The sequence below is a fragment of the Dermacentor albipictus genome, chromosome 10 (assembly GCF_038994185.2).
Source record: "Dermacentor albipictus isolate Rhodes 1998 colony chromosome 10, USDA_Dalb.pri_finalv2, whole genome shotgun sequence".
NCBI classification, from domain to species: Eukaryota; Metazoa; Arthropoda; class Arachnida; order Ixodida; family Ixodidae; genus Dermacentor; species Dermacentor albipictus.
The window spans coordinates 93,983,542-94,127,720 of NC_091830.1; the positions used below are offsets into that span (position 1 = coordinate 93,983,542).

Sequence of the window (144,179 nt, forward strand, 5' to 3'; positions counted from 1 at the left end):
TCGTGCATTGCTCATAAGTTAGCATGCAATGACGACGAGCATGGCGACGATGATTTCGAAGCGGTCTTGAATGTGCCACTAGTCCTTTTACCTTGCCAACAGTTCTTCGCCTAATGATCGATACGCGCCGTTCTATCCCATTTTTATCGCAGCCGCGCGCTGAAGAACTCCCGCCACTGCGTCCCCGCTCTCTCCTTATATATCTGGCATAAACTCTATGCGTTTACTAAAGTTTCCCAGATGTGAGTTCCTAGATGTCGGCTTTCAAATTTCGTAATGGAGAAAAAAATAAAGGAAGACCGCATCTCATCGCAACTATCCTCAGTGATGCGAATAATATTGAAGGATTGTAACGACACAGCGTATTTCTGAACTCAAGTTGACTTTAAATCTAAACTAATCAATCTAAACAATAAACTTCCGTTATTTCTACATATACTTTACGTAAACTATGCATACGGCTGGCACAAAAAAAATCGTAACTGCGAGTTTACCACTGTCGTCGAAAAGAGAAATGTACAATCATTGCATTCTACCGGTGTTGGCGCATAGAGCAGAAACTTTGGGGTTAAGAAGCTCGAGAACAAGTTAAGGACCGCGCCAAGAGCGATGGAACGAGTAATGTCAGGCGTAGCATCAAGAAACCGGAAAAGAGCGGTGGGGGGTCAGAGTGCAAACTGGTATAGCCTATATTCTGGTTGGCAATAAGAGAAACATTGGAGCTGGGAAGCTCATGTAATGTATAGGGTAGACAACTGGTGGGCCACAAGAGCTACAGAACGGATGCCAAGGCAAGGAAAGCGCAGTTGAGGTCAGCAGAAAATTAGGAGGTGAGTGATGAAATTACGACATTTGCAGGCGCAACTTGGAATCAGCATGCAACAGGGGCAGTTGGAAATCGCAGGGAGAGGCCTTCTTCCTCCACTGGACACGACAGTAAGCTGATGATGATGATAATAGTGGTGATGATACTGTACATATACTGTACACGTACTTCTACATATACCGACGGCCCACTGTAGTATGGGACTCATTTGCCAAGGTCACCCATGAACATGAAGACATGGCTGTGACGCCGACGCAGTGATAACGATGGAACAGAGAAGGATTAACGTCGATAGAACGACGAAGGCACTAGGACAATAGCGGCACGACGACGACTTTCTGTCGATGACTGTGTACTACCGACGATGGCATGATGGGCGTGCGATGGCGAAGTTAAATATAGCGCAATAGGAAGCGACCATGTCGGTATCACGAGGACGGTATCACTACCAATGCGTGGCAACGACTGCGCAACTACGAGGCAATGGAGACGATGGCGCGGGAAAGCTATGAGGACAACAGAGTGAGACGATGGCATGACAACTATAATGAATGGCAAATACTGTACGACGACGATGGTGTTACTAGGACGACGGCATGGCAATAATTGGATGCGGAAGCCGGCGTGACGATGATAGCGCAACCACGACGGCATCTCGACGATGTTGTGACAAGTGCATGAGGACAATGCTATGAGCATGAAGGCCTGACGTCTGCAGGCAGGGCTGGCCATGCAGGGCAGGCCACGCAGGCCAGGCCAGGCAGGCCAGACAGAAAGCCTGGCAGGGAGCCCAGGCAAGGCAAGCAGGCAGGCAAATAGGGTGAATGGGTCGCGTTCGACTAACAAGCTGCGTGCGTCGGCTGTGTGACGCAGGATAGAATTCGCGAATCGAAAGCTTGCTTAAGACGAAAATTGGAAATAAGACATTTACGGAAGTCGTACCCCAAAAGCAGGCCTACCTAGTGCACTTCCTGTTATGTAATTACGAGGAGTACCTCACTGCGAAAATTGTGAGCTACCATGGACCAAAACCAAAATTTTTGTATGTCGGGGTGCTATTTCGGAAAATCGGCGCCTATATAATTCGAGTGTAATATAGAATTACTATAAACCAGTCAATTGTAGTTCTCCTAGGAAAAATTACCAACTTTTGTTTATTTTAATTGTGGGGTTTTACGTGCCGAAACCACAATTTGATTATGGGGAACGCCACAGTGAGCGACTCCGGAAGTTTGGGTCATCTGCGGTTTTTGAACGTGCTTCTCAATCTAAGTGCAAGGGTGTTTTCGCAATTCGCGGCAACCTAAATGCTACCACTTTGATCTGGATTCGATCCCACGACGTTGTGGTTAGCAGGCCGACACCATAGCCACTAAGCAACCATTACAGGTAAGTTTATAGGTGTTTGTCATGATTGCTGACCGCTAAGGAAACAGTTTTCGACCAAAGTTGCCAATAAGCACCTCTATGTTTGAAGACCAATCCTTTTACGTTCAGTAGACGCAGCTGATGAATATTATGCACAAAAATGAGTTTGGTTCAATATTTTTTCACAGAAACGCTTTGGCTTCTTAAGAAAGCTTTAAAGCATGTCACGAGGCCAGAAAACTCGGCAGAGACAGTTAAGACTGCTTACATGTGGGAATGCGAAAGCACTGTAGTCGCTTGGGGGAAATGATTTGGCTTAGGTATGAAACGTATGTCGTTGTGCACGTTGTAAACTTGCACAGCATTCCTCTTTGTGGTCCCTTGCTTCGTGCTCTGAGTAGTGCTTCCGTGAGCGACCACGATTCCCAGATGCCCCAGAAGTAGCCGCTTCGGCGTGCATCCATGTAGACACCGCACAGATAAAATCCCAAGAGCAAGTTACTGACGGAAGACAGCGACATGACCTGTACAATGATGCACACGGCACACCTAATTTTATACGCTCATGATTTGGCGTCCAGAGTACATCGCAGCAGAGACGGCACCGATGACATCCGAAGAGCAAGTGACACGTGGGAGACAGTGATGGAGGCAGTGACGTAAGCACTAGACACCACTCTACTCAGCCGTGAGTATAGGTCGACCATTGCATCGGGGTAGTCATCTCGCATTCTGGAGGCCGGGGTTCAATTGCCACGCAGAGCCGAAGTGTGTCAACTTTTGTTTCTGATTACATTACTGGACTCTGCGGAAACCTGCCCGACGAATTTGACTGCGATGCGAGCATTTTTTACGTGTTTTCCCTTGTCACGCCGTCGGCTGTTTTTGCTACCATCTTTCGGCCTCGCCCCCAACGAGAACAACGAACTTTCGCGTAATGGGGTATTCAATGATTTCGCATTCAAATCTTATTCTTGTAAAGGATATTGGGAAATCAGTTTTGTACGACCAAATAAAGGTGATTTCTCAAAACATATTCGGAGATGGTCGACCGACATGTCTGGGATACTTGACGGAAAATGACCCCTATCGTTATAAATATTATTATCGGCTTTTATGCTCTAAAATCATAATCTTTGAGGCACTCAGTAGTGGCGGACTGTGGAAGAATTATGACCGCTTGGGATTCCTTAACTGGCACACAATACACCGTTCACAAGCGCTTTTTCATTCCACCACTTTCAAAATGCGGAAGCCGTTGACGAGCTCAAGCCCTTGATTGAGTAGTACAATGCCGTAACGACTGGGCTACCTCGGCGGGCAATAGGCATTGAAATAAGGCTTTTGCATTCGAAAACAGTAAAAAAAGAACTTGCATTTGCCTATTCTTTAAACCCAACATTACCTCCGTGAGAATTGTTAAATTATCCGGCCATATTGTAAATTAAAAGATGTACGGATCAAACGCCCATCTGCGAATCCATGTAAATTGGAGCTAAGGTGAAGCGGTCCATGAAATTATAGGAGCTTGGCTGGTTCGTTCCTGCCCCATTGGCGTCAAGGAAACTGGCGCACCCGCGTGTGACCTCGCACACCGGTCCTACGCAATGGGACACACGCGGTGATCGTCTTAAAGAACTGGTTGGGGTTCGTGCGATAGGCGCATACGTTCTGTCGTGGCCTAGTGGTTGTACTTGGGAAGAAAAATATCAGGGCCTAATGAATAGAATATTTAATTAAAACTAAATTATCGGGTTTTACGTACCAAAACCACTTTCTGATTATGAGGGACGCCGTAGTGGAAGACTCCGGAAATTTCGACCACCTGGGGTTCTTAACGTGTACCTAAATCTAAGTGCACGGGTGTTTTCGCATTTCGCCCCCATCGAAATGCGGCCGCCGTGGCCGGGATTCGATCGCGCGACCTCGTGCTCAGCAGCCTAACACATCGCCACTGAGCAACCACGGCGGATAATAGAATATTTCACTGATTTTCTTGAGCGTCGAGGTGCTATCCCGCCATCGGGGAAATAATTAAGATTTTATTATAAGTGTTAGCTATTCGAAACTCTGCAGTAGCACCTAACAGCTGCGGTCAGCAAAATGGGAGAGGGCATAGAAAGCAAGCGCTGATTTAAAAATATTCAGACTGTTTTGGCACTATTTTCATGCGCCCAGTGTTCTTTTTTCCTTTCTTTTTACACTTGGTCGAGCTTCCATCGCAGGCTGTCCCTTGACGTCTCAGAAAATTCTTTTCCTCGGCGTTTAGTACAGCGTTATGGCTCAGCGGGTGTACGGGCCAGAGTTCCAGTGGAGAAGCCACTACGCATGCGCGGTATGCGGTAGCGGCAGCGTGTTTGCGGAGGAGCGGGCCACTCGCTCGCTCACTGGCTTCGTCTCCCTAGCGGAGCGCGCGCAGCGGACCAGCGTTCCTGCGGAAAAAAAAAAATATGGCGACCACGCACACGAACACCGGCATGTCGTCTGCGTCGTATTAAAAGACGCTGTTGGGTTAAAAATTAAATTATGAGGTTTTACGTGCTAAAACAACCTCCTCATTATGAGGCACGCCGTGGTGGAGGACTCCGGAAATTTAGACCACCCGGGGTTCTTTAACATGCACCTAAATCTAAGTACACGGCTGTTTTCGCCCCCATCGAAATGCAGCCACTGTGGCCGGGATTCGATACCGCAACCTCGTGCTCAGCGGCCTAACACCATAGCCACTGAGCAACCACGACAGGTACGCTGTTGGGTCGTCTGCAGAAGAAAAAGCTTCGGAAGCGTTTCACCAAGGAAGAGGACACCCGCCGTGGTTGCTCAGTGGCTATGGTGTTGGGCTGCTGAGCACGAGGTCGCGGGATCGAATCCCGGCCACGGCGGCCTCATTTCGATGGGGGCGAAATGCGAAAACCCCCGTGGGCTTAGATTTAGGTGCAGGTTAAAGAACCCCTGGTGGTCGAAATTTCCGGAGTCCTCCACTACGGCGTGCCTCATAATCATAAAGTGGTTTGGTACGTAAAACCCCAAATATTATTATTACTAGGGAAGAGGACTTCTGTGTCATACGGGAGGTTTCCGTAATGAGGCCGTTTGGCGACGATTCGAAGTGGATGACCGCAATCGAGAACCTGAAGCGAGCGTACTGAGCTTTCCACAGTAAATCCAACCCTGTTCTAAAGGTGGCGCAGCAAAGCGTTCCGCTCAAGAATTACTGTACGTACTCCCTGCGTGAGCACAGTTGCTCGTAGTTCTGCCATCTTCATCACCGACGCATTCATGTTAAGCAGAAAAGAAACTTCTCTTGAATGCAGGAAACGGCGCGGCTCAGCGGCCGAGTGTGCTTGCTCGTTTATTCCGTGCTGTTGCAAAAAGACCTAAGAAAGGGAAAATCGAAGGTAGCGCGCGTTTAGATAAATTTTGATATAAGTTGTTCATTGCGAGTCACTATCTACAGAAACATTTCGTTTTATTTTAATGTTAGAAAACTAGAACGCACTACAGTAGATAACGCAAGTTCTACAAATCGCTCGTTCCGCGTGATTTTTGACACAGTGCTTTGAAAGATAATGTAGGTAACTTGAGCAAATGACGATTGCGGGTAAATAAAGTACTACAAGTGATCTGTGGTTCCTGCTTTAGAATAAACAACCTAAGTAGAATTTCGCGCAGGTCGTGGCAGGTCTGGCGTAATAGACGCTAGATACCGCAGGAGGAGGAGGAATAAACTTTATTTTAGTACAGTACGTTTATGAGACCTAGGTCCCTGAACTTAGATGACGGCCTGGAGCCTTTGGGCCCTGGGGGCGTCTTCGGCCTGCTGGATTGCCTTATGTTGGTTATCCGGTGCGAAGTATAAAATTTGGAACTGTATCTAGCTGAGCAACGCTGAGTTAGATACGGTGACAAATTTTATACTTCGCAGTTTGATTGGCTGCGACGGACTGTATAGAGCGTATAATGCACCGTACTACATCGGTAAGGTGAATATATTTGTGTATTCACATGCGCACATATATTTACTCTTCAAGTAGTGTTTTTTCACTGGCTAAACAGCTGTTACGTAGCGCTAGACGAGCCATATATGTCGTCAATGCTATCGCCTATTCTCAACAAAAAATACCGCTAGTGGAACTTATACTCACTCTATATGATCAGATTTCGTGCGTCACGCAAACAGGTATGTGCATTACGGAACTTACCGGTACGTTGGAATAAATAACGAGTCACATTGAGCAGCCCATGCACTCCACCCGCAATACCGATTTCGACGGGCGACGAACATATTGCTTCGAGTGTCACTTGTTTTTTTGAACTCTTTTGACAAGACAGAGTTTATTTTGTGCTTTGAAAATACATGGCACGGCGGGTGAGAGAAAAAGCTGGTTGTTAACAAGATCTCGATACTCAGATTCATGAGTCACAGATATGGCTCTGCCTTGCTCTTCACTTTCACTACTAAAACCAGAAATATAGTTAGACAAATGCCCAATTACTACATTCTGAGAAGCGTCGCATATAACTCAGAAGTACGCTACGCCAACCTTGACGCTGCGCCGTAGGGCAACAAAATGCCTTTCCATCCTAATTGCACTAAACAACACACCAACACGACGCATCCACCGCTTGCGTGGCAGAGGCCGCAGAGCGACCGACAGATGCTCGCGAAGGCAGTGGCGGGGCAGACGGCAGTTCAGGAGCAGTCGTGAAGCTGACTTTCCCTGAAAGCTAAGCTTTTTGCACATGTGACCGGACTTGGCGAATAAGTGCGCGAGAGGTGTTTTCAATGAGACTGGCAACTCTGCTGCTCATGGAGAAGATCAACAGTGGTTCTACTCCGCTCGACCACGCGAGGGATCGCTGAGTCAAAGCTCTTCCATTCGTGCGGTGCTCCGCTGCCATCTCCGTTCACCCGTACGCCCGCTGAGCTAGAACTCTAGTTGCAATGTTCGCGACATTCACAAATCGGCCAACCGAAAGAAATCACCGCCCCTTCCAGGCCGTGAAGATGGTCCAAGAGTGAAGCTGTGCTGGTTACATCGAGTGCTACACTATTCAAGTCAAGCTTCACATGTAGTCTGTATGGTAACTCTGTTGTTTCACCATTCTTTCTCGCGACATTCACAAATCGGCCAACCGAAAGAAATCACCGCCCCTTCCAGGCCGTGAAGATGGTCCAAGAGTGAAGCTGTGCTAGTTACATCGAGTGCTACACTATGCAAGTCAAGCTTCACATGTAGTCTGTATGGTAACTCTGTTGTTTCACCATTCTTTCCACTCATATTCGCTTTTCCGTGCTTCGCGTGGTGAGCATGCTCTAGGAGCGCCGCGTATAAACTCCGCATCTGTGGCGCGAAGCACGGCGTCGGCCCTACGACGACCAGCCCGTTCACGAGCCAACTCTCGCTGACACTCGCGGTAGGCAGCTTCTTGGTCTTCCCATAGCTGTAGCTGGTATGGAATGCGTGGAACCACTAATCCAAAGCTCCGCGTATATTGCGTACAAGGCCCACCGCTGGAGATGCGGGCGCTCCAATCGTTTTGACGATTGGTTGGACTGGCTTGAATACTGACGTAGCTGCCGGCACTTATAGCAGGCGCCCGAAGTGCTGGCAGCCGCGCGCTTCTAGTATCGCTTTTCGATCTCTGGCACTATTCGTTGGCCGCAAACCACCAGCATAACATTCGTTGCTTTCGCGGCATGGTGGAATCTATCGTCGATAAATTCGATTCCCATCTGGCTCGATCCCGAAAATACACCGTGTGACAACGGTATAAAGCTCGGGTATAAGATAGCATTCTCACAAGGGGACACTCCAACCCCTTTCTTTTTTTGGTCTTCTTTTACTCTCCCCCTAGGTCACGTGGCCCCTCTTTAGCGAAGTCAGACAACAACGGCAGAGGGTCCGCGCAAACAACTTCGCCGTAAAAAGTCGATAAAATTGTCGGTAACAACACTGACGCGCCAAAACAAGTAGATAATTTCGAAACTGTCCCATGCGATTCCCGAGCGGCGCCGCGAGCAGTCGTGAACTGGGCGTGGCATTATCAGAGTGATAGTAGCCTTTACAACAGCTGAGAGCACAGAGCACTGGCAACGTTTGGGAATTTCCGCAGATCCGTCGGCACAACATTTGCCAGTCGACGTATGCGCTGTTTGCCATGGATTCTCAAGACCAGCGGTACACGCTGTGCGGTTTTACCGAGGCATTAGACTGGAGACCTTTGCATTTCGCCGAGCGTATTCCTGCGCACAGAATATGTAGCGCGTGTGGTGTGCTCCCCAGAGAGACCGTTTTTCTGCCCTGTCGAGACGTGCTGTGCAGAAGCTGCTACGAGCAGTGCCAAGTCACCGATGGATACGCCTGCCCACTGGACGGTGACCACTTCCTGCCAGAAGAGGCTGAGTGGAGAGACTTTCCTTTGGAGAACCTGCTCAGGCGGAAGGTAGGATTACGCGATAAAAACGAATGCCTGTACGAATGCTATCGAGATCAATTAAGCTAAGTTTATTGCATATCTTCAGAAAGCAAATTGGGCGCGCCTTGCTAGAAATAGGTGTCTTTTCCTGTTAGAACGGAGGAATCACGTGGAATTTAGATTAAACACAGTATCGAAATATTACATAGAAGTGACGATTATCACAACGAAAACAAGGTGAAAGCTGGAGCCAACGCTTAAGCCCACAAGTGCACTTGTCTTTTTCAAGGCAAGGCCTAGAAGACACGAACGGCAAGGCTCTTGCCCAGTGTCCACCGCTTCTTTCGTGTCATGTATGTATTTTTTTTTCTTTTCGCGATCCTAGATCATGGCACCGTTGTAATTATTTAATTAGGAAAATGTGGTTTTATGGATTCAATCACAAAATAACCTTTAGACGACGAGCAAACATTTTTGCTCATCGTCTTGAAGTTCCATTCTCCGCTTTCCCGTTATTTTGCTTTCTTAGAAGTAAGATATTTCGAAGCGAAACTGTGAAGAGAAGCAACTAGACCAAGGCTATGTTGCGTGCGTACCTGATATTACTTGGAACTCGCCATAATTCTAGGCTTCGCTCAATGAATGCTACAGAAACTCGTGCACAATCACATATGTTCACCGTAGCAAGCAGCGAGTATACAGCAGCGCTAATGATTTATTATTTACCTTTGTATTTGGATATGCTTGCTCAAACCAGGTATTGAGGCATAGGGCGCTGTTGCTTCATTTTGTCAGTGTATATTAACGCAAGCAGGATGCTTCTTTGTTTTTATCTCGACTGCCGTGCTCTCCGGCCTTTTTTATGCAACTGGTGTTTCCTGGCGTGAGACGCTATGCTGCGTGCGTTAATCATCAAAAAACATACTGCTTTGCTAAATTGCGCCAATATATTTACTGACATTCTCTGATAAACCTTATACGAGTGGATTGTTGAGCGATTCAAGTGCTATACTCGGACCCCGTGGTTACCGGCGCAACAGCATTTGCGCTCGACTCGCAATACTTTGCAAATCAGCATCACGTGGAATACCTCTTCCCTCCTTTACTTTATCGTCAGCACAGGCTTCGATCACGTAGCCAGCGATGGCATACATGACCATTTACAAGTTTCCCGAAGAAAGGAAATGTTTTTGAGGTGCGTCCGCGTTAGTGGCATGGCAACTCCCCGCACTCTGTTTGCGGGCCACCGGCCGACCTCGCTCGCCAATGAGGAATTATCTGTGTCGCACAGTGGACTCACTTCTGTGGCTTGCGGCAGGCGCACAGAGGCGTGGCAAATCAGTGGCACTGGCGTCGTCGGTAGCTGCACCACCTCTGATCACCCGTCGTGGTTGCTCAGTCGCTTTGGCGTTTGCGCTGCGTAACACGAGGTCACGGGGTCGCATCGCGGCGGCGTTTCGATGGCGGTGAACTGTAAGAACTCTCGTGTACCACGCATTGGGTGCTTGTCACAGAGCCCCAGGTGTTCTAAATTATTCCGGAGCCACACACAACGACGTGCCTCATAATCAGACCATGGCTCAATAAATCATGTTGTAGGGAAAGCTGCTTCCTAATGTTTAAGGAAAGATGCCGTGATAAAGAAAGACAAGGTCTAGAAGGTATTGACGCGGACAGGCGCGAACATGTAACTCAATTTCATTTCAGCCACAGGCGTAAGTACAGGCAGTCCACCACACACGTTCAATGAAGCCGCCAGTGAAAGAAACCCATTGAAACCACGTGAACGCAGATATTGTTGCTTGCTTCGTTGCCACTGTGTTAGCAAGCTTCTGATATTTACGCCTGCGACCGCAATAAAATTCAATTGAACGTTTGCGTTTGTCTGGTCTGATGGCCTGTCGTGGTCGGTATTTCTTAACACACTCTTAACGGTCTAAGAGGGTCATTACGGCGACGTGTATTGCGTTAGAAGAAATCTGGGCTTGTTGGTTCAAGATCTTCGGTTTGTGTTGCGCAGACAGAACGACCGCAAAAAATGAAGACATCGGGACCCAGGGCATATGCCAACAAAGGTTTATTTTTCATCACTACACTTCTATAAACTCGTTCACAACCACCACAAAAGCAAATATAATTATGTATTTAGGAACAGAAGGCCCTCATCGGAAAAGTGAGAACCTCAAAATACGCACTGAGGACCTCAAAATATTTTCACCTTCAATGATTTCTGTTGCGAGATTGTTGTGCATGAAACGTACAACGGTGCATACTCCGAGCAGTGGCTCACACTGACAAGATTTACAACGAAAAGCGAGCCGACGATCACGTGCATTTTTGACATTGTTGTTGTTCTTTAAGTCTGTCATTATTAAGTTTCAGTATTAAGGCATCACTGAATCGCCCATGCAAGCACGAGATCGAGCAGCGTTTCACAAATTAGTACCTTTACCGGAAGCAGGTTTGCCCCGTTGTCTTATCACATCAGTATCTGCAACGATTTTGTAAAAGAGCATACGTGTGAAACCAGCACGCAAAAAAGGGGAAGAGGGGGAACAGCACACGTGGCGCCGTTAGTGCGCAAGTTATCGCACAACTTGAATGTATCCAACCGACATAATGTGCAATGAAGGAGTTGTGTCTAATATCTTCCCGGCGTGTGGAAAGCCTTACATAGGGCAGACTGAATGATCGATAAGTATGGGCAGCTGGGTTAGTTGGTTGTGATTGGCATTATGAAACATCGTTCCAGCGCACAACTGAACACTTCTCAACACTCTTCTCAGTGTTCAATTGTGCGCTGGAATGATGTTTCATAATCCGTGAATGATCGAGCCAGGAAACATGAACAAAACTTGACTAAAGACAAATTGGCGCACTTGCTTGCGCACTGCAATGCCTGCCCTTTTAAACCACGTTTCAAGGAAACAAGTGTTCTTGGAAAATGCTAGAGATAGTGATGATGCAGGTATGAAAGGCCAAGACTTCGTTAGTGATACTTCCACTAGGCTGTTTCAATAGGATTTATATACTTCTGATAAGTTGTGTCCTCGCTAGGCTGAGGCGTGGTCTTGTTGCTGAATTCTGCGCATGTTATATTTGTCTATACATGACGTGTTGCCCTGAATGAATCAGTTGAAAGTTACCACCCGTAGTGTTGTTTCGTGTTCTCTTCCCCTGCCCTCGTCTTTATTAGGGGCCAATATGAAATGTGACAGGATGTGAATTTACTTTGCTGTACCTCTTGCAAGCTATGTACTGTGCCCACTCGAATCAAAGAGCGCAATAGACCCCAGTGCGCCATCAATCGTAAAACTTGGTTTACAGACTGCACGTGCTGCTAAGTTTTACGATGCATCTAAGCTGTGGTAATCCAGAGAAGACACAGGGAGCACGTGTCCCCTTGAAAATGACAAGTGCACTTGTCGGAACGTTCGCCCCAGATTTTACCTTGTTCTCGTTTTGCGCAAGCTGTGGTAAGGTACATATAGAACAAACGGGACAATGAATTAACAATCGAGCAAGTCAGTACTGCAATAACGTGAAGTATGGGTATCGTTTTTATTTGGCAAACCCATATTTCTAGGCAAAGAAAAAAACTAGCAAGGAGTGAAAAATAATACAGGCATTTTTATTAGGAATGGATATAGCTGTGTAGCGTTCCGTTGTTGCATTATCAGAACACGAAATTGCCTTTTGGCATAACGGACAGTGATTGTATCATGCAGATGTTTGTGTGCTCATGCCTATTCTAGGATGCATATATAAAGGCTGGCCTTCTTCAAATGAATCTTCCCCTGGCAGTTAGCGCTTTTTCTGTGGTGCTAGTGCATGTGTGTCCTCGTATCAGTCCCACTATTTAAGGGTATTTCCCGAAAAGAATTAATTCCGTGTGCCCAGAGAGCCTAGTTGTCCCGATCTCGCTCTAGAGGAACATTTTCCGAAAGGATGCCTCGCCTCAAGAAGCTTCTCGCCCTAACCGAGTTCGAGGAACGGATACCTAAACCCACCGAGCCACTCGTTGTTGTCAAGTGGCGCAGGCGCCCGAAGACTGCGCTGCCCTATTGGAACGAAAAGAGATCGCCAAAAATTAACGTAATGCCACTCAAACGGCGCAAACGCAGTTACAACTTATTAAGTGATTTCTCCTTCAGCAATCACACTCATTCTTAATGCACATGCCACCAGTTCGCGCCTACTCTACAAGTGCTGTCGCCGTTTCACTCCAGAGAATTGAAAATGTTCATTAGAATCCTTCATGCCAAACAGCAATGCTTCGCGCAATGTTGTGCTCGACTGGGGTTGTGGCTTCCCGATTTATACCTTTTTTGTTCCTAACAATTTGTTTGTAGAAGCGGGAATATCCTAAAAGAGCTTGATTCCACGCCCGTGTAACAACTTCGCCCCACGAACAAGTTCATTCCCTTGCCTTCATAGCAGCACTAAGTTAAGGCTGATCTTGACGCCCCATCAAGCTGCGGCACCTTATCTTTACCTTGAAGCATCCGAAGTTCGAATGCATAAGGCAACGTGGAAGATGTTGATATGCAAAATATTACGAAGATGCCAACACAGAAAATTGCTCAAAGGCTTCTTTTTCTTTTCAGGTAAAATGCTGGAATGAAGAACGTGGCTGCGACATGGTTTTAGCGGCGTCAGAACTTACCAAGCATTTTTGCAATGACTGTGACCACCACTCTATGTTGTGCCCTAAATGTTCAATGCTCGTGCTCCGTAGTAATGTGGCCGGGCATTTACAGAGCAAATGCCGAGACTATGCAATGCCTCAGACTTCCTGGGCTATAGAGAAGTTAGACAATGCCCAAAAAGCAATGATGGCGGCTCTGAATACAAGCTTAGACGTGCGAGTAGTTGAAATGAGATACAGGCTAGACGCACTCATTAGTGATCATACTGCTCAATGTGATCGCCTAAATGAGATTTCACGTTGCATGAACACGGTCAAAGAAGCACTGCTACAAAGGTCAAGCGAAAGTAGTACACTGGATCGCATTGCCATACAATCTACAGTCACTATAACGTCAGTCAGAGAAGTCGAGGAAACATTGTTGGACCACAGCGAAGAGACGCGTTTTCTTACAGCAACCATAACCGATTCAATAAAAGAGCTGAATGATTGTTCAGAACACACGTGGCGAACTGTCAACCACCTGGACGAAAGCAATGCGGAAAGCAGATCTCATGCGGATGAGTTGATAACATGGTTGACTGGGAATAGCGCTTTAATCAAGAGAACTTGTGAAGGTGTTGATTTGCTGAAGGAAACCTTCGGGTCAGTGTTGGACGATGCAGCAAGTGCAATCTGCAGAAAGTGCGCAAGAATGGTTGCTGGCATTAGTGAAGTGAAAGACACTGAGATAGAAGGAGGGCCGAGCGCATGGAATAAAAAAAGGGAAATGGCCTTCAACACGATCAACATTAGGCGATATGAGTTTATTGCTAGGAAATTCAAAGAAATGAAAGAAAGCGCCTATTTAGAAGGCATTCATTCTTACTGGAGCGAAAAGATGTACATCTCTGGCTATCACCTGTCGCCAGGAGTGTGCTTTAGAAAAGACGGAGGTCAAGTGTTACTGCATGCTGCTTTTCGGGTGCACAAGGGTGTGATCGACGAATTTCTTCAATGGCCTTTCAATCAGAGCATTCAGCTGACCATCGAACATCCATCCGGAAACAAACCGTGCCGGAAGGTGGCTAATGCTTCCGATAATCTTATGCACGTTGGAAGACCCGACGAATCATCTAACAAAGAGTGTTATTCCGCACTCTGCTTTTTTCCCTCAGATTATCTGGAACATCACGGATACGTCACGAACGACGAACTTCATATAGTGTGGGAACTTGTTCCCAATGACGTCGCAAAGTAAATGAGCCGAGAATTTTATGTCTTCTAATAAATACATATGCCGTTATACTTTTTCGGAAACAAACGTCTATCTTCCAGATATCTTTGTTGAAAGCGAAATAAAGCTTCTTGCTAAACTTAGTACAATAATATTTCGACATGTATTTACCTACATGACGTTGCTTTAGTGTGTGTTTATAACAGCGTCAGTCTCCTGAAGTTCATCTCGGAACAGTGCTGGTAAAGGTAACTCACAGTTGGGAGGAATTCTAAAACATTGCATCGTAGTTCATTATGTCATTGTACAATACCAAGAACGCAAGAAAAAACCGTTGAAGAGGGTGCCTTCATTGCTTTAAAAAACTGCATTTCTGAAGAACCCCTCCGTCAACTTCATTGCAATTTGTGTCACAGAGACTTTCTTTCCACAAGTTTACCCTGTTTTCTGTTCCTCTTTTAATTTATGGTGCACACAAAGCACACAAAGCATAACCATGATGAAAATATTTTTTAGCTGTTAGAAATTTGCAGGTTGCCGAAATTTGCAGGTTGCAGGTTGCCGAAAGGCCAGCAAGATTGCCCCCGTGGTGCAGTTTTACACAGCTGTGTGACTGGACGTTAACACATATAAATAAAAAAGACATTCCACAAGAGCATATAATACAAGAGTTCCGAGCTATCCAAGAAAAATACAAAGATTAAACAGAATTTTACACTGACGGCTCTAAAACACAAGAATACGTAGGTGTCGGGATCGTAACAAAAAATTGGGAAAATAGCATTCGCATAAATAATTTTTCTTCAGTCTTTACCGCCGAAGTTTATGCGATATGGATGGCAGTTAAGAAAATTACTTCCGACAAGCAGAAGAATGCTATCATCTATACTGACTCATTAAGTGCCCTAAGAGCCCTTAACTTAAACTCCGCGTCTGAGCCCCTGCTTGGCGATATCTTAAACATAGTATTTAACAAGAAATACGAAGGAACCATACGATTCTGCTGGGTCCCAAGCCATGTTGGGATAGCAGGGAATGAAGCTGCAGATAGAAGCGCATCCATGGCAGCGCAGAAAAGCATCGCACACATAACACTTCCATACAAAGACAGCATCAGAGCAGTTCGTAAGGCCCTTGCATCAAAATGGCAGCAAGACTGGAACTCATGCGTAAATAACAAGTTACATATAACTAAACCCCTGCTTCGCGAGTGGAAATCATGCACACACCAAGAACGGTTCTATGAGGTAATGTTATGTCGACTTCGAATTGGACACACGCATCTAACACACAACTTTTTACTTCGAAACGAAAGTCCACCAACATGCGAGAAATGTCACGAAACGCTCACAGTAACCCACATCATTATATCATGCCCACACACTGAAACACAGAGACAGAAACATTTCAAAAATCTGTATCACTTACATATACCTCTGCACCCTGCCTTGATATTGGGCGATGACGCACTAGTACCATTCACTAACCTGTTCCAGTTTTTAGGTGAAACCGATTATCTGCATCGACTATAAGGTAATACAGTTATAACTACCTTAACATTAGATCTTATACTGTCCTGTGACTGGCGCAGCATGGCCTTAGTCGCCTTTGCGCCATTAAACCCGAATTAACTAACTAACTAACTAAGAAATTTGGAAACATCGCATGTTACACATAGCTTAAAAATAACCTTCGAAACAAGTTGCTTGATGAGGTGGACATTGCATCTAAGGGTAATCAGATGTGTGTTTCAGTAACAAAATTTCCTAATATTTCATATCAGTTCAATGGCAGCACATCTTACAATTTCCGAATCGTATCTAATAAACTTGCAAGGCATACCAACTTGGACCGAAGTATGCGGATGGCACCGGTTTTGAGATGAGGGCATGGAACTTGCGGTAAAAATTCGCATTGATAAACGGATTTTGAGAGGGCATAGTGCATTTACGACATGACTAAGGATGCACCCTCCCACCAAAAAAAAAAAAATTGCACGAAAGAAAGGGCAGACAGATGACAAGGGCTACTGTCAAGTTTGATATCCCAACGTCATCATAAAATGTATGCAATACGCGGACGCGCAGATGCGTTAAGGGAACCAGAAAAAGTAAAACTTAGGGATCTGATATTTCTGTGCGCGTAGAGGTATCTGATTTCTTTCACGTACAAGAAATCTGAAGGCTAACTAACGCAGCCTTCCCCCTCTTCATGTGACATGCTTCCACTAATAAGCAGGCCCATGCCCTGCAGCATTTTTCGAGAATATTTGCACCTAAACACAATGCGTCAGAACCAGAAGTCACGTGCTCCGCCAAATGCCTAAGTTCGTTTTTATATTGAAGCTGCTTGTGCCGTGCCAACGCTTTCATGTTGCGTCTCTTCTTACTTTATCGCTTTTAAGCCATGGCAGTGTCCTAACCACTTTATTAGGAAAACGCTGCTTTATGCATTGAAACACAAAAGTAACTGGACCGCCAATTTATTTCGTCGCGCATATTGGAGATCAATATGTTGAAACTATAATCACCCTGACAATTGTTTCGAAGTTGAGCTTGTTGCTAAGAAATTCAAACAAGTGAAAGACAGCACCTATTCAGAAGGCTTTCACTCTCACTCGAGTGAGAAGATATACGTGTCTGGCTATCACTTCTCGCCTTGCGAACTCACCCCGCTACAATTTGTAAATTGGAATACGTGCTGTCAATATTAATTCCTGAAACTAGGTAGTGAATTCTGTTAATTGCCCTATTGTGAACTGTGATTTCTCGTACAAGAAATGCACGCCTCGTCCAGTAAGTTAGTTCAAGGATTGGAATCGCGCTATCTGCGGCAGGGAATTTTTTTAATTTGCTGCAGCTAAAAATGCCTAATGTAAAGAAGTTCCTACTAATACGTAAGGACCGATGGATCTAGAAATCTGCCAGTTTTCTGTGAACGAGGATAAGCAGGCCTGTTGCTAGCTTCAGGCGGACCTATAGGCACAAACCCTGAAATCTTTTTTTTAATGAGGCGCCCTTAATGGAGGATTCGTTGGTGCAATCTTACCATCGTAACTCACTATCACTATCGTTCAAGTTTAGTTTCCTCCGCAATGCTTGCCCACGTAATGATCGCCTGCGCATGTGCCATTAACTTGCCGCTGGCAAGTGCGCAGGCGAGCTAAAAATCGCGGCTCTGAGTTTCCGCAGACGGCAGCTTTCTGTCTAGAGTGTTCAAAGTACAACAAACCACCTGAGAATGTAATAAAGCAAACGACGGAAAAATTAAACGAGATGAGAGAATAAGTGGGCATGATCGGTGAAAAAAGATTTGTTGAGGTGGCACCCACTCTGGAAACTTGTTCTGCGAAGCATTTTGCAGGCACGCGGCTATCCAGAATATGCAGTGGATGAACGTGGGTACGGATTGTGACATCATCTGCGACTACGTGTTGCAATCGTGGCTGAATATGGTGATTTCTTGTAGTGCATGTCAGAGCGGCGATGGCATTCGACCTTCGGCGAAGAAATATTACGGCTTAATTAACTTGGCCGCGATCAGCAAGTCCGTGAAATATTGTTCAGTTTCTTCATAGTCTAAGCTGCTGCGACGAAATTACCGCGCAGATTGGACAACAGCCGCCGATAGTGCAGTCTAACAGGGTGCCTCTAAGTGCAGGCTTCTTTCGCAAGGAATGAAGCCCACAAAGTGACATTCGGTACATGTGGCGAGTGTTTCAAAGGGCTGTCGGGCTTTGGACGCGATAAAGATGCGTGCGACTGTCGCCTCAGAAAAAAAAAGATCGTGGTCTAATGGGGACATCTTCTCGGGCATCGGAAGATCACTTTTCACGATACCATCGCAATCACATGACGTATTGCTCGACTAGACAATGAAATTTTCCGATTTTGCTCAACCGCTAATGAGCGCACACTGAGAGCCAGATCGCTCGTAGCAGTCACCCGAGAATGCATCCCACTGTTAGAGAACTCGGCTGCTGTGCTCAATGCCAGACGTTCGATTCACACATTAATTCATTTTTATTAACACGAGGCGAGACAGGAGCATGCCTTTCTCAAAGTGCCATGAATGACCCAGAGAATGTTTTGGAATAAAACTGATTAGAAGCTATGCTGAAAGCATCGAACATAATCATAAATTTTAGCGAATAGCCCAAACAAGAAGGCGAGAGTGCAAAAGAAAGCGAGCAGCATCAACTACAGAAGATTCTTCCAGCTGGCCAGAGTACTAGTGCGGTTAAGTCAGCAAACGTAACGATTACGGGGCCGGCACAGTAGCTGCTCAACGATGCTTTCAAACGAGCAGCACGTGTTTATGAGATGCTACTCCGCAGACCATTTCTATGGAGTGCCCCTGTAGTGTGTCACCTCTGAAAAACGTCGTGCGACATAAGCAAGCGGAAATCTTTGTCTGTAGCGAAGCTTGACCAGGCGCCACTGCGCATCTCTGCCTGTAACACCGTGTGTATTGTGGGCGATGTAGCGGGGTTGATGTGATACTGTCAGCTCTCTGCTCTGGGCAAGCCGATTATCAAGATTGTCGTAGCTTCTCACTAAGATAGGTGGCGGGTGCTCTGTGCCGAGCAGCTTCGTGCAGATGTGCGACCAGCTGCGAACTGCCAGCAATATTTCGTGTGCCGCGCTATAACAAGTAAGTTGGAGTCAAACATACACGTTTTTTCACTCCTGAAGTGGAAGGAAAGAAATGACTGTAAATGGGCTACTCCTAAAAAAAGTATGGTTCCATCCAAAACCTTCAGGCTCAGGGGTTCATGTGTGTTTGTTTATTGCCAAAGTATGATGTTCTTGCTATACTTCGGTAGGGCTTTTCTATGTTTCTTTCTCCTATCCTGAGTAAAAGCTACAGGTGTTACGCTTAGGGCACAATTATAGGTCGATTGTATTTGCGCGAGGTTTGCTCATATTCCGTACGTATGCAAGGGTCACTTCAAAGAGTAAATCATTCCACAAGCCAGGTATGCTGATTAAGCCAACTCATACATGTGCAGTGCCCTTCTGCAAGCGATTCACGCACTGGTGTAGCTAGCTAGTGTAGCTACGAAGAACACAACTTTTGCAATTTATGGCAAGCTTCACGTGGGCGTTTTAGAGGACGGCTTTAGACAGCTAGCCAGTTCTCTACAATATGCATCCGAGAGGCTACGTTTAAAGGTCCCCGCAGGGTCGTCTGCGTCAGCAGGCGTTTGGTGTGGTGGGACACCACGTACCCGAGGACACGAGGCTTGGACCCTCCCGCATGTAGCCGTGCGTGGCCTAGCCGTGTGCGGGGAAAGGGGGATCCTGGGGGTTGAGCCGATGCTAGGTGTTCGCACCGTTAAGGCCCCGCGGCGGAGGCAACACACCTCTTTGGCCTCTGCTTCACGTTGACGGCACCCCCGGAGTGACCTACCTGGGGGAAATCGGCAGTCGCCTTTTCCTGTCCCCCTCTTCAATCTTTTTCTTTCCTATCTTCTCTCTTTTACTGGCCTATCATCTCTTCTCTTCCGTCACTTCCTAATTTTCCTAGGCGGCTTGGGTTAACCTTGTGCACGTGCCCTCCCTTGAGTATTATATATTAGGTTGTAGTGACAATGTGCGGTTCGCGTCTGCAGCTTTACGCGTTAAGTGCTGCAGCGTCCCCAAGTGGGGTCCGGGGGGGGGGGGGATGGCCAACACTGCTGCCGAAAAGAAACCAACTACTATGGCAACACCCGCATCTCCCCGCATACTTGATGGTCACCCTCAGAAGAGGGGACGCACCGACGACCTGAGCACATGCTTCAACCGAGCAAAAGAGGCCCACCCGAAATACCATGTTGTACACAGCGAAAACTCTGAAAAACGGGCCAGACTCATTTCACCATACATAGTTTCAAAATATTTGACCGAAGCCTTAGGGTCAGGTTATAAGGTGACGGAAATGGCAAGCGGAGACCTTCTTCTTGAGATCCCTCAGAAAAATCTGTACGAGAAGGTAGGCAGTCTGGTGACAACTAGTAACAAACCAGTTTCTGTTACACCACACCGATCGATGCATAGCTCACGCGGACTCTTCCCAGAGGCAGACCTCCAGGATTTGACAGGAGCTGAACTCCTGGAAGGGTAGAAAGATCATAATGTGACCGATGTGGAACGTATTATCCTTAGACGGGACAACAAAGAAATTCCAACCAAACACTTTGTCTTAACATTTGCATCTAGCGTTCTGCCGCAAACAATTGAAACGGGATACATTAGGCTAACTGTCCGACCGCATATTCCAAACCCTAGATGGCGTTTCCAATGCCAAAGGTTCAGCCATGGCTCGCAGAGCTGCCGTGGCCAAATAACCTGTGCAAAGTGTGGAGTCCAGCGCCACCCTCTGGCAACTCTAGTGGCACACCTCACTGTGTGAACTGAAGTGGCGACCATCCAGCCTACTCACGCTCCTGTCCGAATTGGAAGAAAGAAAAACACATAATCACCCTCACATTCAAGGAAAATATTTCGTTTAAGAAAGCCCGTAAGAGGTGTTCACCTTTCTACAGCACACCTTATGCTGATGCGGCGCGTCGGGGGGCGGCGGCACAGCGGCCAATGCCAAGTGCCCAGCCCGCGCGCAGCGAGCTGGTAACTTTAGCTGCTGCCCCGAAGGTGGAAGCAGTGGAAGTGGGTAAGCCTATTCCACCAAACCAATAAACAGGCCAGGCTACCTTTGGTTGCCAGCCCCACAAAAGTTATCTGTGGCAACCTGCGCTTTACGCAGCGACGCCGCAGGACTGATAGCGGCCCCGAATGTAGGTGCAGCCAAGGCTGCCTCAATCTTCCCGGCCCCTTCCAGCGCTGGCAACAACCGGCGCAGTTCAATCCCACAGGAAGCCCCATCGACCTCTGGGCTGGGGGGCGCAGTGGTCTTGCCTTACGAGGCGGGACTTATTCGAAAATATTATCGCTCGCATGAGCGCGTGTCCGCGGCCTCACAAGAGGCAATGGACACTACACCTATCCTCACGGCTGACCAAGCGCCTAAGGAGCGGCGAGGCTCCCTCGAACGCTCCAGAAAGGACAAAACCCGCGTTACAGGGCCTCGAAAGAGCTCTGTAATCTAATCTCTAATCTCTGTAATCACTATTTTTGTTTCTGTACATACTGCACCAATGTACTTCCAATATGAAGAGACAGAGAGAGAGAAGAAACTTTATTAATGAATGGCCGGCAGTTTCGTTGTGGTGGCCTCAGGTGGCGGCTCCAAGTCCTTGGACTCGGGCGGCATCTTTGGCTTGCCGGACGGCCCAGAGCTGTTCTGCCAACTCTTAACTTTTGAGAGCCGCCTCCCAGCGGCGGCGACGCCGATGGAGAAAGTCCCAAGCGGGCCTCGCAGCTGGGGCGGCGTCGGGGAGAAGCGAGCTCGAGGCTTCCCGTACTGCGGTAACGGCCGCGATTACGGACGCGTCGCGCACGGATGTGGTCCCATTACCGTGGTTGCCGGCACATTCCCAGAGCATATGTCGCAGCGTTGCTCGCTGTCCGCAAGCTTTACAGGCATCTGTTGGATATAAACCTGGGTAGAAGTGATGCAGGACCGCGGGGCTAGGGTAGCTGTGTGTCTGGAGCAAGCGTAATGTTACGGCCTCATTCCTGTTTAACTTGTGTGGTGGCGGGAATATGCGTCTTTGGAGTCTGTAGTGTTGGGTGAGATCTCTGAACGCGGTCAGGCGATCGCCTCACGCCCATTGTCATTCTTGTTGCCGCATTTCTGTTGTAGTGTCCCGATCAGGCAGATCCGATGCCCCGCTCTCAGGGGCGGGGGCGGTGGCCACATAATCTGCGGCGGCTCGGCGTGTGAGACCTCGAGCCGTGGCGTGGGCCACCTCGTTGCCCGCGAGCGGGACATCGGTGTGTGCCGGGGTCCAGAGGAGGAAGACTGTAGAATTTTGCGGTTGCGAGGGCGATGACGAGTCGCCGTCGTCACAAATTTGGAGTACGCGGACCGCTTCCCGCGAGGCGCGACCGCGCGCGAAGCCGCGGATTGCCGCCTGCGAGTCGCTGATCACGATCGCAGCGCTAGGTACCGTGGCCAGTGCTAGGGCTATTGCGGCTTCTTCGGCCGCCTCCGTGTGTCCCGCGGTCACTGTAGCGCTCGCGAGGCACTTACCCGTGCGGTCTACAACCGCGATGGCGTGCGCGCTTTTCTCTCCTTCCTATCGCACAGCGTCTAAGTACACCGCCTCGTTGCTGTTGCCAAACTTCTTCTGAAGGTCTCTTGCTCCATTGTTGCGTCTCGCGGCTCCATTGTTGCGTCTCGCGGCGTGTTGGAGAAGACGACGAAGTCGAAGATTGCGGATGTGCTTCGCATGGGCTCCCGCTTTGAAACCGTTTTTCGGTGGAACTCCCTGTGCTGTGGACTTGCTTTTGGTGTGATTCTCCACAGGAAGTTGCCCTCTCCCTGCGGACACCTAATTTCGGCAAGTTTGCCCCCTTTTTAGGGGTTTTTCTACGCTTTTCGTGCTCAACCACCGCGCGGCAAAGTTAGGCCTCATCATTAGGCCGAGCCGCCGCCGACGGCACCGGGCTCCGGGGCGGTGACTTGTGGTTGTGGGCCTCTGTGAGGCTGAAGACCATGGAGTACTCCGTTGCGGGAGAGACTATAACGCCCGAAGAGTTCGAGGCGGGAGAATGGGCCTGGGTTTTGCGGGCTCAAGATAGATTCAAGAAATCTGTATACGGGAACCATCCCGAGAGTAAGCCTAGCGAGAAGCAGGCAGGCAGCGACGGGCGCCAGACGCACGGAGCAGAACAAGTCAAGCGCGGGAAAGCGCCGGTGTGGAAGAAACGGGGGCCGTTTCTGAAGATGCCAGCGAAGGACTTCAAGGTTGTGTGCCGACCCAAGAATTGGGACTTGAGTATGGTAACGTCGAGGGAACTCGGATATGCCTTGAGAGCGGCAGCGGAGCTGACGAATGCGACTGCGGCGGAGGAAGACCTGGTGCGGGTCAACGAGACGAATAACACGATGACGGTGAGCACGCCGTGTATGCATCGCTGTGGGGCATATGCGAATGTGAAGACACTCAAGCTGGGTAATCATGACCTTGAGATATCGGCGTACGTGGCGGCGCCGGAGAACTCTGTGCGCGGAGTCATTTACAACGCGTACAACGGATGCCCACTGGAAGAAGTTCGGGCGGGATTCCTGAAGAGGAATGACGGCATAGAAATTTTGGATGCCAGACCTTTGGGGAAGTCGAAGGCGATTCAGATAACGTTCGGGGGGAAGCATGTTCCCTGGCAGATTATTTACTGGAACTGTTTGTACGCGGTGATTCCGTACAGAGAGTTAGTCGAGACCTGCTATAACTGCAGACGAGTGGGACATCGGGCGGACGTTTGTTATCGTCCGAAGACTAATCTATGTCGCCGTTGCGGAAAGGATCATCCTGCACCACCGGAAGGAGAGCCGCTGACCTGCACTCCAGACTGCATCGTGTGCCATGGGGCGCACAACACGGGGAGCCGGAACTGCAAGTTTCGTCTAGCCCGTAAGCAGCCGACGGGCCTGCAGCAGGGCAGTGAGGACAACGGCCTAACTGACAAGGAGGAGCGGCGCTCGAGGCCCAGGAAGCGGTCATCCAGCGGTGCGAGAGACGATAACAAGAGCAGGGACCGGTCCACTTCCTTCCCACCACTGCCCGGACCCGAGCGTGGCAAAGGAGAACAGGGTTCCAGTCATGGAAGAAGTCCCAGTGCCACGAGAAAAAAGGTGAGCTGGCCCTACGTGGCCTCCCAGAGTGAGACTGCTCGAGAGAAGGAGCTACAAAGGCAGGTGCAGCAGCAGGCTGAGACGATTAAAAAGATGGAAGTCAGGATGGCAGAGATGGAACGCGCGCTTAAAAGCGACAAAGGACAAAGGGTACAGACGCCGGTGGTCCAGGCCCCACTGAAAGCGGCACAGGCGACTGCTTCTCGCGAGAGCGAGAGCACAGCTATGGAGGTGGAGAATCGGGGGAAGCTTAAGAGGCCGCCATCGGCGGATGAGGGAGCTAATGCAAAAAGAGTGGCAGAAACTTCAACGGCGGACACGCCGCAGACAGTCGTTAAAGTCACTAGTCTTAGGGGGGAAATGTCTGCCCTTGCGGACAGAATAGGAAAACTGGAGGAAAGAGAGGATAGGTTGGAAGCTCGGGTCGACAGGATCGTAGCCAGACTAGACAAGATTGAGGAGCGTCTTGACGCCTTCACCAATGACATGCGGGTTTTCCAAACACAGGTTATGGGCATGTTTCAACAGCTCAATGCTACGCTACAGGCTAGATTGCCTCCCGTAGTCGGCCAAGCGCCGATGTTAGTAAACCTAGTGCCTAATCATGGCCCCTCGCCAGCAAATTGAGGTTTGGCAGTGGAACTGCAGGGGCTTCCGTCGCAAGCGGGGGAACCTGCAATTGCACATACAAAATCTGGACAGTAAGCCTGACATTATAGCTTTGCTAGAGGCTAGTGGCTGGGTGAAATTACCGGGATTTAAGGCATTTACACCGCCAGAGATTGATCGGGGGGGTGTATCAAGCGTCTTCACGGCCATGCTAGTCCATCGCAACGCCACGGCGATTCAGCATACCATAGATAGCAGCAGAGAGGACTACGTCCTGCTAGAGGTTCTGCCCAAAAGAAAGGACGATAAGAGTCTCTTTGTACTTAATGTATATTCTTCTCCTAAAGATAAAGGGCTGGGCTTGCCAGACCTCTTGATAAAGACGCAACGGCTAGCGGCTAGGGCTCAACTCATTGTGGTTGGAGATTTCAATGCGCCTCATCCGGAGTGGGGCAATATCCGAGCCACTCCAAAGGGAAATAGGCTTTGGCGGGTAGCTCAGGACCTACAATGGACAACCTTGAACAACCCGCTAGATCATACGAGGATAGGCAACAGCGTTAGCACAGACACCTCTCCGGACCTCACATTTGTTAAAGGTATTAGGGATGCAAAGTGGGTAAACACGGGACAGCCACTGGGCAGTGATCACTACATCCTTTCCACGGTATTTGGTGCTGCTAAGCACAAAGACAGGGTAAAAGGAACTAGAGTGACGGATTGGGACAGATTTCGGAAAGTCAGGAAAGACACAGTGAGCGGGGAAATCGAGGACTTGGGAGCCTGGGTTGAGGCGCTCAAGCAGGACGTGAAGGGTACCACAGCAGAGGTTCCGACGGCGGAGGAAGGTTTTACGGCGGACTCTAGACTGTTACACATGTGGGAAGCGCATGCGAGTCTCCTTCGGAGATGGAAGAAACAAAAGCATAATGGGGTCCTCCGTAGCAAGGTGGCCAAGCTAGAACGAGAAATCGAAACCTACACGTTGGACTTGCAGTGCAAACAATGTGGTCAAATTTGTGACAGGATGAATGGGCAATTCGGATGCAAAAAAACATGGCAGTTGTTGAGGCACCTTTTAGATCCGGCGGCAACCAAATCGGCGCAGAAGGGTCAAATTGCTAGGTTAGTTCATCAATATCAAGGCACGACTGGGGAGTTCATTCAAGAACTCCGAAGTCGTTACATAAATGGCGAGGCGGGCGGTTTCTTGCCGGATTACTCGGGAGAGGAAAACCTCGAATTAGATGCGGACTTTACGGTGGCGGAGGTGGAGTTTGCAATGGGGCAGCTTCGTACTACGTCGGCAGCGGGTCCAGATGGGGTTACCAATAAAATGCTGAGGAACCTGGATTTCAAGTCAGTGGAGGCGCTCACGGACTTGATGAACAAATATTGGGCGGCCGGGGAGATCCCGGCAGAGTGGAAGCATGCTAGGATTACATTTATTCCTAAACCAGGGAAGAAGATCTGTATTGAGAATCTTCGACCCATCTCACTGACGTCCTGCTTGGCCAAATTGATGGAGCATGTGGTCCTCAACAGGCTTCAGGGTTATGTGGAGGACCAGGAGTTGATACCTAAAACGATGATTGGCTTCAGGGCTAATTTATCAACACAGGACGTCATGATACAGCTCAAAAAGGACGTGGTTGATCCTGGGTACGGCACGGGCACGAAGGCTATCTTGGGGCTCGACCTCACAAAGGCCTTTGACAATGTCACCCATGAGGCAATATTAAGGAACCTATCAGACATAGGACCGGGGGGGAGAACCTTCCGATACATCAGATCATTTCTGGAGGATAGGACTGCGGAGATTGTAGTCGGAGAATTTAAATCGGATCCTTTCCCGTTGGGGGGCAGGGGGACATCACAAGGGTCGGTTTTATCGCCGTTCTTGTTTAATCTCGCCTTGATCAAGATACCGCCCAGGCTGGCAATGATATCAGGACTTAAACATACATTTTATGCGGATGACATTACTCTATGGGTAACGAAGGGAAGCGACGCACAATTGGAGGAAACATTACAACAGGCAGTGGATATTGTGGAGGAGCTAGCGGGGGAGGCAGGACTCTCGTGCTCTCAGCCCAAGTCCGAGCTTTTTGTGCTTAGGGATAAACCAAGAGGGATACATGCGAGGCACTATGTGCCGCCACCACCGCTGAAGGTGAAAGTGGGGGGTGCACCGGTCGCTGAGGTCCAAACGATCAGGATCCTGGGTCTGTATCTGCAGACTAACAGGAAGAATAGGGAGGCCTTGGAAAGGCTCAAAAATACAGTCAATGCTACCGTGAGACTTATCAGGAGAATCGCCAATCGTAAACAAGGCGTCAAGGAAAAGGACTTGTGTAAGCTAGTACAGGCGTTTGTGCTCAGTAGAATAGTGTATGCGACGCCTCCCTATTGCAAAAACCAGCGTCTCCCAGCGTCTTCCAGCGTGAAACCAGCGCGCTTTTTGGCGCTGGGTCGCACTGGGTACGCTGGCACTCGCTGGGACTCACTGGGACACCAGTGAGAACGCTGGATAAGAGCTGGGTCACACTGGAAGAGACGCTGGTTCCACTGCCATGACGCTGGGGCGCACTGGTTTGTGCTGTACAGGCGCTGGTTCTCGCTGCAGTGCGCTGGTTCGCACTGGAAACTGCGCTGGTTGTGTTTGTGCCGCGCTGGTTCCATACGCATGGACGAGCGCTGCTGAATATTTAATACTTAATTTATACAATTTTATCGCTTGATACTAGTCTCTTGTCCCAAATAACGCTATATCTTGGGGTTATAAAACCCTATTTCGTGTCCCAGCTTGGAATAACGGTGCGTGAGCTGCCCATGTTTATTCATGCGCACTTGAAACTGAAAATCACTTTCGCTTTTTTTATTTTCCCTTTGGACTTGGCGGATAGCTAAATTCTTGAACGAAACCACGTAAACGCAGAGGACGCCGCGTTTTTAAGTAGTTCGCACGTAACGTATGACTGGGAATTGTCGCAGTGTTGTGGAGTGGACATGAAATGCAGAAGTCGTTCAGACGCGCGACGGACCCCGAGTTCGAAGCTTATCGCTGAATGATATTATCGCACCGATAACAAAGCTGAAGTGATTCGTGCGCTTCCACTTTCCCTATTGTACTGAAAAAAGTTTTGAGGCTAAAATACGCACTTCTTAGCTTTCGCTAGCTACCCGCGCCGAGATCGGTCCCCACCGAAGCTTAGGCCTAGCGTATCAGCCGAGTCCGTCCTCACGCTATCGGCGCGTCTAGGCTCAGGTATCAAGAAATATAACAAGGATAAATCACTCTATATTTAAGCTTTCACATCGGTGTTCTTAAATAAACAATTTTTTCATGTGTACAGTGTCAGCACAAGAAGCGATGACCGCTGATGTGACGCGTCATAAACACAGGTATATGCGCTATCGCCGAAGGCTCCCAGCACTAGCCTGCGCTTCTCTGACGAAGATATATGACTAGACAGGCGTGTTGACTGAGCATCACTGAACTAAGGAAACGTTGCACATCCTTTGCGTGAAGAACAAGAAACGGCTATCGAAATCGGCAGAAACAGCCCATACACCGTCCCGGGTCGGCGGTTCATTTAGGACTTTTTTCGAAGTTAAAATAGCAATCGCAAGTGAAAATCGATGTTCTGGCACTTCCAAGCATACTGCTGAATACGGACAGCAACATGTTCTTTCTGGTACAGGCGTGAGTTTTAGTTGCTGGGCGATAGCGCATCAACCATGCCTGTACAAGACGTAGCTTTGCGAAACAAACTGCTTCTCGGTTTTGACATGGTAAATTACGCTCGTATGTTCGTCTGCTGGCGCGGCGTAGTGGTAAGGTGTCGGGCTTCAGATCTGTAGGTCGGACGTTCGAATCCTGGTCATAGCGGTTTTATTTTTGGCGTTTTTTTTCCTTTTTTTTATTGCACTAAAACGCTCCTTGTTGCTTTCTATATTCAAAAATATATATACGGCGTCCAGGCATCGCATATTTAACGCGCTAGAGCTGTTTTTCGCGCGAGTAGCCAGTGCCTCCCAGCACGCTGCGCGATCCCAGCGCCCCAGCATCCAGCGCGCTGCACTGGGCCCATAATCAGGCGCACTGGGTCCCAGTGGCACTGGGTTTTGCAATAGGGCTTATATGAAGATGGACGCGACGGAGAAAGGCAAGGTGGAGGCTATGATTAGACAGGCGTATAAGGCGGCCCTTGGGTTGCCTAACAATACTTCCACCGAAAGGCTGCTGGGATTAGGGGTGCACAACTTCTTGGAAGAACTGCAGGAGGCACACTTGGCGATGCAACTCAGTAGACTTTCCAAAACGATAGTAGGGAGGGATATATTGGAAGGGATCGGCATTGGAGTTGATCCTCCAGCTGGGGACATGAAAATTCAGGTGAAGCGAGAAATGCAGAAGAGCTTGTACATAAAACCTTTACCTAAAAATATGCGTCCCATACATCACGAGAACCGTAGGAAGGCAAGAGCCAGAGCTTTACATGCTAAGTACGGGAAGTACAACGGGGCGGTCTACGTAGATGTCGCCGAGTATAAGAACAATGACGCATTTGCAGTTGCGGTGGTGGATGGGCGGGGACGCTTAATCACCTCTAGATCAGTCAAAACCCGCTCCTCAGAAACTGCAGAGGAGGCGGCGATAGCGCTAGCTATAGGTAATACTGAAGCTGACCTGATTTTCAGCGACTCTAAAACAGCCATCCGAAATTTGGCGAGGGGCAGAATCTCTGTCACAGCGGCAGGATTACTAAATCGGGCCATGGGGCGAGGGACTACGGAGGTGGAAATTGTCTGGGTACCGGCCCACTCTGGGAACCCTGGGAACGAGGCAGCTCACATAAATGCTCGAGGTTTCGTCAGCCGAGCAGGTGAGCCGGACGTTCCAGGGAGGTCCACGAGAGATGGGCTGGTGTCCTTTCACGACATTACTAACCATTACAAACTAGAGCGGAGAATTTACCCTCCACCGGACAAGCAATTGGTGAAGGCGCAGGAAAGCGTCTGGCGAAGATTGCAGACGAGATCTTTCTGTAACCCATACGTGTTAAACAAAATCTACCCGGACGTTCAGCCGGAATGCAAATGGTGCCAGGAACTGGCCACCTATGACCACATATTATGGAGCTGTAGCATAGCGCCGCCACCGGCGGATATTATGTGTGATCCTTCTCTCGAGCAGTGGGAGGCCGTGTTGGCCAGCTCAGACCCGGTCGTCCAGACCAGGGCCGTGGAGTGGGCCACCCAAGTCGCCGTCAGCCATGAGCTGATGGCCATCTAGCACGGAATCGTCTGCACATGCGTTCTGACGAAAATAAAGTTTTTCCATCCATCCATCGCGGCGTGGTGCGTATGGTGCATGTTTTTGGGGAAGTGGCGGGATGATCAGGCGGTCGTCGACCGAAGCCTCAACCGCCATCTTTTCTCCATGCTGAGTGTTGCACGCGATGCCGAGTGCCTCGAGGATGCATCGACCTGTCTTTGAATTGGATAATCGTTCGTACTGCGCAATGTCGTGCGCCTCGATTAACTCGTCAAGTGAGTTGTGAAGCCCGAGCTCCAGAAACTTGTCGGTGCTCGCGTTGAGTGGAACGCCGACCGCGCTCTTGAAAGCCTTCCGGATCATGCATTCGACTTTGTTTTTTAGAGCGCAGCTCTTTGGCGTCCGTTCCTGGGTTTCGCGTCGTCGTCGGCGTCGTCGTCGTCGGCGTCGGCCTCGTAACCAGCTCGCCTCCGCCGCCGCGCTCCGCCGCCGCGCATGCGCCGCTGCTCCGCCGCCGCGCATGCGCGCTGTCGGCTCTCCGGGCGAGGGAGGATGATGGAAGGGAGGAGGAGAGACTGTGGAGGAGGGCTGGCTACACAAATGGCTCTTTGGCGTCCGTTCCTGGGTTTCGCGTTGTCGTCGGCCTCATAACCAGCTCCGCCCCCCTTTCATCCCCCCAGCGCTAGCAGCGACCGACTGATACCGCTTTCGTGAGTCCGCTACCGCACTCACGAAAGACGTCGTGCACTTCCTGCAACTCGCATTAACCGTCCATCGATCCACACCGATGTTAGTAGTGGGGGACTTTAATGTTGACATAAAGACAAACAGCAATTTCCTAACACTTATGCGGGAGAACATCCCGTTCCTCTCGCTCGTAACGCGTCCCACGGCTGTGACAACCTCGCGAGGCACTTGTATAGATCTCGTCTTTGAGAATCAAGCATTGGTGTACCAAGTCGAACATATATCAGTCTATTTCTCCGACCACAAAGCTTCCTTCATGACTGTCAAGAACTGTTAATGGAGTCTTTGTTAAAGGAATACGTGTGAAAAATAAAAAAAAAATTCTGTGATAGCGCATACATGTGTTGCTCGATTTCTTTGCCTCAATCTATCGAAAAGGTGAAACAGCTTATTTGCTGCGCTCAAATTTCGCATTAGGAAGTAACGTAATCGTCGGTAATTTTTTTTTCGGACCCGATCCACTTCAAATAGGGGGCAACATACGTTATGCGGCTTATCGCGTGCGCCTGCACGAGACGGATCGCGCCCTCTTCACGCATACCATTGCGTCTATTCTTGATGCGACGCAAGAGTCGGATCGTGTCATCTACCGAACGACGAAGTCTTCGCACCGTCTCTCCGTTATGGCCATTTGCCTGCAGGTGTAACCCCAGGATTCTAATTTTGAGTACGTGCGGTACGGGAGTACCATCTGCCAATATAATACGTATATGTATACACAAAATATTCAATTCAACGTCAGAGGTTTTCTTAGAAACCTTGACGATGTGCAAGAACTTATCCACGATCACAATACAAAAGTACTGCGTTTCTAGGAAACACACCAGAAATCAAAACACACCAATTTTCTCCGACAGTATGTTAGGTTTCGCAGAGATCCCAGTGATGCTCTCGCATCATCGGGCGGTGTTGGCATGTTATTCATAAAAGCATAACCTGTAAACAATTAGATACAAACGCCCCTTGAAGCAGTGGCGGTTCGAGTTGTCCTCCTAAACAAACACATCAACATTCGCTCGCTTTACATACCCCCACATTACAAATTAAACAACATGAATTTCAGTCCTTTATAGATAAATTGTCAGAACCTTGTGTTGTTCTTGGCGATTTCAATGTACACAGCTGCCTGTGGCGTGGCTCTCATATAGATGCGCGAGGTCCTCTTGTTGAACAGTTCCTTTTTTCTTCTGGTGCATGCCTGCTGAATAAGAAGGAACCCACATATTACTGTCTTGTAAACAGAACCTTTTCTTCAATTGACCTTAGCATAGTTTTCCCGTCTATACTGCCTGCACTTGAATGGGAAGTTCCCAACAATCCTTACGGGAGGGACCACTTCTCTCTACTGCTAAGAAGATCTAAAGAAAACGAATATCCACCACAGGCTCCTAGTGGAAGGTTGATACAGCCGATTGGGAGAAATTCCGAAGTTTCACTAGTACCTCATGGGATGACATGTCTTTTTTAGGAATTGATGCTGTTGTGCAGTATTTTACAGCCTTCATTATATATGCCGCATCTAAATGCATATCCGAAGTAAGTGGCTTGGCATGAAAACGACGTGTCCCGTGGTGGAACGACGAATGTAGGATCGCTCGTAAGAAACAGAACAAAGCGTGGGAATTGCTACGCGCCTCTCCCACTACGGAGAATCTTAATAACATTAAGAAAGTAAAATCCCAAGGCTCGAGAACCTGCCGACAGGCCGGAAGAGATATTTGGCAGAAGTTTTTAACGGGTATCAAATCGTATACAGATGAGGCCAAAGTCCGGAACAGGGTTAATAGGATAAGAGGGTGACAAACATATTCACCTCCTTTTGTAAACACAAAAGGTGATACCTTGCAAGACCACGCAGACTCACTTGGGCAGCATTTTGACAGCGTGTTAAGTTCAACAAATTATTCACAATCCTTTTTGAAATATAAACAAATAGAAGAATGTAAGCCATTCATAATAAATGTTGACAGAATGAAACGTACAACCATCCTTTTAGTATTGCCGAGTTGAGAGTTGCGTTGAGCGCATGCAAGAGCTCTGCACCGGGATCTGACAGAGTCATGCATGAGATGATCAAAAGCCTAAACTTTGACACGCAAGTCACACTACTTGCACTTTTCAACACTATTTGGGCTGTAGGATACCTCCCAACCATATGGAAAGAAGCTATTGTCGTTCCTAATTTGCAACAAGACAAAGGCCCTTCCTCAGTGGCAAGTTACCGCCCGATAGCCCTCACAAGTTGTCTTTGTAAGGTATTTAAAAAAAATGATTAGTCGGCGAATCATCCATTTCCTTGAACTGAGAAAAATGCTCGATCCCTATAAGTGTGGCATCAGAGAAGGGCGCTCCACAACCGATCATCTTGTACGTAGTGAAGGAAATATCCGTGACGCATTTGTACACAAACAGTATTTTTTACCCATATTCCTCGATATGGAGAAGGCGTACGACACAACGTGGCGCTACGGAATCTTGAGAGACTTGTCAGAAATGGGCATCCTTTGTAATATGCTAAACCTAATAGAAAGCTATCTGTCCAAAGGTACCTTCCGTGTAAAAGTCGGGAATGTACTGTCACGCGCTTTTGCGCAAAAAACAGGTGTACCCAAAAGAGGCGTGCTCAGCTGCACTCTCTTTATCGTTAAGATGAACGCACTACTTGTTTCACTGCCACCAGCCATTTGTTATTCCCTATAAGTAGACGATATTTCAATAGTCTTCAAAGCCTGCAACCTCACAGTATGCGAAAGATAGGTACAGCAGGGCTTAAATAAGGTGTCCAAATTGGCAGACCAAAATGGATTAAAATCAACCCCTGCAGAGAGAGGCCTGGTCCCAGATCCTTATGTAGAACTGGGCGGACAATAAATTCCTGTCAACAAAGAGCAGAAATTTCTAGGCGTTATACTTGACTCCAGGTTTACTTTCATTCCTCACATAAATTATCTTAAAGCAAAATGTCTTAGAACAATGAACTTAACGAAACTTCTAGTCCAGACTACATGGGGTAGTGACAGGAAGTGTTTAATGAATACCTACAAGAGCCCAATTCGCTCTCGATTGAATTATGCTGCTGTAGTATATAACACTGCCACCCAGAGCGCGCTAAAGATGCTAGATCCTGTTCACCATCTAGGTATCCGTTTAGCAACTGGCGCTTTCGGGACAAGCCCGATTGAAAGCTTATATGCCGAAGCGAATAAGTGGTCGCTCCACCTGCAGAGATCATACATCAGCTTTACATATTTCCTTGTAGTGCACTGTAATCTTGAACATCCATGTTTTAATAACGTTACCGATATGACGTGTGCTATACATTTCCACAATCGTTCCTCTATAAGACAGCCTTTCTCGCTGCGTGTAAAGGAGCTTAGCGATGAAATGCATGTCCCACTCCTCGAGCATCGCTTAATGCTCCAAGCCAAGCTCTTACCTCCTTGGGAGTGGCAGGTGATAGAATGTGACGGATCATTTCGAAAAGTTAGAAAACACGCTCCAGAGGACGAAATCCGAATGCAGGGTTCTACACAGACGCTTCCAAGTGACATGCCAGAGTGTCCTATGCAGCCATCGGTCCATCCTTCTCGGAATCCGATCTACTACATCCAGCAACAAGTATCTTCACGGCTGAGGCCTCCACACTATTGTCCGCAGTGAAGCATATAAGGAGATCAAAACTTCAAAAATCAGTTATATATACGCACTCCCTAAGTGTTGTGAATGCCATGATGACATTCTGTAAGCACAAAAACCAGTAATTACTGTACTCTATTCGGTCCTGTGTAAAGCATATTTATCTAACCAGTATGTGCGTATATGCTGGGTTCCTGGCCATAGGGGCATCGAGGCTAACGTTCTAGCAGACTAGATGGTCACATCAATTTCATCGCATGCTGTTAATCCTACCGCTGCAGTCCCTGTCACAGACGTCAAGCCCTTTTTACGAAGGAAACTACGAAACCATTGGCAACGCATGTGGGACGCAGAGAAAAATAAACTGCATGTGATAAAGCCACAGTTAGGTTCTTGGCCCTCTCAAACAAAATCACGGCGAACAGATGTCCTATTCTGTCGTCTCAGAATAGAAAAAACTATTGGGACCCATCATTTTTTACTTACTGGAAATGAGCCTCCAACCTTTGATAGATGCGGGGAGAGACTGACCGTCCTCCACGTCCTCCTGGAGTCTCGGGAAGCTGAATCTGAGAGAAAGAAACATTTCCCCTTAGCATACCGGCAATACATCCCCCTTCATCCTGTAATATTACTCGGCCCAGAACCACTCTTTGACACTAAAGCAGTCCTAAGTTTCCTTAAAGATGTTGTGTTGCATGTTATTAGCCCCACACATTCGCAGCGTCTCCTCTCTTCAGAGGATGGTGCTGTGATAGCTGTTTCGTATAGAACATGCCTCTAGGCCTTTGTGTATTAGGGGCTTCGGCGAGGCAGTAGTGATCCAGTTAATTTTTTTCATCTCACATATTTTCTATATTGCATCATTCTTTCACGATGGCTTTCAATGCTTATAAACGTGTCATTTGTAATCGACATAATCTCGCAAAAGGATAGACAGTTGGGCGAGTTGGTACGGTAACATAATTTTGGCTTCTAGCGTGAAGTAAAACACGGACACAGAAAAAGAGCAGACAGGACGAGCGCTAACTGTCAACTAAATTTTTTATTAAAACGAAGAACATATATATAGGTGATTGCAAAAACCGTAGCATAAGAACATGACAAGGTAAAAAGCATCAGTTAAACATATGAGGGCGTATGGAAGTCGAAGAACAAAAATTTACTTCAGATTAGTACACGTATTGCGAAGGTACTGAAATTCACAATCTAACAGAGACAACGAAGCATGACTGACGCAATTGTCTCCTAACCTTTTTAAGTGGAATGCCTTTATAGTTTCCCGCGTGGTTTGGCATCTGTGTGGCAGGTGCATCTGTGGCAGGTGCATTACCATTAGACTAAAAGAAAACAAACATTCACTAAACAACCCTAATGCATCACATTTAGCGGCACATTGTTTCGATTGTGGTTGCAAACGTTTCTTTCAAGACACAAAAATTTTTTCTAGACACAGATGACAAACCACGCGGGAAATTATCGAGGCATTCCACATAAAAAGATTAGGAGACAATTGCGCCAGTCATGCTTCGTTGTCTCTGTTAGATTGCGAATTTCAGTACCTTCGCAATACGTGTACTAATCTGAAGTAAATTTTTGTTCTTTAACTTCCATACCCCCTGATATGTTTAGCTAATGTTTTTTACCTTGTCATGTTCTTATGCTACGGTTTTTGCAATCACCTATATATATGTTCTTTGTTTTAATAAAAATTTAGCTGAGAGTTACCGCTCGTCCCATCTGCTCCTTTTCTGTGTCCGTGTTTCACTTCGGGCTAGAAGCCAAAATCACCACAACATAATATTATTACAGTTAGATTTTATGCATTCTAGAGCGACTATTTTTAAGGCCCCTTTACAGCCATGTGACCAACTTCATAGAATTAATACAACACTGCAAACTCATCACTACAGATCTGGCGCTCTTTGGCCATACCTCGCCCTTGCGCCAATAAACACCATACATTCATTCATTGATAGATTCGAAAGGTGCGAAAAAGTTGCGGATTTAGAACACACTCGCAAAATATAAGTGCAGCGTCCGCCGAAGAAGATATATCAAATAAATAAGAATTGAAAAATTCCGCAACGCAAGCACAGGAGTACTGCCCATTGTGAAAGATATTATGATTAACCAGAACCTTTTAATCCTGAATGACACAATCTCGATAATTCAGCTAATGCAGTACTGTACTCAGTGCGTGTCACTTAAGGGAAGCCAGAATGTGGGAAATATAAAGAAGTCTTGCCTGAAGGCTACTTTCTCAGTTCGAACTGAATATCGTTTTCACAGCTTGCGAAACGCCTTTACAGAAGGAGACTGCTGTATCCTGCTTTGTGAGTTGTGACCATCATCACACACAACTACATTGTCGAAAAATACCTCTCGAAGCGTCTCAATTTAACACCAGCTCGCTGCAGAGGTCCCAGTCCATGTGCTCACCAACGAGGTCCTTTCAGGTTTCAAGATGAAGCATGGAGGCGAAATGCCAGAACACCCGTGTATTTAGATTTAGGTGCGCGTTGAAGAACCCCAGGTGGTCGAAATTTTCGGAGTCCTCCAGTACGGCGTGCCTCATAATCGGAAAGTGGTTTTGGCACGTTAAACCCCATAATTTAATTTAATTTTGAGGTCAAGAAAGCAAAGCATAAAAATTACGGTGTGCTGAAATATACGTTGGCTGTTACAAAAACACTCAAGTTCAGTTTTGCCGGCTACTCAGAAACAAAGTGAAGTACCGGACCCAGACTTCAAAACATGAAAAAAAGCTGAAAGGTACGACCAATAAATGAGATGAGTATGGCCGCACTCCAAAGAACTTCAACGTTCTTTCTGAGTGAGTCAGTGAATGAATGAATGAATGAATGAATGAATTTTGCGGTTTTACATGCCAGAACTGCGATTTGATTATGACGCACGCTGTAGTGGGGCACTGCCTATTCATTTTGACCACCAAGGGATATTTAACGTGTACCCATGCATAAAAGAAGAAGCTGAACGTAAACGTAAACGCAGCGTTCTCTGCGGCTTCTGTCATTTGGCCAGGTTTTGGGTGATATTAGGCTTTACTAATCTTATTTGTTGAATTCTCATTGATTATAACGCCAGCTTCATCCTAGGCAGATGTCCATAAACTCCCCCGGTAGGGGTTCTTCCCCATGGGCGGCCTCTATTCAAATGGATGAATTACCTCTTGATTTGTTCATCCGCAGTGGTGTGAGCAGCATCCCGGTGGCTCTGGTTCCTTCAAATGGAGGCTTTATACGTCTGACCAACCCCCAGGCGATCCAGAAATCTCTGCAGGCTGCTACCTCTTCATACCAGACCATCACGGAAGTGAGGCAGTCCGGCCGCGGAGGTATCGTGTGTCGATCACCAGACCAGTCCTGTGTCGCGGATTTGCTTAAGTGCTCATCATTCGCGGCATTACCGGTGAGTGCCTACATCCCTGCTCACCTCGCCTGCACTAAGGGAATAGTCAGAGGTGTCGATGCTGATCTTTCTCCCGCTGAAGCACTTGAGAGATTATCTGGGACTGAAGTAATTGCAGTGTACCGATGCCATCGAGTGGTAGACAACAAGCGGGTCCCAACAGAATCAGTGATTGCGACTTTTGCTGGAACTTCCTGCCCGTCAAAGCTAAAGGTGTGGCCCCTTGTGTTCAGAGTTGAACCCCTGGCATCGCGTCCGATTCAATGCCGTAATTGCTCGCGATACGGCCATAGTATGGCAGGGTGTAAATCAAGACAACGTTGTTGCGCATGTAGGGATGAACACGCTCAAAGTGATTGTAGTGCCCAAGAAGAGCGATGCTGTCTCTGTGATGGAAATCACCCAGCCAAATATTTATATTGTTCTGTTAGGGCTCAAGAATTACACGTGATTGATATAATTGATCAACTACGCTGCTCTAGCATGGAGGCCATAAACATTGGGAAAGAAAGGGCATCTGGCTATGCGGGTTAATAGGCAGACAAAATCTTACCACGGACCGATCACTTACTGCAACTATAGACGCCGCTGTGGAAAAAATGGCAGTGGCTTAGCTAAGGTTAAGCCCAGGATGCGAAGCATACTAGCCTTTATTTTAGTTGTTGAACCACTGCTTAGCCTGGTGAACTGCTGTTGCTTGGCTATATTTGGTTCGGCTAGACGAAGAAACATCTCATGCGTTACTCTGCTTCGCCTTCAAGAGTGGAACGCGAGAGCGTTCCCGTCGACCCGCCAAGGGGTGTAAGACAATGGGCTACGGCGCAGCGACTACGCGCCCCGCATTGTACGCGGTGAGCGTCGAGTAACGCAGCGTTCGGCGCGGCAACTAAATGTGCGCCTGAGCAAGCGACGCACGCCTGAGCCTTAGAAACAGCTCGTTTCTAAGGCAACACCGCATTCACTAGAGGCGCTTTTGTACCGCTTTGAAGCATCGTACTCGTGGCTCAGTATACGCGCCGAATAGAATAGCCGAGCGCAAGGTTTTTTTTGAAAGCGTGGAATGTCACTTGAGGTGTGAGAGAACCATGGTCATGATGGGAGATTTCAACTGTGTGTGCAAAGTGGAAGACAGAGCCCGTAATCTGTCTCGTCTCAAAGGCAGTGCGCTCCTCTTGGCAGCACTCGTTCAAGAACATAATTTAGAGGATATAGGCGACGTTTCAGCCAATAATGATACACCTCGGTTCACTCATTTTCAAGGGGCAGCCATGCCAGACTGGATCGTGTCTATGTTTCTGTGGAAGCATTGCCATTGTGCAGTGATTATGAAGTCAAACATGTTTATTTTAGCGACCACAGTTTGGCCCGTTTTTCGCTTGGTCCAAAGAAGCCGTCAAGCTTCAACTGGGGTCTTTGGAAATTCAATGAAAAATTGCTGCAGGACGAAATATTTATTTAAAAAAATTCAAGATAGCATTCAAGAGCTGTTATCGGGTGTCCACAGTGACTGCACGGAAAGGTGGGAGTGTTTTAAGCAAGAAACAAAGTTAATAGCCATAGAAAGGTCCAGCGTTTTACACTACCAAGCAAAAAGAAATCAAACAGAATTACAAAGTGAGCTCAACTTTTATTTAAACATGGAAAGCATCCGTCCTGGTTGTTACGCTAAAGAAATACAGCGAACGAAAGCACAGTTGGAACTTGTCGATAAGGAAAAATATCGGGGCGCAATCATTCGCGCACGCGCAGAACATCTATGGTGCGAAGAACAACCTAGAAAGCGCTCGTTTTCGGATGAAAAAAGTTATGCCTCACGAAAGGATATAAATGCGATAACATACCGTAATGAAATAGTACGTGATAAGAAAACCATCCAACTTGCCTTTGTAGAATATTACAGCGAACTCTTAGGACATGAAACGCAATGCGAACAGGGGTTCGAAAATGATTTCTTACACCTTTTGCCAAGTCTAGATGATGACCAACGAAATAGATTAGAAATGCCAATAAGCATCAAGGAAATAGAGCAGGCTATAGATGACCTGCGCCCTGGGAAAACGCCAGGACCTGATGGACTGAGTGGATCATTCTATAAAGCTTTCAAAACAGATATAGCTGCAGCTCTTTATTACGTTATCACAGAAGCCTATGAAAAGCGGGTACTGCCACCGTCATTTCGCGAGAGTCATATTGTCCTGATACCCAAAACTACCGATCCCTCATCGCTCTTATCCGTGCGAGCCCATCGACCAATCAGCTTAACAAACTCAGACTATAAGATATACACTAAAGTTTTGGGCAGAAGGCTACAGAGTATAATAACACGATTGTTAAGGCCACATCAAACATGTGGCATTAAGGGGAGGTCCATAACTACAAACGTACACGTAGCAAGAACAGTACTTGAGCACTGTGATTACTTTTCTGGTAGGGTGGCCATGTTACAATTGGACCTAGAAAAAGCGTTCGATAGAGTGACACACACAATTCTTTTCTATGTTTTGGAGCACGTGAATGTGGGAACAATCTTAACAGAAGGGATCAGAATGTGCTATGCAGGCGTTTGATCAAAGGTAATCGTTAATGGAACTCTCTCTCCCAGCATTGCCGTCAGGTCTTCCGTAAGACAGGGATGTGGATTATCGCCTCTGCTGTTTGCCCTATATCTCGAGCCACTGTGTCTAAAGATAATAAAAGAGAGCCATGTCCGGGGTTTCAGGGTCGGTTACAGTGAGCTAAAATTGTTAGCATACGCGGATGACGTCGCTGTTTTTTGTGATGACAAGCAAAGTGTAAGCAATACCGTTAATGTTGTGACAAAGTATTGTAAAATGACGGGGAGTGCGATTAATTGGGGTAAGTCGATTGGGATATGGTATGGACAATGGGAAGACACGCCTTCACTTTTTGAAAAATGCAGTGGACAAATAAGCCTACCAAGTACCTTGGGGTACCTCTGCAACACCACCAGGACACCAAAAATTATTGGCAAGGAGAGGTCGCAGAAATTAAGGCGAAAACGGCAAAGCTGGGTGGGAGAGAACTATCAATATTCACAACAGCAACAGTGTGTAATGTGTTTTTATTGGCCAAAATTTGGTATGTTTTACAAGCATTGTGCGCATCAAGAGTCAGCATACAAAGCATACACCGGCAGTTTGCCATCTTCAGTTGGGGTTCCGTATGGGAGCGCTCTAGTCGCACTAATTTGTTCAGAACAGTGAAAAGTGGAGGCCTAGGGTTGGTTCATCTCTTTTTAAGACAAGTCGTGTCGAGATTATTGTTCCTACGTGATCAGAAAGATACATTCTTGTGCACAGTCCTTCAAAGACGTTTGAGCAACGCGTTGCCTCAATTCGTGGTGTCCTCCGATTACCGCACAGGACCTAGGCTCAGAGGCTTCCTGCGAGAAGTCGTATTGGCCATTGACTTCCTACATACGCGCTTTTCATTGCATTACCTTGCATCTGTTAAACGGAAAAGACTGTACAAAGATTTACTTGATGTATCATTGCCTGTGCCTGTCTATGGTTCTATGTACCGCGTTGAATCCGGAGGAAGAAATGTGCTCAAGCGAGTGAAGCGGATGCCGATACGGTCATCCGCAAAAACCTTTTTCTTCCAATTACACAGTGGAACGCTCCCAGTGAAGCCATGGCTAAGAGAAAGGGTAATCTTTGTGCCGTGGTCTGCAAACTGCTCACGATGCAGGCAACCAGAGACGATTGAGCATATCTTTCTTCATTGTTCAGATGCAATGTTCTTGCGGGACATCCTACAAAGAACGTTGAAAAAGAAATTACCGTTAACACCGTACGGCCTCCACTTCTTGTCAACTGAGAACGCAGATATGCCATGTGACATGTTTATGGCCATATGTTTACATAGCCTGTGGAAAACAAGAATGAATGAGTGCAATGAGAGGCTTGTTATTCATCCTGCGAGAGAGCATTTCATTGAAACCGTGCTATATCTGCGTGAAGCTTATAAAACGAGAACAGAACCACCCGAATGGATGCATATATTGGATGAACTAGCGGTAATCAAGTGTTTTTAACTATTCGCAAGGGCCCAAGACGGTCATTGCTTTTACCATTATGAAGTGTATCTCTTTATGCCGTATGTGTACGTCGAAGACCGGCAATAAAGAGAAAAAAATACTCGTGGCTCAATGGTAGCGTCTCCGTCTCAAACTGCGGAGACCCTGGTTCGATTCCCACCCAGCCCATCTTGCAAGAGTTGAGCCAAAGCCACCTAGAAACAAGCGCAGCTGCTTATATACCGCCGCGACGCCGCGAGCGACGGCGTGAGTTGGAGCCCCGTTTCTCTTCTGTCGTGACGTCACGGTGTCACGTGGTATGGCATGGGGTCAAAGGTAATTGAAGGCGACACCGCCGCGCCTGAGGAGCTGGGTTGAGCTCTCGTAATATGCTTCGCATAAAAGCAGTTACAAAAGCTATGGAAAGGTTGGCAATGAGCCTTGGTGAATGCATCTCACAAGCCGTTTCTAGTCATTTATCTCATTTGTTGCAAACTACCTGCCCAGCTCCTGTAACAACGAAAACAGTTGATCCTGAGCACCAAACTAACCATAAAAGGCCAGATGCCAATCCTTGCAATTATGACACTGAACTTTCAACTCCCTCTTCCACGGGCTCTACAATTTGTAATGAGATTAATACAGATTTGGAGATGACAGAGGTGGAACAAAATGCTCGAGCATATAAAAGAACCATGTCTTATAATAATGAAGACTCCTCCCCCGGTCCTCACTCAAAAGCTAAGAAAAGTCAGTCCAGTGTTGTGCTAAAGGAAAACATTCTACAGAAGGCAGTTTCGACTGCGGTACTTTCCAAAAAATAGGATCACTCAAAGTGCTTTAGTGGAACTGCCGCTCTTTATATTCTGCTTCAGTAGATTTAACTTGTCTAACTTCTCAACTTTATCCTGATTTAATTATGTTACAATAAACGTGGCAAAATCCTGAGAAATCTTTAAAATAAATTCTACAGATCATTTCGAGTAGACCATCCTACAAGAGGTGGCGCATTAATTACATTTATCTCACCTAAAATTTGCCATAAGGCTAAAATTTCATTTCAACTTTCTATTCCAGAGTGCGAAATCCTAGCGATAGAGCTGGTTCTCCCGTGATGTTTTCCCTTTACCGTAGTTAATGCATATTTTCCATCTGGCGTACAGGACACAAGCACAATGGATAGTGTTAACTTTTGTGGACGTGACATTGTAATCACAGGTGACTTCAATTCTCACCATATCTCATGGGGTTTGAAAGTAAATTTGTGCGGCACCCGATTCTGGAACTGGTCGTTGGACAATCGACTAACGTGTGTGAACTGCGGATCTATTACGTTTGTGAGAGGCCGATCATACTCTGCGCTAGATCTTACATTCTGTGGCCCGAGTTTCTCCGTAACTTCTTGGTCGACTATTGATTGTTCGACAAGTAGTGGTCACCTTCCAATAGTATTTCACGTTGCACGTCTTGTAACAGTCATGCGTGACCAGGTTAGAACTTTCATAAATTATAACATTGTTAAAAACTGCTTACGAAATGTTCTTTCGTCTCTGTCTGATGTGCCTACCGAACAAAAAACCACGATTATCTGTTCCGCTTTGGAAAGTACTAAAAAAAGAAGGCTCAATATGACATTAGATTGAATAAAAGGATTTCTTACATTCCTTGGTGGAATGAAGAATGCACTCGAAATTACAAAAAGTGAAAAGCTGCTTGGAAAAAATTATTACATAACCAGAGTCCCAAAAATTGGAGTGACTATAAATTTTTTCGAGCTGTCTTTAAACATACAGCTTCTAAAGCCAAAGATGAATTCGACTCTAAGCATTTTGATTTCTTGTCTAATAATAAAAATAAGCGTGCATTGTTTCGTTTTCTCCGCGGTAGAAAAGTTCTTCCGCGTCAAACTAATATTGACTGTATAATCATAAGTAGCGATGAAATCAAACAATCACTAGAAGAAATCGCCAAGGGATTAGAAATTAGATTTCCTTCTGTCTTGCCAAGTTGTTCTCGCTTACGAAAGGCGTCAGATGATTTTACAGAAATCTCCATGTTAGAATTGGCTGAAATCGTGGAGCGACTTCCAGATTCAGCTCCCGGCGTGGATGGGGTAACATCTACTATGATCAGAATTTTATTTAAGGAAGCTTCTGATGACCTTTTATCTATTGTAAATTACTCAATTCGGTTCTCATGGATTCCGTCTGCGTGGAAAATTGCTAAAGTCATCCCTATTGTTAATATCATGGAGAAGGATGTACAATAGATAACATTAGGCCAATTGCGCTAACTGCAAATTTAGTTAAATTCATTGAAAGCGTGAAAGCGATTGCGAAGGTACTGAAATTCGCAATCTAACTGAGACAACGAAGCATGGCTGACGCAACTGTCTCCTAATCTTTTTATGTGGAATGCCTCGATAATTTCCCGCGTGGTTTGGCACCTGTGTTACAGGTACATCTGTGGCAGTTGCGTTAACATTAGACTGAAAGAACACAAACATTCACTAAACAAACCTAATGCATCACATTTAGCAGCACATTGTTTCGATTGTGGTTGCAAACCTTTCCTTCAAGACACAAAAATTCTTTCTAGACACAGATGCCAAACCAAGCGGGAAATTATCGAGGCATTCCACATAAAAAGATTAGGACACAATTGCGTCAGTCATGCTTCGTTGTCTCTGTTAGATTGCGAATTTCGGTACCTTCGCAATACGTGTACTACTCTGAAGTAAATTTTTGTTCTTTGACTTCCATACCCCCTGATATGTTTAACTGATGCTTTTTACCTTGTCATGTTCTTATGCTACGGTTTTTGCAATCCCCTATATATATGTTCTTCGTTTTAATAAAAATTTAGTTGAGAGTTAGCGCTCGCCCTGTCTGCTCCTTTTCTGTGCCCGTGTTTCACTTCATGCTAGAAGCCAAAATCACCACGACATAATCTTATTACAGTTAGATTTTATGCACTCCAGAGCGACTATTTTTAAGGCCCCTTTACAGCCATGTGACCAACTTCATAGAATTAATACAACACTGCAAACTCATCACTACAGGTCTGGCGCTCTTTGGCCATACCTCGCCCTTGCGCCAATAAACACCATACATTCATTCATTGATAGATTCGAAAGGTGCGAAAAAGTTGCGGATTTAGAACACACTCGCAAAATATAAGTGCAGCGTCCGCCGAAGATGATATATCTTTTAAATAGGAATGGAAAAATTCCGCAAAGCAAGCACAGGAGTACTGCACAATGTGAAAGATATTATGGTTAACCAGAACCTTTTTAATGCTGAATGACACAATCTCGATAATTCAGCTAATGCAGCACTGTACTCAGTGCGTGTCACTTAAGGGAAGCCAGAATGTGGGAAATATAAAGAAGTCTTGCCGGAAGGCTACTTTCTCAGTTCGAACTGAATATCGTTTTCATAGCTTGAGAAATACCTTTACAAGAGGAGACTGCTGTATCCTGCTTTGAGAGTTGTGACCATCATCACAAACAACTACATTGTCGACAAATAACTCTCAAAGCGTCTCAATTGAACACCAGCTCGCTGCAGAGGTCCGAGTCCATGTGCTCACCAACGAGGTCCCGTCAGGTTTCAAGGTCAAGCATGGAGGCGAAATGCCAGAACACCCGTGTACTTAGATTTAGGTGCGCGTTGAAGAACCCCAGGTGGTCGAAATTTTCGGAGTCCTCCACTACGGCGTGCCTCATAATCGGAAAGTGGTTTTGGCAAGTTAAACCCCATAATTTATTTAATTTCGAGGTCAAGAAAGCAAAGCATAAAAATTACGGTGTGCTGAAATATACGTTGGCTGTTGCAAAAGCACTCAAGTTCAGTTTTGCCGGCTACTCAGAAACAAAGTGAAGTACCAAACCCAGACTTCAAAACATGAAAAAAAGCTGAAAGGTACGACCAATAAATGAGATGAGCATGGCCGCACTCCAAAGATCTTAAACGTTCTTTTTGAGTGAGTGAGTGAATGAATGAATGAATGAATGAATGAATTTTGCGGTTTTACATGCCAGAACCGCGATTTCATTATGAGGCACGCTGTAGTGGGGCACTGCCTAAGCATTTTGACCACCAAGGGATCTTTAATGTGTACCCATGCATAAAAGAAGAAGCCGAACGTAAACGCAGCGTTCTCTGCGGCTTCTCGTATTTGGCCAGGTTTTGGGTGATATTAGGCTTTACTAATCTTATTTGTTGAATTCTCACTGATTATAACGCCAGCTTCATCCTAGGCAGATGTCCATAAACTCCCCCGGTAGGGGTTCTTCCCCATGGGCGGCCTCTATTCAAATGGATGAATTACCTCTTGATTTGTTCATCCGCAGTGGTGTGAGCAGCATCCCGGTGGCTCTGGTTCCTTCAAATGGAGGCTTTATACGTCTGACCAACCCCCAGGCGATCCAGAAATCTCTACAGGCTGCTACCTCTTCATACCAGACCATCACGGAAGTGAGGCAGTCCGGCCGCGGAGGTATCGTGTGTCGATCGCCAGACCAGTCCTGTGTCGCGGATTTGCTTAAGTGCTCATCATTGGCGTCATTACCGGTGAGTGCCTACATCCCTGCTCACCTCGCCTACACTAAGAGGATAGTCAGAGGTGTCGATGCTGATCGTTCTCCCGCTGAAACACTTGAGAGATTGTCTGGGACTGGAGTAAGTGCAGTCATCATCATCATCATCATCATCATCATCAGCCTGGTTACGCCCACTGCAGGGCAAAGGCACCCGCCGTGGTTGCTCAGTGGCTATGGTGTTGGGCTGCTGAGCACGAGGTCGCGGGATCGAATCCCGGCCACGGCGGCCGCATTTCGATGGGGGCGAAATGCGAAAACACCCGTGTGCTTAGATTTAGGTGCACGTTAAAGAACCCCAGGTGGTCAAAATTTCCGGAGTCCTCCACTACGGCGTGCCTCATAATCAGAAAGTGGTTTTGGCACGTAAAACCCCAAATATTATATTATTATTATTATGCAGGGCAAAGGCCTCTCCCATACTTCTCCAACAACCCCGGTCATGTACTAATTGTGGCCATGCTGTCCCTCCAAACTTCTTAATCTCATCCGCCCACCTAACTTTCTGCCGCCCCTGCTACACTTCCCTTCCATTGGGATCCAGTCCGTAACCCTTAATGACCATCGGTTATCCTCCCTCCTCATTACACGTCCTGCCCATGCCCATTTCTTTTTCTTGATTTGAACTAAGATGTCATTAACTCGCGTTTGTTCCCTCACCCACTCGGCCCTTTTCGTATCCCTTAACGTTACACCTATCATTCTTCTTTCCATAGCTCGTTGCGGCGTCCTCAATTTGAGTAGAACCCTTTTCGTAAGCCTCCAGGTTTCTGCCCCGTAGGTGAGTACTGGTAAGACGCGGCTATTATACACTTTGCTCTTGAGGGATAAGGGCAACCTGCTGTTCATGATCTGAGAATGCCTGCCAAACGCACCCCAGCCCTTCCCTATTCTTATGATTATTTCTGTCTCATGATCCGGATCTGCCGTCACTTCCTGCCCTAAGTAGATGTATTCCCTTACTACTTCCAGTGCCTCGCTGCCTATTGTAAATTGCTGTTCTCTTCCGAGACTGTTAAACATTACTTTAGTTTCCTGCAGATTAATTTTTAAACCCACTCTTCTGCTTTGCCTCTCCAGGTCAGTGAGCATGCATTGAAATTGGTCCCCTGAGTTACTAAGCAAGGCAATATCATCAGCGAATCGCAAGTTCCTAAGGTTTTCTCCATTAACTTTTATCCCCAATTCTTCCCAATCCAGGTCTCTGAATACCTCCTGTAAACACGCTGTGAATAGCATTGGAGAGATCGTATCTCCCTGTCTGACGCCTTTCTTTATTGGGATTTTGTTGCTTTCTTTATGGAGGACTACGGTGGCTGTGGAGCCGCTATAGATATCTTTCAGTATGTTTACATACGGCTCCTCTGCACCCTGATTCCGTAATGCCTCCATGACTGCTGAGGTTTCGACAGAATCAAACGCTTTCTCGTAATCAATTAAAGCTATATATAAGGGTTGGTTATATTCCGCACATTTCTCTGTCACCTGATTGATAGTGTGAATATGATCTATTGTTGAGTAGCCTTTACGGAATCCTGCCTGGTCCTTTGCTTGACAGAAGTCTAAGGTGTTCCTGATTCTATTTGCGATTACCTTAGTGAATAGTTTCTAGGCAACTGAGAGTAAGCTGATCGGTCTATAATTTTTCAAGTCTTTGGCGTCCCCTTTCTTATGGATTAGGATTATGTAGCGTTCTTCCAAGGTTCCGGTACGCTCGAGGTCATGAGGCATTGCTTATACAGGGTGGCCAGTTTCTCTAAGACAATCTGCCCACCATCCTTCAACAAATCTGATGTTACCTGATCCTCCCCAGCTGCCTTCCCCCTTTACATATCTCGATGCAATCGAGTGGCAGACAATAAGCGGGTCCCAACAGAATTAGTGATTGCGACTTTTGCTGGAACTTCCTGCCCGTCAAAGCTAAAGGTGTGGCCCCTTGTGTTCAGAGTTGAACCCCTGGCATCGCGTCCGATTCAATGCCGTAATTGCTGGCGATACGGCCATAGTATGGCAGGGCGTAAATCAAGACAACGTTGTTGCGCATGTAGAGATGAACATGCTAAAAGTGATTGTAGTGCCCAAGAAGAGCGATGCTGTCTCTGTGATGGCAATCACCCGGCCAATTATTTATACTGTTCTGTTAGGGCTCAAGAATTACAGGTGATTGATATAATTGATCGACGATGCTGCTCTAGGATGGAGACCATAAACTGTGTGAAAGAAAGGGCATCTGGCTATGCGGCGTTAATAGGCAGACAAAATCTTACCATGAACCTATCACTTACTGCAACTATAGAGGCCGCTGTGCAAAAAGCAGTTACAAAAGTTACGGAAAGGTTGGCAATGATCCTTGGGTGAATGCATCTCACAAGCCGTTTCTAGTCATTTATCTCATTTTTTGCAAACTACCTGCCCAGCTCCTGTAATAACGCAAACAGTTGATCCTGAGCACCAAACTAACCATAAAAGACCAGATGCCGATCCTTGCAATAATGACACCGAACTTTCAACTCCCTCTTCCACGGGCTCTACAATTTGTAATAAGATTAATACAGATTTGGAGATGACAGAGGTGGAACAAAATGCTCGATCATATGAAAGAACCATGTCTTCTATTAATGAAGACTCCTCCCTCGGTACTCACTCAAAAGCTTAGAAAAGTCAGTCCAGTGTTGTGCTAAAGGAAAACATTCTACAGAAGGCAGTTGCGAGTGCGGTACTTTCCAAAAAATAGAATCACTAAATGTGCTTCGGTGGAACTGCCGCTCTTTATATTCTGCTTCAGTAGATTTAACTTGTCTAAGTTCTCAACTTTATCCTGATTTAATTATGTTACAATAAACGTGGCTAAATCCTGAGAAATCTTTTCAAATCAAATTCTACAGATCATTTCGAGTAGACCGTCCTACAAGAGGTGGCGCATTAATTACATTTATCTCATCTAAAATTTGCCATAAGGCTAAAATTTCATTTCAACTTTCTATTTCAGAGTGCGAAATCCTAGCGATATAGCTGGTTCTCCCGTGATGTTTTCCCTTTACCGTAATTAATGCATATTTTCCATCTGGCGTACAGGACACTAGCACAATGGATAGTGTTATTAACTCTTGAGGACATGACATTGTAATCACAGGTGATTTCAATTCTCACCATATCTCATGGGGTTTAAAAACAAATTTGTGCGGCACCCGATTGTGGAACTGGTCGTTGGACAATCGACTAACGTGTGTGAACTGCGGATCTATGACGTTTGTGAGAGGCCGATCATACTCTTCTCTAGATCTTACATTCTGTGGCCCGAGTTTCTCCGCAACTTCTTGGTCGACAATTGATTGTTCGACAAGTAGTGGTCACCTTCCAATAGTATTTCACGTTGCACGTCCTGTAACAGTCATGAGTTACCAGGTTAGAACTTTCATAAATTCTAACATTGTTAAAAAATGCCTACGAAATGTTCTTTCGTCTCTGTCTGATGTGCCTACAGAACAAAAAACCACTATTATCTGTTCCGCTTTGGAAAGTTCTAAAAAAAGAAGCTCAATTTGAGATTAGATTGAATAAAAGGACTTTTTACATTCCTTGGTGGATTGAAGAATGCACTCGAGATTACAGAAAGTGAAAAGCTGCTTGGGAAAAATTATTACATAACCAGAGTCCCAAAAATTGGAGTGACTATAAATTTTTTCGAGCTGTCTTTAAACATACAGCTTCTAAAGCCAAAGATGAATTCGACTCTAAGCATTTTGATTTCTTGTCTAATAATAAAAATAAGCGTGCATTGTTTCGTTTTCTCCACGGTAGAAACGTCCTTCCGCGTCAAATTAATATTGACTCTATAATCATAAGTAGCGATGAAATGAAACAATCACTAGAAGAAATCGCGAAGGGATTACAAATTAGATTTTCTTCTGTCTTGCCAAGTTGTTCTCGCTTACGAAAGGCGTCAGATGATTTTACAGAAATCTCCATGTTAGAATTCGCTGAAATCGTGCAGCGACTTCCAGATTCAGCTCCCGGCGTGGATGCGGTAACATCTACTATGATCAGAATTTTATTTAAGGAAGCTTCTGATGACCTTTTATCTATTGTAAATTACTCAATTCGGTTCTCATGGATTCCGTCTGCGTGGAAAATTGCTAAAGTCATCCCTATTCTTAAAGATCATGGGGAAGGATATACAATAGGTAACATTAGGCCAGTTGCGCTAACTGCAAATTTGGTTAAATTCATTGAAAGAATTCTATATGCCCGTATGATTAAATTTATTCAGAACGAAGATTTGCTTAGCCCCTGCCAAATTGGATTGCGACCATCATGTTCAATTTGGCATGCTCACGTGGACTTAGAAAAGTAGAATAAAATTAGCACGGCGACAGAGGCAAATAGGTGCTCTTGTGACATTCGACATATCCAAAGACTACCACAGTGTAGAACACTTAATTTTATTAGATATATTGCGAAATCTACACATTCCAAATTATTTTTCAAACTGGATTGGTGAATTTTCAAATGGAAGAACATTTTACTGCTGTCTAAGAGGCGTTTCCTCGAGTATATATAATCAATCACGAGGTGTTCCTCAAGGAGCTGTCACTTCACAATTACTATTTAATATTCTGATGTGTTCCATTCCTTTTCACCAAGATGTACAAACATACGTATACGCGGATGGCATTGCTTTCTTCGCATCAAACAGTGATAGTCACTCTCTATATTATTGACTACACAACTACCTCTACGCCATAGAAACCTGGTTAAACAAAATTCGCCTTTCACTTAACGTTAGAAAATGCTCGATATTGGTGTTCCCTCTTAACAATCCCGTTAACGTATCGATATCATATCGCCTCGAGACTATACCTCAAGTGGAGTCGGTGAAATATTTATGTGTAGTATATGACGGTTCCCTCAGCTGGCTTGGCCACATTGACCATATAGTTAAAAAGGAGTGCGAGCAGTTGGTATGCTACGTAAGCTGTGCAACAATCGGTCCGGAATGCGAAGATATCTACTTTTAATGACATACAAAATGTATGTGCGGCCCATTTTAGAATCTGGATGTGTTTTATTTTCTGTTGCTCCAGCCTATAAATTACGTCCCCTTGTTTTACTTGAGCGGGAAGCCCTACGACTGTGTTGCAGATTGCCGAAATGTGTTGCCAATAACATACTACACCAATAAGTCAAGTTGCCTTCAATATTGTGTAGATTTCGTTTACTGACGGTGCAAACAGTCTTAAAATTGTATGAATCCCCTATTACAAGATTGGAATACATATTCATTTCTCAGCCTGCACTATTCTTCGGAGTGCACTGGCATCGTTTTCATACACCACAGGTGGTCTTCGTACAAACATTCATCAATCCCTTAAATGTACGTCTCTGGGAGTTACCGACTATTTGTGATGTGCGAGAGAACCTACAAATTATATTTGATGACAACTACCCAAATAGTGCAAAACTTCTCCCTTATAATATATTAAACGGCTTATTCATCATCATCATCATCATCATCATCATCATTACGCCCAAGGCGGGGCAAAGGCCTCTCCCATACTTCTCCAACTACCCCGGTCATGTACTAATTGTGGCCATGTAGTCCGTCCAAACTTCTTAATCTCATCCGCCCACCTAACTTTCTGCCGCCCCCTGCTACGCTTCCCTTCCCTTGGAATCCATTCCGTAACTATTAATGACCATCGGTTATCTTTCCTCCTCATTACATGTACTGCCCATGCCCATTTATTTTTCTTGATTTCAACTATGATATCATTAACTCGCGTTTGTTCCCTCACCCAAACAGCTCTTTTCTTAGCCCTTAACGTTACACCTATCATTCTTCTTTCCATAGCTCGTCGCGTCGTCCTCGATTTAAGTAGAACCCTTTTCGTAAGCTTCCAGGCTTCTGCCCCGTACGTGACAACTGGTAAGACACAGCTGTTATAAACTTTTCTCCTAATTGATAATGGCGACCTGCTGTTCATGATCTGAGAATGCCTGCCAAACGTGCCCCAGCCCATTCTAATTCTTCTGATTATTTCCGTCTCATAATCCGGATCCGCAGTTACTACCTGTCCTAAGTAGATGTATTCCCTTACCACTTACAGCGCCTCACTACCTTTCGTAAACTGCTGTTCTCTTCCGAGACTGTTAAACATTACTTTAGTTTTCTGCGAATTAATTTTTCGATCCACCCTTCAGCTTTGCCTCTCCAGGTCAGTGAGCATGCATTGCAGCTGGTCCCCTGAGTTACTAAGCAAGACAATATCATCAGTAAATCGCAAGTTACTAAGGTATTCTCCATTAACTCTTATCCCCAATTCTTCCCAATCCAGGTCTCTGAATACCTCCGACAAAAACGCTGTGAATAGCAATGGATAGATCGTAATCTCCCTGCCTGACGCTTTTCTTTATTGGGAGTTTGTTGCTTTCATTATGGAGGGCTACGGTGGCTGTGGAGGCGCTATAGATATCTTTCAGTATTTTTACATACGGCTCGTCTACACCCTGATTCCGCAATGCCTCCATGACTGCTGAGGTTTCGACTGAATCAAACGCTTTCTCGTAATCAATGAAAGCTTTATATAAAGGTTAGTTAGATTCCGCACATTTTTCGATCACCTGATTGATAGTGTGAATATGTTCTATTGTTGAGTAGCCTTTACGGAATCCCGCCTGGTCCTTTGGTTGACGGAAGTCTAAGGTGTTCCTGATTCTATTTGCAAAACCTTAGTAAATACTTTGTAGGTAACGGACAGTAAGCTGATCGGTCTATAATTTTTCAAGTCTTTGACGTCCCCTTTCTTAGGATTTGAATTATGTTAGCGTTTTTCCAAGATTGCGGTACACTCGAAGTCATGAGACATTGCGTATACAGGGTGGCCAGTTTCTCCAGAACAATCTGCCCACCATCCTTCAACAAATCTTTTGTTGCCTAATCCTCCCCGGCTGCTTTCCTCCTTTGCATAGCTCCCAAGGCTTTCTTTACTTCTTGAGGCGTTACTTGTCGGATTTAAAATTCATCTAGATTATTATCTCCTCCATTATCGTCATTATCGCCACTGGTACCGTATAAATCTCCATAGAACTCCACAGCCACTTGAACGATCTCATCCGTATTAGTAATGATATTGCCGGCTTTGTCTCTTAACGCATACATCTGATTCTTGTCAAGTCCTAGTTTTTTCTTCACTGCTTTTAGGCTTCCTCCGTTCCTGAGAGCATGTTCAATTCTATCCATATTATACTTCCTTATGTCAGCTGTCTTACGCTTGTTGATTAACTTGAAAAGTTCTGTCGGTTCTACTCTAGCTGTAGGGTTAGAGGCTTTCATACATTGGCGTTTCTTGATCAGATCTTTCGTCTCCTGCGATAGCACACTGCTATCCTGTCTAACAGAGTTACCACCGACTTCTATTCCACCCTCCTTAATGATGCCCACAAGATTGTCGTTCATTGCTTCAACACTAAGGTCCTCTTCCTAAGTTAAAGCCGTATACCTGTTCTGTAGCTTGATCTGGAATTCCTCTATTTTCCCTCTTACCGCTGAGTCATTGATCGGCTTCTTATGTACCAGTTTCTTCCGTTCCCTCCTCAGGTCTAGGCTAATTCGAGTTCTTACGATCCTATGGTCACTGCAGCGCACCTTGCTGAGCACGTCCACATCGTGAATGATACCAGGGTTACCGCAGAGTATGAAATCTACTTCATTTCTAGTTTCGGCATTCGGGTTCCTCCACGTCCACTTTCGGCTATCCCGCTTGCGCAAGAAGGTATTTATTATACGGGTTATTACAGGACCATTTATTGAGCTTGTCTATAAGTACAGTCATTGCGACAGAGGCCTCACAGTGTGAAGAAAAATCTGGAATTGGCATTTTCTCTCCCGCTCTAGACTGGTCATTTGCAATCAGGATTCCGGACTTTTCCGTATTTTTGGCTGAATTTATAGCTGTAGTTCTTGCCTTACGCAAACTAAATGCGTCAATATCGGCGGTAGTAAAAATAACAGATTCTTTATCCGTATGTTCCTCGCTCACTGCAAATGGTGTCACCAAGCTTTTACGTACATTTAATTTTCTAGTGCCTGCCCACATAAATTTAGTTAGATTGCTTTGGGCGCCTGGACATAAAGGCTTAGTAGTGAACGAAATGGCTGACAGTCTCGCGAGAGCGGTCCTAAGTGGCCCTGTATTACCATTACTTCCTACAATAGCTTACCTAGTGATTAATACATTCAGGAGATATACAATCATTCAAGACTTTTCGAACCCAGCTGTAGCAAGTTTTTCAGAATATTGTCACGTGGTAGTGACGGTGAAGAAAGAACACAGTAGCAGTACTGTGAAAGACAACACTAGCTTTTATTGGGCGAACCTGTGCCCACAAAACAGGCTACACTTAAAGCACAACGATAGCGGCGAACACAGTCGGCGATCGTCGAAAATCTGATCAGCGGGTCAAGCGCGTCGGCTTTTATACAGCAATCATCGAATGTTCCAGAATAAACGTTGGGAACCGCATGCCTTCTAAAATGTTCTACGCCATTCGTGTCAAGCGATGAAATCAGATAACACAACGGTCGGCGACACCAGACAGCGGATAGAAGCATCGACAACTTTCCAGAAACTTCGGATACATGCAGGCGCGTCCCGCGCTGTGCGATAACATTTGTTAGGCGACAAAACTTGTCGCCCGTTAAAGACAAGTACACGTGTCAATACCCCCCTCTTAAACAGCATCGACCCGATGCTGCAAACAAACGAAAGTAATAAGTAAGCACTCATAGCAAAGAAGAAAAAAAAACACAATAAGGAAAGTTCGTTAGCGTCCGTAAAATGGTTTAAGACGCACCACGTGGATCACTTCAGGTCGTGCGCGACGTCGCTGTGAATGCGAAATGCCGTCTGGCACGACCTCATAGTCCAGTGCGCCAATACGTCGGATGACCTTGTAGGGTCCGAAATAGCGTCGGAGTAGTTTCTCACTGAGTCCTCGTCGGCGTATCGGTGTCCAAACCCAAACACGGTCGCCGGGCTGGTACTCAACAAAGCGTCGTCGTAGGTTGTAGTGTCGGCTGTCGGTCCTCTGTTGGTTCTTGATCCGTAGGCGGGCGAGCTGTCGGGCTTCTTCGGCGCGCTGGAGATAGCTAGCGACGTCAACATTCTCTTAGTCAGTGACGTGGGGCAGCATGGCGTCGAGCGTCGTCGTCGGGTTCCTGCCGTAAACCAGCTTAAACGGCGTGATCTGTGTTGTTTCTTGCACCGCCGTGTTGTAAGCAAATGTTACGTACGGCAGGACGGCATCCCAGGTCTTGTGTTCGACGTCGACGTACATCGCTAGCATGTCGGCGAGGGTCTTATTCAGCCGCTCCGTAAGGCCATTCGTCTGCGGGTGGTAGGCCGTGGTCCTCCTGTGCCTTGTCTGACTGTATTTCAGAATGGCTTGGGTGAGCTCCGCTGTAAAGGCCGTTCCTCTGTCGGTGATGAGGACTTCTGGGGCGCCATGTCGAAGCAGGATGTTTTCGACAAAAAATTTCGCCACTTCGGCTGCGCTACCTTTCGGCAGTGCTTTAGTTTCAGCGAAGCGGGTGAGGTAGTCTGTCGCCACGACGATCCACTTATTTCCGGTTGTTGACGTCGGAAAGGGTCCCAGCAAGTCCATCCCGATCTGCTGGAATGGTCGGCAAGGAGGCTCGATTGGCTGTAGTAATCCGGCTGGCCTTGTCGGCGGTGTCTTACGTCGCTGACAGTCTCGGCATGTTCTGACATAATGGGCGACGTCGGCGGTCAGGCGCGGCCAATAATACTTTTGTTGTTTCCTCGAGAGTGTCCGGGAAAAACTGAGGTGTCCAGCGGTCGGATCGTCATGTAGGGCGTGCAATACTTCTGGACGAAGTCCTGTCGGGACAACAAGAAGGTAGTTCGTGCGGGCTGGTGAAAACTTCTTCTTCACGAGGAGATTGTTTTGAAGCGTGAAGTAAGATAGTCCGCGCTTAAATGCCCTGGGGACAACGTCGGTGTGCCCTTCCAAATATTCCACCAGGCCTTTTAGCTCCGGGTCTGCCCGTTGCTGCTCAGCGAAGTCTTCTCCGCTTATCATGCCAAGGAAGGCGTCGTCATCTTCCTCATCTTGCGGCGGCGGGTCAATGGGGGCACGTGATAGGCAATCGGCATCGGAGTGTTTTCGTCCGGACTTGTAGGTTACAGTGATGTCGTATTCTTGTAGTCTGAGGCTCCACCGCGCCAGTCGTCCTGAAGGATCCTTTATACTCGCTAGCCAACACAAAGCGTGATGGTCACTGACGACTTTGAATGGCCTGCCATAAAGATAAGGGCGAAATTTAGCTGTAGCCCAAACGATGGCGAGGCATTCCTTTTCGGTCCTAGAATAGTTGCCTTCCGCTTTTGACAGCGACCGGCTAGCGTAAGATATCACCTGTTCGACTCCGTTTTTCCTCTGGACTAGAACGGCACCGAGGCCTAGGCTACTGGCGTCAGTATGGATTTGTGTATCGGCGTACTCGTTGAAGTGCGCAAGTACCGGCGGCGACTGCATGCGTCGTTTGAGTTCTTCAAATGCGTCGGCCTGCGGCGTTTTCCACTTGAACTCAACATCACATTTAGTTAGACGTGTCAATGGCTCGGCGATGCGTGAAAAGTCCTTGACAAAGCGCCTGTAGTAGGCACACATGCCAAGGAATCTACGTACTGCCTTCTTGTCGGTGGGCTGCGGGAACTTTGCGATGGCAGCTGTTTTCTGCGGGTCGAGGCGTACTCCGGATTTACTGATGACGTGGCCTAGGAACAGAAGCTCCTCGTAAGCGAAGCGGCATTTTTCTGGCTTCAGAGTGAGCCCTGATGACTTGATGGCCTCTAGTACTGTGGCAAGCCGCTTAAGGTGATCGTCGAAATTTCCGCTGAATACAACGACGTCATCCAAGTAAACGAGACAGGTCTGCCATTTCAATCCCGCTAAAACCGTGTCCATCACGCGCTGGAACGTTGCAGGCGCCGAGCACAGTCCAAATGGCATAACCTTGAACTCGTAGAGGCCGTCTGGGGTGATGAAGGCGGTCTTTTCGCGATCTCTTTCGTCGACTTCTATTTGCCAATAGCTAGACTTGAGGTCCATCGAGGAGAAGTACTTAGCGTTGCGGAGCCGATCCAATGCGTCGTCTATCCGTGGAAGGGGGTATGCGTCCTTCTTCGTGATCTTGTTCAGACGACGATAATCGACGCAGAAACGTGGGGTTCCGTCCTTTTTCTTCACCAGCACAACAGGGGATGCCCACGGGCTTTTCGACGGCTGGATGATGTCGTCGCACAGCATTTCGTCTACTTGTGCTCTTATAGCTTCGCGTTCTCGCGGCGAAACTCGGTAAGGGCTTTGGCGGAGTGGTCGAGCGTACTCCTCGGTGATTATGCGATGCTTGGCGACTGGTGTTTGTCGAATCCTCGATGTCGTCGAAAAGCAGTCTTTGTATCGTCGGAGCAGACTTCTGAGTTGCTGTTGCTTAATCACTGGGAGACTTGGATTAAGGTCACATTCTGGTTCGGAAACCGTGGTCGTCGGGGTAGATGTGGCGGAATCCGAGAGGACAAACGCATTACTGGTTTCCACAATTTCCTCGATGTACGCGATCGTCGTGCCCTTGTTGATGTGCTTGAACTCCGGGCTGAAGTTTGTCAGCAACACTTCAGTTTTCCCTCCATGCAGTCGAGCGATCCCTCTTGCGACGCAAATTTCCCGGTCTAGCAGGAGGCGTTGGTCGCCTTCGATTACGCCTTCTACGTCAGCGGGTATTTCGGTGCCGACCGAAATAACAATGCTGGAGCGGGGCAGGATGCTCACTTGGTCTTCGAGCACACTCAAGGCGTGGTGACTACGAGGGCTGTCCGGCGGTATCGCTTTATCTTCCGACAGCATTATTGACTTCGACTTCAGGTCGATGACTGCACCATGTTGGCTCAGGAAGTCCATACCGAGAATGACGTCTCGAGAACACTGTTGGAGGATAACGAAGGTGGCAGGGCAAGTCCGGTCATGAATGGTTATCCTTGCCGTGCAGACTGATTGACATATATCTGATTGACACGTGTACTTGTCTTTATCGGGCGACAAGTTTTGTCGCCTAACAAATGTTATCGCACAGCGCGGGACGCGCCTGCATGTATCCGAAGTTTCTGGAAAGTTATCGATGCTTCTATCCGCTGTCTGGTGTCCCCGAACGTTGTGTTATCTGATTTCATCGCTTGACACGAATGGTGTAGAACATTTTAGAAGGCATGCGGGTCCCAACATTTAAGTTGGAACATTCGATGATTGCTGTATAAAAGCCGACGCGCTTGACCCGCTGATCAGATTTTCGACGATCGCCGACTGTGTTCGCCGCTATCGTTGTGCTTTAAGTGTAGCCTGTTTTGTGGGCACAGGTTCGCCCAATAAAAGCTAGTTTTGTCTTTCACAGTACTGCTACTGTGTTCTTTCTTCACCGTCACTACCACGTGACATCTGGTGGAGAGGTGCTAGTGCGTTCATGTACCGAACGCCCCCGCAAAGCCGCGATCCAAGCCCGAAGCCCGTGGACAAAACCGACACCGCCCAAGACCAGCGTGCTAGCCGCAGACTGCAAGGACTGCCCGCAGAGCACGGACTTCTACCTGAGGCGACAAAGAAGATCGTGGTCAAGACAACCTCAATGGCTGCCCCAGCGTCCCCCGTTATCTTACAACAACCCCGGGACCCACCGACCTTCCATGGAGCAGCGACTGAAGACCCGGAATCCTGGCTGGAGACCTACGAGCGAATCGCGACATTCAACAACTGGGACTCCGACGACAAGCTGCGGCATGTCTACTTCGCCTTAGAAGACGCCGCCAGAACGTGGTTTGAGAACCGGGAGTCGACCTTAACGACATGGGACCTCTTCCGTAGCGGCTTCCTGCGCACCTTTACGAGCGTCGTGCGCAAGGAAAGAGCCGAAGCCATGCTGGACGCCCGAGTGCAGCTACCGAACGAGAACGTTGCTATCTTCACGGAAGAAATGAAACGTCTCTTCCTCCACGCCGACCCGGATATGCCCGAATAGATGAAAGTCCGCCTTCTCATGCGTGGTGTGAAGGAAGAACTTTTCGGCGCAATGGTACGAAGCCCACCGAAGACCGTCGACGAGTTTCTTCGCGAGGCCACCAGCATCGAGAAGACACTCGAGATGCGAAACCGGCAATTCGACCGCCGCACAACCTCGACAAACTACGCCAGAGTTCAGTCACTGGCCACCGACGACCTACGCGAGACTATCCGAGCTGTCGTGCGGGAGGAGCTACAAAAGCTTTTCCCATCATCACAGCCTCAAGTGACTTCGATTGCCGACGCCGTGCGTGAGGAGCTCCAACAACAACTTGGAGTAGCCCCTGAATCGCCGCAGCCTGAGCCGCAAGCGATGACCTACGCCACCGTCGCACGCCGTCAAGGACCCCCTCCGCGACCGCGCCAGGGCCCTGTCAGGCCGCAGTTTCGTCGTCCGCCGCCGCCGTCGCCAGCACGACCACCCGTCGCCCAGCGCACCTACGCGAGGAAGACGGACATTTGGCGTGCTCCTGACCACCGCCCGCTCTGCTACCACTGCGGAGAAGCGGGTCACGTCTACCGACGATGCCCATACCGAGAGATGGGACTGCGAGGTTTCGCCGTCAACGCGCCGCGTCCACAGCTTGGAGAGCGCCCACGTGACATCGCCGACTACCTCGCCGCTACTCAATGGAGCTCTCGACGACCGTCGCGTTCGCCATCACCAGGCCGCTACCTGTCGCCGCAGCGCCGACCATACACTGGCCCAGCCCGGGGCCGGTCAGCGAGCCCATATCCGGAAAACTAAAAGCAGCAACCGATGGAGGTGCGGTTGCTGTTCGTCGAACTGACGAAGATCCTCCGCCGCCGACGAAGTCGACGAAGAAACGATCTCGACGACATAACAACGACACGCCGCCGTCCCGACGAAGTCAGAAAGACAAAACTAGCTTTTATTGGGCGAACCTGTGCCCACAAAACAGGCTACACTTAAAGCACAACGATAGCGGCGAACACAGTCGGCGATCGTCGAAAATCTGATCAGCGGGTCAAGCGCGTCGGCTTTTATACAGCAATCATCGAATGTTCCAGATTAAACGTTGGGACCCGCATGCCTTTTAAAATGTTTTACACCATTCGTGTCAAGCGATGAAATCAGATAACACAACGTTCGGCGACACCAGACAGCGGATAGAAGCATCGATAACTTTCCAGAAACTTCGGATACATGCAGGCGCGGCCCGCGCTGTGCGATAACATTTGTTAGGCGACAAAACTTGTCGCCCGATAAAGACAAGTACACGTGTCAATATCGACACCTCCTATTCCCATGGCCCAAAAATTTCTTTCATACCAGAAAACCTGAAGTAATCTTTACCCGATTACGTTGTCGAATACCAAAATTCAACTTCTATCGTCACAGCGCTGGTCTGGTGCCCTCTCCTCTGTTCCCAATCTGTGGAGAAGATGAAACAATAGATGATTTTTTCATATTCTGCCGCCATTTTACTTCTTTAAGAAAAAATATTCTACAATCAAGATTTACACAGCTTAGTTTAAGCTTTTCAATTATAAATATTCTTTCTCAGGAGCCTCCTATCTTGGAAAGTGCCACAGGGATATTTGCTCTAGCGTGAAGGAATTTATAGTAGCTACAAAGAGATTGTCTTGAAATCTTAAACATTTTATTTTATTAATTCTTAAACATCATGCTACAAGAAGAAGGCAGATAAAACAATGTTTCTGCTAAGCACGAGGCCACGGGATCGAATTCCGGTCGCGGTGGACACATTTCGATGGGGGCGAAATACACAAACTCCCGTGCCCCATGTTATGGGAGCGTCGGGACCTAACCAACAAGTCGGGCAGTGCCGACCCCTCCGTCTCTTCCACCGCCAGCCTCCGCTCGCGCCGGAAGATCGCACTACTCAGCTCGAACCTGACAGCACAACTCTGGGCCGTCCACTGAGCCGAGGAAGCCGCCTCGAGATAATGTCTCGGAACCGCGCCCGCGGCGGCTTCCCAGACCCACTCAAAAGGCGCCGGACTCGAATCTCATTGATTTGAAAATAAAGTATGGCATGGTATGGCGTGGTATTCCTTATGCGATGGCGCACCCCCACTGTGGGGTATTGGCCAAGGTTTGGGTGAAATTAGGCAATCTTTATTAGATACTAAAATTGGTGAGCTAACTGGAGCAGTATTAACATTGCTGCATGAAGAGCACGCTGGAATGCAAAGAGTGAAAATGCTTGCTAGGTCGTTTGTTTGGTGGCCATCGATTGACAAGAACATGGAAGACACTGTCCGTCGATGTACAGTGTGCCAAACGACCATGCCTGCGAAGGCACCAGGACCATTGCATTCATGGACTTATCCAACCCGCGTTTGGCAGAGAGTCCATGTCGATTTCGCCATGAAAGATGATTCCAACTTGTTCCTTCCAGTAGACTCTTACTCAAAGTAGATAGAAGCAAAATGCCTCCGCACTACAACGACGTCAAAAACAATCGACTGTCTCAAGGAGATATTTTCAGCGTATGGCTACCCGTAGGAACTGATCAGCGACAACGGACCTCAGTTTACTGCGCAGGAGTTCGCCAATTTCACCTCTTCTCACGGGATTCGACACACACGTACGCCACCCTACCATGCTTCATCGAACGGGGGAGCAGAAAGGCTAGTCCAAACGACAAAAGCCACTCTACTCAAGCAAGTGCTTCACGATAATCTAACAGGTGAAAACAGAACTCTGCATCAACGACTTAACGACTTCTTGCATGCTCACAGGAACACCCCGAATTCCGTAACAGGAAGAACGCCGGATGAGCTGTTCCTAAAACGACAACCTCGAGTGAAGCTTTCACTCCTAAAGCCAAGTTTTGTGCAGGGTATGCGCAGCCGTCAAGACAGAGACACCGCCCATCGCAACGAGCGCCGAGGAAGGGACCCGCAGCTGGAAGCCGGTGACACAGTTCTCGTCAAGACCACGAGAGGTGAAACCCTGTCATGGGAGGAAGCTGTCGTAGTGCAACGCGTAAGCGACTCTACTTTTGTAGTCAAAGTCAGTAACCATTTTCGTTTTGTACATATCGACCACTTGAGACCCAGCTGGATTACGGGACCAAAGACTTCATTCCATTCTGACTTCATTATTGTTGGTCCTACTGCGGACCAGCTTGAGGATGTTCGCTTAGATGACTCCACTTCAACTAAGGAACCGGCATCGCAGCCCGAGGCAAGACACTCAGCAGCGCAGCCTGCAAGTATCACCCCATCAACAATGGCATCACCTGAAGAGGTCCATCTGCGAAGAAGTAATCGCACAAGGCGTCCTCCTGATCGCTATCAAGCCTCCAACCACCCGCCGCGGTTGCTCAGTGGCTATGGTGTTAGGCTGCTGAGCACGAGGTCGCGGGATCGAATCCCGGCCACGGCGGCATTCGATGGGGGCGCATTTCGATGGGGGCGAAATGCGAAAACACCCGTGTACTTAGATTTAGGTGCACGTTAAAGAACCCCAAGTGGTCGAAATTTCCAGAGTCCTCCACTACGGCGTGCCTCATAATCAGAAAGTGGTTTTGGCACGTAAAACCCCATAATTTAATTTAATTTTAAGCCGCCAACTATGCGCGCGGAAAGAAACGCGTGTAGCTTTAATTAAGGAGGAAGGAATGTTCTGTATCAGCCAGGCGCTCTCGTAAGATTGTACCGCGAATGACGCGTGCCTGACCGGCATGCAGCGTTATCTATAAAAGTACGCTGCTGCCTTGGATAAAGGGCTTTTTGCGTTGCTGCCACCGAAGCGTCTGTCTGCTGCTTAGAATAGAACAGAATAAAATAGAATGGAATAGATATCATTCTTAGAATAGAATGATATCATGCAGGAGGAAGTCCGCAACATCAGTAGCGCAACTGGTTGGAAGAGCACGGGTTACGGCGTAGCGGGTCGCGTAGTCCGCCGCGACTGCAACCCACTTGTTTACTGATGTAGGTTCCCGAAACGGGCCCACAAGGTCTAAGCCGACGCGATGTAAGGGCTCGGCAGGCATGTCGAGGGGCTGCAGGTAACCAGCGGGGAGCTGGGAAGGCTTCTTGCGTCGTTGACAAAGTTCACAAGCGGCGACGTAACGTCGTACGGAACGGGCAAGGCCCGGCCAGAAAAAACGGCGACGTACACGGTCATAGGTTCGATATACGCCGAGGTGTCCTGCCGTTGGTGCGTCGTGGAGCTCTTCTAGAACGGTTGAGCGGAGGTGTTTATGTATGACATGTAGGAACTCAAAGCCGTCCGGATGAAGGTTACGACGGTACTGAGTACCCTAGCGGAGGACGAAGAGGCGTATAGTGGCGTCGGCCGGAGAGTGTTCAAAATGGTCGATGAGTGCTCTGATGTAGGCGCCAAACCAGATAATTAGGTCAGTGCTACTACGCGCTATAAATAGTACGCCCTAAGCTGGAACGTGTCAGCGCAGTGGCGTCCCGATTTTTCTTAATATGAAAAAAAAAGAGCAGAAACACAGTAACACGACGCTGGGATGTTGCCGCTCAAACATCCAAAAGACTGCAAATACAGCTGCTATTGAGTGAGTGCGCGTGTTGACTAGAGAAAGTGCACAGGTCGAATACTAAGAAAAGATTAACTTCGTGCAAATGACACATTCCTGTGATAAAGGAATGAAATTATCCTTATTATATAAAACATTTGGCTTTGTTCGCGTCCCTATTCGCACGCTTTCGTCCCGGCCTCCTACCGATGGCTTCTGCACATTAAAGAAAACTAATACGACGTTCCATGAGAGGGAAAGCAAAGTAACTATGCCAACTGATCTGCTTTACGGTGGTGGTAGCTTGCTGTGTAAGAAAACAAATCAAAAAGGGACAATTACGCATTCTTAATATTCTATGCTTTCGCTTCATAACACGGTGACAAAATTCTCAGCTGCGACAAGGTATTACGGTTCCCTTATGACATTCGTAATTGTGAGATACCGGATACCAAGAGCCAGGTTACCAAAGATCATGCTTTTGCAGTGCTTCGGGCGTTTGAAAACCGCTAACGTCATAGCCGCCATGCTATGGACATCTATTTAACTATAAAAATACCACTAGAATAGGCTTCAGCCTCGTTTTGCGCTGGCCGTCATGAAGCAAATCTTTGTCTTTGAAAGCGACAAGTGCTAAATGATATTATTGCGCAAAATAGAATATGCACATAATTTACCCTATATGGTTTTATTTTTCTATTTTTATTACATTTGACAAACATTGGTTGTCAGAACAGTAATTGTCTCGCAAGATAAAACTATACAGCCCCTAAATGCACAACAAGATTTAGCCGGTGGTCTTGTCAGGTTCTTTTTCAAGCTCTGCCATAAGGTGCATTCCTCGCTCTAAATGCAGTTCCCCGAAAGGATTGCGTACACAAAGGCCCGCCACACCTGTCACCGCGAGTCGATGAATGTCTAGGTGTCAGCCAACCCTCCCAAGGTGGGGGGGGGGGGGGTTGAATTAGCCGGTTAAATATCACGCTACCTTCTTCTGTTACCTTACTACCTTACTTCAGCTTTATACTTCCTGGTTTCCAGGAATTTCGCCAAAGTCGTGTTCATGTAGTTGGTCTAAAGTCTACGATACTGTGTTTTGCTGTGCGGTAATCAATGATTTCTAATTCTAATTATTCCAGACACTTTAGTAACTGCATTTGTAACTAAACTGCATTGTAACTGCATTTGTAACTGCATTTGTAACTGATATGTATAATGAAGCCCATGAATTTCGTACCGTACGATTTTTTTCTATTTTTTCCTGATTTACGTTTAATTTTGTCCCCAGTTGTCTCAGGAGGTGAATCTGAAGCGCTGCGCAAGAAACAAGCGTATCACTCGACGCTCGGGCCAATAATAAAGACAACAACAACCACAAAGTTACGTGTATCTGTGTTTATTCAATTTACGTAGCACTAGCCGTATAAATCAATATAGTCAGAATAAAAAAAATTACCGACGATTACGTTACTTCCTAATGCGAAATTTGAGCGCAGCAAATAAGCTGTTTCACCTTTTCGATAGATTGAGGAAAAGAAATCGAGCAACACATGTATGCGCTATCACATAATTTTTTTTTATTTTTCACACGTATTCCTTTAACAAAGACTCCACTAACAGTTCTTGACAGTCATGAAGGAAGCTTTGTGGTCGGAGAAATAGACTGATATATGTTCGACTTGGTACACCAATGCTTGATTCTCAAAGATGAGATCTATACAAGTGCCTCGCGAGGTTGTCACAGCCGTGGGACGCGTTACGAGCGAGAGGAACGGGATGTTCTCCCGCATAAGTGTTAGAAAATTGCTGTTTGTCTTTATGTCAACATTAAAGTCCCCCACTACTAACATCGGTGTGGATCGATGGACGGTTAATGCGAGTTGCAGGAAGTGCACGACGTCTTTCGTGAGTGCCGTAGCGGACTCACGAAAGCGGTATCAGTCGGTCGCTGCTAGTGCTGGGGGGATGAAAGGGGGGCGGAGCTGGTTACGAGGCCGACGACGACGCGAAACCCAGGAACGAACGCCAAAGAGCTGCGCTCTAAAACAGCAACAGCGCAACACAGGCCGAGCGAGTAAGGAGCACAAGACTCGCTCACCCTGTGTTGCGCTGTTCCTGTTTTTATTGTAAAGATGAACCGACCAGCCCCATTGAACACTCTGCTAACGCTCAATATAATTGTCAATATGTTCATTCCAATACAGCTTGGCTGGTTAGCTTGACAAAGTGGAAGGGCACAACATTTTTTTTTATTAACCTTTCGAACACTGAGCAACCATCCAACACACGTCCTACCCTGGAGCAGGGTTGGCTTCCCAAGAGCTTATGCATTCCCAGTTTCACAAACAACTTCCACGTATGCAGGGCAGCGCTTTTGGTCATTTTCGGATAGCTTTTTCTGCAATATGAGACGAGGCTCGTAGCGTGTGTTAGAATTCCTGATGATGGAGAATCGTTGCACGTTCCCTGCGTGCCTTGATACAGAGCAGTAAGTTAGCCTGGGCATCGCCTCGTTTGTTAACAAACCTGCATGGCTGTTTCAATCACGCCCGTTGGCGATGGCGGGAAAAAATTATTGAAACCCTAAGCAAGAATTAAATTAACGCAAACTCATCGATCGTACTCTAAATTAAACAGCTTTCACCAAGTCGAGGCACAAAGCTACTCCCCTTCGTACATGGCTCCCGCGACTATGCGAAAATGCTCGAATAACAAAAGTCAGAGGTACGAAAAATAGAATATGGCTCACCTGTCGTCTTTGAGGAATCCAAAGTACCTGGCGTGCACCGCAAAGCCGCAGAATTGTTCAATTGTGATTCCCCGACATAGCCATCTCGCTGTGTGATCCCAGATCGTCTGCCTCAGTCTTTTCTTTGCACCCCGGTAATACGCATGGTTCCAAAGTTTCCCATGGTCGGTCTTCCACTAAAAGCGAGAGTTGTTGCCAAAGTCAAGGAATACGCACAACACCCACACCAGCATGAGCAGCTAAGCTAGCTGAGATGAGCAGCTATCAGTCATCGCCATCTCACTATCTCCGACTCGAGTCATCTCCGTTTCGTCGTCAGTCTCGAACCCTGTTCGGTCAGCACAGCGGTCCGATGCGCTGACCATTCGACTTCATACTAACCAGTGACTGGCGTAGGCGGCAAACCCGAAAAGTGCGTGAAGTACCATAAGAATACTAAACGCCAACTCACACTAGGCCGACCCCGCACCGGCGCCGGTCTGCCGACTGTCGGCAGACCGAAATCGGTGTGAGGTCGGCCTAGTGTGAGGGAGAATTTGTGTATTAAAAATGAGCGGACAAAGTAGACAGACATGCAGAAGAAAATAAATGGAACAAAAGTGTACCTGAGCGTACATTTAATAGTGAGGGTCGTTGAGGCACAATGAAGTGAGCAAGTTAGAATAAACTTTAGTAACAAGGGTGGCTACCCGCCGTGGTGAACTAGAGGCGATGGCATTGCGCTATTAAGGAAGAGGTCAGTAACGTGGAAAGTTGGGCTAGTTGGTGAGTGATCATAGTACCTTGCTGGTGAAGCAGCGCACAAACACGGACACAGTGAGGACAAGCAGGAATAGACGACACTCGCTGCACTCGCAACTATTTAATTTCAGAACACATACTTCATGTTTATATACCTGCGCACCCTCAGGCGTCAAAGCAAATCAAGGCAAGATTAGAGGCTCTTTTTTTAATATATATATCGTTTGCCCGCTCATACTCGGGCGTCAAAGGCATGGCACTTATCTATCATGGTGTGCAATCCTATCGTAATTTGTTGCAACCCTAACAACCATTTTTAATACACATTTTCTTCTCTCTTCTTTTTAGTGTACTTCCAAAAACGCAACCTCACCACGGCTTAGATGTACAGATGGCTGACTGATACAACCCTCTCCCCTCTTGTGAATACGAAAGGCTTCGATTATTTCCCTGGTTAGTTGATCCTTATGGTGTGATAAAACTGTGGTATTATTGTAAAGCGGCCAGCACCCATGTGGTGAGCAGTACCCCTTAATATGGCAATGAATGTTTCCCCCTAGTGACCTTTTGTGCTCTAAAAGTCTCGTGTTTACACAACGACCCGTTTGGCCGATGTATACTTCATTCCCATATTAAGGGGCACTGCTCACAACATGGGTGCTGGCCGCTTTACAATGATACCACAGTTTTATCACACCATAAGGATCAACTAACCAGGGAAATAATCGAAGCCTTTCATATTCACAAGAGGGGAGAGGGTTGTATCAGTCAGCCATCTGTACATCTAAGCCATGATGAGGTTGCGTTTTTGGAAGTACACTAAAAAGAAGAGAGAAGTAAATGTGTATTAAAATGGTTATTAGGGTTGCAACAAATTACTATAGGATTGCACACCATGATAGATAAGTGCCATGCCTTTGACGCCCGAGTATGAGCGGGCAAACGATATATATATTTTAAAAAAAGCCTCTAATCTTCCCTTGATTTGCTTTGACGCCTGAGGGTGCGCAGGTATATAAACATGAGGTATGTGTTCTGAAATAAAATGGTTGCGAGTGCAGCGAGTGTCGTCTATTCCTGCTTGTCTTCACTGTGTCCGTGTTTGTGCGCTGCTTTACCAGCAAGGTACTATGATAAGGAAGCGGTCGTCCGATCAAATCTAGGTCACCGTCTTCAGAACAGTATAGGCTTGGGCTGGTTGGTAATACATAGTTACACTGGAAGCATAGCACGGGAAGCAGGAGCACGGCAAACCTAAGCAGGAGCTGGGAATATTAAACATGCGAAGAAATACAAACGAAAGCAAAGATCACAACGTTAAGGTCGTGCAGGTCTCCGCAGGAAATCCCCTATAGAATTATAGCTCGCTGGGCATGGCCTTGAAGACTAAGTCGGGATCAAGAAATCGAAGAAGTTGGAGACAAGGAAGTCAATTTAAAGAGAAAAAAATTGCAACAGAACTTGCGTTGAGGGAACACCTCGCCCTACATAGAAGTGAAGCTGCGTACTGAAGACATTTCCATGTGCATGAACCAAAGTTTATTGACAATTCCTACAAATTCGAGAAAACCACCAATTTCCTGCTTTATATTTAAAGTATGCGTATTAAGATATTGGGATCTGGAGGCTACTTCACCGCTACAACGCCCGATAAAGCGAACAAGAAAGCCAAAAATAAAGCCCATAGGGATGTAGAAAGTGCACTTGAACGTTTAAGCGCCCAGTTAGCGAGCCTTCAAATAGCTAATGTACTACAACGCAAGTGATTGATGTCACAAAACAACACGCTTATCCAAAGCAATGCATAACCAACTTGGCCAAATTGCGAATTTGCTTGCGTGCTTTGCCAATCATCCGGATAAAATTTTGATTTATTTATTGCCACATTGAACTTTTCTACCTTAGAGTCTTTCATTGTCTTTTTTATCTTACGGCGCTACTATCCTATCTCTCAGATTTAAAGCCTTTTTGTCAACCACTCACTATGACTCATTCCCGCTAATTCGCCCCTGTTCATGTACGCGTTTTATCGGGTACAGGTAACATGTATGGTGGCTCGGCACCATGTCAGTTGTCCACCAGTAAGATGACAGAAGAACTACTCCACGCATTGAGCGTGCAGTCAAACACGCCTTTGTTATTGGGAGCGAAGGCATACCGAGGCGCCATCTTTCGAGAGCACTCCTCTGACGTAATAATAGGGCTAACACAGAGCGTTCCTCGTGATTTGGCTGTAGGCACTCAAGTGAAGCACCGCGCGGGCGCCCCTCTTGAGAGTTCTTGAAGTGCCCTAAATGTAAGGGAAGTTGGCAACTGCAATATGGCTGCTCCTGCGCAAACTGTAAACACAGAAAACTATAGATGCGTCATATCTTCATAAGATGCAATGTACGGAAACTAACTTTGAACGTGGCGAGGGATAAACTTTGTTTCATTGGAACTATTTTGGTAAAGCACTTTTGGCAGGGCAACAAATAACGATCGCTCTTTAAAGAAATATCTGAGATAGTAGGGTGACACCTCTGGGACACTCCACGCAGAATTACCACTATCACTACACAAAAAAAAAAATTCTGGGCATTCAGGTGCGGCACACTCGGGATGAATGTTGGCCGTCTGAGATCCGTTAACGAGCACACTAACAATGCCTGGTATTCGGGCGCTTTCGCGGCAGCCTTGGCGGGAATCTAACCCGTGGAACTCGACCTCAGCCGCCCTTTTGGCGCCGCCACTGGAGTACCGCGGATGGCAGCAGACATTCAAGTTAAGCTTTTACATTCAGAAACTGCAAAAAAAGCAACTTGCATTTGGTTTTTTTTACCCCAAAATTACTTTCACGAGGTTTGTTAACTTATCGCGCCATATTCTAAATAAAGAAAATTGTACCGATCAAACGGACACCATGGAATCCATGTTAGGCGAAGCTTGTTTGAAAGGGTTAATGAAATTATATAAATTTGCCCAGTTTGTTCCCGCGTCTTTGGCGTCAAGAAAACTGGACCGCGCGCATGTGCTCTCACGCAGCCGTGCAATGCAATGGGACACACGCGGTGATCGCCTTAATCAGTTCGTCGGCAATAGTGCGATATGCGTATACGTGTGATCATGGCCTAAGGGCGGCACCAGGTCGTGCATTCGAAGGAAAATATTATTGCTTAATAAGTAGAACATTTGGCTACTTTTCGTGAGGACCGGGGATCGACCCCACCATCGGGCAAACAAATCACTTCGTATTTTTAAGAGGGATATATACGCGAGTCGGCAGTATTGGCCAGCAACGACGGTTGGAAAAGTCCGCAAGGGTTTGGAAAGAATACTTCGGCGCACAAATATCCAGGACATCTTTACAATATTTTTTTCTTAGTATAATTGTTTCTTCGTTTAGCAGGTAGTCGCGCTTCCATCCTAGTCTGCCCTAGACGTCCTAAGGCGTACCGTGGTTGCTCACTGGTTATGGTGTTGGGCTGCTAAGCACGAGGTCGCGGGATGGAATCCCGGCCATGGCGGCCGCATTTAGATGGGGGTGAAATGCGAAAACACCCGTGTACTTAGGTTTAAGTGCCTTTTAACTGACCCCAGGTGGTCCGAATTTCCGGAGTCTCTCACTACGACGCGCATCTTAATCATAACGTAGTTTTGGCACGTACAACCACATAATTAAAAACTTTTTGACGTCTCAGGACATTTTTACAGCGTTTAGTTTCAACGCTCGCGACCTTTACGAATAGGTCATCCGAAAAAGGCCATACGATTGTGGATAACAAATGTTACGCAGCTAGGCGAGCAGATAATTTCCACACCGTTCCATGCCAGTACCCGAGCGGCGCCATCAAGAACCAGTAAATGGGCGTAGCACTATCAGAGTGATAGTAGACTTGGCAACAGCTTAAAGGACAGAACGCTGGCAACATTTCAAAGTTTCCGCAGAATCGTTGGCACGACGCTTGCGAGTCGACGTGTGCGCCGTTCGCCATGGCTTCTCAAGGCAAGCGGTACGCTCTGTGCGGTTTTACCGAGGAATTGGATTGGAGAGAGTTGCACTTCGTCGAGCCTATTCCTGCGCACAGAATATGCGACGCGTGCGGCGTGCTGCCCAGAGTGACCGTTTTTCTGCCTTGTCGACACGTGCTTTGCGAAAGCTGCTACGAGCAGAGCGTACTCGACGGAGGACACGCCTGCCCACTGGACGGAGGCCAGTTCCTTGAAGAAGACGCTGATAGGAGAGACTTTCCTCTGGAGAACCTGCTCAGGCGGAAGGTAAGAGAACGCGAGAAAATGAATGCGTGTGTTTATGTTATCCACATCAATTTCGCACAGTGAATTGACTATTGTTACATTGCCAAAGTCACATATAAAGATGTATTTACGGTATTTGCAAGAGGGACGATGATGCATATACACGATGATTGTCGAGACTGATTCTGCCTCTACACGTCAAATTGTCTTCTGGCCGGTGCCACTCCTGGTTGCGCCGTAACCTAACCACCGCCTGTAAAGCAGTCGTATCGACCCTAACTATAAGCGAGGTTAATTCGCGCCAAAGAAAGGCTCTAGCCGGGACACATGTACGACATCCGTGGAGACATGCGAGTCCAGCGGAGCGATCTCGTAGTTCACATCGCCAAGCTGACGCAATATCGTGTAAGGCTCTGTGTAGCGCGGCGATAGCTTTCCAGACAAGCCGACGTGGCGACATGGTGTCCATGAGAGGACAACGGAGCCAGGAGCAAATCGAACGTCTCGATGTCGGCTGTCGTACCGAATATTCTGCGCGGCTTGAGACTCAGTGAGCCGGGAGCCGGCAATCTGGCATGCCATGCCAGGTGAGGCAAAGACGTCTTGAGCGTATTCAGTGGGATTGTTCGTCGAGGAAGGAATCAGTGTGCCAAAGGGCAAAGAAGGGTAGCGGCCGAATATTGACTGTAAAATGGTGAAAAGCCAACGGTCTCGTTACGGGACGAATTACAGGCGAAGGTCAAGGAGGGTAACGTGCTGTCCCAATCACTTCGGTCGCGGAAAACGTACAGTCTCTTTGAAAAAATTGGAGGACGCTTAAGCTTCGCCTTCAAGAGTGGGACGCGACAGCGTTCCCGTCGACCCGCCAAGGGGTATAAGACAATGCGCTACGGCACAGCAATCACTAACGATGCGCCCCGCATCGGACTTGGCGCCCACCTATCACGCGGTGAGCGTCGAGCAACACAGCGTTCGGCGCGGCAACGAAACGTGCGCCTGAGCGAACGAAACGAACCAAAGAACTCGGTGTCTCGGAGGGGAAACGATATACGCCAGCCAAACGTCGTTATCGGCACGGGCAGAGAGATAGATAGTAATCTAAACCGGGAGCACGGCGAAGCGTCGTCAGGGGAGAGGGAGTCCCGCGACGCGCCTGGCAGCGGTCCCAATGCGCGCGCGGCGCGCCTCCTGTCGGGGCAGCGCCGTACATTGAGAGGAGGGGTCTTCTGTGTTTGCCGCAAGATGGCTCTGCGTGTGCGGAAAGCGCAGAAGAAATGCAGCGGAAACGCACTTCGCAACTCGTGTAATTGTGACTTCTGTACGTTACATGTTCATAATTACCGACATACACCGCAGTATAACTTTCCACGGCTCGTTTCGAAGGCAACACCGCATTCACTAGATGCGCGTTTGCACCGCTTGGAAGTATCGAACTCGTGGCTGAGTGGTAGCGTCTCCGTCTCACACTCCGGAGACCCGGGTTCGATTCCCACCGGGCCAATCTTGGAAGTTGCTTTTTATTTATGAAGCGCCTGCCGTGATTTATCGCTCACGGTCAACGCCGCCGACGCCGACGACACCGGCTTTTCTGCGACACGAGCTCCTTAACGCTATCGCGTTAAAAACTTAAGGCCGCTATGAACGGTCGCGGAGCGGCTGCGCTCCGCTGTAACGGTGCTGCCACCGTCGGCGAGCGCCGCCGCTCCGTTCGCGCCGAGTATAAAGAGGGCGAGGGAAGCATATCTTTTACTGAAGGTATGTGTCAACTAGTACCGAAGCTTCCATAAAACCCAACGTCTCAAAAAATTGGCATGGATGGATGGATGTTATGAGCGTCCCCTTTGCAACGGTCCTTTAGGTTGCGCCACCAAGCTCTTGCTGTTATGCTGCCTAATCTCCTACTTAGCTTAAAAAAAAGAAAAAAAAAACAAACATGACGAACTTCCACAACCACATTTTCTGACCCCCTATGTGAGCTTTGCTTTTGTACGGCTCCGTTTCTTGTTTCCCTGTTTTCTTCCACCAGTCTTCCAGTCGCCTCTTATTAATGTCTATTGCGGACATTTTTACTTTTTCCCCTGCTCTCTCTAAACCCAAAGGCTTCAAGGATGCATGCCAGTAATGCCCGAGTCGACCGCTGGGCAAATGTCTTCACATTCTTACAAAACATGCTCCATGGTGCTCCTTCGTTTCCCCAGCTTTACCACAGAAAGCACATGCTTCTTCCTGCTTATATCTCGCGTATATATAGATGCGTCCTTATCTTAGCATCCATATCCTGTTTCGAAAAATAATGAGCTTCCCTTTGAGTTATCCTAATTTGTTTCATTTCTGATTTCGCTTTTTCCACTTTAGTCGTTGCTCATGGCAGCTGTTCGGTGCAACCGCCGCCCTCTACATACCGGGGGGACAACTAACAGCAACCCAAATATCAAGTGACGTCAGAATCTGAAATCGCACAATGGGGAATCGTCACAACCGGAAATCGCAGTGACGTCAAGATCTCATGCTGCCTGGTCGCGAATGTTTGAATTTCTTTAGCGACCTGCATTTCGGCCGCTGCACCAACAATTATTTTTTTCGAAGGCTAATGCGAGCTTGCGCCTCGCCTCAGCTAAAACGCCAGCGTGTCATTAAACAATTGGAGTGGTGTTTGCCTAAATGTGAACATAATTGGGCTGTTATCGAAGGCAATTGCTCGAGTAGGTTCCTTATGAAGGTGAGCGAATATGATGAAAATAAATACAGTGCCACGGAGGTTTAAAAAGCAGCTTCACTATTATTCATATAGAATGATACAACCAATGTATTTGTCCAAACAATAGATGCTCCAATGGATGACAAGTACTATGGCCAGCACACAGTCGTAATGTATAGCAAAATATGCGAAACGTTTTCACAGAATCGCTCGCAAATCCGCGCGACAACATGTATTCATGTCCAAAATTTATCAGACAAGACAACACTGCCTCGCATACCCGCCGTGGTAGCTCAGTGGCTATTAGCCCCGAGAACGAACACGAGCGGCGCTGCGAGCGCCGCTCGCGTGACGTCAGGGCAAGGACTCGCGCCTGTCGTCTGCTACAGTTCGGGCGTTGTCCGGGCGCTTTCTGCGGTGTTTTCGTTTGTTCGCCCTCGTTCTCTCTGCTTGTATACTTATGGTGGTCGTCTCAAATATATTTTTACGACGTCTTCCTTTGCGAACATTTATTCAAAGAGCTCATTTCTTAGACAACAATGCAGCTCTCGAAGGCCACGCTACAGTGCCAGCCGAAGCTAAGCAGACCAGCCCATTGCGGATTTTTTCATACGCGGATAGACAATCGCAAGAGCATAGCCTATAGGAATCCAGTTATGATACCATACCTGCCGCGGTGCAACAAGTATGTCACAAAGCTGGCTATATATGACTTCTACAGCAGTTACGTTGATTTTATTCCGCTAAAACAGGTTTGCTCACGACGAGTAGTTTATGGTACAATATCGAATTTTCGCATTTCCTCACAGAAACGCTCGGCAGTAGCACGGGGACTTAACTAATACTGGAGCTTAGATTCTACACGCCTCACTTGCTTATTTAACTGCTTGTCAACATTAGGCGGTTCTTCACGTGTTCATTTTTTTTAAACGGCGGAAACTTGAAGTAAAGTTAATGAAGGCTTGCAGCGATTTACAGAGCACAAATAGGAATGTACCAATATATATTCCCTTTTCCGTGCTACACGTTCAACTCGCCTCTTTAGAGCGCGTTTGTTAATGATTAATAATGTATGTTATGTTCCTCTTTTTTTGTCTATGTTACCTAGTGTATATCATTTATTTATTTCAATGCCGCAGTGTGTTTTGCATTGTTATTGTGGAAATATTTCACTGTTCTTTCATATATTGTATAACTGCAATGTTTTGTGGCCACTATATAAATGTAATTTATATGGCGCTTGATGTGTTACCCCATGCAGCCATATTGTACCTAAGGGGGTGAGGTTACCTCAAGCCGCGTCTGTGCGACTTTCTTCCCTCATCCACCTCCACTTACCACACCTCCGTACATGTGTGTGTGTAAATGGAAATTATTAAATCAAATCAAACTCACTTGAGAAATTTACTGGTGCTTGCTGCTTGAGGAATATACATGACGAATCTGTTTGGCAAACTGACACAAGCTGCTCGGCGCAATTTTTTTAGTGAAGTATGCCTGCTGGACCGCATCGCTGCAGCCAGAAAGAAGTCGAAGCGTCAATGATTAGTAGTAGGGGACATATTGAAGATATCGAAATTCCCCCGGTGGAGGGTCAGAAATCAAGTGAAAGTATATGCAAGGCTTGTGGTGCTTTCTTTATTAATGTTTTCGATTGGATTGGAGCAAACTTAATTTGCCTCCAAGGATCTCTTTTATGTACCGATGAAGCGAATAGATATCCGTTTGTATAATTGAATAACGCTGGATCGAGACATGGTGAGACAGAAGGTGCTTGAATTTTCCTTTTGCATACAGGAAATCTAAGCTGCGGTGTAGTAGCTCGAGAATACTTTAGCCATTCCAGTTGGCGCTGTAAAAAACATGCTTTATGGTTTTAATTCGAAGTTGTAGTGACCTGATGGGTTTCGCGAACATAGCGTGCCTCGCCATACGAACAGTCGATTGCTACCGTTACGTGATCAGGGGTTTGCCATATTGTCGATAAAGGCTACTGAGGGCCACTATGAAACATTTCATCACTTTCAATTGAGTAGCTGTCGATCTTAACAACGAAACTTTTCTCTCAGGTGATTGCTACTATGGTGTTTGTGAATTAACTATGTAAATACTCTACATGACGCGCCGTCGTGTTAGCAGCCATGAGCAATTCGTTTTTTTGGAGGCCTGTTTCAGAGGGGGATGAAAGTAGCAGCAAACTTTTTCATAAGAAATGCGCGCCTAACTATTTTTTTGCGCATTAATTAATGACCATATTTGAATAGAACAACACACCAGAGTAATAGGAATCATGATGAGAGCTTCGCTGGGCAGTGTCTTTCTAAAATCAGATAACATGTTGACGCCAATTACCAAATTTTTCTTCCACGTAAATTGCAATGCCTCTCATAGCTAAATACTAAAGGAATGTTAAATGTTTAGCGAAGCATCATACACAACTTCGCGAGTTGAATTTGCAGATATTCTCTTTTTAGTCAAAATTTACCGATAGACACGGCGCATATATGCATTGCAAAACCTAGTAGACCCCTTTAACGCTACTTAGCTTGCGATATCCAAGCCGCAAAGTTTCTCGACTCACACGCTTTTGAAGAAGAAACTGTGGTTAAGGTATGGCAGCTGAAAGAAGCCGACGTATTCTTCAATACCTACGGCTCGAGCCACCCATGCCCCAAGCATACACGAAGGGAACGAGCGCGCGCGGCAGCCGAGCGAGCCGGAGCGAGCGGCGTCCTGGCCGTGACGTCACTCGCGAGAGGGCGCCACTCCTAATTCTCAGGGCTAATGGTGTTGGGCTGCTAAGCACGATGTCGCGGGATCGAATCCCGGCCACGGCGGCCGCATTTAGATGGGGGCGAAATGCGAAAACACCCGTGTACTTAGATTTAGGTGCACGGTAAAGAACCCCAGGTGGTCGAAATTTCCGGAGTCCTCCACTACGGCGTGCCTCATAATCAGAAAGTGGTTTTGGCACGTAAAACCCCATAATTTAATTTTCTAATACTGCGTCGCATCATGTTTTAGAAAACATTCGACTTGCTAATTTTGCTGCCCGTCGCACAATCAAAGTCTGTGTTTAGGAACATAGCTCGACGTTTCTTCGCTGAGCGTTCCGCATTTAACGTCACGACAACACCAACTGCGTCGGATTCCGCAGCGAGAACTTGCACTATAACAAAAAACCTGCACTCAGACCTTTCATCAGTGAATACCGTTTTCTAGGCCAGATAAAATTTTGAAGTCAACTGCACGCCACACTTTGAAAAACACGTGAGCAAATAAAAAAAGTCGGATCAAACCGCTGCGGTGAAGTGAGCAAGGCTATTCCGCGCGACCTAACAGCTGGTTTGCACATTGCTGCCAAGTCTTGCGCCAGGATCAGTGGTTGGTAGAGGTCGCCAAAAGCGATCTAATAAGTTCCGAAGTAAAAAATTGGCATGTGTTCTTTTAGTACAGCAAACACATATGAAACATAATATTTATTCCTATGGCAGTAGATAATCTGATTTCAAATTTTTGATTATTTTTTTCGCATAGATTTTCTAGTTTGTGTTTGCCCCCTCCCCCCCCCTCTCACCTAGTCGCGCTTCAATCGTGTGCCACTAACAGATATCTCTCGCGATATGTTATGGCACGCTTTTCGCGACCTATTTAGAAGGCTCAAGTCTTACTCTCAAGCATCCTTTGATAACAGCACATGTGGAAAACTAGTGCGGCCAACGCGGCGAGAACGTAACGGTGGGGAAATGGAAGCCGCCCCACCGGCTATCATTCCGTTTACCGCGGATGGGGCCCTTGCATTGCCCAGGGGGCGCTGCGAAAATGGTGCTAAAAAGCGCCCCCTGTCCTGAACTGGGTAGTACCAAAGCTCGGTCGTCTGCTTCGGAAAGCACGTTAACAATGTGGACCCGCCACTTTCGGTTTTGTTGTACCACGGCTTGCAGCGAATATCGGGCGCCGAATATTTTTTCAGGGGTGGCACGCTACATAAATGCAATAAATTATGCAACGCCGAATACGTGTACGCCTTTCAAGAAGTAAGCGGCGAAGTTTCAGCGCGGTGTCAATCGCAAGTGAAGCGAGTCAGGTGCGGTTTGCACGCTGCTAGATTCAGGCGCACAAACGCGAGGAAATGCTTGATATAAACGAAGTCGCAGCAGCGATAAGCTGACATCATGTGTACGGAACTGGTCGAGCGCACGATCGTACGTGCCGCGACGGCAGCGGTATTTCCACATGCCGCGAAACGGCGGGCCTCCTGCAATTTTTGTTGACTGCATGCCGCTAGACAGGTAGTTATGCTTGCAATGTAGTAGCGGCCATCTGTCCCTTTAGCAATTGATAAATAACTGATGCAATGCATATGAGCTCGCAGTAACGTACGTGCGAATCGCACTGCAGCGCGAGCTCGTGCGCTGCTCACTTGATGTAGCTTTTAACGACAGCGCTCGAACATCGATGGGCTGCAATCAATACTACCTTGTTGCGCTGCCTCAACGTGCTGGCTTGAGGTCAAGGATGAGCACATTTAACTCTCTCAACCTGTGCTGCTTGTAGTGGAGTAGTGAATTGTCGCCGAATCAGCCCGACCATTTGTGCTCATTTGCACACACCTGTAGTCACGTCACCACTTCGAACCAGCCGAATTGTTATTTGTCGCTGTGGCCGAGCCTCGAATCGTGAATCGCCAGCCATTTCTGCTGCTATGTCGGTCTGCCGTCGGGACTGTAGGTGCAAAGACCGAATGTTAGCAACGCAGATCAGCAAGCTTCAAGAGAGGCGAAGCAGTCAGCATGGCGCGAAGTTTCGCTTACCCAGCGAGACGAATTGCAGCTATCCAGCGCGCACGACGCTCCGCTTCGTGAGGCCTTGAAGGAAAACGGTAGAATCTGATGTTGGGATTCAGGCCTTCTTGTTCATGGCGTTCCACGACGCAGAAGTAACGATGGTGACGCTTTTTTGAGACTGAGCTAGGTCTCCCCGGATCGGCGTCACGGATTCCTTCTGCTTCCAGCATTACGTCTCACGGAGAGTCCGTTTTCGTTAAACTATAGGCTGCGGCTAGCTCCCAGCGTGGTCTGTGAGAAGTGACAAGCCTTTTCGCACTCGCAACAGGGCAGAAAAAAAGTGCGAATCGACGCAAAACTCGGGCTAGAGACGTGCTTCGCCACAGCAAGGGCTCAATATTACCCAAGCCGGTACTACCCAGATAATGTTTCGTGCGCCGCCGCCAGGCGCCGCTACTATACCTCATACTCCAGCGCAAGACGCCCATGCTAGGTGAGCGGGCGTAGGTTTGGCGGCCGCTGTGAAACACGATACGCTCACATTTCGCAATTCCTACTATCGTAAATATCAGCTTATTTTAACGCGATAGCGTTAAGGAGCTCGTGTCGCAGAAAAGCCGGTGTCGTCGGCGTCGGTGTCGGCGTCAGCGTTTTGCGGCGTTGACCGTGAGCGATAAATCACGGCAGGCACTCCATAAATAAAAAGCAACTTCAAAGATGGGCTGGGTGGGAATCGAACCAGGGTCTCCGGAGTGTGAGGCGGAGACGCTACCACTCAGCCACGATTTCGATGCTTCCAAAAGGTACAAACGCGCCTCTAGTGAATGCGGTGTTGCCTTCGAAACGAGCCGTGGAAAGTTATACTGTGGTGTATATCGGTAATTATGAACATGTAACTTACAGAAGTCGCAATTACACGAGTAGCGATGTGCGTTTCGCTGCATTTCTTCTGCGCTTTCCGCACACGGAGAGCCATCTTGCGGCAAACACAGAAGACCCCCTCCTCTTCATGTACGGCGCTGCCCCGACAGATGGCGCGCCACGCGCGCATTGGAGCTGTCGCGGCTCGGACTAGCGCCTCCTCTATAGAGGACGCGCTGCTCGGACTCTCTCCCCTGACAACGCTTCGCCTGGCTCCCTCTGTAGAATCAAGCGTCCTTCCTTTCTTTAGATCACTATCTCTCTATCTCTCTGCCCGTGCCGATCACGGCGTTTGGCTGGCGTGCATCATTTCCCCCTCCGGGATACCGAGTTCTTTGGTTCGCTCCGCTTGCTCAGGCGCACGTTTCGTTGCTGCGCCGAACGCCGCGTTGCTCGACCATATGGCTCGACGCTCACCGCGTCTGATGCGGGGCGCCTCGTAAGTGATGGCTGCCCTGTAGCCCATTGTCTTACACCCATTGGCGGGTCGACGGGAACGCTATCGCGTTCCACTCTTGAAGGCGAAGCTTAAGCGTCCTCCAATTTTTTTAGAGCGCAGCTCTTTGGCGTCCGTTCCTGGGTTTCGCGTCGTCATTGTCGGCGTTGTCGTCGGCCTCGTAAACAGCTCGCCGACGAATCTGCTCAGCCGCCGCGCATGCGCGCTGTCGGCTCTCCGGGCGAGGGAGGATGATGGAAGGGAGGAGGAGAGACTGCGGAGGAGGGCTGGCTACACAAATGGCTCTTTGGCGTCCGTTTCTGGGTTTCGCGTCGTCGTCGGCCTCGTAACCAGCTCCGCACCCCTTTCATCCCCCCAGCGCTAGCAGCGACCGACTGATACCGCTTTCGTGAGTCCGCTACCGCACTCACGAAAGACGTCGTGCACTTCCTGCAACTCGCATTAACCGTCCATCGATCCACACCGATGTTAGTAGTGGGGGACTTTAATGTTGACATAAAGACAAACAGCAATTTCCTAACACTTATGCGGGAGAACATCCCGTTCCTCTCGCTCGTAACGCGTCCCACGGCTGTGACAACCTCGCGAGCCACTTGTATAGATCTCGTCTTTGAGAATCAAGCATTGGTGTACCAAGTCGAACATATATCACTCTATTTCTCCGACCACAAAGCTTCCTTCATGACTATCAAGAACTGTTATTGCAGTCTTTGTTAAAGGAATACGTGTGAAAAATAAAAAAAAAGAATTCTGTGATAGCGCATACATGTGTTGCTCGATTTCTTTGCCTCAATCTATCGAAAAGGTGAAACAGCTTATTTGCTGCGCTCAAATTTCGCATTAGGAAGTAACGTAATCGTCGGTAATTTTTTTCGGGATCAAATTAAAGGGACAACGCTATGAAAACGTTGTCCCTTTAATTGGTCCTGAGCATGCTCGAAACCCGCCGTGGTTGCTCAGTGGCTATGGTGTTGGGCTGCTGAGCACGAGGTCGCGGGATCGAATCCCGGCCACGGCGGCCACATTTCGATGGAGGCGAAATGCGAAAACACCCGTGTATTTAGATTTAGGTGCACGTTAAAGGACCCCAGGTGGTCGAAATTTCCGGAGTTCTCCACTACGGCGTGCCTCATAATCAGAAAGTGGTTTTGGCACGTAAAACCCCCTAATTTTTTTTTTGCGCATGCTCGAACAAGTGTACCTTGCGAGGATCGTTGCTAATATCTGACCTTAGCAGCTGACTGCTATATTATATAATGTGCCACAGTGACAGCTCGTAGTTGTCATCACGAATGTCAAAACTAGCGAATCAATCAAGAAAGCATAAGCTTGAAAGTGGCACTTGCATCTCTCGACTAAATCGCAGAAGGTAGCATGCCTTCAAGGCATTAGAAGGCCCCTCACCAGGTGTGGCCATTTTGAGCTGACAAACGCAGAGCATACAGTGCACGATAACGATCCTGTGTGCAAAGTATTGCATCGCAACGCGCCGCGGAAAGATCTCAAATTTCAAAACAAACGCCGTTTTCCTTCTTCTCGGCGTCGCCGCGCTCCAAGTCGGAGTGTGACGTCCTCGTGTGCCTGCACCTGAGACGTCACTCGTGGTGACACGTGACTTCAAGAATTATTCAAGAGAAATAATATCTGTGCGATCTGTTGCTTGAATTGACGAATTGAAGTTTACAGAAATAATAAAACACATAAACGGAATGTCTGCGTGTTTTTTGTTTTACTTCGCACCGAGGCATGAGAGATGTACTTCCGCTTCGTCTGCTTGTTCCCGCGGTCGTGCTGTCACGTGCTCAGGTACCGAAACTATTCCGTTTTCTACCATGTTCTAGCGCATGATCACGCTCTGCGATCCGCTTGTTCTGCCTCAGTATTCTTTTAGCGCTTAATTAAATCGCTAATCATGTGTCCTTGTTCAAAGTGCGCAAAATCCTGTGCTGCGCGAACGAAACATCTCGCGCCCGACGCCATCAGCGGAAGTGCGTAGCGCCAAAAAAAAAAATCGAGGAGAAAAAATGATGAAGGCGGGGCCTGTGACGTATGCGTCACGCGATCCTTGAGGTCCGGTCTGAGAGAACGCCGGGAAGAATTTTCGCTTGCGAAGGCTAGGCGGGGTGAGGGAAGAGAGCGTCTTCCTTGGCAGTGGAGCCCACCTGCTGAAACCATGGATTCGCGGCACTGACATGTTTCTATCTCGGCTATTAATGAGCCGATTTGAAGCACTTTGGCCGCCGAACGCTCCCTGAACACTCTAATACTAAATTACACCCTATGGGTCGTATCTTGCCACAGAACAATAATCGTCATCTGTCTTGTCCGCATTTCTTTTCTTTACCTCTGCGAGCCCGGTACTTACCAGTGCGAACGGCATGAGCGTTATCAGCATGACAAAACATTCCCGACAGGAAAGTAGCGGGCGCGTTGTTTTCAAGAAAGGAAACGCAAGCAAGGCAGATGACGATTATTGTTGTGTGGCAGATACGCACCCCAAAGGGTGTACCTTTGTCTGAGAGTGAGGACACGTAACAACTTCCATCGTATAATCAAAATTTGCTCTGGGGTCTGGTGAAGGGCCCTGTAAGATTACGGTTTACATACGCTCCAGTTGCCGGGAAGCGTGAGAAGCAGTCAGGGGTCTTTGAACGCTATCGCCTTCCACTCTCAAAGGCTAGGCGTAAGCATCCTGCAAATTTTTTAGCCAAACGTAGCAAACTGGTCACCAACAACAAAAATTCGACAAAAAAGTTATTTTTTGCGGTCTCAGGATAGGTCATACGTATAGCACTCACTCGTACTTATTAACCGGTAAGGATCCTCCTGTATGCGATAAATGCGGCAAGACGCTCACGGGCCTACTTGTCTTGTTAATGTGTCGGGAAGGAGAAACTCAAAGAAAACGGTATTTGCCCTTGCATACAATCAGCATATTCCTCTTCAGCCGGCAATGTTTTTAGTCATTGATCCACTATTTGACAATGAGTCAGTTTTAGCGTTTTTACGCGATCTTGGGATGCTCCATATTATCAGCCCAAGGTATACGAGCCCATCCTCCCATTATAGGATGCTGCTGCGATAACGTTACAGCAAAGTACGAACCTCCGAGCCCTTGTATTGAAGGACTCACGAGTGAGGTACGAGTGCTGCTGCTACCATATAGCTTAGTAGATAATTATTTAGTAATATCACTTGTATGATCACAGGATACACCATTTCTTATTGCCATTATTTTAATACCTGTGCATTACGCTCTTTACAGCGACTGAGCTTTAGGCCCTTCTATAGCCAAGTAACACCTACCTATCGCAATTCACCTATCGATCTCATTAACAAACCATTGGCGCGACATCCCAACTTGCGTGGCATGCTTTTTCCACAACTTGCCCTTACGCCACTAAACACCACATATCATCATCATCATCACAAGCATAATCATCATCAAAATCCTTTAGAATTTCTCTATCCTCTCTTGTCCCGCGTCCCTCGACCCGGTCAGAGGCAGGAGATTAGCGCATGCTTCCGAACCAAATAAAGATTACTATCCTACGTAGCGCGATGAGGAGCACTCCAATGGCTTCCCACTTCTTTATAGCATGAGTTATTCACAACTGAGCACTTACTCCCCATCCGTAGATATTTCCGAGATTCAGCGCATAACTCGCTCTTCAGTCACTTCGACGCGGTTGTTGGTCCATCTGAATTGCAAGTATTTTTAACGCGACAGCGTTGAGGAGCTCGTGTCGCAGAAAAGCCGGTGTCGTCAGCGTCGGCGGCGTTGGCCGTGAGCGATAAATCCCAGCAGGCACTTCATGATTAAAAAACAACTTGCAAGATGGGCTGAGTGGGAACCGAACCAGGTCTCCGGAGTGTGAGCCGGAGACGCTACCACTCAGCCACGAGTTTTTTTTCTTTATTGCCAACTTGGCACAATACAGTGAAAAACAACATCATAACATCACATTAAAAGTGCTAGCTTGTGTCTCGCTAGCATAAGTGGGTAAAAAACGCTTTACGATCAGGAGTTCGTCCAGACAAACACACCAATCTGGCTTTTCTTCATTCTGTTTGTACACATGTCGTAAATATGCGATGCTTTCGTTGAAGTTTGCCCGGGCTGACCTTGCGTTGACGTCCGCATTATGCACTGACATTCTGGTTTTCCAAGCACTGTGCATTACTAGAATCATTAGCGTATCATACGGAACACCTTCGCTTTCGACGGGAAGAAATCGAATGCCGTAGGGTGTAAGCGCCAGTTCCTTTTTCAGGGTTCTTTGCAAGATGTCCCATAAGAATACGGCATGGCAACAATCGAGAAACATGTGCTCGATTGTTTCAGGCCTTTTGCATATTACACAGTATACCGACCATGGTACCAACAACCCTTTTTCCGTTAGCCACGGTATTGTAGAAAGTGTGCCACTATGGAGCATGAAAAAAGTTTTGACTGACGATCGGATAGTCATACTTTTAACCCTTTTTAGCACATTGCTGCCTGGCCCAGAATTGTACATCCTTCGATACAAGGGAACAGACATCATCACATCAATTAGGTCTTTGTAGAGGCGTTTTCTCTTGACTTCACTGAGATATTGCATTGAAAATCTTACTTTTAGAAACTGAACAGCCGCAACAATTTCATGCATGTATCCGCGGACATTGCGTTGCAAATGGGCGCATGATGACACAATGACATCTGGCAATGCGTTCGCTAATCTCACTTGCATAACACTTCTTAAAAAAGGATTTCTTTAATTGCGATAATATACGAACCTAGAGACAATTTGTCTCACAAACAAATGACTCAAACCCAGTCCTCACGATCGCACTGGAAGGAACAAATTTGTGCGGCGCACCCTTTCCCATGATGAGTTCCATACAAAAACAGCCAACACTCTATGCAGTCGTTGAATACTCATGCGCGACATGTGCAACGCTTGCAAAACATACCCTACTCGAACAATAATAAAAATGTTACACACTGTGGCACGGGAAAAAATTGATAGGTGTCGTCCTACCCATTTTTGTGTTTTCTCTCGAGCCTTGTCTGTCTGTTATTTCCAGGATTCTTGTGTATACTTGTAATGTTGTAGTGGTACGCCTAGGTATTTACTTGGAGTAGTCGTCCTCTGAATGTTGGCGTACGTGACTGCCACACTATCCCATTCACCATGCCAGGAACCCTGACATTTATTTCAGTTTATTCTGCTCCCTGTGTATTGACAAAAAGCTGTGGCATCTTTTATCGCATTTGCTACACTTTCTCTATCGGTACCGAAAACAGCTATGTCGTCGTCGTAAGATAATATTTTGACTTCACAAGCCATCATACGAAAGCCTCTTATTTCCTCATTTTGAATAATCTTTAAACAAAATGACTCTAAATAAATGCTAAAAAGTAGTGACGGCAGAGGACACCCTTGTTTCACCGAAGAGACGACATGGATGCTTTTGCTGACTTGTTTGTTAATAATAATAGAGGCAGAGCATCCAGTGTACGACATTTTTACACATTCCAGTATTATTTTCCCTACATTTACATATTACATAATGGTAAAAATTATTTCGTGCGTAACAAGGTCAAAAGCTTCTCCAGATCTATTTGGAGCATTGCCACGTGGTTGGAAAAAACATCACAACACTCTAAAATATTTCTTGCTATATGAATGTTCGTCGTTATGCTCCTACCTTTAATTCCGAACGTCTGGTGTGGTCTGACTATATCTTTAATAAAACCTTGTAATCTTCGTGCCAAGACCTTCATGAATATCTTGTAATCTACGTTAGAGAGGGTAATTGGCCGGTAAGACCCTACCAATAATTGCTTAAGTCGGTCGTCCGTTTTAGGAATGAGAATGATATGCGATTGACGGAAGGAAAGGGGAAGCTCTTCTACGTCATATGCTTCTTGTATTACCGCATGCAATGCCTTAGCTATAGGAGTTTTAAATTTCTTATAAAACGCTGAGCCCAGTCCATCGGGACCGGGCGACTTTTCTGGTTCGAGTCATCGATTGATTTTTCAATTTCCTTTTATGTAATTGAGGCTTCTAGGACTGATTTTGCATTTTCATCTAGTTGCGGCATAAGTGGAAGAAAAGCGTTTACAAATCCCTTGTTTACTTCTTTCCTTTCACCAAACAATTTCCGAAAGTGCTCTACGAAAGCATCTTCTATATCCCTTTTCTTATCTGTGACTGCACCTCGGTACCTTATTTCTTTTATTTCTTTTTTGGTCGCGTATCTTTTTTCGTCACTAAGGGTGCGTTTGGTGGGCGTTTCGCCCATCCACAAATGCTCTGCACGAGCCCGTATCACTGCTCCTCTATAATTTTTGACATCGATAAGCTCAAGTTGTCGCTTGACGTCTCGAATTTATTTACTGCGCAGGCCGGGGGTAACACTTTCTTGGCTGATCAAGAAGTCTAACTGGGCTTGCAGTTCTTTTTCGTGTTTTATTTTACTGTGCTTAAGGGCAGAAGCCCGTTCTATCGCCTTAATCTTTATTTTTTCATTGAAACGCTCCCATCTGCCAATTATGTTCTGGTGATCTTCAAGTAAATCATTAAGGTTTTCCATTGAGTAGTCTACGAAAGGTTTGTCATCCAATAGATTGTCATTAAGTTTCCAGAGCTGTCAATTAAATGCACTTTTTCTTTTTTCTGCTCCTAGCAAGAAAGACACTAAGCTGTGGTCGCTGAAATAAACATGATTGACTGTGTAATTACTGCACAAACGTACAAGAGCTGTCGATATATAAGCTCTATCTAGTCTAGCGTGGCTATTTCCTTGAAAATGAGTGAACTGGGGGAAGTTACATGAAAACAAAGACCCCACGTCATCGAAATTGTGTTCATCCACTATTGCGCCTAAAAATATTGCAATTTTATCTCGAATAGGTCGCTTGTTCACTCTATCTTCTGGTTCACAAACACAGTTGAAATGACCCAGTAATATGACCAGCTTATCGCATCGCAGGTGTTTTTCCATTTCCTCAAAGAACACTCGCCGGTCATGTTCCTAGTTTGGTGCGTACACGTTATTCACCCTCCAATTTTTCATTGCGAAGGTGAAATCACAAACAATATAACGACCACATTGACTGACACTCAAACATTCCTCAACAATCTCAATAGAATTTCGAATAAATAGAGCACAACCTGGTGACAAACCTACTGCATGACTTATGGCAACATTGTACCGATTTCTAAAAGGTGATACCATGCGATCACTTTGTTCCTGCATTTCTACCTTTGTCTCTTGAACTGCTCGATATCCAGCTCATTTTCTAACAGCAGGCGGCTAAGCTGGTACTGGCGTCTCCTAGACGCCAGACCTCTGACATTTATCGTCGCTATGCGTAGTGCTGTGCGTGATTTTAACGCCATTTCTTTTATGCGAAGCATATTACTAGAGCTCAACCCAGCTCCTCAGGCGCGGCGGTGTCGCCTTCAATACCACGTGACACCGTGACGTCACGACAGAGGAGAAACGGGACTCCAACTCGCGCCGTCGCTCGCGGCGTCGCCCCCCGCATCGGACGCGGTGAGCGTCGAGCAACGTAGCGTTCGGCGCGACAACGAAATGTGCGCCTGAGCAAGCGCCGCACGCCTGAGCCGACGCCGACGGCACCGGCTTTTCTGCGACACGAGCTCCTTAACACTGTCGCGTTAAAATAAAGGCTAGTATGCTTCGCATCCTGGGCTTAACCTTAGCTAAGCCACAGCCATTTTTTATATATTCTGCAAAATGATCGCATTACAGTACCCCTTTACAATCTGAAAAATTAGTTAGCATAGTATAACACTTACAGCGAACATGAACCGTGTAGACACATCACGTATGCAGCACAATGTGCGCTATAGGCATCTTCTAACCGGAAGGCTTTACGACACTTGCAAATGAGTTCGCTCAGAGTCCCCACGCTCAGCCACGAGTTCGATGCTTCAAAGCGGTACAAAAGCGCCTCTATTGAATGCGGTGTTGCCTTAGAAACGAGCTGTTTCTAAAGCTCAGGCGTGCGTTGCTTGCTCAGGCCCACATTTCGTTGCCGCGCCGAACACTACGTTGCTCGACGCTCACCGCGTCCGTTGCGGGGCGCGTAGTCGCTATGCCGTAGCCCATTGTCTCACACCCCTTGGCGGGTCGACGGGAACGCTGTCGCGTTCCACTCTTGAAGGCGAAGCTTAAGAGTCGTCCAATTTTTGTATCGCTTGAATGGATTTATATCCACTCCTGTTGGGGCCTTCTGGTGGCCTGCGGTATTCTCTAAATAAAAAAAAATGGCTGTGGCTTAGGTAAGGTTAAAAGCATACTAGCCTTTATTTTAGTTGTTGAACCACTGTTTAGCCTGGTGAACTGCTGTTGCTTGGCTATATTTGGTTCGGCTAGACGAAGAAACAACTCACGCATTACTGCTTCGCCTTCAAGAGTGGAACGCGACAGCGTTCCCGTCGACCCGCCAAGGAGTGTAAGACAATGGGCTACAGGGCAGCGACTACGCGCCCCGCATTGGACGCGGTGAGCGTCGAGCAAAGCAGCGTTCGGCGCGGCAACGAAATGTGCGCCTGAGCAAGAGACGCACGCCTTAGAAACAGCTCGTTTCTAAGGCAACACCGCATTCACTAGAGGCGCTTTTGTACCGCTTTGAAGCATCGTACTCGTGGCTCAGTGGTAGCGTCTCCGTCCCACACTCCGGAGACCCTGGTTCGATTCCCACCCAGCCCGTCTTGCAAGAGTTGAGCCAAAGCCACTTCTCCTCTGTCGTGACGTCACGGTGTCACGTGGTTTCATGGCAAAACCGCCGCGCCTGAGGAGCTGGGTTGAGCTCTCGTAATATGCTTCGCATAAAAAAAATTGGAAACTTATCATGGTTAAGCCCAGTGGATGCTTCGCATCCACTGGGCTTAACCTTAGCGTATCCTTAGCGTTTGGAGGCATCTTGACCGCATACACGCCCGGCGCAAAGACGCTGGCGCGGTTGCGGGCACAGAGACTGACGCGACAGCGGGCGCGCGCCGCTTCATCCCTGGCGTGACGTCACATATCACGTGATGCAGCGATAATGGCGCTGCCGCCGCGTCGCGCGCGACGGCGCGAATCGAAGCCTGGAGGCCTCCGCCGGGCGACGTCCGACGGCGCAATATGAGGCCCCATCTGCAGCCGGTGTGACGTCATCATGTGACGTCATGTCACGTGACCCCACTTCAGGGTCAATGGTGGCCACCGCCGGGCGTCGCGCGATGGCCCAAAACCTACGTTAATATGCTTCGCATAAAAAATAAAATTCGCTGACGACTTGCCTCGACGTTCGCGGGAAAGCTGTGTGGCAGAAATATAATACCAACGACATTGAGCCATTGTAGTAGCCTGTTTTCCGCGCACACTGTCCGCGATACGTTTCTGTTTTGCTGGCCCCATCCTGCACTAACCATGAGTTGACCGGGTGAGACGAGCGCGGTCTTCAGCACTGAAGCCGTTATCCAGGACACAGAAGAAAGAATACAAACAAGCGAATGCATTCACTGTGCATGAACAACATGAACAGTTCACTGTAAGAACGGCCACCGTCGGTTAGCAGAAACGGAAGTGGTGAAGGGTGCGCGGATTTCTTGTTGGCCGCTATTTATTACCTTATTTATGTAGGATATACTTCGGTAAATTCGACCATGTAGGTAGGGTTACTTGTATACAGATGAATTGTCTTTGTTGTCTCGTAAACCCTCTGCTGCCCCTTTCTTCTTCCTCTTGCTGACCGTAGTAGCCCAGCTGCTCTCCGTAAAATAATCTATAAACGTCTTCAGTGGTGTCCTTTTTTTTCTCTAAAAAAATCGGGAAACTAAGCACGTAGCTTTTTTTTTAACCCTTCTAGTAACACAAACAACTTCGCTGTATTATAAATCATGCCTATTGGAAAGTAAGCCCGAACCACGTCATAGACAAGCGGTAATTTCTAGCCGCCTCGCATGCGGACTGTGCGCGACGGAGTAGAGCGCAGTGCTTGACACGGGCCGATCGTGTTGAGGGCGTCCTTAAAGTCTGCCCCAAAACACTCACGTGAATTTTCCGCCAATTATGTGCAGGATCTGTCTGCCCAAAGTCAGCGCACAGGTTGTTTCCGAAGAGGAGGAGGGGCGGTGTTGGATATCAGGCTAGCTGGCAGACCTTTGGTGCGATCTTGTACGCGTTCCAAAATAGAACGGAGGCGGTTCGTTCCACCAAGCCAAATACGATTTGTCAATTTGAACCGTGCCGAACGCCATGACGTCAATTGCGGCGTGATATCTGCTATCAATCATTCCGTGTCGTCTGCTATCGGACGAACGGAACGAAACATACCGCCTATTTCGGGACGTAAAGAACGAACCGCCTCCGTTCTATTTTGGAACGCGTACAAGATCGCACCTCTTATGTCGCCTTCTAATGCTTCTGTGTATTAAGCAGAAAGGTGAGCAGCGTGAATAAAGTGACAACACGTGCACTGTCATTGCAAGGGGTGTAGCTGCGTCCCTTATCAACAGGCTGTTGACTTAACGCAAGTATGAAGATTGCGAAAGTTAAGATTTGTGGTTGCCACTTCCCCTACCGTGGGTTCCTAGCCTTGGGACAAGTAGATGTAATGTGCAAGGACGGAGCAGTGGATCATGCACGCACGTGCACGTCATCCTTACTTGTGGCCAGGGGCATAGCAAGAGGAGGGGCCTCATGGAGCTTCAGGCCCCCCCCCCCCCCCCCCCGCCCTGAAATGTTTTTGTGCTGTCATGCACCGCCAACCAACACAACCCCCGGCGCCGGAAATCAAGCTTGATTTTTTCTAGAATATCCTTTTCATGCGCAAAACGACATTTTGAAGCGAACATTGCGAAATCAGGCTGGATTTTGCGGCAACGCCTATGGACCGATGGTCAGATATCGTAACGCAAGGAGCTCCATCCGAGCACAAAGTTTCAAAGGCCTTTGGATGGCGAGTGGGCTCGTCGCGGCATCTTCCGGAGGCCGCGAAATCTAGGGAGCGCTTGAATTTCAATTCTGAAACTATGTGGGTGTTAAGTTCTCATAAACTTTTGATGCGAAAGGGGCGTTGACATTTCCAAAGTCGTGCTTTAGAATTTCAATGCCGGAACCGTGTGTGTTTAATGTTGTTACGAACATGTGAGGCCAAAGGTGCGTTGACATTTCTAAAGACGTACATCGCACCATGCTACGAGAGAAGCCAAATCAACACACTATTAGACAAGTTGACAAAGCACGCAGCGAGGTCCGATGAGACGAATCGTTGTGGTGGTTCATTTGTGCCGTCACGTCACAGAAAAGAATATGCACCTTTTTTTTTTTTACCCTGCGCCAAGGCATCCATGTCAAGACACTGAAGGCAGCAAAGCTGCGTTCTTATTTATTTTTCTACTTGGACTTCTATTCGCGAGGACACATTAAGCCTTTTTTTTTGTTCTCTCTACTTGCAGGCTGCCGAACCAGCCAGAGAACATGCGTTTTCCTCGGGCTGTATCGACCACCGCGCGGCGTAATTCGAGGCGCGTTCGTTTTTCTCTGGCCGAGTGGATTTTCGCCTGGCAGAGTTCTGGACGCTTTCTGGCTAGCACACGAGAAAAATAAACAATGCATGGTCGCTCGCCGCGATCACCACGGGGACTCGACGGATTGCAACGCGTTCACTTGAGCGCAACCTCTCCGGAAAATTTTGTCTCGCCGGTGTAGGATACCGAGCAGTATGTGCATAGCTCTCTGTGGGCCATGCGTCTCACGTTTATTTTTTAGATATTCCTTCGGTAGCCGCACTAGGTGCCCAAAGTAGGCATTCGATTGTATACAACATGATTTGCGTTATTTCATTTCAGCTCCCCCCGCGCCACACACAAAAAGAGACTGCTGCGGCGTAGCGAATTGTCGCATGGTGAAAGTTCGATTTTATTACTTCTTTTGCGGAAAGTAATGGGTGAGAGGACGCTTCAGTTGCCGGATGCTCTTACTATATTATTCTGAAAGCAGTTATTTGGACACTCCAGGCGCATTCCTGCCGTCGCCCTCATGTTCCATATAATGTCCAGGGTGCTAACATCGTGACCGCGCGCCGCACGCTGTATGTGCGAGTGAAAGAGTAAGGGCGAGGCGCATGGGTGAGCCGACAATGGCGTCTCAGTCTTGTGTGCGCAAATGAGAAAAGCGGGGAGGAAGCGCGCCGCCTTCCGTCACGCTCCGTGCATCGGGGGAGTGAATGGAGGGGGGGGGGGCTGTGATCTGTGATTGCGCCACATGTTTATATGCCTTGCTTGACGCATCATACATAGTGACTTTTCCTTACATACGTAGATATATCGCTTATACGTATATTTAGTTATCTTGTTGCGACGTTTTGTGTATATGTGCAGTGAACGTTGTTTCCAGTGACACGTTTTTCCCTTTATCAAGCTGTATCTTTGCATTTCTAACGTGCGAAGGCGAGTGAAATGAAAGTGAGCCAACCCACCCTGCGCAATAAAGGTTCGGTTCATTATCTGCGAGGCATGCACGTGACACAGAGGCATCTCTTATTTATAAGAGGGACACGCAGGTGTGAGGATCAAGGTCCTTTAACGCTCGCATACAGAGGATCGAACATGGTTGTGTGACATAATTGAAACTCCAAAAGTTGAACAGCGTGGTGTCGTGAGATTTTTGACAGATGAAGATGTTTCCCCAAAAAGAAATTAGTCACTGTACGGCTGCCGTGTACGTTGAACATTACATTTCATTGGCCACTGTGATACGTTGGAGCAAACGGTTCAAAGAAGGACGTGAAAGTTGCAAAGACGATCCAAGACCGGGCCAAAGCCACCGAGCCATCACCCCCAACAAAATTGCAAAGGCTGGTTAGACAAGAACGGAGGATAGGCATCGATGAATCAGCAGAGCGTGTGAACATCAATCACGGTTCGGGTCACAGCACAATTCATGAACATCTCGGTTTTCAGCTCTTGTGTGTGAAATGGATGCCCAAGATTTTGAACCGCCGCCAGAAGACGGACAGGTTCGGTGCTGCCTTGTCTCATCTAATCCGGTACCACGATGAGGGTGAGGAATTTTTTACTGCACTTGTGACTCGGGACGAATCATGGTGCCACTACTATAAGCCCGAAACACGACGGCAAAGCTTACAAAGGAAACATTTCAATCAACCATCCCCAAGAAAAGCAAAGGCCGTTATTTTCTGCTGTAAAGATAACTTTTTTTTCGATCGTCAAGGGCCATTATTGATCGAATTTGCTAAGCCTGGAGAGGCTATCAATTGTTTCCGATATCGTGAAACGTCGGATGGGCTGCGTGTCTTTCAAGTGGGAAACGTTGCAACATCCGCCATACAGCCCGGACCTGTCGCCTTACGACTTCCACATTTTAAAGCATTTGAAGAAACAGCTCAAGGGAACCAGATTCGTGTCGGACGATGACATGAAAGAGTCAGCTACAGACTTTTTGAAGCAGCAATCCAAGGAGTTTTATGAGACGGCAATCATGCGACTAGTTAGTCTGTGGGACAAAGGTCTAAATGCTCATAGAGGCGACGTTTAAATAAAGTGCGCCGCTTGTCATATATTTGCATTGGCCCAGTGTCATTTGATTCGCCCTCTTACATTTTACAGAACACCTATCAGGCTTCAGCCTCGCAACTAAGCCATCGATTCCTCCATGGTGTTTGGCTCGACCTGCAGTGCACCTCACCATACCAGGAATCAGGAAAAAATCTGAGCTGTCATCACCTGCTCTTAAACAACTAACTCTGTTCCTTTGACACGAGAGGTACGCCGACCACGTACATATTTAAACTGATGGATTGGCAACTCTCCAGTGTTCCTCTGGAGCCGTGGTTTTCTCAGCGACAGCCACCACCATCAGTTTCAAGACATGTAACCAAACGACACCGATGGCTGTGGAACTTGCAACTCTTCGCGCTGCACTTTGTCTCGTCAGCCAAGAACAACCTCGAAGGTGTTCAATATTCAGTGACTCGAAGGCAGCGCTGCAGTGTTTGCTGTCCGCCCTGCGGCGTGGACCACTCGAAGAAATGGTATTAGAGATTAGAGAACTAATCCATATCTTGACTGAAAAAGTACACCACGTGACATTTCAGTGGCTTCCAAGTCGCTGCGGCACCATAGGGAACGAACACGCCGATAGCGCTGGTCGGTCGGCTCTTCAAGGTGACGAAGAGGAGCCGATACCATTATCAAGGACAGATGCCGCTAGATAACTTCGAATGCTCAGCCGTAGTATCACGTTCTTCTTGTGGAATGCAGGAAGTTTCCAAAACAGCCGGCTGCACAACGTAGACTTTTCTCTGCGCCTTTGCATTGCAGCTAGACTCTGCCGTCGCGAAGTTACTCTGCTTTGTCGAGTATGGTAGGGGTGGCTTTCACTAAGTATTTTGCTTTCCGAATCGGATGGGCCGACGACTCCTCATGTTATGACTGTGGGAACGAGCAGACTCTTCAACACCTTCTCCGTGACTGTCCTCGATATAATTTCCAGAGGCGATCGCTCGCAAACGTGATAGCGCGCTTTGACCGAAGACCTCTTACAGAGGAACTTATTTTAAAATGCCGCCATCGCAAGCCATCGCAGCAGAGGGCGACAAGGGCACTGTTGCAGTTTAAGGGCAACAGAATTGGACAAGCGGCTGTAGCATGAACAGGTGCTCATAGTGCTGAAAGTGCTATTGTGCTGTGCGGTGATAGTATGCGGCGACAGTGACCCATTGTGATTGTATGTCTATGCTCCTTTCTTTCTTTATCTCCAATTTGTTATGACTTTACGACCCCTTCCCCTCTTTCACTAGCGTAGGATAACAAACCGGATCTTCCCCTCTGGTACACCTCCCTGCCTTTCCCCTTTCCTCAGTCTCTCTGTTTTTTATATATGCTCTCTATTGCGACTACAATTTCGGAGCCATTACAATACACGACCGGCCACAGCTGCTTCTGCGCAATACATTGTAACAAAGGACAGCGTCACTGAGATTTTCCCCTTGTCCTTGCATATGTACAAAAAATGTAAACAAGGTTCTTGAATGACAGAGGGAGAGAGAGCTGCAAATGAAAGAAAGGCAGCGAGGCTAACACAGTTTTATTAAAATATTGGTCCTCAACTTGTTCATTTCATGGTCTTTACATATTTCATAGCAGCGACATGCACTGCTTTGCTGCTTTGAAAGGGATACATTTATAAAGTTCGTGTGAGATTAGCTTTATTTGTTATTTGTTATTTATCAGTTATTTCGGGCACAATTTTTGAGACAACCGAGTACATCATTTTATGAAAAAGTACTTATTGTACACCCATGAGCAAAAGTATACGGACCACAGGGTCACCGAAAAAACAGAATTTCTTCGTAATTAACACGCATCAATGAAAACTGACGGGTGCACTAGAAAATTCGTAATTCCAAGTTTGGAATACAGTTTTTTCTTTGAACTTGCATTCACAGACAGAGGAGAAAGGGAGTTTTATCGTGCAATCCCTCATCCGTATACTTTTGCTCACCGGTGTACATGTCTTGGTAGTGCGTAGCGTTGAAGAATTCGTTTGCACTATCTTTGGCTATGGCAACGCAGTTATTATTAATGTTCACTGTATTCGATCACTCGACAATTTCTATAAGGAATAGGCCGAGCGGCAAAGTGAGCCCCCCCCCCCCCTTCCAAACGAAATTTCTAGCTACGCCACTGCTTGAGGCCCCCTTCTGATGCGAACTCGTGAGATGGCCCACTGAACCAAAAAGCCAGCCTGTGTAGCGTGCATCAGCGAAATGGCGCCTAAACCCCCACAGGCTGCGACGCCGCGTCACGAGCGGCGCCTGGCGAAATTCTCATTGGCTGGTGACGTCACGTCACGAGCGCGCCTCGACGGAGCAAAGCGGGTGAACGGGACCACCTGCTGCCCCGTTAGCGCCCACGGTGTTGCGTGAGGGCAGAGGGATCGTCGCAACACCACTTCGCCCTCGCTTCCGCTCTCAGAATCTGGCGCGCTGTTCCAGAGCCAGCATCGCAGCCTGCTGCTGCTGCTTGCTGGCTGGGCCAACACGTACCGCTAGGGTACATTAGTCGCGGCACAAAACTGCGAGGATCGCTCAGCGCTGTTCGATTGGACCATTAATGCTTTCGCATTCATAAACCATAAATGCTTAAGCTGCCTGGCATCTTTTTTTTTCTGCTTCCTTTAGAATTCCCAAGCAGGAGACTGGGGACGGACGCTTTCATTTCGACAGATAATTTGCAGATGCAGACAAATTTTCCATGAATGGTGCTTTTTTTTTGCTGCTGGACATTTTTCTGGCGTGTTCAATGCTAATTTGGTGGTAAGATACCCCCTCTATTTTCTTGATGTGTCATCATCGCGTCATTAGGTTCGTAGTATAGGCAACTGGCCGCGTCACAACTGGCCCAATGTAGAAGAAATCTGAAGTAGCAGAAGCTTGATGTGGGTGAGTTGGTTATGCATACTTGGATGAAATAAGCGCTGCGAAGACGCGGACGAAAGAACACATGTACGACAGACAAGGCGCTACTTTCAACTAAATGTTTTTTGAAGAAACAGAACTTTAAATAGCTAAATAATAGCTCATTTCATCAAGTATGCATAACCAACTCACCCACATCAAGAGATAGACTAGAACGGGAGATATCGGAAGCCTTTTACATTGCTAAGGCCGAGGGCACGTGCATTAGTTGCCCTTCAGTGACGCTTACTGAAAAATAGATAGCTTTTCTGAAGAGATAGGGAGGTCGTGATGTCACGTTGGGCCGTTTTTGGTTGCATCTATTTAAAGTTCTGTTTCTTCAAAAAACATTTAGTTGAAAGTAGCGCCGTGTCTGTCGTACATGTGTTCTTTCGTCCGCGTCTTCGCAGCGCTCATTTCATCAAGTACACAACTGGCCGCATGCAGGCTTTATTTCCACAAAAACTAAATACAGCTTTGCGGCGGTAAAGTGGGGAAAAAAGCTGCTCGTGGCAGCTTGACCAGCCCCAAATACCCTTAATACGCCCATATTTATCGATAGTTTACTGACGCCTACGAAGTTGTGGCAAAATTATTGGAGCATAGTACAGATGATGATGTAGGCTACAAACCTTGAAAGAACTCAGAAAAAAAAATTGGGCAAATGTTCAAATCCTATGCATATTGGCGTATGCTTGCATGGACGGAGAAACGCAGACGCTGAAAAAATTGGGTGGGCTTCATAAGACGTACAGCACCTGTAGACTCCAGTTCCTCGACAAAGTTCACGATCCGAAACCCTTACTCAGTGATGTGGACGGAATAATCTCCCAACAGAGCGCTTATGCATATATTAGCACCAAAATGAAAGCAGACGGCAAGCTGACTATTAGAAGCTATACCAGGTCATTGACGACGAGACCGGGCTCACCTGCGTGTGAGTGAGCCCGGTTAAGTCTTTATTTTCCTTTTGATCATTTCAGAACATATATTATGACTATATCGCACCTTACTTGTCATTTTCACAGTTTAGTACATGTATCATCATGATCATCAGCCTGGTTACGCCCACTGCAGGGCAAAGGCCTCTCCCATACTTCCCCAACTACCCTGGTAATGGTGGTCATGTCCCTGCGAACTTCTTAATCTCATCCGCCCACCTAACTAGAAACTGCCTCTATTCATTTTCGCTTGTCACTTATGTCCACATCAAAATTATTTCGCCTTCTTTTCATTTTCCTTCTTCTGTTCCAATTTGATTGCTGTATGGTGAATATCTTGTACCAACATTTATTCATGTCCGCGTGAGAGCTTTGACCCATTAAATATTTCCCCCTTCGAATTCAGAGAGCCATTATGCTGAGACCAATATTGAACAGCGTTTTCACGCCTAGCCACCCTAGCCAAAAGTTGAAATGTTGGACACACTTTGAAGGCGTTTTGCAATGCATTAGGAAATCTACACTGCAATATATTTAGCTTTGGCTAACATGGCACATTACTCAAAAAAATTTTCTTTTCTTTCAGGTACAGTGCTGGAACAAGGAACGTGGTTGCGACGCGGTTTTAGCTGTATCAGACCTCAACAAACATTTTTCTGGAAAATGTCGCCACCACTCTACGCCATGCCCTAAATGTTCAATGGTCGTACTACGTACTGACGTGTGTGCCCATCTCCAGAGCGAATGCAAAGATTATGTGTTGTCGCTGATGTCTAGAATTCCAGAAGGGTCAGACAGTGACCAAAAGGCAATTATTAGAGCTCTGAAGGGAAGTTTAGACAAGCGAGTAGGTGAACTGAAAGACAGGTTGGACCAATTTATTAGTGATAACTCCCAATGTGATCATCTGAATGAGATTTCAGATTGGATTACCTCAATGAAAGAAACACTGCTAGAGATATTAACAGGAAATAACCCACTAGAGAACATTGCGTTACGAACTGCAGCTAGCTTATCCGCCTCAGGAACACTCCAGGAAGCTTTGACTAGTCATGGTGAAAAACTGCGTGAGCATGCAGAAATTACAAGTAAATCAAATGAAGCACTGAGGAAAGTTCTAGAGGACACTAAGCGAACACTCGTACAGAAAGCATATCCACCTAACACGTTGCAAGAGGAACTCCGGGAATCCTTGGTGGTTGACAGCGTAGTGCTCAAGAAAGTTTACGAAGGTGTCAATGCGCTGAAAGAAATATTTAGGAATGAGTTGCAGGATGCCACGAGAAAAATATGCAGAAATTTGTCAGAAAGTGGTGCTGGGATTGGTGAATCACACGATGTTGCGCAGCAAGATGCGTCGAGGGCATCAAACTAACAAAAAGAACTGGCCTTAAATACAATTAATGTCAAGCGATACCAGTTTTCCGTACAAGCATTCAAAGCAGTGAAAGAGAGTGCAGTTTCAAATGGCTATATTTATTGCCCTTGTGAAACGCTTTATATTTCCGGCTATCACGTGTCACCCGGAGTTGAGCTTAGTAAAGAAGGAGATGATGTGCTACTACATGCTACCCTTCAGCTCCACAAAGGTGCGATCGACGAGTTTCTTGAGTGGCCGTTTAGTCAGGATATTCTGCTGACCGTTATACATCAACGGGAGAATAAACGGCGCCAGATTGTGGCAGGTACTTCGGGTAAACTAAATTACTATGGAAGGCCTGAGGATTTAACTCACCACAGCTTTCATTTACGAGGAGCGTCCTCATTTGTCTTAGATGAATTGGAACGTGAAGGGTATGTCAATGAGGATAGCCTTTGGTTCCGTTGGGAGCTTGTTTCGAAAGACTTAGCCAAACAAGAGTGATCGGCGCTTCATATTTTATTCAGTATTTGTGCCGATAAATCTGCTGGGAATAAACATACTTTCGTCCAAAGCGAGATGAAGCTTCCGGCTAAGCTCTAACCAATCTTCTTTTTATATTTTGACATATAGACCACTACGAATTAGAGATGATGAATGACTACAAGACAGCCCCGAGTGATCTCACGTTCCTGTCCAAACAGGTCAATGAATAGATCACTAACGAGCAGATGCAAAACACCAATGGTGAATACTTGTACCTTACACATATAGCACAGGGGCTACCGAACTGGGTACCGTGAATGGCCCTTCAAAACTCTGCGAGCAGCCAAAGCGAATCTGGCCCCATTACCGTTTGATTGTTTCTATTGCGATAGCAATTTTATGGACACTCCAGGAGCGTGTATGTCGTCGACGTCACCGGGAGGTTGCGTATGAAGTCCAAGGGCGATAAAACCGTTGCCGCGCGCCGTATACAATATGTGCGAGTCAAAGCATGTGAGGGTGATCCGGCAAACGCGGTGCAATCGAGGAACGCGGCCCGAATGCGTGCGCTCGCCTGTCGCACGCGAGGCAGGACAGTGCCTCCTAAATAGCAGGCCTGTGCACTCCGATTTGTGACATCATGCTACTTGGACCAAACGTTCCCTTGCCAAGCCCAGCGCGACGAAGGCGATGACGCCAAAACCACCGCGGCTCGATCGGGGGCGTCCCCATTAGATACTATGGCAGTCGGGCAAGGTAGCATGACGTCACGGATAGAAGTGCACCGGCCTTGTGTTATCTAGGAGGCGTTGGGCAGGACAGGGCGTTGGGCAGGACAGTTGGGCAGGAGGGTCAGGCAGGGGAGGAGGGACGTTCCTCTCCGGTGGTTGCAAGGGTGCCTCGATGTCCTCCTCGCCCGCCGCTCTGTACAGAGTGGAGAAAACCGTGGCGTCTACTACGGCCTTGGCCACGCGAATCGCGGCCGCCGTAGTAGACACCTTTGGCGGACGCTGCAGGGACGCGTTGCCGGCGCTCGTGTGTCTTGAAAGCAATCTGCGACGTGGCCACAGTGGACACCCGCGTGCAATTTAGCGCGACAGCGTTAAGGAGCCCGTGCCGCAGAAAATCCGGCGTCAAACGTCGCCTAGGAAAAAATAATTTCGCACGAAATTCCGAACCACGCATACCAAACCATTTATCTACGAACAAAGTTGCTCATACCTTGTCTTTCATTCTTTACAAAATTATTGCTCGCAATGTTGAGAACGGCCGCCCACAAATAGGTGTAATAAACGAAAAACTCCCACAGCTCATGTCCTTTATGTTAGTTCTCCTCAGACTGAAATGTAAAAGTGCGAAACAATAACAGGAAATTGGCCCACGCAAGAGGCAGCGTTTCTACCAAAAACCTCGCCTTCCCGCATAGCATTCGCAACCAGCGTTTCCCGGTAAACGTTACGGTTACATAAGCTGCAGTTGCCGGGAACCATGAAAAGCAGTAAGGGGTCATGAACGCTGTCGCGTTCCAGTCTTAATGGCGAAGCTTAAGCGTCCTCCAAATTTTTAACAATTGCTAGCTGGAAAAGCAGGGCGTGGCGTCTCTCGAAGCGCCCGACGTTTCTGCGCAAGCGCAAGTAAGAGCGGTCGTGAGAGGAGAGAAAATCTGGGGCCTTTGCCCCTTCAATACGTAACACTGCTTAGGCACTACGGGGCAGAAGTTTCTTTGAGCGTGTTGCATGCGTTTGTTCCTAGTCTTGCCGGAATCGCGGAATGGGGTCGAGTTTACCCTCGGACGATGGCTTCCTGCGCAGTGAAACAGGAGAAGCAGCGGACACTGACGGCCTATTTGATCACTGTGTGTGAAGGTGCGCCGAACAGACTTTCTGGCGCGTGCGGCGCTGATGCTGAGTCAGTCATTCCGGATTATAACTTTGTCGCGCATTACGGCACTCTACCTTTAAGAAAAATTACTTATTTTCCCGTAGGAGCGATAGGGCCGTAGTGGAAGCTGCAACAGCTCTCCTGGACTTTTCAGGAGCACATTTGAGTGGTCCCCTTTGAGTGAAATAAACGCACAGCCCCTTAGCAACCACGCTTGAAGACATGCCGTGAGGATTATTGGCTTTGCGTCTCGTCCATGTTCGGTTCGGTTTGGTTAGCTTAGGTTACCTCAGCTTAGCTTAAAGGGTGGCGCGGCGTATTCTCACAGCAGCTGCGCCGTGCGGGTTATTGGCTTATGTTGGGCTACGTTCGCGTTAGGTTAGGCTACGATAGTTTAAAAGCCGTTAGGATGGTGCATGATATTCTCGCAACGGTTACGTCGCAAGCATTATTGTGTTTATCTCGGCCTTGTTAGGTTAGGTTAAGTTAGCGTAAAACACGCTAGGGGCGCGCGGCAGTATCCTTATTGTGGTTGCAGGGGCGTCGAGCGTCACTGGCGCCCTCTTAGCCACTCGCGTTCATCCGCGTTGCTAAGGCCCTTTGCCTTCTAGATTTTCAATATATGCGAAGCGGCCTTTTTCACGCTCCTTGCTGTTCCCACGGAAGCATCTGCGATGTTTTCACCTGTTCCGCCGTGTCTGCAGCCAGCGTCTCAGCGTAAACAAACTCGACCCACTCCGCAATGCCACTACGCCTAAGGACCAACGCATACAACACGCGCTAAGAAACTTCTCCGTAGTGCCTAGGCAGTCATATATTCGAGGAGCAAAAGCCGCCACATTTTCTCTCTCGCACCGTCTAGCGCCTCCGAAAGTGCCACACCCCGCTGTTCTTACTAGCAATTGTAAGGTTGCCGCCCACGCGGGCATCATATTCAAAGCGATCTGCGATGTCTACAGAGTACGCGTAGTGTCGGTAGCTTTGTATGCGCTGTGCTTTCGACGTTTTGTTCGCGCTGAAGCGAGAGATGCATGAAGGTCACTTCACTCGCTGCTGCCGCGAGGCCTCGCTCCAAAATTTTGACAGCGAGTTTCCGCGCTCATCGAGCGAGATCTGTTGATGTTTACCTATGCGTGCGTGACACCGTGCTGGTTAAATTAGAATGCGTTAGCGGGCTTGTTCGTTTGAATCCATGATAGAATGTGTAAGCGCGACTGAACGAGGACGCAGAAAGAAGCAGACACACAAAAAGAGCGCTGTCTGTCTGTCTATTTCTTCCTACGTCCTTGTTCGGTCCCGCTTACAAATTTTATCATTGTTAATTTAATGAGTAAGCGAATGTTTATAAGCTTATATGGCGGCAAAATGTACTATCCCAACTTCGTACAGCTATCCACTAATTCATTAGCGCAATCGGTGCTTCGACTTTCGGGCGAAACTCCAAAAAATTTTTTTACATTAGAATATAAACTTTATGATACATAGCACCACATCCACGAGTCAGCAGCCTGCACCAGAAATGCTAAAGTGGCACCGGCGTTCAAGACACGTTATTCTGCGATTCGCGGCACCACATTGTCCATGCTGCACGAGTTTCATTTGTGCTCGCAGGGTGGTTTGAACGAGAATGACGTTGTATGTCCTGAGAGGTGAAAAAAACTTCAGAATAGAGTGGATGGTTGTCGGCGTATGAGCGTATTTTCCTGAGGGGGGGAGGGGCCCTACCCTCCCCTGTACAGAAGTGGAGGGGCAAAGTATGCAATTCGCCCACCCCCACACACTTTCGAGAGCGGCCGCATTCGGCTATGCGTTGGGAAATAAAAAAAAATACTGTCGAGGCCAAATTTTCTTACTGAATGCGTTCTCCACGTATGTTATATTTTTTCTTTATGGCGTATCCCCTGTTTGGGCAGCGAAAATTGTCTTTTGTGCTTCGCCGCGAACGGCTGTGGCAGACGACCAACGGGGCGGCGTATATGGCGTGCGCCATGAACGCTGGTATTGCGGAGAAGGGTGCCACTGTGCAGTTCCCGTTATAATAAGTTTCACGTTGCGCTTCTCGTATTATGAACAGTCTTTTGGGACAGCCTAATCATATTGGTAAACACAAAATAAGCTTGCTGCATTTAACCGAATGACGAGGGGGAGTGGCGAATAAATTATGATAATCTGGCGCGACATTCCGGCATGAAGTTGTTGGATGACAATATAGGGTAAATATTGAGTGTGTGTGTGCATATAGATATATAATATACGGCCACGGCGGCCGCATTTCGATGGGGGCGAAATGCGAAAACACCCGTGTGCTTAGATTTAAGTGCAAAGTAAAGAACCCCAGGTGGTCAAAATTTCCGGAGTCCTCCACTACGGCGTGCCTCATAATCAGAAAGTGGTTTTGGCACGTAAAACCCCAGATATTATATATATATATATATATATATATATATATATATATATATATATATATATATATATATATATATATATATATATATATATATATAGAGAGAGAGAGAGAGAGAGAGAGCGAGTCTGTGCGCGAGTGTTTGCAAACATTGCTTTCTATCGGCGCTAACATGTGGGGCAGAAACCTGGAGGTTAACAACCCTCGCGAACAAGGACGCGGCTTAGCCGTCTCCGGTGAAAAGAGGATCCTGTGGGTTGAGCCGACGCCGGGCGTTTGGACTTTATGGCCCCTTGGCGGCGGCAACATACCCATTTCGCCACGGCTTCACGTAGACGGCGCCCCCGGACCGACCCACCCTGTGAAAATTGGTAGTTGCCTTTTTCTGGCTCTCCCTCTCCCTCCAACCTTCTTTTTTCTCTCTTTCCATTTTTCCTGTCTTCTCCTGGCTTCCCCTTCAAGTTTTCCAGGCAGCAAGGGCTAACCCTGCCTGAGTAGCCAACCTAAGTTATGTCACATTCGGTTATAGTGGTAACGTTCCGCTGACGTTTGCAGAACCTGTTTCACAGGTACTGCAGTGTCCCGTTCTAGGGTTCCTCGGTGGGTGGCTAGCGTTACTGCCGGAAAATACTCGCTTATGGCTTCTTTCCCTCCTCTAACTCATCGCTCCTTGAAGAGGGGGCGCACCAATGCTGTCTTTGAGTTTTTTGGTCCTGAAAAAGAACTACCCCCCCCCCCTTTTCCATGTAATTCACTCCGAAAAACTAGACAAACCCGTGCAAACAATCTAAGTATCTTACCGAAGTTGTTGGTACAGGTTGTAAAGCATACAGGTTGGCAAGCGGTGATCTCCTCTTGGAGCTCCGCAACCAGAAACAATATGACAAACTACCCAATCTAGCATCATATGGATTCGCCCAAGTAACAGTGACCCCGCACCGACAACGAATACGTGCGGCGGCGTAGTCTCAGATGATCATCCGTTGGAGCTGACCCGAAGCGGAACTCCTGCAGGGCTTCAGTCGGCAGAACTTCATCGGCATTAAACAGATTAAGATGGGGCGCGACAGCAAGGAAAGCCAGACCGAGCACCTGACACTTTCGCCTCAAGTGTTCTGCCCGAGTATATCGAGGCCGGGTACATCAAGCTTCGTGTTAGGCCATGCGTGCCAAATCCCTGAGATGTTTCAAATGCTAGAGTTTCGGCCGCCGTTCACAGAGCTGCCGAGGCCGACAAGCTTCTGCGAAAACCAGTACTCGGGAGCCCCCCCACGGAATATTGGGAAACCTTCACATTGCGTAAACTGGGATGGCGAGCCCGCTGCATACTGGCGGTCATGCCCATCCTGCAAAAAGGACATTGTAACAATTCAAGTAAAAGAAGCCATAAGTTTCATGGAGGCACGAAAGCGGGTATCCTACCTGCAAAAGAACTCTTTTGCCAATGTGACGCGTCAGTGGCTAGCGACACAACGGCTTCCGGCGGCTGTCCTGCCCACACACGCCAATAGTGAAACGCCGACATTGACGCCATCTGCAGCCCCCCCCCCCCCCCCCCAACCCCGTGTTGTTGCAGCTAGCGCTGCTCCGCCATCCCCACTGAAGAGGCTATGGAGCTCCGGGCTGCTGGCCTCAAAGCTATCGTCCGCCGTGTGGAGGCCTTCACGTCAAACAAGCGCTCGGCGCGTGTCTAGTACCTCGCAAGAGACAATGGAAGTAACCAGCCAGACGGCAGCACCAGCGCCTAAGGGGCGGCGAGATTCTCGCGATCGCTCCAAGAATGACAAACCTCGCGCCACAGCGCCTGGAAAGAGCCCGTGAGATGATCTTCGTCTCTTAAACACACAGCACAGAACACATCTATCATAATGGAGACACAGATACTACAATGAAATGTTAGAGGTCTTCTTCATAACCTCGACGACATTGCAGAACTACTACACAAACACAATCCAACGTTGCCGTGTGTTCAAGAGACACATCTCAAACTTACGAACACTAATTTTCTTTCTAATTACTCTTTCTCACGAAAAGACCGCGACAGGGCTAACGCTTCCTGCGGTTTAGCAATAGTGACTGAGAAGTTGTGGCTTGCCGACACTTCGGCCTTCAAACGCCCCTTGAGGCAGTGTCAGTTCGTGTCTTTCTTTTTAATAAATTGGTCGCTGTATATTCCGTTTATATACCCCCTAACCACCATCCCGAAAAAGATTTTATAACCTCATTGATCAGCTCTCTGAGGCTTACATACTCGTGGGAGATTTTAGCGCTCGCAACACGATGTGGGGAGACTCACGATGCGACCCAGATGCCGACTTATTCAAAGCTTCCTGTTTAACTCTAGTGCGTGTGCGTTCTTCAGGAACCAACGTATTTTAATCCTCATCATACTTCATAGTCGTCAATAGATCTGTCGATTCTATCTTCCCTGAATTAAGGTGGAGTGTAATTGAAGATCTATTCGGAAGTGATCAGTTCCCAGCAACTCTAAAAATAGTAACACATGACCCATGCTAGCGTCCGTCGCTTGAAATGAGCCGAGGCTAATTGGAAATGTTTTAAGGAACCGACATGCATATCACCAGATTTTGGTATATGATTTTAGTTAAATCAACATTATTAGTATAGATCATTGTGTATCATAATTTACCACTTTTATAGGACACGCAGCGGAAAAGCTCATCCCTCAAACAAAAGGTCATTCACGTAGAAGACGTGTTCCCATGTTTTATTGTCCCGGCTTTGCTCGCACCGCATCGACAGAGTAGGCGCGCAGCTATATTTCGCGCCAGAAATTTGCTTCGGAGGAAAGCCAAATTAAAGTGACGGTTTTAGTTTTCATGAGAGTGTATACGTGCTGTAAAAACAGGTTCGTGGCAAAGAATACAATCGAAACAAACAAACCGGGAAGTGACTCGCTGTAACAAATTCATTGGTGTCTTACACAACAGGGAGAGCTGTTACCTCAGTTCCAGAAATGAACAAATCAAGCTGTGACTCAATACACACAAAAACACACTTTATAAAACAGAAATCAAAGCAAGGACAAACAGCGTTATGGCGTGGAGTCTACAAAATCCCAATATATTGACAAGAAGGGGATCACAGCGTGGAAGTGCAAACAGAGGATATGCACGAAATCGCACAAGGTTCAAACAAACTTTTGCCCTAACGCCGTCCTGGCAAATTTACGGAGTTAAATAAGGAGCGGGAGTTCATCAGATCAAAGCTGTGGAAAGAAAAAAAAATCACCGGCTGTTTCTTTATCCTGATCAGAAGTCCGTACTGCGTAGGCACCACAGTGACGCCGCAATTTTTGTAACTATACGTGCACAAATATTATCTGAAGGCTGTGGAATCTCGACCACGATACTTGAAGAAACTCAGACGGTTCAGTGATAAATGCATATCGCGCACGTCTTTTTAAACAGTGAGACATTTGTAAAATTTTCTAAACCGTAAGCATACGGAATCCGCAATCTAGGGTGGCTGTATGAGCTTCCTGATATAAAACAGCGTTGGCAACAAATCCAGGTAGCCCGAGGCATGATCGTAGAGCTTCTCCTTCTAAAAGTATGAGAGGTTTAATTTTGTAGGCTGGGCCACCGGAAAATATTACGCAGCCGAATTCTAATATGGGCCAAACATACATTTTACTTATCATCAGTAAGCTATCCCTGCGTAATCGAGAGCAACGGTGGCTGAGCAAGCGGAGCGTATCTACGGCGCGTTCTGCCTTTGTTTTAATATGTTCAATGTGACTGCGCCAGGTGAGCTTGCCATCGTAAATAACACCAAGGTACTTGACTTCGTCAGCTTTAGGAATCATTTCCTGTCAGTATTGTAAAAATATATGCACCTGTGCATTTAATGGGAATACTAATACCGCACTTTCGCTAATATTTAACGACATATATAACCACTCTAGCCATGTCTCCAGCATTCCTAAGTAATTCTGCAACGACTGTTCTAGTGAATGTATATTATTTGCGGATGTAAAAATGTACATGTCGTCTGTATAAGGATGTACTTCCGGCGCCCGACGTGTCTCTCTGGTTCTCCTCCCACTTCTTTTTCCTCTCTCTAGTCAGCCGAGGACTTCTGTTCTTGGATATTTGTTTTCTATTTTGTTTTTTGTTTTTCTTGTAGCGCTCTGCGCGCTTGCGCCAAAGCCGCATGACACATCGTCTCCGTCGTCTTCGTCGCGCATAAAGCACTGTACAGGGCTGCGAACTCGCAAGTCCTTGATTATGTGTACATAACAACTTAGCGCACACCATGACACTCATGTGTTGAGAAAAGGCAAAACCGATGCGTTCAACAAAGTTACCACTTCTAAATAAGCCGAATGAGCAATCCGGACGCCTGCACAAAAAAGCAAAAAGATACGTTACATTTCAGTGTGCCCTAATGATCTATGAATACGTAAGCGCCGTTGAACACTAGTTGCTGCATAAAGGACGTGTTCGAATAGGTGTCCTTCTGCAGCTACGGAGTACTGAGCCCATTTTATCGCATCTTCAGTGGCTTTCCTGATGACCCACGTTCAAATTCTGCGGCAGACATCCATTCCCCTTGAGCTAATCTGACATCCGTTCAATCATGCAAGCGCAATCTTTCACACAACCCCAAAGCAATAAATCAAGTGGAGAGAGGTCAGTGGACCTAGCTGTCCAATTTGCAGGCCCGTGCCTTCCAATCTATTGCGCATGAAAAGTCGTATCCAGCCAATTTCGTGCTTGGCTGCCGTTGTGTGCTGGTGATCCAACTCGCTGGTACCGCAGAAGTGGAAGATGTGACAGCGGGATTTCGCAGAGAAACTCGTGCACCATGCCTTCAAAAATTTCGTCCACGTAACGTTGTCCATTCAGCGTGGGACTCGGAGAAGATGGGACTGATTACACCTCCGGCGTAAACTCCGCACCCCACATCGAACGACCACTGGTATTGGCGGCGACTGCGCTTTACCTAGAGTGGATTGTAGTTGTTCCAATAAAGTGCATTATGTAAATTTACGTGGCCGTTTCTGCAAAAATTGGCCTCACCTGTGCAGAAGATGATGTTCAAAAAGCCCGGTCACTCATCGGCTTTTCGGAGGACCCAATTAGAGCAATCTAGGCGATTCTACAGGTCCCTGTCATCTAAGCATTCATGCTCATTACGGTGGCACAGGTGAAAGGCCGTCGTTTAGAATCATCTAAACTGGTGACTTGGAAATTGGTACCCGGGTGGCCACGTCTCGCACGCTAGAATGAGGGCTTGAGACCATAAATCCCAGAACGTTCGTGCGTAGGCTAGGACTCAAAGGGGGAGTCCTACGCCGCTGTTTCTTCAAGCTACTGCTTTGTCTCAGGTTTCAATCATTCCGGAAGATAGTCGACGCATTTGATCTACCACCACACTTCCATGATTGACTTATATTTGCGGCCTTCGCCTTGTCTTTCACAGCTCACAAGGCAAGGATCATTTTTACCTTCTGCTCATTAGAGAAAGACACGGTGACTGAAACTAAACAAAACGCACCTTTAAACGTTTGTACTTGCAAGTTGTCAATATCACTTTCGTGGTTATAGGAATTGTGAAACAAAATAGGAACCATCCGTGCACTATCACAACTTGTTTCCAACTAACGCCAAACGCGACGTGTTTCTTCGGCCGATTCAAAGCAGATAAGGTACTTTCGTAGGGTTTATTTATCACAATGTTTTACAGCGAAGCAATACATGGCTAGCCAATTTGTCCGACCCTCCATCTGTCGCCTGTACGCTGAAAACGCCTCCGGCGCAACCCTATGGGAATGCAAGAAAAAAAGCGAAAGAGAGGCACGCGATTGGCAGTGCCAGTATTCACGTTAATTGTTGCTCTCCGCCGCAGCCGAGCGGGCGCGCAGCAGTTTCTCTCCGCCTCCGAAATGGGTAGGCCACGGGTCATGCGTGCTCTTCAGGAACAGGCAGCTTTCCATCAGCAATGCCGCGAGCACAACCGAAAACGAGCTCGTCTACGCCGTCCCGATGCTGCTGCCCGGGCACAAGAACGGGCTTCAGCCGAGCACAAGCAGCAACTGCGTACCGAGGATCCGGTAGCCTGCCAAGCCGTCGTTTAATGAATTGTCGGGATTAACCAGTGACAAAAACCGGGCCGCACGTCTCAGTTTCGCTGGTTAACCATCTGTACGGAAAGCTTAGGCAGTTATTTTTTTCGTTATTTCTTTCATTTCGTACTGTCTAACTTCACAAGGAGCCTGTTCGAGGGCGCTGCTTTATGATACCAGTGGTAGCGCAGTCACGTGGTATTCGCCATATTTCGTAGGGTTTATTTATCAGCCGGAAAAAAATTACACGCAGTTAGTACGTCGCTGAAAATACCGGCTGATGTGCCTTGGCTGTGCCTACATATGCCTCATTGACACTTTGATAATTGTGACAGTACATTTCGAGTTAGATAACGTATTACAGTTACCTAATTAAATTTCAGTAACGAAAAAAATTCTGGCAGCCCCTTCACTGTACTGGAAGCAATATTCACTAGGTTTTCGTCGAGTAACGCATTTTTTTTGTATTCGTGGTGCATGATAGTTAACTGGGACACCCTGTATATATTTATGACCTCTGCATGCAAGTCACTATTTTTGTAATGCTGTAACTTCTTAAAGTGTTTCTTTTCAGGAGTCCTAGCTATGCTTACTCGAAAGAGAAGTCATACTTAGACACACATCATTCATGTGCGTTTCACACGCCCTTCATAAAAAGACTGCCGAAGGGGTCACTGAAGTCTATAGGTTTTGTTTTGGGGTCAAAAAAGCCCTGAAATCATTTTGAAGCGAGGTGGGCATAAAACAACATATTCTTTGTCTAGGCATAATATATCCATACATTTAGAAACAATTGTTAATTCGCTTCCTCCTTCTTTTTAAATATATAAACTTTGTCTGGTGTACATAATTAAATACATTGTGTATGTGCATGGTGTTTACAGTGGAAATTTGAAACAATGTTGGAATGGGAAAAATGCGGATGAGGCAGCCGCCGCTGGTACTTCTAATGCGCTTGTTCTCCTATTGTCAGGATTTGAGGAAATAAAGCGAAGTATTAATTAATATCCGTGCACGTCCGCGCCAGCAGTGATGCAGTAAGCTACTAGCCACAATAAAATTTTAAGTGGAATGGTCGAGGCATGTGAAAAAAAAAACCTCAAGTGATGTTGCTGACAAAATTGTGGCAATGACACGTTAGGTGTGTGAGGGGGACGGGGGGGTGGTAGGCTTCGACATCGCTAAGTACAGTTCATACATTTGTTCAAAATCCTGTTTCAGCCGTGTGTCGTGTGCTAAAGCTTCGCTGGTCGTCTACATTCAAAGACTGGAATGCCTTATGATTTTCGGCCTCATTTTTGGCTATTATACAACTTATATCGCACATCTGAAATATATGTACGCGAAGAGCCTCAAGCCAATGAATCTACTGAAGCTCTCGTCCTGCACATTTTGGGGAATTGACGGAAGGTGCGTTTTGAGTTTGTGAAGAACAATCATGCGGGGACACCCTGACATTGGAGTCATGGTCTATAACGCTGCGACGCCTAGTGCTTTGAAGATGCTGGATTCCATTCGCCACTTGGGTATCTCTCTTGCTTCAGGTGCGTTCAGGACTAGTCCTGCAGAAAACGCGTCCGTTGAATGCAAATAACAGTCGCTACACCTCTAAAGAACATATTAAGGCTTCTCCTGCGCCCTGAAGTTGAAATCAAATGCATATTATCTGTGCCATTCAGTTCGCAGCTTCTCAACGGCCAGGCTGTTCTGTAAACGCCCGACTATTCGGCCCCTTCTGTCCCTCCGCATGGAAGCACTCTCAGAAGGAACAGGCATCCCCCTTCTACAGAATGTCCTTATTACTTCTACCACGCTCTCTATTGGCTTGGGAGTGACAGACTTATGCAATGAGATGTGCCTTTCGTGGAAATATCAAAACGAGCACCTGAGGCGCATATACATTCCCATTTCGTTCCACTTGTATTCCTGTGCTGAATTTTACACACATGTTTCGAAGTCTCCTATTCGTGTGGCTCACGCAGGTCTAGGACCATCGTTTCTAAAATCCGGTGCATTGAATCCACATACATGTATTTTTACGGCGGAAGCATATGCGATGCTTATTGCGGTGAAACACAAAGCAAAAGACTCTCACTAAGGCCATTATGTTTATCGCCTGATTGAGTGTAGCCCAAGTCGTAATGAGTTGACGAAAACAGGAAAACGCCGTATTCAACGAATTATATGCGTTACTATGTTCAGCGTATATGGGCAAACAAGTTTTCCTTTTCCTGGGTACTTGGCCACATTGTCAATGGCAATGAAAGTGCGGACGAAAACGCTTCCTTAGTAGTTTTCAGCGACACCGACATAAACACACCCATTACAGCCACAGACTACGCACAATACCTACAGCATAAGTTGAAGCACTGGCAGAAACAGTGACATACCCAGATATCTAATAAATGACACTTTATAACACCTATACTACGGCACTGTGAAACCCCTCAATGTTTAAATGTAGGGCCGTTCATTGAACTTTTCAGCCGCCACGCGGGCTCCCCGCCTTTCTCGCCCACACCCTCCACCGCCTCTCGTCTCTTCCCGATTGGACAACCGCCGTCACGTGACAGCGCGCGCTTTTCCATTTTGTTGTTTTTTCATGCGAGAAGAAAGCGCGCGTTTTTAGACCCCATACAAGAATGTTTCCTTAATTTCTTTAGAACATTAATCAACTTCCTGTCAACTTTAGTAACATCCTAGCGACTTTTACTTTTTAACAACGTTTGTTAAAAGAAATTTGGTTAAATATTTTATAACTTTAGTATGTTAAAAAAAAGGTTATTAGAAAGTTAAAACGCACTATTCTAACTATTTAGAAAAATCTATCAATAGGAAGTCAATAAAAATAATTGTGCTCGTAAAGTACGTAACCCAAGTTACAAAACATGCATGAACATTATTAAATAAACTTATAATTATTCAGTGAACATGGCTGGTGCAAGACAGTCTTGTTTCATGCACAGGTTCAAATATGCTTAATTTTCAATCAACTTTCTAGTAGCACTGGCTACTAGAAAGGTGTTAAAAATGATTTAGTGAAAAATGAACAAATAACATATTCTGAACTATAAATGAATATGCAAAGCCTGGCTGCTTTTAAACATTTTTTTCACAGTATTTTTTTAATCAACTTCCTAGTAACAGATGATAGAATTTTCATAGGAAAAAACTTGCTTTTAAGAAGGCACATAAATGGATTTTCAAATGACATCAAGTATTACATGTACAGTCTCCTCCACTCTTAGGGTGAACACGGCTCACCATGGACGCGCTCCACGGGGCGCCAGTGCGTCCGGTGCGGCGGCGCATCGAAGTCAAGCGGCGCAGGCGCACACGGACCTGGGGGAGGGGCTTCGCGTCGTCTGCTACAGCGCTGTTGCGCGCCATCTTGCTTTGCAGGGAAGCAACAGCGGCGCGCCAGCGACCGACGGCCCGAGACGCGCCACGGGAAAGCGAATTTCACTCACTGTAGCGTATTGCGGTTGGCTTTGCCTGCAGCCGAGCGAACAGCGTGTTTATTCACCGTCACAACCTGAACGGAACTTATAATCTGAAACAAGGTTCTCAGCATATAAACGACTTAGCCTTTACTCGGGAAAACATGAGGGTTAAAGAATAAAACGTCATTTTTCGCTCTGTATGTATTAGGCTGGTACAATTTTCTTTTTTCCTGCCGCAGCTGTTGGTGCCGTATCGGGAGATCCCATCAGGTACGCCTTTCTTGATTGAGGTGATAACGTGATGAGCGTAGAGCTCAGTTTCGTGAATCGCTTGATGTCGTATCAAATTTTATTAAAGGACTTCAGAAAATGACCAGTACCCCTCATACATTTCACAGGAAATTAGGGAGCGTCGGTTGAATCGCGCATATATTTTCTTAATTTGTTTGTAATTGATTTCCCCATTAAGCATGGCAACAAAAAGACAGTACTTCGCCAGACGTGATCTCAGTTTCTCCACGGCGCTCTGTTAATTCCATGTTATAGTCGCTCGCAAGTTTTCGTGGATCACTTTACGCGATGTAGGACACTGCTCTCTCCGGCATAGGAACTGATTTCTGCGATTAGAGGGCAGTAATATTCCTCCCCATATTCATCTTTCTGGATGCTACAAGAGCAATATCACAACTTCATCACTTTATTACCTTAAAGACCCCGGTTAGGTGGTATTACATAAGGGGTGGGTTTACAAATCAAGGTTACAGAGAGTGATCTTCATGAGAAACAAATGTAGTCATTTTGTAAATGTTAGGGATTACGCGCCGAATCGACACATATGCTATGCGTTACGCCGTAATGGACAACTGCGGTTTAATTCGGTAATACGAGGAATTTTTTGTTTGGAGGCGTGCGGCGGAAGGGGGGCGAGGCAACGCTGCGCAGCCAAGGCGCGCCATAGCACATGATGGTTTTATTCTGCACAATGTGCAGTCGAAGACTCATTGTCCAAGCATTCCACCCGAGGGAAGCCAAACAGGTGAGCGGAGCGCCTGTACCTATTGGAGCTAGGTCGGTGCCGGATAGAGTCCGCACCCTCGGCGTAGACGGAGAATGGTCATACTTGGCTACCGCTGAATTCCCAGGTTAATTTAAACCTTCCGGGGGCTTCTTAACGTGCACTTCTATCGCAGAGCACACATGCGTTTATTGCATATTATCAATAATATTAAAATGTTAGAGTACAAAATAAGCACGAACTCACAGATAGACAATGGACAGGACGACCACTGTCATGTGGCTCGTCAGCACCTGTTAGGAGCGCCTGTCAGTACAGCGCCCTTCCTGGTTATTGTCTATCTGTTCGTGCTTATTTTGCGCTGTAACCCTTTACCTATAACAATGGATCAAGTAGTCCAGCAACAGGTTTCATTGAATATTGGCTCTACCAAAAAACTGTCTCCGCTGCTGTAATCTGCTGGCGGTCCGTCATAGCAGAGTTTTGCTACCCTCTCTTATCAGCTTACGATGCCAGTTCGCTGCTGCCAGTGACTGGTCAAATAGGTGCCTAGTCCCTCACTAGTGAAAGATTCTCGGATGGTTCGTCAAAGCGCAAAACAGATCACGTGTTTCCACTGAGCGAATTTCGGTCGGCTTGTATGACCATCGCGCTATCAGCTCGAGAAAACGGCTCGCTTTTTATTCCGTTGCTGACTCCCGCGCCCCCTCGGCGATAAAGACGCTTTACCAGTGCAGGACCATTTCATTTGCCGATGCACTTTCGGAGAACTAGCAATGTCGCGGGTGCCGGAAAATGAAAGACGGCGAATTGTAGATCTATCCCTCAAGAACAATTCACAGAGAGGTATATCGGAGATGACTAATCGACAACTTAAAACTGTGAACCGCACTGTACAAGCGTACAAAAAGGAAGGAAGAATTGCGGACGCACCCCGTAAAGCCCGACCCAAAGTGACCACGGAAGACGAAGACATGGCCGTTGCAGTGGCGGCGGCTGACGACCCCACCTCAACTATTCGAGAAATCAAGAACAACCTCAGGCTGGGGGGCGTTTCCGACGCGACCATTAAACGTCGCCTCTACGCGGCTGGTCTCAAGAGTAGAACGGCGGCGCAATAGCCAATTGTCAGTGCGGCAAACAAAGAAAATCGCATACAGTTCGCCCTGCAGCATCAACAATGGTCTGACGATGAATGGAGAAAGGTCGTCTTTACAGACGAGTCCATGTTTACGACAAGGTGGTACTAGAGGCAGCGAGTTTGGCGCCCTGACAACTGTCGGTAAGCATATTTAGCATGAACTTCTAAGTACGCACGAACAATATTCATCAGACAATATTCGTAAAATTTGGGTAATAGGGAGGATTTGGATAATAATTGATGTTGTGCTTTTGTGGCCGTGTTTTAAAGGAAGTATTGGGCGGATAAATGGGATCTGGTGACACATGCTGTCAGCAAAACAAATTTCTCGTTTCGTCCCGTATTAGATACGTTCTTTTAACCCGTATTTAGTTCATTTCACATAATTTTATTAATTTTTTAACCAAACACAATTTGCTATGTATCGGCGTTGTGCCGGGTACAAGAACGAACATATTTTTGCCTCGAGCTGCATAGGCATACATCGTGATCTGTGTTGGTACTGGTATTTTGGAGTTGACGTCTTGATGCGACATGGGCTATGAGGGACGCCGTAGTACAGGCCTCTGGAAAAGCATAGACCATCTCCGCATCTTTAACGTGTTCTGACATCGTGCACATGAAGGGCGTCTTTACATATCATCTCTATTTTAAAGCGACCGCCGCGGGCATGATTCGGTCCCGCGAGCTTCAGATCAGTAGTCGAGCGCCATATTGTAATTTGTGATCAAAAATGAAATGAGATGTGATGCCACGGGGGTCTTATTTTAGTGCTTTCATATCTATTTAGTAATAACAAATCGGATGACAAAGGAAAGGCACCGGTGGCATTGCATTTGATGAAGAGCTCAAAAGCGTTGAGCCTGTTGTGCCCTCGAAGAGAACCCTAGGATGTTAAATATTTTTGTACCTGTTCCTCATAGACTAGACTTCGCATCTGCTTGTTCAAAGAAGGCAATAAAAATTTGATTTTTTGTAGGTATACGCCGGAGTTCATCCAGCGGCTCGCAGCCAGCGGCCGCTCTGCTGTGAGCTGCTGCGGCATTGTAACACCCGAAGGCCTCGGACCTCTTGTACGAATCCAGGGCCGCTTCAAAGCAGACTCGTACTGCTCCATCCTGAACGATGTGCTGCTGCCATTCTTAGCCAGTGGATCATTTCCGGACAATGATTTTATCCTCCAGCACGACAACTCACCAATTCATAAAGCGAGAAAGGTCGGTGCCTACTTGAACGACCGTGAGGTGGAAGTTCTCGACTGGCCACCACAATCGCCCGACATCAACATTATAGAGAATGTTTGGGCCAGAATAAAGCTTGCCATGGCACGCCGACAGCTCCGCGCCCTATCAGCGGACGCGCTTTGGACAGCTGTGCAAGAGGAGAGGGAGCGGCTCAGGTTGGACGCTTGCTTTGGTCATAGCTTATACAACTCGCTGCCAAACCGAATGCGAGCTATCATCGCCGCGCGTGGTGAAGCCACCCGCTACTGAAAGCACTACGGATTGAAGAAAAGCTGCTCCACAAAGACGCGACAACGTCTGGAACAAAGATCTGGGCGCAGGAATCATACCAACGACGCGCACGAACCCCATCGCTTTTCTCCTTATTTCAACTTCGGTTTCTACATTTTTTTTTCCACCCCCAGCGCTTTTTTACGCGGTGAAGGACACGCTCACACGCATCCTCTTCAATCGAGATGGCGACTTCAATACGTTCCTTTTCAGGCCGAAAATATTTCTCCCTTCTACATGCAACTCCTCCACGTCCTTTCGTCAACGTATTCTTCCGTTTGTGACTTCGCAGAAATGTTTTTGTAAATATATGTCACTCGTTTCTTTCCGCCTTCACTTGAATTCTCTTTGCTGCTTCTTTCGCAGAGAATACAACTTAATATAAGCTGGAAAGGCAACACTTCGGGACTCAGAAAAGAAAGCGTAGTGTCACCTGTTTTACACCGACTTATTTATGTAATCAAAGAAATCACCATAGATTCCGCTGAGAATGCGACTTTCCGCATCAGCCATGCGACAACAGACCTGCACTGTTTCGGCGATTTGATATCGAGTGATGATAACGAAAATGAGATGTATTGCTCTTGTCGCATCCAGAAAGATGAATATGGGGAGTAATGTTACTGCCCTCTAATCGCAGAAATCAGTTCCTATGCCGGAGAGAGCAACGTCCTACATCGCGTAAAGTGATACACGAAAACTTGCGAGCGACTATAACATGGCAATAACAGAGCGCCGCGGAGAAGCTGAGATCACTTCTGGCGAAGTACTGTCTTTTTGTTGCCCTGCTTAATGGGGAAATCAATTACAAACAAATTAAGAAAATATATGCGCGATTGAACCGACGCTCCCTAATTCCTTGTGAAATGTATGAGGGGTACTGGTCATTTTCTGAAGTCCTTTAATAAAATTTGATACAGCATCAAGCCATTCACGAAACTGAGCTCTACGCTCATCACATTATCACCTCAATCAAGAAAGGCGTGCCTGATGGGATCTCCCGATACGGCACCAACAGCTGTGGCAGGAAAAAAGAAAATTGTACCAGCCTAATACATACAGCGCGAAAAATAACGTTTTATTCTTTAACCCTCATGTTTTCCCGAGTAAAGGCTAAGTCGTTTATATGCTGAGAACCTTGTTTCAGATTATGATTTTCATTCAGGTTGTGACGGTGAATAATCACGCTGTTCGCTCGGCTGCCGGCAAAGCCAACCGCAATACGCTACAGTGAGTGAAATTCGCTTTCCCGTGGCGCGTCTCGGGCCGTCGGTCGCTGGCGCGCCGCTTTTGCTTCCCTGCAAAGCAAGAGCGGCGCGCACCGGCGCTGTAGCAGACGACGCGAAGCACCTCCCCCAGGTCCGTGTGCGCCTGCGCCGCTTGGCTTCGATGTGGCGCCGCACCGGACGCACTGGCGCCCCGTGGAGCGCAGCCACGGTGAGCCGTGTTCACCCTAAGAGTGGACGAGACTGTACATTATATGTATATCTGGAGCTTCTTCTCCTTCCTTCAGCTTTCGAGTAAAGTATGCATGTGATACAAATTCAGCATTCTATATTTAATGTGCAGAAAACAAGGTTAAATTTTCTGTTGCATCTCAATGTAGAGATACTCATACTGTTATTATGAGCCATTGGGGATTCATTACAATGTTGATTTTGCAGCCTAATTAAGGTTTCAGTTCATGCATACAACATCCTTATATGCGATAATTGGAAGAGTGATTCATCTCTCCTCAAATTTTTTGGATGTAGTTATCAAAATTGGCACAGAAATTAATCAAATTGTTGCACTTTGGCCGAGTACAATTCTGCAGCCGCAACCACTTTTATTAAGTAAATTTGAATTATGGTCATTACTTAATTATCTAATTTGCCATTGTCACAGAAATGCTTCTGCTACTGCTACGATTCTTACGTGAGAAGCAAACATTTTTTTCTCTACTGTACTGATCTTAGAAAACTTCACTAGAAAGATTACTTTTAAAGAGAGTTGAAGTCCTTTTATTGGCACGACAGATCACTTCACATAGCATCATGAATTGCTAGCGAAAAGAAAAGAGCTGTTTTAAGCGAGGAAACCTCTTGTCAATCCCTATAGTATCTTGGCTGCAAGCACTCTTCTCAGTACACTGGCACAATATTCTCGTGTTACTGTGCTACTATAAGGGGTATCCTGACCTTGGGTCCCCCTGTGTGGCTTGCATTCACACTCGTTGCACCAGGAATTTAATTTAGCAAAAGAATATTTTCTGCCATACACATTTACTCTTTTACCCCAGATTTATTTATTAATTTGCTGTTTTTGCACAAAGACCTCATCGCGCTGTGGCACACAACTTTAAAATTCAGAAAGCTAGGATGCCAGTTCAACTGGCTGATGCGGAAGAATGACGGAACAAAATTTGTTTATAATGTGACTATGTTTGGCTGAATATATGTGCTGACCAAAGGACAAGGGAAGCGAGTGTCCGACTCTTCCTCATAACTGAATTGGAAATCTTCGACTGCCTCTTATACGGACACATCTATTTTTTAACCTTTTGACTGCCACGCCAGAGATAACTCGCGCACCCACCCTCACGCAGCCCCTGTCAGTCCCAAGTATATCTATGTTTACAGCACACTCCCTGCCTCTCTAGGAACAACTCGTGCCAGAAATTGCATTACATACAAGTTGTGCCATCCATGAGGGGGTCATCTATACATACAAAATCTGTGCCCGTTAAATTCCAGACTGCCGGTGCAGAAAGTGTCTTAGTGCTCTGCCACTCTGTCACAGCAGGGCAGCCACTAATTAAGTGGCAGGTCTGTCCTTATTTTGCCAGGTGAAGGAATTTATGGACAAGATGAATTATCAATTGGAAGAAACTGACAGTGTAGAAGCAGTTTCTATGTACCATGAAATGTCCACTGAGCCAACAAGAGAAAAAGCACAGCGGGCACTGAGTATAGAATGGGCAGTAGTGGGGATGACCAGCGTGGCATGTCTCTACAGACACACTATGAAAGAAAAAGGAACTTGGGAACTAGTCTAAAACGCTGAAATTGGAAGAAACAGCAACATACCCCCTTCTATTCAGAAAGAAATGTCCACTGAAAAATCTGTCAGGCGCTGAGTAGCACCAGTCAAAGAAACAAAATAAATCTGTAGTCAAAGGTTTCATCAACTCTGGTGTTATTTCATTTGTTGCACAGGCAGCCGAATAATATATATTTAGAATATGTATACTTCTAGAAACAAAAGAATGCAGTGTTCACACTAATTAAATATAACACTGTCGAATCAGCAGGAAAGAGAAATAAGAGATTATAAATGCAACAACAAGATGCGTGACCACCCATAGTATAGTCTGTAAACTGATAAATATGATTTGATCAAAAGGATTGAATTATGAGATGCTTGTACATTTTCTTGAGAAAAAGAAATGACATGTACAGTAAGACACGCAATTATGTCTAAATGAGCTGAGAGACTAATAAGGAGCCTGCTTCAAAAGAATTGGTGTGCTAAACTATTTTAGGCTGAAATGCACCAATATATTTAGCACATGTAACAGAGAAAGGCAGGCTAGTTGGTGGTTGATATTCCAATGCATAATGTAACCGCAAAAACAACAACGGACGAAGAAGAAAACACACTGGACAGGCGCGAAAAAAAATTCCGCGACCACGGTTGCCGCCACAGTCGGATTTTGGCTAAATGTCGGGCGGATTTAATCCAACTTTGTAGATACCAAGCAGGGTTTTAAGATAAATTTACATTGTCTGCTACGGAGATAGAGCCACAAATGTCTAAATGTTCTCCAGGGGACGGCACGGGGCGATCTCCGCCCTGGTCGGCCTCGCTACCACCTGATAAAATGCCTCTTGAAGCTTTCTTTCGTAGTGGGGTGAGCAGCATTCCTGTGGCGCTGGTGCCTCTGCATGGAGGAGCCATCCGGCTCAACAACCCGAAGGCAGTGCAGGCGGAACTTCAGGCGGCAACGCATCACTACTTGCACATCACTGATGTGCGACAGTTTGGCAGAGGTGGGATTGTTTGCCGTTCGCCAGACCAGGCGTGTGTGTACGACTTAAGTGTTCATCATTCGGATCGATGCAATTGAGTGCCTTCATTCCCCCACATCTTGCCTGCACTAACGGAATAGTTCGTGGTGTAGACTCCTCCTTAAGTCCGACAGAGACCCTAGAAAAGCTCTCCGCGGCTGGAGTAATTGCTGTTTACCGGTGTAACAGAATTGTGGACAATAGACGCGTCCCTACTGAATCAGTAATTGCCACGTTTGCAGGTACGTCTTGCCCTACAGAGATAAAAGTCTGGCCTCTAATATTCAGAGTGGACCCGCTTGCCTAGGGCCCATTACAATGTCGGAATTGTTGGCGCTATGGTCACAGCATGGGTGGTTGCAAATCCAGCCTTCGTTGTTGCGTCTACGGCGGGAGCCATTCCCCTAGTAATTGCTCGGCCGAGTCGGACTCTTGCTGCCTCTGCGGTGGAGCCCACAAAGCTGATTGCTCAAACTGCCCTGCGAGAACTCAAGAAGTCCAAATAATAGAGGTTATGGACAAAAGGCGCTGCTCACGTCAAGAGGCAATTGCGGCGGTAAAGGAAAGAGCCCATGGTTATGCGAGTCTGACAGCATGGACCCAAGCTGTCGTTGATGGAAGCCTATCAGAGGTAATCACACAAGCTATTGAAAAGTCTATGGCTAAAATTATGGAGCGCATAGTAGAAAGCGTCACGGAATGCTTCAATGGACTGGTTACCTCAAAGTTAGAAAAATTATTACCGAGTGTTACTGCCATGCCATCATGCTCTGACATGAATGCTTGTTTACCCCACTCTCAGCAAAATGGAGCAACTGCGTCCGCAACCCATATAGAGCAAGTCAGGTCGGTCGCAGGTACCTCAACCAAGGCAACTCATAGTCCAGACAACCCTGATTATCCAGATACCTCAAACATGGAAATTGACGTGAGGGCACATAAAAGGAGGTGTTCTCCCCTTGAGGCTACCACTTCACACTCGGTTAGTAAATCCAAGAAAATCCTCCCTGAAGTGAACCCGGAAGGTAATATGTTGGAGGAGGCTGTGGCCTCTGCGGTGCTCTCATCACTGGAAGGTAGATGAGGGTATTGCAGTGGAACTGCAGATCAGTATTCGCTGCTTCTACAGATTTAAACGGTATATCGTCTCAAATTTCTCCAGATGTTATTTTACTGCAAGAAACCTGGTTATCCCCTGAAAAACAATTTTCTCTGCGCAATTTTAGGTCCTTTCGCCTAGATCGCCCATCGAGAGGTGGGGGACTGTTAATTATGGTCTCAAGCAAGTTTTGCCACAGGACAAATATATCATTCCAGCTGATGTCTCCAGAATGTGAAATTCTAGCAGTAGAGATTACTCTCCCTGGCAGTAGGCCTTTCTCATTAGTCAATATATACTTTCCCACGGGTGTGCAGGACACATACCCACTAGACTCGGTTATGGCGAAATGCGGTAAAGATATAATTTTGGCAGGTCACTTCAACTCTCATCATGTATCATGGGGATGCAGGACAGATCCGTGCGGAAAGCGTCTATGGGACTGGGCAATCACAAATAACTTTTCGTGTCAAAATTCGGGATCAGCTACGTTTCTTCGCGGACAGTTCATATCCGTGCTGGATCTTACATTTTCAGGTCCAGGTATTCCCACACCCGCATGGGAAACTGTGAATGTCGGGACGACAAGCGATCATTTGCCTGTTGTGTTTGAAGTGGTAGGTCCGCAGTCCACCGTACAGGCTCGAATCCACTCTTTTGTGGATTACCGTACGTTTAAAAATTGCTTGCGAACTACTTTCAAATCAATGGAAAATTCTCCATTGAAAGCCGAGGATATTCGCGCAATCATTGATACTTCTCGCAAAAGATCAGAGTTCCAGTTAACGGCATGTAAAAACACTGCTTCTACAAATTGGTGGAATGACGATTGCTCGCGGGACTACAAGCGACGCAAGGCTGCATGGAAACAACTCATGCATAACCAATCTCCCAAAAACTGGAAAAACTATACATTTATTGCTGGAACGTTTAAAAGAACGGTAGGTAAGGCAAAAGACGATTACAAGGTCCGACATTTCGAATTCCTTTCGAAAGCAAATAATAAGCGTGCATTATTTCGGTTTTTAAGATCCCAAATAATGATTCCACGCCCCTTGAACTGGGAGTCGGTAGTTTTAACCACAAGTGAAAAAGCTGACTCCCTAAATGTAATCGCGCAATGGTTAGAGACCCGCTTCGCTACCTCTCTTCCCTTCTCTCCTTACGCGCAGGGCACTTCAGAAGATTTCGAAGAGTTTTCCATGGCAGATTTGTCCCGAGCCGTTACCTGTTTACCAGCTGCAGCCTCAGGTCCCGATGGAGTCACTACCAAAATGATTAAACTTCTCTTTGAAGTCGCTCCTAACGGCTTGTTAGATACCATAAATTACTCAGTACAATATGCATGGTTCCCTCTTGTGTGGAGAATTGCGAAGGTGATTCCTCTGCTAAAAGACCAAACCAAAGGGTATGTCCTAGACAATATTCGGCCTATTACTCTAACATCAAATTTCGTAAAATTAATAGAAAGATTATTAAACGCACGTATGGTTCAGGTTGTGACCACAAGAGAATTATTGAGCCCCTGGCAAATTGGATTTAGACCAGGAATGTCCATTACACTGCTATAAACATATCAAAAATCGAACGAATACAGCGTCTGGCAGTCAGATTTATATTCAATAAATATCGGCGGACGGACTCCCCTTCTCAACTTTGTGTACAGGCAAACCTACCGACATTACAGGCTAGATCTAAATATGAAATACTTAAATATATTTACCTAATCATTCATCATCATGTTCATATAAGGCATACAGACTTTTTTGAAGTTCTTTCTGGTGAAACCACTAGACATCGTCATTCAATGTTTATTCGTCCCCCTGTTATACATACCGATTGTTTCAAATACAGTTTTTTCCCAAGAGCTATCAAAGAACGGAACTTCCTGTCGGAAGAAGCCGTTTCATCCTCATCCATTAATTTCTTCACAAAACACATTGGAAATATCCTAGTTTGTAAATAATATACTTAACTTTGTGTCCTTGTTATCTTCAGCGGTTTACGCTGTTACCTCTTGGTGTTATTAATTTTAATTTATTGTCCCCTTTTTGTGTTTCAATGTACGATTTTTCCATCTGCAAAATGTGTGATTTATAATTGTTCATATTCCTCTCCTGCTATAGCCCTGTGTAAGGGCTGGCAGTATCTGTAAATAAATTTGGTGCGCACATATCGACCTAGAAAGCCGAATTCAGTTGGCCCGTTACCAAAAACAATATGCTGCCCTAGTCACATTAGACATTTCTAAAGCACATGATAGTGTGGAATACCCTTTATTAATAAAGAGGATGCAGGATATTGGATTGCCAGACTACTTCGTGACGTGGACTGCAGAGTTCTTGCAGGGCAGGGAGTTTTTCTGTGCACAAAGCGGAATTTCATCGGGAAAATTCAGACAAACACGCGGGGTGCCTCAAGGGGCAGTTTTGTCCCCGCTGGTGTTTAACATCCTACTCAGCTCCATTCCTCATCATCAAAATGTAAGCACGTACGTTTACGCTGATGATATAGCGTTTTTTGCATCAGCAAGTGATATTCAGTCACTGTACGAATGCTTACAGGAATACTAATGCGAGCTAGAAGCATGGCTGGACAATATTCGCTTGTCCCTTAATGTAAATAAGAGTGCCGTTCTTGTCTTTCCCCTACAAGACCCAGTTACTATATCCCTTTCACACCGTCACTCCACTATCCCCCAAGTGGAAAAGGTCAAGTACCTTGGAATTATTTATGATGGTAATCTTGATTGGCGTCAGCATATGGAACATATAACTTCAAAAGCTTCTCGTGCAATGGGGATATTACGAAGGATAAGTAATTATCGATGGGGCATGCGCAGAGACACACTCATAATGGTTTACCGCATGTATATTCGACCTATACTAGAGTTCGGTTGTGTGTTATTCTCCGGCGCCGCGGCTTACAAGCTACGCCCACTAGTTTTGCTGGAACGGGAAGTGCTTCGCTTATGTCTGGGGCTACCAAAGTTTGTAGCCAACGCTGTGCTCTACAAGGAAGTACGATTACCTTCTCTTGAAATGAGTTTTAAAATACTTACCGTTCGAACATTTATAAGGCTCTATGAATCCCCACTAAGAAGATCCCAGTCCATCTTCATCAAACAACGAGTCCAATTTTTTGGAGTCAGATGGCCACGGTTTCACACGCCACAAGTCATTGTATCGCAATCGTTATTGAATCCGTTAGACGTAAATATAAATGATATAATCACGGAAAACAGCCTCTCAAATTCACTAGTTATTACTTATGATGACCTATACCCAAATAATGCAAAGCAGCTTCCCTCGCATATTCTTAACGGCTTACTCCAGGATCACTTGAATCAACTACACACTAACGTAATTATAGCAACGGATGCTTCGCAGAGTGAAGAAAAAGCAGGAGTTGGAATCTTCTCATCATCATTGGACTGGTCTTTTTCTATTCGGCTTCCCGACTTCACTCCAATTTGCCTAGCGGAATTCCTAGCTGTTGTCCTAGCTTTACGAAAGCTATAGTCTTCCAGGTCAACGGCGGTAATAATCACAGATTCTTTGTCGCTGTGCACCTCACTTACTGCTCCCGGCGAGACACACATATTGAAAACTTTGTACTGACTGGCTCCAAGTCATTTGAGAAGTTTACTATTAATATGGGTACCTGGGCACAGAGGCATATTTATGAATGAGGTGGCAGACAGCTTGGCCAAGGCTTCTATCAGCGGCCCAGTGCTTCCCCTTCTTCCAACGATGGGCCTTGTCACGTCGGCCAGGTTCAGAAGATACATCCTTTTAACATCTCAATCGAACCTCAAATCATCCTTGGAACTACGCCACTTACAATTCCCTTGGAGCAGGAAGTTTTGCAAAAGAAGACAAACGGAAGTTACATTAACGAGACTACGTAGTCGAGTCCCATCTCTAAATTTTTACTTGCACCGATCTGGTCTGGCAATATCCCCATTGTGCCATTTTTGCAATGCATTAGAGACGATTGAGCACTACCTACTGGAATGCCTGCGTTTCTCCACCATGAGGAAAATGAGTTTAGAAATTACAGTGTGACAGCTTGGCCTGCCTTTGAACACTCCGGTACTACTGTCTTTCGGAGCGTCTGAGCTTGGGCACTCACACAGGAATGTGTGCTTCGCCTTAGAAAAATTTATTACTGAATCAAACCGATTTCATTGATGACCGTATTATTCAATTCATTCCTCCTTTATTGCCTCATTGATATATTATAGACAATTATTTTTTTTCCTCTACGCAGCATGACAATCTACTGAACCGTTTCGATTTTCCCTCGCCTGAATTCATGTAACAAAATTTTAGATTTTTACCTCCATTTTCTGAACACATAAGCAAACTCTGCCCGACTCTTGGCCAATCCCCGCGAGTGGGTAAGCGCCACACTCATGAAGGAAATCATCATCATCATCATCATCCAGTGTTTCCTTCTTCGTCTGTTGTCGCTTGCGCGGTTACATTTTGCATTCAAATATTTAGCACATATTCACTCAAACAGACATAACTTGTGCACTTTTGCAGAAGAAACAGAGCTATGCACATATGAACATTCATATTTTATGTATTTATTTTCAATACTGCCACATGATAGCATAGCAAATGGGCATTACGAAGACAATCATATTTAAAAGAAAAAAAGAAACGGAAAAAATCAACAAGGAAATACCGAAGCACATCCGCCACGGTAGCATTAAAGCAATAAATGTGGTCTAAGTTGTTTTTCAAGCAAGGATATTAACATCGCAATAAATTTTACCAGTGCACAATCAAGCACATTGTGAAACAGAAATTTAATACAAAATATTCACGAAAAACAGAAGAAAGCAAGCTTCTATACAGAGGAAATAAGTCAAAGATCACCCACAAATTCAAATTGACATTTCGAAAACATACATGCTGCGCACACGAAATGAAGCGCAACCACGAGGATGGTTTACAACCAGTTTTCTAAGTAAAGCGCCGCAATGTATGTTCTGTATGCTTGCAGTGAACCTGCGACCATTTGGAGCACATCGAAAGCCTGGAAAACACAGTTGGCAGCCTGAAAAAAGAGGTTCAGGAATTGAAAGAACTTGCACAAGCAAGGCAGTGCATTGGTGAATGCACATTGACTGAGAAATGTTGTAGCAAGACCAGCTTCTTTTGGAAGGAAGTCCAGCAGTCAGCTAAACCAGTGTAGGCCTTTAAATCGGGGCAGAGTGCTCAGATCTCTGCACTTCCTCCAGTTCCTGTACCACTATCACAAATGCTGGGCGCGCAATAATTTACGAACCTTATTACATTTTCAGTCTATCTCAATATTTCAATCTTGTCAGTAAGATAGAAAGGGCACGTCAGATGGATGTACAATAATGTATACAGGGTGTCCCAACTAGCATGCACCAATATTTTAAATGTGCAAATGCCACGTAGCAGGACACAACCAATGTTATTTTGTTTCCCATCGCTTCGAGATATTTGGACTTTTTGCATTCCGCCCAATTACATAATTCGTCTTAATTATTCAACTTTTCAAATATTACAATTCGATGAAGTGTCAATGAGAAAATTGTAGAGCAACATGAAAAACTCCCGATACACCTTTCATTTGCCCAATATCTGCTATATAAAAATGCTTTCCCGAGCGAAGGCAAAGCCCGCAAATAGGTGCAAAATTCCTCGAGCGGCCAATCGCACGGTAATTTTGAGTGTTCACGGGCTTCTTTCACGCTCAGAAAAACGCTTTTATGTAGCATGTATTGAGCGACAGAAAGCTTAATCGGGAGTTTTTCATGTCGCCCTACAATTTTCTCACTGACGCCTTCCATCTAATTATATTTCAGAAGTTCATTAATATTGATTATGGAATTAGTCAGAATGCAAAAAAAATATTCTGAGTATCTCCAGTCATGGCAAACATTACCTTGGTTCTGTCTAGCTACATGGTATTTGCATATATTTAAATCTTGGTTCATGATAGTTGGTACACCCTGCATAGATGAACATTTGGAAATTTCCCAAATGTTGTTTGCTAAAGTGCTCCCATATGCATCTGTGCGACTCACTCTCTCCTTGTCTTTCCAGGATACCCCAGCACAGTATTTTGTGTGTGTGTCTGTTCGTATGTGGTTCAGTAGTGACGAATGTTTCTTTGCTTCTAAGGAAGACAAACCCTATGCTGTTCAGGTGCACTACGAAAGCCGCCATTTCATTTTTGTCGAAGCATTTATTTGGCATACTTAAAAGCTGTCCTTGCCAAGCATAAGCTTCACAAATGCTAGCTAATGTGCACTGCACCAGTACCAAGCGACACATCGTCGTCCACTGAGCACTTGGTCTTTGTTTGGACTGAGTTAATGTCTCACAGCACAAGCGTCTTCGTCATTCACGATACATCATGAAGCGCAACACAGCCATCACGCGATGCATGCTCCTTGGAGAAATCGGTCGGATTTCTCTGTGTCAGTACACCTTAATTTGCAGTTTTGCCTCCCGTTATGGCTTATGTTTCCTCTAAAGCTTTTGATATGCTTTAAAGTCAAGCTGTGGCACACTCTAGTGAATGGCAGAATTGTCCCAACTGTACAGCTACCTTAAGTGCCTTTGTTATGACACTCTATTCATACTACTCTTTTTTTTTAAGACGCCTCAAGAATGGTGAAGCGGCTAAAGCACATGCTTGAAAATGCTAACACTCCTGTTGAGCCTGTTGGCATCGCAACAGCCCCAAAATAAGCAATTTTGTATGCCATTGGCAGATAAATGTTTCTAACAGGTGTAATTTCGCTGGAAGAATGAAATTATGGACAGTAGTTTGAAAGTCATTCAAGCTTTTAACAAACTAGTATTATTTAGGATGTTCTTTCAGAGCCACTGTCTAAAGCAGTGGCTGACATCAGAGAACGGGTGAGACACGATAATTCCACTAATAACAGAGCTCACTTTCACCATTGGACTTAGATGGCTCATTGCAGTGGCAAAATGGAATTCAGCTCTACAAATTGCTATTGCTCCTGCTGTTATAATATGACAAATTGGGCTGCCTCTGCATATGAAACAGACTGTGAGGCTGAGCACAAACAGCCATTCCCTCGAGCATACATCTCTCAGTAGCAGGAATCCGGGACAGTGCTCGAGTGGCTAGCTTCGTTCAAAACAGCACCATCCTTCAATGTCTGTTCATTGTCTCTCTTTTTGATTGCCATGGCTAGAACAATGGCTAGATGATTTTCGACTGCTGAAAACATTGAGATGGTTGCTGCTTATGTAGCGGTGTGTTTGTATGCAGCTGCACATCCTCGTCAGCATGTGCCTTCCACTGCTGTGATTACAAGCCTATTCATTTGCTTTCAGACAGCTGGGGCTGTACTTTCTCGAAGACATGCGTCCACTGCCATTGAGCAATTTGCAACTAATGCTGTCATGTGCGTGGACATGAAGTCTGTCGATTGCAGGATAAATTGCAACTTCATAAGGACACACTCCCACTACAAGGAATCAATATTGCTGCCTTCAAGTCCGGTCTTTTTCGAGTCGATGCAGTTGCCATCGGCTCGAACCTCCAATCAGGACCCACCGCGGTTTGCTGTGCGAATTCCGACGAATGGACGAGAGGCACCTGCATCAGGCGATCTCGGTGAAGTGGTTCGACGGCGCCGCTCCGGCGGCGCCACCGGATGTAACGCGAACACGACTCGCCGTCGGGCCCAGCGAATTCGTTCGGCGCGCAGCTTCAGCCGCATGCCGGCAAGGCGAACTTTTGTTGGGAGCTCTAGCACAACAGCACCCCCGCCGCCAGACCATGCGCCAGGAAGACGAGCTGCTCCCTCGTGGCTCGGATGCCGGGCGCGCTTGTTCGCCAGGCCCATCCAGGTTCCCCTCAGTGTTCCGGGGAATAGGTGGCTCCACGCTCCTCGCTCCTTCCCGTGAACAGGCCCCACTCGCCAGGCCAGGGTCACTCGTTCACCGGCTTGTCGCCCAGGTGTCTCGACCAGCTTTATTTGGCAGCTCCGACAGGCTTTCTTCTCGGCACCGGTCAGGGTTAGTTCTGCAGCATCCCAGAACCGACCGAAAACAGGCAACCCCCAACACGAGCAAGTGCCGTTTTGTCGCCCGTCAGAATACCAGACTCAAACGTATCGAAATGGTTCTAGCTTTGTCTCTGTCCCAATTTAGTTCCCTCTTCGACAAGAGATACATGTGGTATACAGAACTCAAGCGCGGCACAAACAATGTGTCACTGCATGACGCGTAATGATTACGATACAAAACAAAATTTTGGTTTTCTTGAGATCACTTGGTCAGAAAACACTAAGCTGAGGCTGCAAATGAGGTGTCTAAATGTTTCCCTCAGCTAATAACAAGACCATTAGCGTTTCGTGAAGTAACGAAATGCAAGTCACGAGGAGTTCGAAGGCAGTACTGTTTAGAACGCACGGCTCAATGCGTCTGCGTTTGCGTTCAACTTTCAAAACTTTCTTATAGCGAACGACAAGATTGTGCTGCTGGAGCGTCATGCTCCATCTTAACAACCGGCCGTTTTTAGACGACATATTACTTAACCAAGTCAGTAGGCAGTGGTTGGTCTCCCCCACAAACTTGGAACCGGCAACGTAGCAGGCCAATTTCTGCACAGGCCACACGACGCAGGCGCATTCCTTTTCAGAGGTGCTGTAAGCCTCTTCTCTGCAAGTTAGTTTACGGCTCAAGTACAAAACTGGCCGTTCATGGCCGTTATCATCCTCTTGGCATAGCACCGCTCCCATACCACGGTCGCTCGCATCGCACTGGATCAAAAAACCTTTTTGAAAAGTCTGGCGCCAGTAGAACTGGTTTTTCGCTCAAGGCTTGTTGCAGCATTTGAAATGCGTTCTTTTTTCCCGTGTCCCATTGCACCTTCACTGGCTCAGACTTTCTCAGTGCGTCAGTTACAGGACAAGCAAGCGCAGAGTAACCTTTTACGTAATGCTGGTAATATCCAGCCAAGCCTAAGAAGGCCGTTATCTCGAACTTGGTGGTTGGTCGGGTGTAGTTCACGACCGCGGCTACTTTGATTTCAGACAGTCTTCTTCGGCCGCGCCCCACCACATACCCCAGATAAGTCATTTCGGCGCAACCAAGGTGACACTTCACAGGTTTTACCGTAAGATCGGCTTCTTTCAGCCTGCTCAGCACGACTTGTAAGTGCGCCAGATGCTCGACCCAAGTGTTTGAAAAGATGGCGACATCATCGAAGCAAGTGAGTGCGTACTCAGACAGGCCACGAAGCACTTGATCCATTAGACTGGTGAAACAATACGGCGCGTTTTTGAGTCCAAACCTCAACATGACGGGGCGGAAAGTTCCGCTTGGGGAAACGAACGCAGCGTAGCGACTGGCCCGCTCTGTGATGGGGACTTGCCAATAACCTTGCACAAGGTCTAGTGTGGATATGTAATTCGACTTCGATACCGTCTCCACCCTTTCCTCGAGCATGGTTATATTGCGCTCAGTTTTACACAGACGATGTTAAGGAAGGACAGGACGTGCACTCTAAGAAAAAAGAGAGTAAAAAGTGAGTCACAGCAACTTGACTCTCTTTTTTCTTGCGAAGACCCATTTTCGCGCGGGTAGAGTCACAAAACAAGAGTCAACATTTGTGTGTGGGTCGTTTGACTCTTAATAGGACGCGAAGAGTCGTCGTGCAAGATTGCGACTCCTCTGATATTCGAGATGAGTCTGGCGAGAGAAAGATTAAAATGCAGGAGAAGAAATACCAGATAACGTCTTCTGTTTTAGGCAGGCCCTCGGGTTCGTAGTCCTGGTTGTAATCAGTTCAGTTCAGTTTTATTCCTTAAAGGCCCCCATTTTAGGGGGAGTTGCATAAGGGGTGGGATTACATTTGTAGTGAGGAAAACAAACAGCGATGGTGATTTAACATTGAAGGTGATCTGTAACACGTTCTTGAAAAGCAGGTGTTGAAGCGATGGCGACGATGTCATGGGGTAGGCCGTTCCAGTCCATGGCTGCTCGAAGAAATAACGAAGCTGAAAACGTAGTAGTACGTGATAGTGGGCGGGCAACTTGAAGGGGATGACTGGTGCGGTGAGATATGCGTGATGCGGCGGCGATATACGGTGCTTGATCGAGAGGAGAATAAAAGAATTTGTGATAAAAGGTGAGGCTAGCAATGCGACGACGAAAGGAGAGGGGTGACAGTCCGGATGTAGCTTTCAAGGATGAAACCCTGACGTCATATGAGTATGAGGAATGAATAAATCGGGCAGCACGATTCTGCACAGCTTCCAATGCGGTGATTAGATATGCTTGATGTGGGCTCCAGATGGGGGATGCATATTCTAATTTGGGTCTTATAAGTGATTTATACGCGAGCAATTTAACATGTGGTGGGGCAAGACGAAGGTGTCGTTTTAGAAAACCGAGTGTTTTGTTTGATGCTGAAATGATGTTTCCGACATGTTACGGACATGCGGTGTATCATTCTTTCGTCAAGCTTGTCATGTTCTGCAATTACATCGAACTCTAAATATCGATTTTCCTTGAACATGTTTGTTAATATCTGACACGCTTAAGCGATAGCTGGCTTCCTATGCTAAGGAAGACCCGGATTTGTCACAATGGATTCTGACCATAAGTAAATCTAAAAAATATAGCATTGGCTACTAAAGAGAGCACAGCAACGAGATAACAAGTTCAGTAGGCGCACTCAACAGTGTCGATTGTAAATGTAATTGCGCTACGTAAAGTTAAATTTTGAGGATTTAGGTTCCAAAATCAAGATCTTGTTGTGAGGCGCACGGTAATGGAAAACTGCAGATTTATTTTCAGCAGCTCGGGTTATTTAACGTGCACGGAATACAAAATATACGCGCGTTTTCGCATTCTGCCCCCATTGGAATGCGACTGCCGCGGTTGTGATTGGACCCGTGACCTCGAGCTCAGCAGCGCAACACCAAAGCCACTGGGCTACCGCAGTGCGTTGCGTTCCGCGACCAGAAACAAACATTAGCGTACGCAGCACTGCTTTTGAACCCCCCAGAAATTTAAAAACAAAAATATAGCAGTTTCCCCCCAATGCTGCATGAACCACTGCACGAACCAAGGTTCGTAGCTTCATCGCCTGAATAAACTGCAGTAAACAATCGCTTACTCCGTAAATTAGCAAGCACGGGGTCACGCGCGCACGTGCAAACATAAACAGATTTCACTCAATGACCGCGAACACTCGCTGCCACAGCGTCGGCGTGATGAAGGGCGCGAACAGAGCGGACAGAACGCTTCTGCTGCCTCGTCCTTCAAAGCGTCTCCGAAACTTGCAATGGCGATATAGAAGCGCCTTTCCCCTCTCCCCCCCCCCCCCTCCCCGCTTTCCCATCGGAAATTATCTCCAAGACAGAGAGAGAGAGAGTGGCGCCAGACCGGGCTAGAGCAATGGCCAGAGGAGAAGCGTGCTAAACCAGCGCCTCCTTTCCCCGGCTTGCGCGCGTTTTATCACGTGACCACCTATAGATACTTGGGGCACCCATCCAGGCACTATACATCTCGGCTCGCCCTCGTACACTCCCTTTAATGCGCACAGCTAACGGAGCAGGATAGGATCTTATCGCACTTTATACGTAAGCTCACGGCAACACCGACATATATATTTCGGCGGTTGTGTCCATATAATTGCTATCACAAAATTCGCAATACATAGAAAATTTTACTAAGGACGAACCACGCTGCTTCGCCATGTCGTGATAGAGCGGTGAACGATAGTTCTAGAAAATGTGTTGCTAAATCTCCGCCAAATGACTATACGCGCGCATTTGGTGACAGCGGCACACAGTCGCAAGAACTTGTGGAGGAAATACCGGAGTTCTGGTAGCTTCAGTTGCACTAGATCATTCAGTAACTTGGGCAGCTTTGTAGTTCTACCTTACATCAGAGCAAACTGCACTCGACAGAAATCAAGGGCAGCTGGATCGTTATAGCTAAGCAAATTAAGGACAATTACGCCGCGTCTTCACACTTCGAGCACGCTCCGACAGCCCAGTGATAGATATTTAAAACACAACCACACTCGGACGAGAAAATTTTGCTTCTGCCAAGTGAATGTAGCGGGTATTTCAAGACGCGTGTTAAATTCATGGCTGTTTCATTCGTAAACATTACTTAAGTGACATAAAATTATCAGTGAGCAAAACAGTTTTTATTTCAACGCAAGGAAACAAAACCGAAACTAGCGCAACTGTTTTGCCCAGTTGTGCAGATACAAAATGATCCAAAGCCGAAGCCGTCAATAGCATGACGCCATTTTGAACTTGTGCTTCATCACGCGCGAGTAGTACGTTGTCGTTGAGTGGTACTGAAATCGTTGCGTTAAGGGCGACTGCAACCAAGCGTTGTGGCAAGTTACGGTGGGAGCTTCTTTCCGTGCTGTGCGATTGCGACGAGGGGACCGCCGCGAGCAGCAGCGTATCGCCGATTTCGTCTTTGCCGACATCGCCGGACCGTCACAAGCGCCCGAAGTGCTGCGGTTTGCACTGCATCTTTCATTGTGATATGGGAGATCGCAACGGACAGAGACGACCAGATGCATACGACCGACAACCAGCGGGGGGTGACCTGTGCGATATTTCTCTTAACGTCTCAGGTAAGCATATCAGCTTTTGTTCCGAGTTTACAAACGGCGCGTACTCGGCCCTTCCGGTACGGCTACATTTTGCGCCATGTTTCTCTTGGCAGTTCACAGACGTTTCTTAGGCATGCGTGCGCATGTGGGCGGAAATACTACTGGCAAACGGAAGCCTCAGGAGAAACACCGTTCTTAACGACTCTAGTGACGAGTGGCCTGTCGCATCGAAAAATCCGTAGAATATCAAGTACTGCGTAACTTGAAGTGTAAATACAATACTAGCACCAGTGTGACTTTCGCATGGCGAAGACAGGTAATCGAAAGGGCAGCTTGTGCATTCTGAAGATTTACTAGTGCTTTAGGTATATTGCCGCGAATAATAAAAGCGCTACAACGCTGTATGGTAGTGTCAGGCGATGTGGCAGCAGAGATATTTTAAGAGCGGTTAAGCGGCTGCATGCACAAGCGAACAGACAGCGCTTTCAAAGCGCTGAAAGAGAACAATTTTTTTGTGCATTTGGCTGTAAGTAGAAAACACATTAGCTCACAATCTAAGCCTATATATAATGTATTATTTTTACGTAATCTTTATTTTCACGGTTGTAAAAATTTAAAAGCATGAATATGCTGCAACATTTATATAGTAAATCCTACTACGCTTACAAAACCTGGCTGTGTTATGTGGTGAAATTGTACTATTGCTACTGGATTTTTTATATTGAGTCCAGTGGTTTATGAAAAAAAAGGTCCTTTTATGTGTAGTTTCATGTTAGTTCGTATATTTGCCCAGCAGAAATGAGTTGATTGCAAAGTTGTACCTTCCAGTGAGCTGCATATGAACCCAAGTTTATCCTGTCTTGGCTATTGTAATGTGCATACAACAATTTTAAGTATATACAGCTGTAGTTGGCTTAGTCGCTGCAACATATTTTGTAAAAGTAGAAGGCCATTTATTATTTTGCTGCTTCCATGCAGAAATACCTTTTTTCTTGTAGCAAGAAACGCTGACAGTATTGAATAAAATGAAGTGTTGTATTTTTGTACTAACATAATAAAAGAAATTTCGTCTGCCGTGTATCGGAGATTAGTTTACCTTTTTGTACTAAACAATGCATTATGTCCTCGGCTACTGCTGTTGTCCTGTGTATTTTTATAATTTCGAAATGTATTTTATTTTAGGTATTCAAGAAATGGCAACAGCCAGAAGTCACCATCTTACCAGCACGTTATGGGTGAGACAAATCGTAGCAGGCACTTTTGCATATCTCATTAGCATATGATGCTATTTGTTGTAATTTTTGTGTCCACTTTCCTGTCTTTATGCACTGTACTATTATTGTGCAAAGGCTAACAGTTTTACATTGAGACAGAGTAATCACCCAAAGGGGAGACATGGCTGGAGGAGACAACACACACAAGCCTCCTTTGTCCGTATCTATGTTGCGCAGTTACTCTGTCATTATCTACCAACAAACCCAAGTTCCTCATCAGCTACATTTACTAATGATCCGTTATTACAGTTTCATTGACATAACATTGAAAGTACAGAGGTACACTGGAAGACAAGAGACTTGAACTGATGAAGAGCCATAGAACAAGGACCGCTGGAGCCAATATTTCGACAAAGAGAAGGAGATTTTTCTTCTCAAAACGTTGGCTCCAATGAATTTTCTTGTTCTATCACTATTTACGGTTGAAAGAAAGCATTATTCCTCTTGCTGAAGTATTATGCATTATGGCATAAAAATTAGCAGGGTGAAATATGAGGAATGTCAAAATTCTTGTATATTCCAGTGCTAAAGCGAAAGCCAGGAAAACAAGATGTAGAGAACCACATTGTTATTTTTCATTGCCCAGTTTAGCCAGCTTTATTCCGAGCTTGCACTTTGTTGCATTAACGACCACTGGAATTTGTTAATTGAATTAGCTTGGTGATTTACTTATATTAAGAGATTTTGAGCTTGTAATAATGCAGCTTAACATAACGCATGTAAAAATAATTTACAATGACATATTTAGGTGGCAGGCTTGCAGTTGTCTAGCAGATCACTTGATGGTATGAGCTCAGGTTTCAACCGAGCTTCCATGCACAAACCGGTTACACATTTTTTGTTTCATTGTTTGGATTTTCATAAACATAAGTATCGTTTCTTTTTTGTCGGGCTTCTAGTTGTGTCGTAGGACCTAACTGTTTACCTTTATTTATATTGGTAGCCATGTTACACAGACAGCTCAGTTTTATTGTAAATCATGTCATGGTAGGACTAAGAACATTTGTGCAAATTTGTTGCAGGTACACTCTGGCGGCTCCTACCCCTGTGTCCTCCCACCACCCTGTCCTGACTACATCCACTAGGTAGTTGGGAGCCTTTGGTGGCTTCTGCCACTGCATCCTGCTGCCACCATGTCCCGACTATGTCCACTAGGGAGTTGGCAGCCTTAGTGATGATGCCAGCAGGCTGACAGCCGACAGAAAGATTCAGGTAAATACCTGTAATTAAGCGACGTCTTTTTGAGTGAAATGGCTTGTAGTCACTCAGCAATGAAAGACGTAACTTCGAAGCAGATTAGACTCTCTGCTATCTGTGCAGGGATGCTCAAGTCCATGCATTTTGTCTTAGCCGCCAAGAGGCTATGTGTATTAGACGAAATGCGATGCAAATTTTCAAACTGCAAGAGACCACTTGCACAATTTTTTTTTTGCTTAACACAAAAACTACTTTGATAAAGCTTTACCAATTTAAAAAGAATACAATGTACTCTCATACATGGTATTTGGCATAAATTTACTAGGGCTGCCTCAGTGGTAAGTAGGCCGATAAACGTACACCAAAACTGTCTTCTTTTCCAAGTTCATCCTCCTCTGTGCACTGCTGCTTAATGTATCTTTCTGATACCATTCTTGCACACAGCACAAGTCCTAAACACATGGATTGCATAAATTTGCAGCTTTTGCTGTAGGTCACTTCTGTGAAAATAAAGTTAATAAGCCATTTTGTCCATTTTTAATAGCAATAATAAACTGAGCAGTGGATAATAAGCAGTCAAGTTTTTGGTGTAAGGCCTCTCTTCGTTGTTAAAAATTTGGCCCTCTTAATGAAAGAACCAAATTTTTGGCTGCCATTTTATGATGCATACTTTGGTGCATTACACGAAATTTGACATAATGTTTATGGCAGTAAAAATTTTTTTGCTTTAAGTATTGCGTGAAATTGAGATTTGTTTTATATTGAAAGGCCCTCAGTTTTCAAGAAGAAATTCCAAGTTGTGTGCCAGGTTGGAACAGCTAGTATGGAATAGCCTACTTACACAAATAGGGAGGGTCATGTACACTTGACTTTATGTTAAGATACTATTATTGATCCACAAAAGACAAATTGATGGATTCCATCCTGCAGCTCTTCACATTCATTTCCACTTTTGCACATTTATATACCTTGAGTCTGGTGACTTGTGTCTGTTTTCATCATCTGCTATGTGCAGATGGTAAACTTCAGATTTGCCCTATGGTACAGAATATTTTGGTGCTAAATATATGAATCTGTGTTTTTCAGGTTGCCTCGAAATTTTACCCAAGCCATGCCGCACACTCGGGCCAGGCCTCTTGCGAACGACGTATAACCAGGCTCAACGCATCAGGGTTGAGGGAGTCCGGAGATCAAGGCAACCTGCTGTGCAACCTTTGGTGACCCCTCTACATGTGCTACCTATTTCACAGCTGTGCCTCACCTACCATCTATCCAAACAGCATCACCGGCTGTGATCACTTATCGAACCATGGATGAATGTTGGGGTGGAGTGATTTGAACAGACATTCTATTTGTCTCTTCAAATTCTTTGTAAATATTTCTGTTATAATTCATATGTGTCTTTAGTATCTAGTTTTTAATAGTTCCTTTCTCTTAGAATTCTCACCATCAGCCCCTGCTATTCTAATGTATACCTGCCTTTAAGCCCCGTTTCTCATAGTTCGTTCGTACTTGTGGATGTAATTGATAGGTTAATAATTCTTGTTGTATGGAAGGCTAAAATACGAACTTACGGCATTTTTTCTTCCTGTGATAATCTACAGCACTGCAATGTGTTCAAGAAATGTAACATAACACGGGCTCTGGTGTAGGATAAATTTAAGAGCAATATAGAGTACTTATTTCAAGCACCCATTATTTTTTAAAAACTCAAGGATATAGGAGCACAAGAAAGAAACTATTGAACTAGAGAAACATTGGTTCCCCTCATAAGTCTGGTAATAACGTGACTTCTTTCACTGCAAAGATACTGGTACTCGCATACAAGGCTTGAGACATGAAAGCTATGATACACTTGGCATTTCTCAGTGCTTATTTACCACACTGATGAATGTCAAAGGCAGCATAGGTTTCATACACACATTGGTTGTATTACACCTTTTGAGTATTGCATTTCTCAAACACACGGGTTTGTAGCAGTGCTTTAAATAGCAGATGTATTTCCTAATTTTCAGAATTTGTTAGTGCAAGAGTAACGCTACAGATCATGTAAAAATAATTTTACAGACTATATGTCCATGGATGCATGTTTCTTCTGATGACGTAGCAGTGCCATGTGGTCGGGGGATGAATGTCTATTTCAGATTTAAATATTGGCTTCCAGGCCTGGGTTAGTCTCCTACACTGAGTATTCCAGGTCAAAGCCCAGTTACTAGAGGAAAGTGAATAAAACTAGGAATTATAAACATCAGAAGATCTTGTTCGGGACACTAATGTAACAATCAGCAAGGTTCTTTGTGCATTCATTTCCAGATTTGCGAGATTATATTTTGGCTGGTTTCATTAATGCGAGAACAAATATTTGTTTATTCTCATGCTAGAGTTGGCTGCCCCCATTCGTATACAACCCCTTTACAGGCTAAAAATTAAGTGTATAATAGGCTGGTTTTCGGTTTTGCGCCCTCAGTGTTAAGGGATGCAAACGGTGACATACAACAGAATGCAGAAAAATGTCTAAGGAATGCAAGCAGGGCATGGGACTTTTTAGACAGATGCATGCATGTGCTATTTATAAAACTCCCTATGGTATGCCTCAAGGCATTTTGTAACCCTTTGGTAGAAACACTGACACCCACCTATTAAGGGGAAATGCTCCTCGAAACAACTTTTTTAATTTGTACTAGAAATTTGAATGTACTGCTATTCATAGGGAGTTTTATGTAGATTTGAATTGTCATTGGTTTTTGTGTAGCTGGTGTTTAGTTATGTCCTACATAGTGGCAATATATTTTTATGGGCACTTGTATGTAAAAGTTTCGCAAATGGTTTCATGCTGTATCTTATTTAGCTAGGTGTATACCGCAAAGTGGCGATACCTATCCAAACAGCTTGTACAATTACTGGAATTATGCAAAAAATATTAGGCCACTTTAAATAATTTTTAGATTGCAATTTCAATTAGATACTGGTATTCTGCTTATCTTGAAGAGTATGTATGCCAAATTTAATTTGTATAGGACAATTATAAAGCACAAGGTTATTCTCATGCTATTGTGAGAAAAAATTGAAGTATTCTCAATAATTTTAGTAGCAGGCCTGCCTGCCTGCCTACTAATCTTGCATACTTCTAGTAACTTTACGTGCTGTTTGAATAGATATCGGCACCTTGCAGTCTACAGGGAGCTGAGTTAGCTGCAGCACACTGCTTTTTTGTGAAAATTTAATACACAAGAAAGTGCCCGCAAATATCACTATGTATTTTGCCGTTGTATAGGACATAACTCAAGAAGCAGCTAAACAAAAACTAATGGAATATATGAAATCTGCATGAAGAACTCTACAATTGGCTCTCTTTTGAAACCTCTAGTACAAATAATAAAAATATTTCGAGTAATATTCAATCAGCAAAACGTTCCCCTTGCTACAGTGACCTACAACATAGCGACGCAAAGCTTAAGGCAAGTCCTCTTGTCGAAGCGAATATGGGCTGTCTTCCCAAGGGCTTCTGTTAAAGACGGTGAATTTTCCTGCATTTACCAGAAGTGCAATACTAAAATGTTTGTGAATGTGCAATTGGTATTGGCACACTAACAGAAAAAAAGACAGTTCTGTGAAATGTAGACTTGAGACGTGACTTTGTTGGACATTTAAATTTTGACTCCATATATTTGTGTTTTGTACTGAGTGTTTCAACGGTGACTGCCTCTAATTATTGAACATAACTGCTTCATGACAGTGCGACAATTTTCCCTAACATAAATTTTAGCTGTTGCAGGCATTAGAATTACAGTACTCAATAACGTCTACTTTGTAAGAACTCAGACTAGCACCAGTTCTGATATACATATACCCAAAAAGTAATGATCATCCTACAAGGCTTACAGAAGGCTTTTTGGCAAAGTAATATCCGAAAGAGCAAAGCATGTTCCACCAAGTATGGTGACAAATATTTTAGAGCTGCCAGTCTGAGGACTCCTACAAACTAACAATACCTTCAGCACTGACTAGCTTCAATAATGGGATGTCAGTGTTTTGCTAAAATTAATGAAACTTCAATTATTGTGATCTTGTTTAAGAAGACATTTGTAATTAACATGCAGTTCTAATCTCTGTCACTTTTGTAAATATTTCCCAATTATTTTTTCAGGCTACCATTTTTGGTAATAATGGTATTCATTGCAGAAAGAGCTAGTACATGGCATTTAATAAAGAAGGTACTGGTCATTGTAGATTTTCTGTCTTCAGCATTTGTTCTGTTCCACAGCTGTTTCTTGAAATCTGAAATGATGTACCCATCACTTTGTTAGCGATAAACAGGGAAATCTGTCAGTATGTTTTGTTTAAAATGGAGCTGATCAACCCAATAGTTAGGCTATTTGCTAATTATAAATTACAATGATAATAGTACAGGACATAAAAACAGACTGATGCTGAATAACAGCTGTGCCCAGCTACATACACGCAGCTTTGCCACACAATGTGTATGTGTTCAGAAGAGCCAAATGCCCCAGAGAGAAAGCAACAGTAACTAATTGTTCGTCATCTTGTACAAGCAGATTATGCGCTAGATGTAAATTATGCTCAGTAAATACATAAGTCAGTCATGTGAGGTGTCTCACTTTAGGTTGCAAGTTGGAACTTATTGCAATCTTGGTTCTTTTTATTTTGTTTCCTTTGTGAGCATGAGTGACTTAGTTGCCTTGGCACATTTTGTCAAAACTGTTTCTTCATCACTGGGAATCACAAAATTTCAATTACACATAAAATTTCCAGTTACTGATATGGTAGACTTCGAAGTTAATTCTCTTATCTACCAAGTAGTTTTATCATTCATTGAAACATATCCATGCAATGCACAATAGGAACCCAAATTATAAATATCTGTTCTTGCTTTCTACCCTGCTCTACAACATTATGAAGATACAAAGCAAAACTATAAGTTTACAATTGTCCCCCATAACCTGAGTTTCGCTTAGAATTTGAAAAACAAAATTGACATCCTGCTATAGTGTGAGAGTTGCTTTGAGCACCAAGTGAACTGCGTAGCACCTGTGCTAGAGTACACAACAAAGCAGAAAATCGCACCAGATTGGAATGGCAGTGGTAAGTTAAGAACAAATGTTTTATTTCACGCACCATTAATGTGGCTTATCATCTGCTCCTGTTTTGTGGGAACGCATACATTGGGAAGACAATTTTTTGCACCAATCTTACGTTAGCGGGACACTTGAGAAAGGTAGAAATCAAGAACAGGTATTCACACTTTGTTGCCCGCAGTGTATTATCTGAATGTGTTTCACTCTACAAAAGACTACTGTGGTAGATAATCATAAAGACCAAGACAAAAGAATTAAAAGAAGTATGTGTCAGTCATCCTTCCATGATCTCCTATGTTTATAGAAACACTTCTTTCTGCATATGTGCGAAGCCGTAGGGAAGCATTACATAACTCAATCATGCTTTCCAAGTTAAATATCTGAATAAGGACAATCACAAGAACATTGTATGAGTGATTTGTAAATGTGGCACCTAATGGAACTTATTTACGTATGTGCTGAGGGTACATTACAGCCAGTGCATAATCTGTCTGCTCTTACAGGATAGCTTGTGATGAGTAAAAGAAGCCTTCCTCACATCTTCCTCTTTGTTTCTTTTGGACCTTGGTGCACCATGTGTATTGTTACAGCTGCATGCATGCAGCTGGGTATAGTTTATGTGTTCTGCTACCTCCCTTGTCCTCATTACTCATGTGCTATCTTTGCCGTAACAAAATACAGCTACCTGTGCTACATATTTTGTCAGCGTGTTTGCATTATGGCAAGTTTTGTATTAGTGGTTATTGCAATCTGCGAAATTGTCTGTCAGCTGTTATACTTCGTCTTGAAAAGTACGTTTGTCAACATAAATAAACAATTAGTATACATTTTGCTCTATTTATTTTTGTAATATTATCTGTTGTGAAGCTTTTATACACTGTTGCATGTTGTATGACAATAAAATTGATGCACAACTTTTTAATGTGGTATTTTTCAGATCAATTTTCAACTGACGCTAACACGCACAAGTTGTGGGGGAAAAGTGCCAACAAGAGTACCATAAGGTAAGACAGCTGTTCTTACTGTTAGATTGGATTATCAATTGCCAACCAGTTGTTTTCAGCAAGCATAGTATAACGCATACATTATGTAATCTAAGTTGGAATATTGTTTTTATTGCACTTGATTATCTGGATCTCCTTTGTACATAAGTGCGGCCTTCTTTATTTGTTATGTGTAGCTTACTTGCTTAAAATGTTAAATCGTAAGTTCTAAATAAAAACACGTCTCGAAGAACGGTGAAATAGGTTTAACTTATAAATGTTTCGACATTAGAGACCTGTGCAGTGCTGAATTGAACTTCTA

At 46.3% G+C, this 144,179-nt stretch overlaps 2 protein-coding genes and 3 long non-coding RNA genes across 5 annotated transcripts; 4 read left to right on the forward strand and 1 right to left on the reverse strand.

Annotated features, from left to right (window-relative positions):
* The first annotated feature begins 8,099 nt into the window (after positions 1 to 8,099).
* On the forward strand, positions 8,100 to 14,621 carry LOC139050751 (uncharacterized). The gene is made up of 2 exons (XM_070527464.1): positions 8,100 to 8,641; positions 13,222 to 14,621. The coding sequence occupies exons 1-2, from the start codon at positions 8,357 to 8,359 to the stop codon at positions 14,500 to 14,502; spliced, it is 1,566 nt and encodes a 521-aa protein (XP_070383565.1). The 5' UTR covers positions 8,100 to 8,356; the 3' UTR covers positions 14,503 to 14,621.
* Positions 14,622 to 37,506: 22,885 nt separating this feature from the next.
* LOC139050755 (uncharacterized) lies at positions 37,507 to 65,557 on the forward strand. Its single transcript, XR_011509067.1, has 3 exons — positions 37,507 to 37,924; positions 46,318 to 46,537; positions 65,470 to 65,557. It is a non-coding gene; the product is annotated as an uncharacterized lncRNA (long non-coding RNA).
* On the reverse strand, positions 40,992 to 67,778 carry LOC139050754 (uncharacterized). The gene is made up of 4 exons (XR_011509066.1): positions 67,713 to 67,778; positions 66,931 to 67,106; positions 49,851 to 49,945; positions 40,992 to 41,699 (listed from the first exon to the last, which is right to left on the reverse strand). It is a non-coding gene; the product is annotated as an uncharacterized lncRNA (long non-coding RNA).
* A 3,757-nt stretch (positions 67,779 to 71,535) lies between these two features.
* Positions 71,536 to 99,711, forward strand: LOC139050753 (uncharacterized). The gene is made up of 2 exons (XM_070527466.1): positions 71,536 to 71,928; positions 98,790 to 99,711. The coding sequence occupies exons 1-2, from the start codon at positions 71,644 to 71,646 to the stop codon at positions 99,576 to 99,578; spliced, it is 1,074 nt and encodes a 357-aa protein (XP_070383567.1). The 5' UTR covers positions 71,536 to 71,643; the 3' UTR covers positions 99,579 to 99,711.
* Positions 99,712 to 135,006: 35,295 nt separating this feature from the next.
* LOC139051090 (uncharacterized) lies at positions 135,007 to 140,837 on the forward strand. Its single transcript, XR_011509226.1, has 4 exons — positions 135,007 to 135,328; positions 136,490 to 136,542; positions 137,604 to 137,793; positions 138,865 to 140,837. It is a non-coding gene; the product is annotated as an uncharacterized lncRNA (long non-coding RNA).
* The last annotated feature ends 3,342 nt before the right edge of the window (positions 140,838 to 144,179 follow it).

Bases quoted from the DNA above. Each gene is read 5' to 3' on its own strand.
- LOC139050751 (XM_070527464.1), top strand. From the start codon at position 8,357: ATGGATTCTCAAGACCAGCGGTACACGCTGTGCGGTTTTACCGAGGCA. The intron at 8,642-13,221 runs GTAGGATTACGC...TTTTCTTTTCAG, and splicing joins AGAACCTGCTCAGGCGGAAG to GTAAAATGCTGGAATGAAGA.
- LOC139050753 (XM_070527466.1), top strand. From the start codon at position 71,644: ATGGCTTCTCAAGGCAAGCGGTACGCTCTGTGCGGTTTTACCGAGGAA. The intron at 71,929-98,789 runs GTAAGAGAACGC...CTTTTCTTTCAG, and splicing joins AGAACCTGCTCAGGCGGAAG to GTACAGTGCTGGAACAAGGA.